The sequence below is a fragment of the Oncorhynchus keta genome, chromosome 20, assembly GCF_023373465.1.
Source record: "Oncorhynchus keta strain PuntledgeMale-10-30-2019 chromosome 20, Oket_V2, whole genome shotgun sequence".
Taxonomy (NCBI): domain Eukaryota; kingdom Metazoa; phylum Chordata; class Actinopteri; order Salmoniformes; family Salmonidae; genus Oncorhynchus; species Oncorhynchus keta.
This window is the reverse complement of record NC_068440.1, coordinates 5,755,779-5,899,957: the sequence shown is the minus strand read 5'-3', so window position 1 is coordinate 5,899,957 and position 144,179 is coordinate 5,755,779. Positions and strand designations below refer to the sequence as shown.

At 43.9% G+C, this 144,179-nt stretch overlaps 3 protein-coding genes, 2 long non-coding RNA genes and 1 other non-coding gene across 12 annotated transcripts in view; 2 read left to right on the top strand and 4 right to left on the bottom strand.

Moving 5' to 3' along the window:
* Positions 1-15,045, top strand: part of anxa14 (annexin A14) — a 15,467-nt gene extending 422 nt beyond the window's left edge. The window contains exons 1-13 of one of the 3 annotated variants that reach the window (XM_035795110.1): positions 1,140-1,235; positions 1,848-1,887; positions 2,421-2,517; positions 2,662-2,750; positions 2,882-2,995; positions 5,449-5,539; positions 5,683-5,762; positions 11,017-11,055; positions 11,236-11,326; positions 11,417-11,512; positions 11,764-11,819; positions 11,914-12,021; positions 14,517-15,045. In XM_035795110.1, the coding sequence (XP_035651003.1) occupies positions 1,861-1,887; positions 2,421-2,517; positions 2,662-2,750; positions 2,882-2,995; positions 5,449-5,539; positions 5,683-5,762; positions 11,017-11,055; positions 11,236-11,326; positions 11,417-11,512; positions 11,764-11,819; positions 11,914-12,021; positions 14,517-14,576 (948 nt within the window). In that variant the 5' untranslated portion in view covers positions 1,140-1,235; positions 1,848-1,860 and the 3' untranslated portion in view covers positions 14,577-15,045. Of the gene's footprint in view, positions 1-1,139; positions 1,236-1,847; positions 1,888-2,420; positions 2,518-2,661; positions 2,751-2,881; positions 2,996-5,448; positions 5,540-5,682; positions 5,763-11,016; positions 11,056-11,235; positions 11,327-11,416; positions 11,513-11,763; positions 11,820-11,913; positions 12,022-14,516 lie in introns of those variants that run through there. The other 2 variants (XM_035795111.2, XM_052471924.1) reach the window with 2 other exon arrangements.
* An 8,642-nt stretch (positions 15,046-23,687) lies between these two features.
* LOC118399211 (uncharacterized) lies at positions 23,688-25,243 on the bottom strand. The gene is made up of 2 exons (XR_004828788.2): positions 25,050-25,243; positions 23,688-24,336 (listed from the first exon to the last, which is right to left on the bottom strand). It is a non-coding gene; the product is annotated as an uncharacterized LOC118399211 (long non-coding RNA).
* Positions 25,244-31,021: 5,778 nt separating this feature from the next.
* Positions 31,022-35,532, bottom strand: LOC118399028 (uncharacterized). The gene is made up of 2 exons (XR_004828744.1): positions 35,403-35,532; positions 31,022-31,901 (listed from the first exon to the last, which is right to left on the bottom strand). It is a non-coding gene; the product is annotated as an uncharacterized LOC118399028 (long non-coding RNA).
* Positions 35,533-49,979: 14,447 nt separating this feature from the next.
* On the top strand, positions 49,980-58,432 carry LOC118399210 (mediator of RNA polymerase II transcription subunit 30-like). Of its 2 annotated transcripts, none has more exons than XM_035795107.2 (5): positions 49,980-50,144; positions 53,353-53,584; positions 56,937-57,095; positions 57,421-57,510; positions 57,645-58,432. In XM_035795107.2, the coding sequence occupies exons 2-5, from the start codon at positions 53,360-53,362 to the stop codon at positions 57,738-57,740; spliced, it is 570 nt and encodes a 189-aa protein (XP_035651000.1). In that variant the 5' UTR covers positions 49,980-50,144; positions 53,353-53,359; the 3' UTR covers positions 57,741-58,432. The 2 variants fall into 2 exon arrangements, with proteins under 2 accessions (XP_035651000.1, XP_035651001.1); XM_035795108.2 differs by lacking the exon at positions 49,980-50,144 and adding an exon at positions 50,183-50,533.
* trnaa-ugc (transfer RNA alanine (anticodon UGC)) lies at positions 53,066-53,135 on the bottom strand. The gene has a single exon. It is a non-coding gene; the product is annotated as a tRNA-Ala (tRNA).
* LOC118399209 (exostosin-1c) lies at positions 57,942-137,648 on the bottom strand. 4 transcript variants are annotated; one of them, XM_035795104.2, is made up of 12 exons: positions 137,474-137,648; positions 124,629-125,975; positions 65,268-65,361; positions 63,240-63,347; positions 61,892-62,011; positions 61,348-61,480; positions 60,975-61,093; positions 60,763-60,858; positions 60,353-60,439; positions 60,108-60,268; positions 59,635-59,860; positions 57,942-59,076 (listed from the first exon to the last, which is right to left on the bottom strand). In XM_035795104.2, exons 2-12 carry the CDS (start codon positions 125,573-125,575, stop codon positions 58,888-58,890), a joined length of 2,280 nt encoding a protein of 759 aa, XP_035650997.1. In that variant the 5' UTR covers positions 125,576-125,975; positions 137,474-137,648; the 3' UTR covers positions 57,942-58,887. The 4 variants fall into 4 exon arrangements, with proteins under 4 accessions (XP_035650997.1, XP_052327883.1, XP_035650998.1 ...); XM_052471923.1 differs by having other exon boundaries at positions 59,689-59,860; XM_035795105.2 differs by having other exon boundaries at positions 137,480-137,648.
* Between the last annotated feature and the right edge of the window lie 6,531 nt (positions 137,649-144,179).

The window sequence follows — 144,179 nt, the reverse complement described above, 5'->3', positions numbered from 1 at the left end:
GAGAGAAGTAGACTGTTGTCTCTCTCGCTCTCTGTGATGTTAAACGGGAGGAACCAGGTCGGAGCTGTTGAATGGATATCTGATCTTAAGGGGGTTTCACATGTCCTGGGTGTTGCATGGCTTCTTTGTTGAACTCTGTCCATTCTAAACATGAAGGTTTCACTCCCTCTTGTTTATGTTAAGAGGCAACGCCAAGATTCAGGCGCTACAAGTTAAGTTAATAAACATATAGGACGGAAGGGTCAAATCAGATGTTTTCTGTTTTAGTATTGTCCTGAATTCACCTGAAATGTATTTGGGCTTCAGTTTACCTGGATTGTCGTCGGAATTTGATACACGTTCTTTCTTCTTTACAATTCTCTCACAAAGGAAAGTATTTTGATTCGATTCAGTCAAAACCGGACAATTCGTTTCCGTGGTAAAGGTTGAGGAAAACCTCCTTGCCCTGCACAAAACCTCACCCTCATAAGCGTTCAAGGGCGGCGTTTACCTTTGCAAGAAGGAACTTACTCACCCGGATAACAGATCTGATTGAATAGGCCAGGGTTTCCCATACTTGGTGCACATTTTGGTTTTAGCTCTGGCACTATACAGCTGATTCACATAGTCAACTCATCATCAAGCTTGGGTCATCTGTGGGTCCCGAGGATGGAGTTTGGGAAACGCTGGAATAGACTCCTAGATTGTGAGCTGGTTTGGTATGTTGAATGGTGAGGTTAGTTATCTTGTGGCTTATCTTGTAGATTCTTCGATTAAACTCAGCTGTTCATAATGCCATTCATGACATCTTCCTTTACCCCAATCAAAGTATTCCCTGCTTAAAGATACCATATGTACATGAAAACAAACTAGCCCTCCTATTACTATTATGGACCGTTATTAGTTATCATTTTTATGGTCAACTATGTCAAGTCAAATGTATTTATAAAGCCCTTTTGACATCAGCAGATGTTCAAGGGTCTCTTGGCCTTAACCAGATAGCCCAGATGTCTCCTCAGCTAGGAATGTTAGACATTTCGTAGTTATCTACGGGAGTTGCCATAGATATCTGACGGACCAATGGCAATGACCTGTGTGTGGGTCCTGAGCTCTCATTGGTTCAAAAATAGGATTTTTGCAAGAGGAATTTGAGTGGAAGAGAAGGAGGCGGTGCAGTAAGGGCAGTTTTGTTGTTGTAAGGGCAGTTTAGCTACTTGCTCACCTTTCGTTCTCACTACTGGCTGTCTTTGTCACAGGTAGGAACTAGTACTATTATTATTTATCTGAGTGTGTATATTCGTGACCATATTGCCAAATTACAAGAATGTGAGTGACTTTAGAGTGGTTTCTGTTTTTTGGGCAGGCATCCTTTATGAATTTCAGACTTTTATGATGTGGGCTAAGTTCAAGTTTTATTGCCACATACACGTGTATAGTGAAATGCAAGCTCTATCAAACAGTGCAGTAAACAATATCAAAATAGTATAACAAATACAAATATATATAAAGCCAAGAAATAAGAAAGAGGACATTGGTTACACTTTCTATGAACCACCTGTATATAAGGCATATTTAGTGCATTTATAGTGCCTTCTACACTATAAAGCATTTTAGACTTAATAAACCTTAATTACAGGTGGTGATTGTGTAAAACACACTTCTATAAAGGCTATCAATGCATTCAAATGTATTTATCAACATTTTAACAAATGCATTTCATTTGACTTCTGATGGCTCATGACTGCTTCGGTGATCAAATCTGAGTCTTCAGCAATGACACGTTCCCTCATTCCTCACATGTCTTCGTTCATGCATGAAACAGTTGGTGTAGTTGTATTACATGGTCTCTCTCGTTTCCTCTTTCGTAGGTGAAATTCAGACATGGACATGGAGTACTTGCCATCCTACGTGAGTGTTAGGAATCTCTGTCCCCTTTGTCTATACATCTTTCATCTCTTCTTTATCTGTCGACATCTCTGCATCTTAGTTTCGTCACTTTTTCATTCGCCTTACCTGTCCTACCGCCTCTTTTTCCTGCACGATGGTTGACGATTGTACGTTTAGAATTCTTACAATCCTCCATTGTGAAATGGAAGCGTGTGAAACCTTCAGGATAATGCCCGCCCAGGCAAAATGCACATTTGCCGGTTTCACTCCCCTCTCTCTCCCTCACAGTCCTCATCTTGTCACTGTTTTGCTGAGCTCTCTCTCACTCCCCTTTCTCACTACCCTTTCTCACCCCCCCACCCTCTCATCTGTCTCCTTGTCCTTCCACTTAACCATTTTCTTCACCCTCTTCCATTTTGTCCCCTTTCCAATGCCTTTTCTCTGCCTTACCCTACCCCTCTGTCTGTCTATTTCCCCTACCGTCGCCCTCTATCCTCTCCTCCATTGGCCTTGCCCTTCCTCTCTCACTCATTCTTTCGCTGATCCTCTCCTAGGAGATGTCCTGGGGTACCTTGGGTACTGTAAGGCCCTTCCTTAACTTCCATGCTAAGAAAGATGCTGTGAACATTCAAACTGCTCTGCAACAGAAAGGTACAGCCTCAGTCATCATAACTCATAATGATTATAAAGTATATGGGCTTCAAGGCTCGTTTTGTTCCCTTGGGTATTAAAAATGATTTGCATTATTTTATTTAAAAAATTCTTAACAAGATCTCCTTTCCGGTCTGATTACAGATGCACCTACTCTGATAAAAATCCTGACCAACCGCAGCAATGCTCAAAGACAAATCATCGCTCAGATCTTCAAAACCATCACCGAGAAGGTAACTAGTAACTACAATACTGGGACAACCTCAGCCAAATCAATCAAATCCTAACCTCAGCCATTACAGCTAAAAATTCCAAACTGACCATAGTTCAGACACACTGACTATGTGTTGTCCCCCTGAACCAGGAGCTGTCCTCTGGGCTGAAGAAGGCCCTGTCTGGGGAGTTGGAGAATTTGCTGTTGGCCTTGCTGATGACCCCACTGCAGTTTGAGGCCTATCGTCTGAGACAATCCATGGAGGTGAGGGATGGTGGGACAGATGGAGACAGGAGAAAGAGGGTGGAAGGGAGGGATAGAGAGAGAGAGAGACTTTTTAAATAAAACCTTTATTGGTCCAATAATTTACATCACTTTTGTACACTCTTTACTACATTGTAACAGTAATAAACAGTTCAAGCCACTCCTCGTCGTCCACTGTACATAGAACCCCACACCTCTACAAGGTCCCCCAGATGGTTCACCACAGTAAGCATTATCTAGTGTCAGCCGAGCTCTGTGATCCTTACATCCCAGCCACTGCATCACATACTTTCTGGTCTTCAACACTGCCATTTTTAACTGCCCCAATAAATCTAGGACATCCTGCTCTGGTCCACTGTTGCCCCCCAGTAAGTCTAGGACATCCTGCTCTGCCCCACTGTAGCCACCCAGTAAGTCTAGGACATCCTGCTCTGGCCCACTGTAGCCCCCCAGTAAGTCTAGGACATCCTGCTCTGCCCCACTGTAGCCCCCCAGTAAGTCTAGGATATCTTGCTCTGCCCCACTGTAGCCCCCCCAGCTCTAAGTCTAGGACATCCTGCTCTGGCCCCAAGTCTAGGATATCCTGCTCTAGCCCCCAGTAAGTCTAGGACATCCTGCTCTGGCCCACAGCCCCCAGTAAGTCTAGGACAGCCCACTAGCCCACCAGTAAGTCTAGGACATCCTGCTCTGGCCCACTGAAGCCCCCAGTGGGAAAAAGGACATCCTGCTCTGCCCCACTGTAGCCACCCAGTAAGTCTAGGGCATCCTGCTCTGGCCCACTAGCCCACCAATAAGTCTAGGACATCCTGCTCTGGCCCACTGTAGCCACCCAGTAAGTCTAGGACATCCTGCACTGGCCCACTGTAGCCCCCAGTAAGTCTAGGACATCCTGGCCTGGCCCACTGTAGCCCCCAGTAAGTCTAGGACATCCTGCTCTGGCCCACTGTAGCCCCCAGTGTCTAGGACATCCTGCTCTGGCCCACTGTGGCCCCCAGTAAGTCTAGGACATCCTGCTCTGCCCACTAGCCCACCTGTAGGACATCCTGCCCCCCAGTAAGTCTAGGACATCCTGCTCTGGCCCACTAGCCCACCAGTAAGTCTAGGACATCCTGTAGCCCCCCCCAGTAAGCTCTGCCCACTAGCCACCCAGGAGGGCATCCTGCTCTGCCCTCTGGCCCACTGCCACCCAGTAAGTCTAGGACATCCTGCTGGCCCACTGTAGCCACCCAGTAAGTCTAGACATCCTGCTTTGCCCCACTGTAGCCAGCCCCCAGTAAGTCTAGGGCATCCTGCTCTGGCCCACTGTAGCCACCCAGTAAGTCTAGGACATCCCACTGTAGCCACCCAGTAAGTCTAGGACATCCTGCTCTCTTGCCACCCAGTAAGTCTAGGACATCCTGCTCACTGTAGCCCCCAGTAAGTCTAGGACATCTTGCTGGCCCACTGTAGCCCCCAGTAAGTCCACTGTAGCCACCCAGTAAGTCTAGGACATCTTGCAGTAAGTCTGGACATCCCACTGCCCCACTGTAGCCACCCAGTAAGTCTAGGACATCCTGCTCTGCCCACTGTAGCCACCCTAGCGCATCCTGCTTTGCCCCATCTAGCCCCCAGTAAGTCTAGGCATCCTGCTTTGCCCCACTGTACCCAGTAAGTCTCATCCTGCTTGCCCCACTCCCAGTTCATCCTGCTCTGGCCCAAACAATAGATCCTGCTTTGCCCCAAAGCCCCCATAAGTCTAACTGCTGCCCTTCTGTAGCCACCCAGTAATCATCTGCCTGGCCCACTGTAGCCCCCAGTAAGTCAGGATATCTTGCTCTGCCCCACTGCCCCCAGTAACATCATCAGCATAAGCCAGCAGTCTAGGATATCTTGAACCCCCAAGTAAGTCTATCTTGCCTACTGTAGCCCCCAGTAAGTCTAGGAATCTTGCTCTGCCCCACTGTGGCCCCCAGTAAGTCTAGGATAGCTCTGGCCCTGTGGCCCCCTCAGGCTCTCCACTGTGGCCCCCACAGCAGGTGGTTACTGTGGCCCCCAGTAAGTCTAGGATATCTTGCTCTGGCCCAGTAGAGTCTAGGACTCCCAGCCCCCCAGAGGATATCTTGCTCTGGCCCTCTTGTGCCCCCAGTAACACACCTGTGGCCCCCTAATCCCTCTTCTAACTGGGACTGGCCGGCTCAGCCCACCCCCCACATTTACCATATCTGAAGCCCCAGAGGACAATGATCTAAACCCACTACCCAGGCCAAACGCTTTCATGTTCCTAAACAGATAGGCATGCCACACTTTCAAAAGTTTTATCTTCATCAATAGAAATGAGTCCAAGATCCTGATCATACATCCTAGTGTCTGTGAGGGAGGGCAGGTGCATGGAACATTGATCAGACATACTGTAAATGTGCAGATGAGCAACATACAGTAATTGAAATGAGAATGTGTATTTTTATTATATCCAGGGCATTGGCACAGATGAGGAGGGTTTGCTAGAGATTCTGTGCACCAGGTCACCCAAGGCGCTTGCCAACATCACCTCCACCTACAAGGAGCGTAAGTTACAACACTTCAAGGATATTACAAAAGACGCAGAATTGCTCTTCCATCAATACCGTTCTACTGTGATATGTTCTAATGAAGTCATCACCAAAGTATTCAGAGGCCAAATAATGTCCCCATAACTTGTGTGTGTTTAGAGTATAATAAGGATCTGGAGACGGACCTGAAGGGTGAGACCAGTGGGGACTTTGCCAAACTCGTCCTGGCCTTACTCAAGGTAAACCTTTGTCCCTCTCCTCTCCCGGACAGAAATCCTCTTCACTGGAGCCTTGTTATAAGACACCGACATGTTACACTTATTAGAAGATTGTCTGCTAAATGACTAAATTGTACATGTACATTTTAACCCTTGTGTAGTCTTATCATTCTGTATACTCCCCTTGTCCTAAGGGTCAAAAAATTAACCCGCCTTCAATAAACCCCTAAAATGAAGCAGCTTAATTGAATTTTAAACCCCAAATCTATTTTGCATGAAGAAACAACCGGTCATTCATCACAAACTTTGTGAATACCTCTCCACAATGCAGAAAGACTGCATTTAATCAGTGGACACCACTTGTTTTTATTACAACACACCTGTCATAATTGTTTTCTTTACTAAAGTAGAGGTTTATTATTATTGCTAAATGTACTGCATAGGTGTGAACATAAGAAAGAAAATAAGAAAATAGCAGAAATGTGCAGAAAGTAGTTTTGAATGCATTTTGTTGAAGGGAAACAATAAGTCTTGAACTTTTTTGGCAACATAGTGATATATTCTTATATACTGAGGAGTTCAACTCCCATTTTTTTAACCATTGCCCCCACCCACAAGGTGTATAAACAACAACAATAAATAAGAATAAAATAATAGATACAAAACAAAAATGTGAAGAACATTAATCAATCAACTCTAATTAGCACATGTAGGACAGTATGCAAGTGTGTGTGCATGGACTTTGCAGATGGACCTTGCAGCACATAGTATTTGTTTTACGGCCCTTCTTTGGGAGACAGAATTGGCATCTCCTCCTCTTGCCTGCCCCAGCCTCAGGTGGATAAGGACAAGATTCAGCCCCCTGAACAGCTTTCACAAGTGCTGCAGAGGATGATCTGCGGGGGAGGTGCTCCCTTCTTTGAATGTGTGGGGTTACAAGTACCTGTCCCAGCTGCTTCAGGAAAACCCTCCTCTTGTTCCACTTATCAGGCATCCAGGTAGGGTTGATATTGTTCCATATCATGAAGGCATTGCATGAGGACACATCAATGATATAATGGGAGATGACCACCAGGGGCCAGCGGGCAGTCCTTCAGCTGTAAGTTCCAATCATCTTGTCCAGGTTGTCCACACCTCCTTTGTTGTGGTTGTAGGCCAGGATGATGTCTGGCTTCCTCTTCTCACAATCACTGATCTCAGCCGTTTAGTGCAGTGTGCCCAGGACGAACACATTCTTTTTTCTTTTTAGGGCGTTAAGATACAAGAGTGGTGGTAGGGGTGAAGGCAAACTTTGATGAGAAAGCCTCTCTCCCCCTTGTTGCAAGGAGTGCAGGGGGAGCTCAGGTTTGTTTTTTAGTACTGTGCCAACCATGGTGATCTTCCTCTTCAGGAGCTGCTGGTTGTGTGCGTTTTGTTTTTTGTGTGTTTTTGTGGTGTGCAAATGATTTTATAACTGCCCTAAGACAATCTTTGTATCCTGGTGGTGTACAGCTTTCATGGAAATATGAACAAAGGCAACGTTTCACATTTTTTAATGTTGGGGTCACTCTCGGAAAAGCAATCAAATTTCAAGTTGAAAAATATAATTTAGGGCAGGGGTGTCAAAGTCAAATGGACGGAGGGCCAAATAAAAAATTTAGCTACAAGCCGAGGGCCGGACTGTTCGAATGTTCATTGAAATTTTTTAAATGACGCATATAGTCTAGTGAACCTAATTGAACCTACTGAAAACCTAACAAATATATTCCAATATGATCAGATAAATAAAGCAATATTTTCTTATGGCTCTGTCAGTAATCTTTAATTTTCAACAGACACAAAAGACAAATTTCCTTTATATAAAAATCCCCATAACATGAACATTAAATGAAAGAAACCGGTATTCAAGGCACCATCAGTAGCCTATATTTTCTATTTTAGCAAAAGTGGGCTAAATTTACTTCAAAGAAAAAAACAATAATAGCAATTTTCTATCATCCACTCAACTGAAATATTTTTAAAATATAATTGGATTGAAATACAATAAAATAAAGTGCAAAAATCTATTAATCAAAAACAACACTTTGTTTAAGGAGAAGTAACATGCAGTGAAAACAAATATTAAACTTTAACTTTTAAACTTGAACTGAGTAAAAACTCTAAATATGTGATTGCACAGTAATGTTCACTTGTTTGAGGTTGAGGGTGATACTTGGTGGTGTCCCATCTTTTCCACAAGTTCATCAATGTTCGGGGTAAGGCTCTGAGCTGAGGAAATCCTCAGAATTGAGTGGAGGTGTTCAGCAGTAAGTCGACTTCTGTGTGATGTTTTGTTCAAGTTCATCAAAGAAAACAGTTGTTCACACAGGTATGTGCTGCCAAACATAGACAACGTTTGAGCAGCCTGGATGCGCAGCTGGGGCATTGTGTCGGGGGAGGAAACGGGCGAACTCCGCAGCACCCACTGCCGCATATTTTGCCCTCAGTGCATCATTGCATTGGAGGTCAATCAACTCCATTTGGAGGTTTGGTGGTGAGCTTTCCACGTCAACAGCAAATGGGTTACCGAGCAGTTCCAACCTGCTTTTGTGCTTCAAAGTCAGCAAATCGGCGTCGAAAGTCAGCGGCAAGCATACCTATTTTATCAGCCAACTGTGCGCTCGGGAACGCACTGGTAGAGAGCTTCTCTTTCATGGTCTGGCAGCTGGGAAAGTGGCTCAAATTTTCTTTCCGCATCTGCGTCTCCCACAGAGTCAGTTTGGTTTTAAATGCCTTCACTGTACTGTACATATCAGAGATGACACGATCCCGACCCTGCAGCTGCAAGTTCATTGCATTCAGATGACTCGTAATGTCACACAGAAAAGCCATTTCACACAGAAACATTTCGTCTCGGAGTTGTGTTGTGTCTTTCCCTTTGCTGTCCAAGAACAGACAAATCTCCTCACGAAGCTCGAAACATATTTGAAGCACCTTTCCCTGGCTTAGCCATCGCACCTCTGTGTGATAAGGCAAATCACCATGCTCCGTTTCTAACTCCGTCAGAAATGCCTTGAACTGGCGGTGATTCAAACCTTTGGCTCTGATAAAGTTAACTGTGCGCGTGATGATGCTCATTACATGCTCCATTTTCAAGGCTTTACCGCACAACGCTTCCTGGTGTATGATACAATGATAAGCTGTCAGCTCACCTGTCGCGTTTTCCTCTTGCATCTTTTCCGTATCTTCGCCACCAGTCCGCTCCTGTGTCCACACATCGCAGGTGCTCCGTCGGTTGTCAAACCCACGAGTTTTCCCAAGGCAGCTCCATCTCATTTACACATCTTGACACCTCTTCATACAAATCATGCCCCGTAGTTGTGCCATGCATAGGACGTAAAGCCAAAAACTCCTCTGTCACGCTTAGGCTGGAGTCCACTCCGCGGATGAAAATTGACAACTGGGCAATGTCAGAAATGTCGGTGCTCTCATCCACAGCCAAGGAATATGCAATGAAATCTTTCCCTTTTTCACAAGCTGCTCTTTTAGATTGATGGACAACTGGTCTACTCCCTCGGCAATGGTGTTTCTGCTCAGACTCACATTTAAAAGAGTTGCCTTTTTCTGGGCAAACTTCGTCACAAACTTTAATCATGCAGTTTTTGATGAAATCCCCCTCCGTAAATGGCCGGGCTGATTTAGCGATCTCTTCTGCCAAAATAAAACTGGCCTTGACAGCAGCCTGGCCTTGTGATTTGGCTTTTTTGAACAGAGCCTGTCGAGATTTGAGGCCTCGTTTTAATTCCTCTGCCTTTTGTAGCCTTTGTTCCATGTCCATATTCTTGTTTTTGTCCGCGTGTTTCGTTTCATAATGTCGTCTCAGATTATACTCTTTCAGTACCGCCACACTTTCTCCACACAGAACACACAGGTTTTCCAGCTACCTCCGTGAACAAATACTCCGACTCCCACCTTGTTTGAAACCCCGGTTCTCAGTGTCCACCTTCCGTTTGCCATTTTTGATGGGTATCTGAAAGTTAATTTTACTGTGATGCTGACAACTGCTGTGCCAATAAATATTGAAATGAAGCAGCCTACTGCTCGGTGCGTCACCGTTGCATTGTGGGAAATGTAGTATTGGTGCGTGTAAAAGATCTGCGGGCTGCCGGCTTGCTGCGGTCTGCGGGCGGTTCTAATAATAAATCAAGATCATCCCAGGGGCCGTAAAAACCTTGCGGGCCGGATGTGGCCGCGGGCCTTGACTCTGACATATGTGATTTAGGGGTTCTCTCTGCTTTTAAACATAGTGGCTGGTCATTTTTGACCCATAAATCTTCTTAGGGCTGCAATCCCGTTAACGGGATCGATATGACAACAGCCAGTGAAAATGCAGGGCGCCAAATTCAAAACAACAGAAATCTCATATGTTGGAGTCAACAGAAATCAGAAATCACATTATAAATATTCCCTTACTTTTGACGATCTTCATCAGAATGCACTCCCAGGAATCGCAGTTCCACAATAATTGCTTGATTTGTTCGATAATGTCCATTATTTATGTCCAAGTAGCTACTTTTGTTAGCGCGCTTAGTACACAAATCCAAGCACTCGTGCAGGTCCATACGAACGTCGGACGAAAAGTTATATTACAGGTCGAAGAAACTTGTCAAACTAAGTATAGAATCAATCTTTAGGATGTTGTTATCTTAAATCTTCAATAAAGTTCCAACCCGGAGAATTCCTATGTCTGTAGAGAAGCCATGGAAGACAGGTCGCTATCATGTGAAATGCGCGTGACCAGGAACTGGCTCTCTGCCAGACCACTGACTCAAAGAGCTCCCATCCGGGCTCTACAACACAGTATAAGCTTCATTCAAGTTTCTAAAGACGGTTGATATCTAGTGGAAGCCCTAGGAAGTGCAACTTTATCCATATCCCACTGTGTATTCAATAGGGGCTGTGTTGAAAATCGACCAACCTCAGATTTCCCACTTCCTGTTTGAATTTCTTCTCAGGTTTTTGCCTGCCATATGAGTTCTGTTAATTCATTCAAACAGTTTTAGAAACGTCAGAGTGTTTTCTATTCAATACTAATAATACTATGCATATACGGTGTATTAGCAACTGGGACTGAGGAGCAGGCCGTTTACTCTGGGCACCTTTCATCCAAGCTACTCAATATTGCCCCTGCATCCATAAGAAGTTAAGACAACACAAGGGTTAAATTAGGCAAATAATAGAATTTAAAATGTTTAGAAATACTGATCTTGATCCCACTCTCTTCCTCTCTATTCCTCTACTGCTTCATACTCAATAGAAGAAAAAGGTAGTAGGAATGGTGCAAAGAGACACAGAGGTACGTACAGTGTGTAAAGCACGAAGCATGTATTTTTGAGTGGTGTGTGTGTGTGTGTGTGTGTGTGTGTGTGTGTGTGTGTGTGTGTGTGTGTGTGTGTGTGTGTGTGTGTGTGTGTGTGTGTGTGTGTGTGTGTGTGTGTGTGTGTGTGTTTAATCGTATGTGCTTGTGACTGAGCAGACTCTCGCTGAAGCTATCAATCAGGCGAAGGCAGATCCTGGACCATGGATCACCATTCTGACTACCAGAGACTCTGAACATCTTAACAAAGGTGTGTGTGTGTGTGGTTTTACTTTGTGTGCATGTGTGTGGGCCTTTTTTAGATTGAACTTTATGTAACACTGTTGTGTCGTGCGTGCAGTGTTCGTCAATTTGGAGAGTGAGAAGCAAGAGACAGTGGATAAAGCAATAGAGAAAGCATTCAGTGGAGATGTGAGACTTGGGCTGAAAACATTGGGTAAAACACTGGAATGTTTGTGCATGTGTGTGGGTGTGCATCCCTGTGTGTGTGTGTGTGTGTGTGTGTGTGTGTCATGTGTTTCATGTGTACATCTATCTTACATCATATGCTTACATCATTACTAATGAAATGGATGTCTGGTGAAAACGTGCCCACAAGCAGCAGAGCACTGTACATACAGTAGAGGTATGTGAATATGTGCAGGGACTCACACACAAAGGATCACTAACCTTTCTCTCTGATAACAGTGCGTTGCATACAGAGCCCAAACCTCTACCTGGCTCAGAGACTGGAGACCATGAAGGTAAACGTGTTCCGAACACATGAGTCCGTCTGTCCGTCCGTCTTGTCTGTCTTTGGGGGTGTTTGGTTGGTTAAACTCTGTTTGTACCCTCCAGGCAGCCATAGTCCAGGGGGTGATGGTGTCCCACAGTGAGGAGGATCTGCTGTGTGTGAGAGTGGCTTATCTCAGACAGACGGGCACCTCACTCTATACAGCCCTACAGGTCAGGCACACACATACGCATGGACACACACACACACACACATATACAATCATATGTACACTGTATGTGTACCCAGTGGTGTAGTGGGGTCTACAGGCAGGTATACCCACTTTTTTTTAAAATGGGCATTGCCTATACTCACGTCTTCATCCCCACTGATGCGTATCAATGTATTGTAGTAGAGGTATATGCCGTATCATATATTATATTACGGGAGACAATTTTAGTGCTCATCAATGCATTCTCTACCAGAACATTGGTTGGCCCTCTTTGATGTCACATAGGTTAATAAATGGCTGTGTTTTCCCACTGTACCTAACAGCAATACTAAACTTTAGACATCTGAGTTACCACCCCCGGTCTCCGGGATGGTTAACTCTGGAAATCTATTTGGTCTCTACTGAGTTAAATCAGCGTTTAGTTTTCTTGCACCTCGTTTGTGGAACAATCTTCAAATGTTCTTAAATTTGAGGTTCTGGTGCCTAGAGGGCATTTCAGAAAGCTGATTGAGGATGTTATTACTGATGAATGTGTTGTGTTTTTAATGGACGTTTTTCTTCTTCCTGCTTGCATTTTGTATTTGTATTTTGATGTGTGTATTTTCTGTAATTCAGGACTCATCTGTGAAAGAGATCTTGGTTTCAATATGACTCCCTGATCAAATAAAGGTTTGATCAAAATGAATATTATGTAGAACAATAGAGAAATCATGCATAAAGTAGCCTACACAAATGCAGCTCTCAAACCCTTCTTCTCCGTCTTACATCACCCACTATTGACTTCATGTGAACTACAGATGTAGGAGCTTACTTTTTGATTTGATTTGCTCACTCATTTGATGTTTTAAAAAGGCTTCTAAAGTTCTGAAATACCATTTTGGAAATGTTGGACCCCTACAAAAATAACCATGAATTATAATCCACATAATAATTCACATTTCCTGTTGCTGCAGGATTATTTTCCTGCTAAAGTAAACTAGCTCCAATTGAGATCCTACATCTGTACAATTCCGATGCTGTGTATTACGTTTAGAAACGTCAATAATCATTGCTTTCAAACCGTTTAAAAAAAACATATGCTGATATGCCTCTTATCTTTCATATCAGAGAGAAATATGATTTCAAATTTAAAAAAAGATTCACTTACTGTAGCAGTTTGGCACAGATCCACATGGCTGCTGTGCCTCCAGCCGAAAAACTACGCTCCAGCTCAATTTCCTCCCCAGTTGCACTCCCTTTTCTGACGCAAACTTCTCCAATGACGTCATCACGTTAGAGCAGGGCTGTCCATCCCTGTTCCTGGAGAGCTACCGTCCTGTAGGTTTTCACTCCATCCCTCATCTAGATTACCTGATTCTAATAATTAGCTGGTTGAGAAGCTGAATCAGGTTAGTCACAACTGGGGTTGGAGTGAAAACCTACAGGAGGGTAGTTCTCCAGGAACAGGGATGGACAGCCCTGCGCTAGAACATCCTAGCATCCCTATTGCATCCCAGAGCAAATCTAAACAGACATTGTCATTTATTATAGGTTATATTAACTAGGTCTTTTATTTAGTTTTCCTCATAACATATTTTATCATTTCTGTTTATTTATAATTGTCTTCATTTCTTGTTATATATGTATTTCTGTGTTCTTTAATGTCTTCCTCAACTAATTGCTGCACCTGGTCGTTCATCAGAGCCTTCTGTGGACCATGTGTTGTACTCCAGGACGAGGCTGATAAATCATTCCACAAAATCACAGTCGATTGTAATGCAATCATCAGGCAGTGAAGTGTAGATGGAAAGTGTGTCAAGTAATATGGAACTGATTTTTATTTCCTTAAGATACATCTGAAATATGTTCAGGTTAATGGCAAAGAGAAATGTTGTTGTCATAAATCATGTCTGATATACGCTACCGTTCAAAAGTTTGGAGTCACTTAGAAATGTCCTTGTTTTAGAAAGAAAAGCATTAGAATTAGAAATGAGAATAATTACAAAGTAAGTCCAATATGGGCATATATAGTTTGAAAATAGAAGGATGGAGTAATTATGACTTTGTGGCTGTGTTAACTAGTGATGACCGTGCAAGGATGGTCTACCAGTCTCTTAACATCCAATTTGTGAGAGTGAAAACCTGAAAGAAATATAGGACAAAGTATATTTTGTTCTCATGCAGGGTGCCTTTCCATCACCGGGCTGGTCATTTGGGAAATTTTGGGCATAATTAGAGTATGCCCACTTCTCCAGGCACCACTACACCACTGTGTGTACCCACCTACCAGATGTAATGCACATTTAGACTCCCACATGTACACACACTTATCTGCATGCCAGCTGCACACCTGTTTGAGGAATGGAAAAACAAAATCTATGTATTTATTTCCTGTAACAAATACAGTAGAAAGGCATGTCAATGAAAGTACCTATTTACAGTATCTCAACCAAGCAGCACAGTCTTTCAATAAAACTAATGACATTTTTTTTTTAATGTTCCAATGTTTTTCAACAGAAACAATTCAAAGGTGATCACCTACAAGCACTGCTGGCTATCTGTCGATCTGAAGACTAAAGGAATGAGTTTTGTGTACAATTTCACATTAGCTCAACCTACACATTACTATTCACATTTGTGTATTTACAGTAGACAGATGTAGGATCTTAATTTGAGCCAGTTTGCTACAGCAGGAAAATAATCCTGCAGCAACTGTATATGTGAATTGTTATGTGGATTATAATTAATACCAAATATTGTAGCGGTTGATCAACTGAAAATTACAAACTTCAGAAGTCTTTTTAAACATTACATTCCCTGCAATTGCAGGAAAGTTCTCCTTTAACACGGGTATAAAATTAAGATCCTACATCTGTATTGCTCTATGTCTCATTCCTGCACGATAATGCAAGAAAATCAAACTTTGTCCTATTGCTAATGCTCATAATGCCTAATGTTACAGTAAAGTCACACCTTCAAGTGTACTTTAATTTGAAGTGTACTTCCATACATACTTTTATGAAAATAAAAATTTGATTACAATGAAGTATATTTTCTACAACGTTCATTCCTTCTAACCAGTGCATTTAAAAAACAAACAGACAAAAATAAGTCTAAAGGGGCAGTGGAGGCAAGTTCCTAAAACCGGCAACAAATATCTGCGCAAAGAATTTGACCCTTTGGTGACTGTTTACAACAAATTCAAGTTTAAGAACAACTTGCTTCTCTCCTATTATGTCCATATGCAAAGTTTAACCTCTAACATGAAACGACAATGACTGGTGTTCCAGTAGAGAAAAATCCATACTTCCAGATACATATTTGCTTTGCTCATTAGCTTTGGTTTCATTCATAGCCAGTCAGTCTATTTAGCCTGAGCAATACAAGCTCCAGGCCAGGGGGGTTGCACCGCTTAGAACCACGAGGTGTAGAGCAGAGGAGGCACCACAGAACACAACAGAGATGCTCTGGTTGCTGGTCTGCCACTTGGTGTGGTGGGTGGGACATGTGCTGCTGTTGTAGGAGCAGTGGTAGGAGCAGGAGCAGCGGCTGTAGTAGGAGCAGGAGCAGTGGTTGTAGTAGGAGCAGGAGCAGTGGTTGTAGTAGCAGCAGAGGCAGGAGCAGTGGTTGTAGTAGGAGCAGAGGATGTAGTAGGAGCAGCGGTAGGAGCAGGAGCAGTGATTGTAGTAGGAGCAGGAGCAGTGGTTGTAGTAGGAGCAGGAGCAGCGGTTGTAGTAGGAGCAGGAGCAGAGGTTGTAGTAGGAGCAGGAGAAGTGGTTGTAGTAGGAGCAGGAGCAGTGGTTGTAGTAGGAGCAGGAGCAGTGGTTGTAGTAGGAGCAGGAGCAGTGGTTGTAGTAGGAGCAGTAGTTGTAGGAGCAGCCATTGTTGGAGTAGTGGTTCATTAGTATCCTGAATACATAGAATGATAGAGAATATATATATAATATGATAGAGAATGTAGAGTCTATGTCCTGAACATACCACATTCCTCTGGTTCCAGGAAGATTGTGTGTGATAGAAGAAACAATTGAGTCAATGTGGACTGCAAAGCATTCTTAAAGGGACATTTCACTCATAAATGAAGATTTGTCAGATTATTTTCAGACCTCAAAAGTAGACTCGTGTCAAGATGAAACATTGATTGTGTGGATCTGGCTATAGGCCTCAATCCCAAATTAATGGATTAGCACTGTCTAATTTCCTAGATTTCCTGGTTTTATTTGGTGCTCATCTTTTCCATTAATTTGAAATGGAGGCGCAGAGCTGGATCTACACAACCAATGTCATTGGACATAGTTTCGTCTTGACTACTTTAGAGGTCAGAAAAAGTCTAACAAACTTTTATTTGAAAGTGCAATGTCCCTTAAAAGCTTGAATCCTTAGCTGCTCGATCCATTTTTGGATTTATTAATGGATGATATGTACCCATTGATTCTTGAAGAAAATAACCCATAAAGGCCTCATGAGCTTAGGGCTCTATTCAATCTGGATCGCTGAAGCGTTACAGATTGCGCGCTAGAAATGTGAAAGGTAATTTATGATGGAGACGGACAATGTGCAGCGTTTCCAGTGAATGCAGTCTCCGCTGACGCGTTGCCTTTCCATTTCAATCACACTGTAAAGTTGAATTTCTGCGACACGGATCGAATAGAGCCCTTAGTTCAACTGTCATACCCCATCAGAATCCAAAATGCAAGCTTGTTTTACTCCAATATTTGGTCTCGACCCCGCCCTGTGCAACTGGGTCCTGGACTTCCCGACGGGCCGCCCCCAGGTAGTGAGAGTAGGAAACAACATCTCCACCCTGCTGATCCTCAACACGGGGGCCCCACAAGGGTGTGTTCTCAGCCCTCTCCTGTACTCCCTATTCACCCATGACTGCATGGCCATGCACGCCTCCAACTCAATCATCAAGTTTGCAGACGACACTACAGTGGTAGGCTTGATTACCAACAACGACAAGACGGAGGAGATAAGGGCCCTTGGAGAGTGGTGTCAGGAAAATAACTTCACACTCAATGTCAACAAAACAAAGGAGATGATCGTGGACTTCAGGAAACAGCAAAGGGAGCAGCCCCCTATCCACATCGACGGGACAGTAGTGGAGAAGGTGGAAAGTTTTATGTTCCTCGGCGTATACTTCACGGACAAACTGAAATGGTTCACCCACACAGACAGCGTGGTGAAGAAGGCACAGCAGTGCCTCAAAATTCGGCTTGACACCAAAAACACTCACAAACTTTTACAAATGCACAATCGAGAGCATCCTGTCGGGCTGTATCACCGCCTGGTACGGCAACTGCTCGCCTACAACCGCAAGGCTCTCCAGAGGGTAGTGAGGTCTGCATAACGCATCACCGGGGGCAAACTACCTGCCCTCCAGGACACCTACACCACCCGATGTCACAGGTGGTGACCTGTGACCTGAGCCACTGCTTGTTAAACAGCCATCACAAACATTGAGTGGCTGCTGCCAACATACTGACTCATCTCTAGCCACTTTAATAATTCAAAATTGGATGTAATGAATTCATCACCAGCCACTATAAACAATGCCACTTTATTTTATGTTTACATACCCTACATTACTCATCTCATATGTATATACTGTACTCTATACCATCTACTGCATCTTGCCTATGCCGTTCGGCCATCGCTCATCCATGTATTCAAATGTACATATTCTTATTCATTCCTTTACACTTGTGTGTATAAGGTAGTTGTGAAATTGTTAGAGTACTTGTTAGATAGTACTGCATGGGCGGAACTAGAAGCACAAGCATGTCGCTACACTCGCATTAACATCTGCTAACCATGTGCATAAGACCAATAGAATTTGAATTGATTTGTCTATGTATCCAGATATGGTCCTCAGTGTATCGAGTGCTGTAGAGTCTATGTCCTGAACACACCACGTTCCTCTGGTTCCAGGAAGATTGTGTGTGTGTATGTGTGTATGTGCACGTGTGATTGGGTTTTTTTTTCCTGGCAGTTTAGCCCGACATATCCGGTCAGTGTACAAAACAGCAGCGTCAAGGTTCAACACTTATCACTTTGAGTGTTTTACACCACCTTTCCATAACTATTTACTCTACTGTTTTTGTTGATGGAAAATCTTCATTTGGGTAAATGTATAAATAAATATCATACTGATAGTTGCTATAACAAACACAGTCCAGGGGCAATGGTGTTGCTTAGCAAATTCCTTATCACCATATCACACAAATGACTTGTAATTTGGGAAATCATTCTTTGATTAAAAGGTCTATTTTTATTACAGAAATTGCCAGATACCAAATCACTTTTTAAAGCAGTCCCATATACCAGTTACATACACTTAGGTTGAAGTCATTAAAACTTGTTTTTCAACCACTCCACAAATTTCTTGTTAACAAACTATAGGTTTGGCAAGTCGGTTAGGACATCTACTTTGTGCATGACACAAGTCATTTTTCCAACAATTGCCTACAGACAGATTATTTCACTTATAATTCACTGTATCACAATTCTAGTGGGTCAGAAGTTGACATACACTAAGTTGACTGTGCCTTTAAACAGCTTGGAAAAGTCCAGAAAATGATGTCATGTCTTCAGAAGCTTCTGATAGGCTAATTGACATCATTTGAGTCAAATGGAGGTGTACCTGTGAATGTATTTCAAGGCCTACCTTCAAACTCAGTGCCTCTTTGCTTGACATCATGGGGAAACCAAAAGTCCGGTTCATCCTTGGGAACAATTTACAAACGCCTGAAGGTACCACGTTCATTTGTACAAACAATAGTACGCAAGTATAAACACCATGGGACCACGCAGCCATCATACCGCTCAGGAAGGAGACGCATTCTGTCTCCTAGAGATGAACCTACTTTGGTGCAAAAAAATGTGACTCAATCCCAGAACAACGTCAAAGGACCTTGTGAAGATGCTGGAGGAAACAAGTACAAAACTATCTATATCCACAGTAAAACGAGTCCAATATTGACATAACCTGAAAGGCCGCTCAGCAAGGAAGAAGCCACTGCACCAAAACCGCCATAAAACAGCCTGACTACGGTTTGCAACTGCACATGGGCGACAAAGATCGTACATTTTGGAGAAATGTCCTCTGGTCTGATGAAACAAAAATAGAACTGTTTGTCCAAAATGACCATCGTTATGTTTGGAGGAAAAAGGGGGAGGCTTGCAATCTAAAGAACACCATCCCAACCTGTGAAGCATGGGGGTGGCAGCATCATGTAGTGGGGGTGCTTTGCTGCAGGAGGGACGGGGGACTTCACAAAATAGATGGCATCATGGGGGAGGGAAATTATGTGAATATTTTGAAGCAACATCTCAAGACATAAGTTAAAGCTTGGTTGTAAACGTGTCTTCCAAATGGGCAATGATCCCAAGCGTACTTCCAAAGTTGTGGCAAAATGTCTTAAGGACAACAAAGTCAAAGTATTGGAGTGGCCATCACAAAGCCCTGACCTCAAACCTATAGAAAATGTGTGGGCAGAACTGAAAAAGCATGTTCGAGCTAGGAGGTCTACAAACCTGACTCAGTTACACCAGCTCTGTCAGGAGGAATGGGTCAACATTTACCCAACATATTGTGGGAAGCTCTGAAGTTTCTAAAACGGTTAGAATAATGTATGTGAGTGTAACAGAACTGATTTGTCAGACGAAACCCCAAGCACAATCCATCCAGGGAAAAGTTTTTTTGAGCTCATTGTGTTTTCCACTAGGTTTCATTGGGAATCCTGATTTATATGGCGTCCACTAGATTTCAACAGTCTTTAGAAATCGGTTGTTCTTTTGGGGAATTAATACGGCTGTAAATTGTTCGTGTCACTGTGAAGGGCTGAAGTCTTTTATTGCGTGTACACAGGAGAGTGCTCCGTGGTATTTTTCTTCTGTGTTGAAAACAGATTATCCTGTCTAAAATTTGAACGATTATTTACATTTTAGGATACCTGAGGAAGGATTAGGAACATTGTTTGAAATGTTTGGACCAATTTTACAGGTAACTTATTAGATACTTTGTAGGCATGTTGGGCGAGTTGAAACCGGTGTATTTCTGAATCAAATGCGCCAAATAAATTGACATTTTTGGGACATAAAAAAAGTACATTATCGAACAAAAGGACCATTTTTGATGTTTCGGAGTGCCAACAGAAGAAGATCTTCAAAGGTAATGCATATAGTATATGGCTATTTCTGACTTTTGTGTCGCAACTCCTTGGTTGAAAATGATTTGTTATGCATTTGTGTGATGGATGCTGTCCTCAGATAATCGCATGGTTAGCTTTCGCCGTAAAGCCTTTTTGAAATCTGACACCTTGGCTGGATTAACAACAAGTTAAGCTTTATTTTGATGTATTGAACTTGTGATTTCATGAAAGTTTAATATGTATAGTAATTTCATTTGAATTTGGCGCTCTGCCATTTCACCGGATGTTGTCCAGGTGGGACATTTACATTACATTTACATTTAAGTCATTTAGCAGACGCTCTTATCCAGAGCGACTTGCAAATTGGTGCATACACCTTAAGACATCCAGTGGAACAGCCACTTTACAATAGTGCATCTAAAACGGGACGCTACCGTTTCACTGATCTGCAAACAATATAACAATATAAAGGCAATGCTACCAAATACTTATTGAGTGTTTGTAAACTTCTGTGATGAAAGGAAATAAAAGCTGAAATAAATAATTCTCTACTATCATTCTGACATTTCACATTCTTAAAATAAAGTTGTGATCCTAACTGACCAAAGACAGGGGATTTGTACTGGGATTAAATGTCAGGAATTGCGAAAAACTGAGTTTAAATGTATTTGGCTAAAGTGTATGTAAACTTCTGACTTTAACTGTATGAGCCATTAACAACCACACCAGACCTAGGCTATCAAAGACCATTAATCCCACTAACAACTTTTGCCCCCTTCTCTATGCCGTCTGTTGAATGGACAATCTACTATATCTTCTCATACATCATGCATAAAACAACAACATTTATTCTTACTCTTCCTTCACCTCAACCCATGAGTTGTGTCCCGCCACCTGCCAACCCCCATTTTGCACTACTGCTACTCTCTGTTCATCATATAACCATATCTACATGTACATACTACCTCAATCAGCATGACTAACTGGTGTCTGTATGTAGCCTCGCTACTTTTATAGCCTCGCTACTGTTTTTCTGTCTTTTAACTGTTGTTTTTATTTCTCTACTTACCTATTTTTTTTATATTTTTATTTTATTTCACCTTTATTTAACCAGGTAGGCTAGTTGAGAACAAGTTCTCATTTGCAACTGCGACCTGGCCAAGATAAAGCATAGCAGTGTGAACAGACAACACAGAGTTACACATGGAGTAAACAATTAGCAAGTCAATAACACAGTAGAAAAAAATGGGCAGTCTATATACAATGTGTGCAAAAGGCATGAGGAGGTAGGCGAATAATACAATTTTGCAGATTAACACTGGAGTGATAAATGATCAGATGGGCATGTACAGGTAGAGATATTGGTGTGCAAAAGAGCAGAAAAGTAAATAAATAAAGACAGTATAAAAACTGTATGGGAATGAGGTAGGTGAAAAAGGGTGAGCTATTTACCTATAGACTATGTACAGCTGCAGCGATCGGTTAGCTGCTGGATAGCTGATGTTTGAAATTGGTGTTCACCTAATAACTTTTTGCACTGTTGGTTAGAGCCTGTAAGTAAGCATTTCACTGTAAGGTCTACCTACACCTGCTGTATTCGGCGCACGTGACAAATAAACTTTGATTTGATTTGAGTTATTTTGTTTTGCCTAGACCGTAGACCTTGTTTTCAACATATATATTTTATAGCTTTTTTTAAAAAACATTTTAGTTCCCGTCAGTATTTGAAACTGCATCCTCTGGATTTGAAACTACATCCTTGTCTGATAGACTTCCTGGTAGTGGCGTTGCAGCTTCACTGCACAGATTACCGTCTCACATCTGCTGGATTGTATGGGGTTAAAGTTGAAGACTTTTTATGATATCGCGCTTCCTCTTACCAGATAGTTGATATAGCAGCTGAGGTCAGACATGTTATACAGAAGAGCAACAAAGACTTAGAATTTCTCCCAAATGACTTCCCCATCTCCATCCTGAATTTCACAGTCAAAATTAAACACATCATTCTATATTTAGATCATATATGCCCATAATCCACTGCATATTTAGATCAGGTAGGCCTACAATGCACTTTTGAGATATTGTTCAGGTTGTCTGTGTCGTGGAATAACTCTTTGAGTCATCATTACAGAAAACCGTGACATGTCACAACCACAAACTACTGTAATAGCGCCTCATAAAACATAAATTGTCCCATTAGTTCCATAACATCCTGATAACAGCATGGAAGTATGCTATTGTTTGATGTGTTATATTGAAGTGAGAAGACATTTACCGGTAATGGGGAAGTAGATACAGTTTAATAATTGTCTTTTGGAAAGTGTACTCCGTGACAATGCACAACAACAAGACAGCATTGTCGTTGTAGTGTATATTTTCTGTGGAAATGGAGAGTACCACCCACTTACCCCCTCTTTTGTTTCTCTCTTTAGAACTCAATGTGGAGCGTACCACCCACTTACCCCCTCTTTTGTTTCTCTCTTTAGAACTCAATGTGGAGCGTACCACCCACTTACCCCCTCTTTTGTTTCTCTCTTTAGAACTCAATGTGGAGCGTACCACCCACTTACCCCCTCTTTTGTTTCTCTCTTTAGAACTCAATGTGGAGCGTACCACCCACTTACCCCCTCTTTTGTTTCTCTCTTTAGAACTCAATGTGGAGCGTACCACCCACTTACCCCCTCTTTTGTTTCTCTCTTTAGAACTCAATGCACCCTATTTCCTCATTTCTTTATTACACCATGCAGAAGTAGATTAACAAATATACTGTGTGTATAAAATTGAGTTGCATCTGCTTTTGCCTTCAGAACAGACTCAATTCGTCAGGGCATATGGACAAGATCCTCTAAGCTTTCCACAGGAACGCTGGCCCACAGTTGTGTCAAGTTGGACAGATGTCATCCAGGAAAGGTTGGCTACTTTGAAGATTCTCAAATATAAAATATATTTTGATTTGTTTATCACTTTTTTTTGGCTACTACACGATTCCATATGTGTTATTTCACCATTTTGATGTCTTCACTATTATTCCACAATGTAGAAAATTGTAAAAATGAAGAAAAACCCTTGAATGAGTAGGTGTTCTCAAACTTTTGACCGGTTAGTGTAGATCATGGAAAGAGCAGGTGTTCCTAATGTTTGTACACTGGGGTATAAAGCCTGGTAAGATGATAAACCTTATCAAAGTTAAAGATGATACACCTTTTTATAGTTAGTTTAGCTCCTTTCTGTACCTGAATTGATAAGTGTAGTCACACTGTATGTGATAGATTTTGATAATACTTACACGGTTAATTCATAACTTTATCTTAAATTAGATTAGAATATATTTATTTTTCCTTTGAAGGAACTTTCGGAGTGGACACTTTTTATACATTAACCTTAAAGTGCCCTACAAAGCTCAACAATGGAACTGATATTAATGATTAATAGCAAGAGCAATTCAGATAAACCTATTTACTGTGATAAAAGATAATACCTTTAATACAATACATGATACATTAATATGTAAATATTTAACTGGGTCACATAGCAATACGATTTTAATTTTTATTTGGTTACTGATCAACATTTGTACTATGAGAAAATAAATGATTCACAATTTGGAAAGCTATTTTGTTCAAAGTAACTCACAGCTTGAATGATTACAAAACATTCCTATATTTTAGGCGATGCAATATACCCTGTCAACCAGAGTATGTTAATTGTGCATCTTGAAATACACACAAACCTCAAGGTCATTTGTAAAAACACATTGTCAGAGAAAAGAGAAAGCTGTACAGCTCATTCTCCTGTGCTCTTCATTCAGTTTCCAACACGCTCTCAGGATGGTGCGGTCAATGTGACCGTTGACGTCTAGGTGGCGATCATTGCCATAGTGAACGAAGGATCAGGGTGGCTGTCGAACCAAACAGTAGAGTCAGGGAGTAACTGAAGACACTGCTGCCCCCTGCTGGTGTGGTGAGAGTGGTTGACCATGTGGCTTTTATTTCTGCAGTTGTTTGTCCAATTGTAGAATTATTTTGGTCAGTTGTTGGTCGCATTGTAGAATTATTTTGGTCAGTTGTTGGTCGTACTGTAGAATTTCTTTGGTCAGTTGTTGGTCGTATTGTAGAATTTTTGGGGTCATCTGTTGATCCCATTGTAGAATTATGTTGCTCAATTGTTGGTGTTGTTGTAGAATTCTGTTGGTTGAAATTGAATAATTTACATTAGGCTACATGTTAATTCATCATTAATTCACCCCTGTTTGAAATTGAAATGAATTAGGGACAGTTTGAAATTTGCTGGGGTGGTATAATTTCTTCCATCCCAGCCAAATGTCATCTTCTGCTTGCATGCGTCTCCTCTATCAAGGTGTTTTGGTACTTCCCTAAAGGCAGAAATTCATCTAGCGTGTTAGGGGGTGATGAAACAAGGGAGCTCCGTTCATTTTCAATGAAGGGAAGAGAAGTTGGCGATGCAAGCATGCGTGACGGCGAGTGAACAGGGTTGGGGAAAGCTGAACTTTTGTCACTTGTTTCCCGTGGCATCGCTTTGCTATTGATCGATCGAAGCCCGCTATAGTTTCCAGACCCTACTGGATTGGCTGTTGACACCTAGCATTACAAGCCTGCCAGCTAGCACCAACATGAAGGTGAAGCTAGCCATATAGTGGATCACTGTTGTTATTCACTACGCTTTTCCAAGCGCTTACTATACCACAGGTCAATATAGTCTGCCAGTCTGACTGTCTATCCTGCCCTCTATCCACCATTAGTTGCACTTAGAGTCATATCTCCCCATCTTTCATCCTTTCTTTCTCTTTCTCCCCCTGCAGAGCATTGCTAAGAGTGGAATGCTAATGAGTTTAAAACATGTTCAGCTATTATTACTGAGTTAGGTTTAAGTACATTACCTGTGCCATGGTGGAGGCCAGCAGGGCCAGTGTGCAGAGTCCCAGAACCAGGTACTTCATATTGCAGAGAGGCGAGGTGTCTTATGGGTCAGATACAAAAGGAAACTGCTGTCCTGGGTTAGTCCTGGGTCTACAATCCTGGGTTTGCTATCCTTGGTCTGATCTGGCTGTGTAGAGTCTGACTACAGCTGAGGGTGAGCCTGGTCTTATATAACGTCCATCCAGGAAACAACCTTGACCAGCCCACATTACAGAACGGGAGCCGCCCATGAATGCAAAGTTGCCAAAGCCTTGCCCATTAATAATTTGCAAAGACCATTTCTCTGTATTTCATCTGTAAACATTTGGGGTTAAAGAAGATGTATGATTGTGCAACATCAAAGGATGTCCATGCAAAAAACAACTATTTTTATTTCTCTAAAACAAAGTTGGAGGCGGCTTATGGTGGAGAAATGAACATACAATTGTCTGGCAACAGCTCTGGTGAACATTCCTGCAGTCAGCATGCCAATTACACGCTCCATCAAAACTATAACTGTGGCATTGTGTGGTGTGACAAACGGCACATTTTAGAGTGGCCTTTTATTGATCCCAGCACAAGGTGCACCTGTGTAATGATCATGCTGTTTAATCAGCATCTTGATTTGCCACATCTGTCAGGTGGATGGATTATCTATGTGTAAAATACATAGACTTACATAGCATTAGCATGAATTAAAACAGATAACATTACTCTCTGTAGCATCAGATACAGTTGAAGTCGGAAGTTTACATACACCTGAGCCAAATACATTTAAACTCAGTTTTTCACAATTCCTGACATTTAATCTTAGTAAAAATTCCCTGTCTTAGGTCAGTTAAGATCCGCACTTTATTTTAAGAAAGGAAATTGTGTCACTTCTCTTGCGTTCAGTGCAAGCAGAGTCAGGGTATGTGCAGCAGTTTGGGCCGCCTGGCTCGTTGCAAACTGTGTGATGACCATTTCTTCCTAACTAAGACCGTAATTAATTTTCCAGAATTTTACACAACTATGACATAGCATTGAAGGTTGTGCAATGTAACCGCAATATTGAGACTTAGGGTTGCCACCCGTTCGATAAAATACGGAACGGTTCCGTATTTCACTGAAAGAATACACTTTCGTTCTCTAAATTAGTTTTCCGGATTTGACTATATTAATGACCAAAGGCTTGTAATTTTTGTGGGTTTATTACAATTTAGTCTATGATTTGGTAGAGCAGTCTGACTGAGTGGAGTGGTGGTAGGCAGCAGCATGCTCGTAAACATTCATTCAAACAGTGCTTTACTGAGTTTACCAGCAGCTCTTAGCAATGCTTGAAGCACAGCACTGTTTATGACTTCAAGCCTATCAACTCCTGAGATTAGGCTGGCAATACTAAAGTGCCTATAAGAACATCCAATAGTCAAAGGTATATGAAATACAAATTGTATAGAGAGAAATAGTCGACGCGTCATAATTCCTATAATAACTACAACCTAAAACTTCTTAACTGGAAATACTGAAGACTCATGTGAAAAGGAAACATCAGCTTTCATATGTTCTCATGTTCTGAGCAAGGAACTTAAACATGAGCTTTTTTACATGGCACATATTACACTTTTACTTTCTTCTTCTTGTGTTTTTGCATTATTTCAACCAAATTGAACATGTTTCATTATTTGAGACTAAATTGATTTTATTTATGTATTATATTAAGTTAAAATAAAAGTGTTCATTGTCCATTCGTTATTGTTGCTTTTTTTGTTCCTCCAATAACCTGTATCGGTATCAACGTTGACAAATCTTAATCGGTCAACCTCTAACGTGTCACAGTTCCCTCCAACATCCAGCAATTTCGCACAGCCATTGAAGGGGAGTGGGACAACATTCCACAAGCCACAATCAACAGCCTGATCAACTTTATGTGAAGGAGATGTGTTGTACAGCATGAGGCAAATGGTGGTCACACCATATACTGACTGGTTTTCTGATCCATGCCCCTACTTATTTTTTTTTTACTAACAGATACATATCTGTATTCCCAGTCATGTGAAATCCATAGATTAGTGCCTAATTTAATATACTGTATTTCCATTGACTGATTTTCTTATAGAAACTGTAACTCTGTAGAATCTTTTAAATTGTTGCATGTTGCCTTTATATTTTTGTTCAGTGTACTAAGATGTCTTACGAGGGTCCTGAACCTCCCTATTTGTAACATTTCTACCGATATTGCCCTAAATTATATTTCCCACTGATTGACCATGTTTTTTTTAGATCCCTTAACAATACAGTGTGGACCTTGGTCAGGGAGGTGACCAAGAACCCGAGGTCACTCTGACAGAGCTACAGAGTTCCTCTGTGGAGATGGGAAAACCTCCAGAAGGACAACGGGTAGGGTTTCAGACGGAAGCCACTCCTCAGTAAAAGACCCATGACATCCCGCTTGGAGTTTGCCAAAAGGCACCTAAAGGACTCTCAGACCACGAGAAACAATATTCTCTGGTTTGATGAAATGAAGATTGAACTCTTTGACCTGAATGCCAAGCGTCATGTGTGGAGGAAACCTGGACAATACCTACGGTGAAGCAAGATGGTGGCATCATCATGCTGTGTTGATGTTTTTCAGTGGCAGGAACTGGGAGACTAGTCAGGATTGTGGCAAAGATGAATTGGGCAAAGTGCAGATGAAAACCTGCTCCAAAGCGCTCAGAACCTCAGACTGGAGCAAAGTTTCCAACATGACACTAAGCACACAGCCAAGACAGCGCTGGAGTGGCTTTGGGACAAGTCTCTGAATGTCCTTGAGTGGCCCAGCCAGACCCCAGACTTGAACCCAATCTAACTCCCTGGAGAGACCTGAAAATAGCTGTGTAGCGATGCTCCCCATCCAACCTGACAGAGCTTGAGAGGATCTCCAGAGAAGGATGGGAGAAACTCTACAAATACAGGTTTGCCAAGCTTGCAGCTTCATACCCAAGAAGACAACCTGTTTTTTGATGAGTCAAAGGAGTTAGTGCAAAAAAGGGTCAATGCAGATAGTTAAATAACTAATCAATAGCTAGCCAGACTAACAATTTAGCAGTCTTATGCCTTGGGGGGGGGGCTGCTGTTCATGGTCCTGTTAGTTCCAGAGTTGGTGCATCGGTTTCCTCTGATGATCTCAATGTTGATGGGACATGGTTCGCCAAGACCTCCAGCAGCCGAAGCTAAGTAGTAACATTAACATGATGCCTTCTAATTGCAGTCGCTGTACTCATAATATACAGGAGAACGATCGCCCTACGGCGAGGATAGTTGACGCAATCGTTAGGAAGGGTAATTTAAGTGTAGGAAAGGATGAAAAGGCGTCTGTGCCACCAGTAAGTACAGATAGTAGTATAAATCCCTTTGCACGGTCCCCGCCGCCTGACAAATTTCTCACGGCTTCTGGAGGGAAATGCCGTAGAAATGCTCAACTGGTGTCGCTCATTCAACCGGTTCTCCCCATTAAGCAGCGAGTCGGAGTCTAAGGCCAAGCCTTCTCTGGTCTCTCCTCTTCCCGTTACGGAGCCTGAGACGCCGAAGCCTCCCACCATTAGCTCTGACAAATTGAAAACCCTAGTCATTGGCGACTCCATTACCTGTAGTATTAGACTTAAAACGAATCATCCAGCGATCATACACTGTTTACCAGGGGGCAGGGCTACCGACATTAAGGCTAATCTGAAGATGGTGCTGGCTAAAGCTAAAACTGGCGCGTGTAGAGAGTACAGGGATATTGTTATCCACGTCGGAAGCAAAGACGTTAGGATGAAACAGTCAGAGGTCACCAAGCGCAACATAGCTTCAGCGTGTAAATCAGCTAGAAAGATGTGTCGGCATCGAGTAATTGTCTCTGGCCCCCTCCCAGTTAGGGGGAGTGATGAGCTCTACAGCAGAGTCTCACAACTCAAGCGCTGTTTGAAAACGGTTTTCTGCCCCTCCCAAAAGATAGAATTTGAAGATAAAAGTATTTTTGGGACTCACCCACAAACAGGACCAAGCCTGGCCTGTTGAGGAGTGACAGACTCCATCCTAGCTGGAGGGGTGCTCTAATCTTATAATCTTATATATAAACATAGATAGGGCTCCCTTAGCTCCACAATGAAATACGGTGCAGGCCAGGCAGCAGGCTGTTAGCAGTCAGTGTCGTCAGCTCAGCTATCCCCATTGAGACTGTGTCTGTGCCTCGACCTAGGTTGGGGAAAACTAAACATGGCGGTGTTCGCCTAAGCAGTCTCACTAGAATAAAGAACTCCTCCATTCCTGCCATTATTGAAAGAGATTGTGATACCTCACATCTCAAAATAGGGCTACTTAATGTTAGATCCCTCACTTCCAAGGCAGTTATAGTCAATGAACTAATCACTGATCATAATCTTGATGTGATTGGCCTGACTGAAACATGGCTTAAGCCTGATGAATTTACTGTGTTAAATGAGGCCTCACCCCCTGGTTACACTAGTGACCATATCCCACGCGCATCCCGCAAATGCGGAGGTGTTGCTAACATTTACGATAGCAAATTTCAATTTACAAAAAACCTCAGACGTTTTCGTCTTTTGAGCTTCTAGTCATGAAATCTTTGCTGCCTACTCAATCACTTTTTATAGCTACTGTTTACAGGCCTCCTGGGCCATATACAGCGTTCCTCACTGAGTTCCCTGAATTCATATTGGACCATGTAGTCATAGCAGATAATATTATAATTTTGGGTGACTTTAATATTTACATGGAAAAGTCCACAGACCCACTCCAAAAGGCTTTCGGAGCCATCATCGACTCAATGGGTTTTGTCCAACATGTCTCCAGACCTACTCACTGCCACAGTCATACTCTGGGCCTAGTTTTGTCCCATGGAATAAATGTTGTGGATCTTAATGTTTTTCCTCAAAATCATGGACTATCGGACCACCGTTTTATTACGTTTGCAATTGCAAATGATCTGCTTAGACCCCAACCAAGGAACATCAAAAGTGCTATAAATTCTCAGACAACACAAAGATTCCTTGATGTCCTTCCAGATTCCCTCTGCCTACCCAAGGACGTCAGAGGACAAAAATCAGTTAACCACCTAACTGAGGAACTCAATGTAACCTTGCGCAATACCCTAGATGCAGTTGCACCCCTAAAAAATAAAAACATTTGTCTTAAGAAACTAGCTCCCTGGTATACAGAAAATACCCGAACTCTGAAGCAAGCTTCCAAACAATTGGAACGGAAATGGCGCCACACCAAACTGGAAGTCTTCTGACTAGCTTGGAAAGACAGTACCGTGCAGTATAAAAGAGCCCTCACTGCTGCTCGATCATCCTATTTTTCCAACCTAAAGGAGGAAAAATAAGAACAATCCGAAATTTATTTTTGATACTGTCGCAAAGCTAACGAAAAAGCAGCATTCCCCAAGAGAGGATGGCTTTCACTTTCACTCAGACCGAGGCTCTGCATCTGTCCTCGTGCTCCTAGACCTTAGTGCTGCTTTTGATACCATCTATCTTTTGGAGGGATTGGAAACCCAAATTGGTCTACATGGACAAGTTCTGGCCTGGTTTAGACCTTATATGTCGTACAGATATCAGTTTGTCTCTGTGAATGGTTTGTCCTCTGACAAATCAACTGTAAATTTTGGTGTTCCTCAAGGTTCCGTTTTAGGTCCACTATTGTTTTCACAGTATATTTTACCTATTGGGGATGTCATTCGAAAACATAATGTTAACTTTCACTGCTATGCGGATGACACACAGCTATACATTTCAATGAAACATGGTGAAGCCCCAAAATTACCCTTGCTGGAAGCCTGTGTTTCAGACAGGCTTCGGATGGCTGCAAACTTTCTACTTTTAAACTCGGACAAAACAGAGATGCTTGTTCTAGGTCCCAAGAAACAAAGAGATCTTCTGTTGAATCTGACAATTGATCTTGATGGTACTACAATTCAGTACAATGGTACTACTTAACAAGTGTGTCTTTTATTTACAACTACAGTACAACCAAACATTTCTATATATATTTTGTTAGCGTGTGCTAGTGATGATGTTTTCAGCCATGGTGCACATGGTGATATGCATGTTCATGATATTTTTATAAGGTTGAAGGGACCAGTCATTGGTAGTGGTGAAAATAGGGGAAGGGCTCAGTGCTTGTCATTTTGATCAGTCTGTTGAGAGTTTCAGTCCCAAAGCATCTTCATAGCTCCTTCATACAATGTCCATGCCTAATGAATAGTATACACAGCTCACCTACTACAATTTACACCTTTATATAGCACTTTCATTATTATCACTTACTATTACTAAGCCTGCACCTGTGAAACTGTACACAGATATGTTTTTTTTCAGTTGTTAGTGAATGACTGTGAAGTAGAGTACTCTTCCAGTGAAGTGTTCCACAGGGCTCTGTTCTTATTCCTATACCATTTGGATTATTACGGCCATCAGGGGCCCCAGGAGGAGACTGTAAGAGCCCGACAGGGCTGCGGTGCCTCCATGAGGTGTGGGCGACATATGGTTGGCAGCAGTTATGTTGTTCTGGTTTGCTGTGGTATGATCAGTGGTCTGCAGGGACACATTGGTTGTGGTAGTCGTGGCGGTTACTAGAGTTGAGTGTGTGGACTGCGTACCAAGGGTTGTGGCGGCCGTTGTTGTATGGTTGGAGACAGATATGGTAGGAGGTCCCATGGTAACGTTACTGCTGATGTTGTTATTGGAGGTTGTCATTGGAAACGTGGTGTTCTCTGAGGGTTGGTTGCTGACTGGGTTTGATGAGATGGTTTCTGGTACTGTCATAGTGTTTGAAGGGGTAACAGTTGCGCTGGTAGTTATGTTGGTAGCCTGTCAAAGATCATAGGAGAAAGATATATCCGATAACATATTATTATAACTCATGAAACAAACAACGAGCAAAAAGCTAATTGAAATGCTCTGCAATAATACCCTTATATTCAGTATGTCCTGATACATGAATGGTCATGTATCTAAATGTAATATCAGTCATGTATCTAAATGTAATGCCAGTCATCATATGGCGTAACATACCTCATGCCAATAGTCAATCATCATTTGTAGATATCACGTCTATGTCATTAATTATAACGTCGATTCATTTCAAGAAAAGACGCACTGATGAAAGTGCACTAAACTAATTCCCACATGAGTCATTCATTATTCCGGGCTGTGTCATAACCGTCAGTAATTGGGAGTCCCATAGTGTGGCACACATTTGGCCCAGTGTCGTCCGAGTTAGGGTTTGGCCGGGGTAGGCCGTCATTGTAAATAAGAATTTGGTCTTAACTGACTTGCCTAGTTAAATAAAGGTTAAATAAATAAAATGAAATCCACTATGGTGATGTGTGAGACAGGGTTGGACTGTGTTAAGACCACTACACACTTTGTGTAAACAGAGCGAAGGAGCGTCGTTTTCCCCTGCATTACCATGTGTGAAAACGATGCTCCGTCGCTGTGTTTGCGTAGTTTGTGTATAGTGGCCTTTAGCCAATGATTGACTCCAATTGTCTGATGCCAGAGACTAAGTCCTCCCACACTGTTTCAGAGAGGTCGACAGTGACTCATGGCTATGCCACAAAAGGTCAACCACCCATGACTCTACTTGACTGCACCAGCCACACTTACTTTGCATATGGCTTCAGTTCTCGTGGCTGATAGTTGCAGTCTGTACTCTGTTACATAAGTGTTCCCTGTCTCCTCATGCTTTTCATCTGGTCTAATCTAGTAGTCGGTTTTGTTTTTGCAGATAAGTCCTATCTCCTTTGTTCCTCTCACTGGAGCGTTCCAATACACGGACAGATGCCCAGGGGGGAGAGGATAGATTGGTGACAGGGAATTGTTGTCTTTATTGGTGATTAATAGCATTTAGAGCTATCAATTATTTAGCAATCATGCAGAGGCCTAGATTTCTATCTGCTTGATTAGAATACCTTAAATGCTATAGTTACCAAATGCTGTTAATTGTACAAATAACAGAACAAGCACTAGTGTCCAGAGAGTTTTTCTGTGCTGTCTAGCTCTGGGTTGAACACATGTTTACTGCAACCCAGATCATTAGGTAACCTAAATATTGCTGATATGCATGATATTAATAGTGTCATGTTTATTTACATTGCATTCGGAAAATATTCAGACCCCTTCACCTTTTCCACATTTTGTTACATTACAACCTTATTCTAAAATGGATTAAATAGGGAAAAAATCCTCATCGTTCGGCACTCAGTACTCTATAATGTTTTTAGAAATGTTTGCAAATCTATAAAGAATAAAAAACAGAAACCTTATTTACATAAGTATTCAGACTCTTTGCTATGATATTCAAAATTGAGGTCAGGTACATCCTGTTTCCATTGATCATCCTGTTTCTACAACTTGATTGGAGTCCATCTGTGGTAAATTCAAAAGATTACACATGATTTGGAAAGGCACACACCTGTCTATATAAGGTCCCACAGTTGACCGTCCATGTCAGAGCAAAAACCAAGCCATGAGGACAAAGGAATTGTCTGTAGAGGCTAAGATCTGGGGAAGGGTACCAAAACATTTTCCCATCATTGAAGGTCCCCAAGAACACAGTTGCCTCCTTCATTCTTAAATGGAAGAAGTTTGGAATCACCAAGACTCTTCCTCGAGCTGGACACATGGCCAAACTCGGCAATCGGGGGAGAAGGGCCTTGGTCATGGATGTGACCAAGAACACGATGGTGACATTTTGACAGAGCTACAGAGTTCCTCTGTGGAGATGGGAGAACCTTCCAGAAGGACAACTATCTCTGCAGTACTCCACCAATCAGGCCTTTATGGTAGAGTGGCCAGACGGAAGCATCTCCTCAGTAAAAGACACAGGACAGCCCGCTCGGAGTTTGCCAAAAGACACCTAAAGGACTCTCAAGACCAAGAGAAAAAATATTCTCTAGTCTGAGGAAACCAAGATTGAACTATTTGGCCTGAATGCCAAGCGTCACGTGTGGAGGAAACCTGGCACCATCACTATGGTGAAGCATGTTGGATGGCAGCATCAATGTATGGGGCTGTTTTTCAGCAGCAGGAACTGGGAGACTAGTCAGGATCGGGGGGAAGATGAACGGAGCAAAGTACAGAGAGATCCTTGATGAAAACCTGCTCCCTGAGTTGCCCAGCCTGAGCAGGACTTGAACCTGATCGAACATCTCTGGAGAGACTTGAAAATAGCTGCGCAGCCACGCTTCCCATCCAACCTGACAGATCTTGAGTGGATCTGCAGAGAAGAATGGGAGAAACTCCCCAAATACAGGTGTGCCAAGCTTGTAGCGTCATGCCCAAGAAGACTCGAGGCTGTAATCGCTGCCAAAGGTGCTTCAACAAAGTACCGAGTAAGGGGTCTGAATACTTATGTAAATGTGATATTTCAGTTTTTGACTTGTAATAAATTTGCTATGGGGTATTGTGTGTAGATTTTGGCAATGATCATGCTAGCACATACCCGTAGACTGCCAGTCATTGCGTTAACTCTAGTTAGCATTGGCTCGCGAAACTACCACATTTTTGCTTTTTTTATTTGTCCTTTATTTAACTAGGCAAGTCAGTTAAAAACAAATTCTTATTTACAATGATGTCCTAGGAACAGTGGGTTAACTGCCTTGTTCAGGGGCAGAACGACAGACTTTTACCTTGTCAGCTCGGGGATTCGATCTAGCAACCATTCGGTTACTGGGCCCAACGACATTAAAAGGGTATCCACGAGTTCATCTGACTCTGGGGAAGTAGGTAAAGGGGCCCCCATTGCCAAACATCCCAAAGTGTCATTGAATAAGTAGGGTCAGTAGGACTTAGTATATATCTATGCTGTCCTGTCATGTCATTCATCAACATTACCTATAATAATACATTTTAGGCTACTAAACACATTGGCCCTCAGTAGAGGGTAGAGCACGGCTCTTACCAGGACAGGATTCTGGGTTTGATTTCCAGGACAAACCTTACGTAAAATGTATGCTAAGTCACTTTGGATAAAAAAAAAATTGTCATATAGTATTATTATTATATACTACATTTGGGTTTGTAATATAATACTGTACCCTTCACTGAGATTAAAAATGAAAACAGAACACTTTTGATTAAGCAAAGAAACATCAGCTCGTGGACAGCTCATTTTTGTTTGCTATGTTTTACATAAGCAAAGTCAATGTGAATTTAAAAGGATTATGGTTAGCTACTGCAAACATACATTCAAATAGAGAAGTTCCATATATTTTGCTACGTAATAGAATAGCCCTTGCTTGAATCTGTGTGCCAACCAGTGCCTTTAAAGGGGAACAAAGATACAGTACAGTACACAGCATCACCTACCTCAATGAGAACCAATGGCAGAAAGGCCAGACAGGTAAACAGTACAAACTTCCCCATCTCTCTCCCAGTTGGTCTTCTGTGGTTTCCCCCTGGCTTTGTGGCAGAGGCTGACCTTCACTCTGGCTTTTTATACTGCTACCAGTTTCCCAAAAGTAATAATGTTTCATAGTCACGGACGCAGAGGCAATTGGGGACGTCTAACGTCACGATAATCAAGTAGTAATTGGACTGACGCGAGTTCGCTTCATTAGGGTTTGGATACAGAGAGAGCAGATACTGAAATGTACCCGATATGTAAAATTCAATAAAAAAGTAAGCAAATGAATGATGTGTCGTGAACATAACATGGAATAGCCCAGGGGGGTAGCTGAGGTTGAGGACACTAAAGAAGATGAATGTGATTTGACTAGATAAGTAGCATCTTCCCTTCTACACGGTGAAAATCTGTGCCACAGTTTTAGTCAGACCTGGCTCTCTCTCTTGCAGTCATGAAACCTTCTGTGGACTGAAGAGGACATAACAGTATATATGGCTTTATTGTTTTGGTGGTAGTGGAGGTTCGGATGAGACAACTGTTAGATCTGGACTTATACCCCTTTCATACACAGACAAAGTTATCAAAAATGTACCATGCCCGCTTCTTTTAACCTGCTTTTTAGCATATCTGAAAGAAAGAATCCACAAAAATCCACATAAAGGACTAGTCATGATTCCTGCATTTTCACAGACCCTGTAACCAAAACAACAGGTATCAGGTCTGTGTGAATGGTTCCTAGCTTTTTCACAGACCCTGTAACCAAAACAACAGGTATCAGGTCTGTGTGAATGGTTCCTAGCTTTTTCACAGACCCTGTAACCAAAACAACAGGTATGAGGTCTGTGTGAATGGTTCCTAGCTTTTTACCAGACCCTGTAACCAAAACAACAGGTATCAGGTCTGTGTGAATGGTTCCTAGCTTTTTCACAAACCCTGTAACCAAAACAACAGGTATCAGGTCTGTGTGAATGGTTCCTAGCTTTTTCACAGACCCTGTAACCAAAACAACAGGTATCAGGTCTGTGTGAATGGTTCCTAGCTTTTTCACAGACCCTGTAACCAAAACAACAGGTATCAGGTCTGTGTGAATGGTTCCTAGCTTTTTTGCAGGTAAATTCATTAACACTTATATTGTTTAACAGTGCCCTAATTTGAACTGCAAACAGCCCCGATTGGTTTAACAACACCCCCCACCCCTCCCAATTTGCCAGTTACCCACCGATATGCATTAAATGGGTATATATACCCTTCCAGAGAAGCCGCAGTTCTTCGGGCACACCGCCAGGTGTTACTTATTGTTGTGCCAGGCAGGGAAGCGGCCCCCTACTGTGCAGGCCAACACTGTCTGATGTGTTCAACCTCTAAAAAGTCTGCAAACTTCATCACCGACCGACCTTTGTTCTCTTTCTATTCCGTGTTTAACCTTAAATCACCTCCATGAAAAACCAACAGTGACTGAGCCTGGATTTGAGAGAGTAGATCAGATAAGCCAGACCACATGAACTGGAATGTGACCACAAAAACAAGTAATTAAAGAGCAGCAGTAAAATAACAATGGCGAGACTATATACAGAGGGTACCGGTACAGAGTCTAAATGCCGGGGCACCGGTTAGTTGAGGTAATATGTACATGTAGATAGAGTTATTTAAGTGACTATGCATAGATGATAACTGAGAGTAGCAGCGGTGTAAAAGAGGGGGAGAGGCAATGCAAATAGTCTGGGTAGCCATTTGATTAGATGTTCAGGAGTCTTATGGCTTGGGGGTAGAAGCTGTTTAGAAGCCTCTTGAACCTAGACTTGGCGCTCCGGTACCGCTTGCCGTGCTGTAGCAGAGAGAACAGTCTATGACTAGGGTGGCTGGAGTCTTTGACTATTTTTAGGGCCTTCTTCTGACACCACCTGGTATAGAGGTCCTGGATGGCAGGAAGCTTTGCCCCAGTGATGTACTGGGCCGTAAGCACTACCCTCTGTAGTGCCTTGCGGTCGGGCAGTTACCATACCAGGCAGTGATGTAACCAGTCAGGATGCTCTCAATGGTGCAGCTGTAGAACCTTTTGAGGATCTGAGGACCCATGTCAAATAATTTCAGTCTCCTGAGGGGGAATAGGTTTTGTCGTGCCCTCTTCACGACTGTCTTGGTGTGCTTGGACCATGTTTGTTTGTATTAGAGGTGTGAGTGGCATGAGTGTTTTTGTGTGTGTTGGAGTGACACTGTGTGTGAGTGTGTAGGGCCCTGTGAGTGGGCATAGAGACAGTCCAAAGATTGAAATAAAAGGTCAGTAAAGATACATGGTTAACTCCAGTCTGTGTAGCTATTCTTTTTAGCTATTTACCAGTCGTATTCAGACTTGAAGCTATCAGTCTCAGACTTGAAGCTCTCATTTCTTTTTTTCTTTTTTTTTTACCCCTTTTTTCTCCCCATTTGGTAGTAGTTACAGTCTTGTATCATCACTGCAAAACCTGTATGGACTTGGGAGAGGCGAAGGTCGAGAGCACAACCCAACCAAGTCGCACTGCTTCTTGACACAACACGCACATCCAACCCAGAAGCACCAATGTGTCGGAGGAAGCACCGTACACCTGGCGACCTGGTCAGCGTGCACTGCGCCCGGCCCGATATCCCTGCCGGCCAAACCCTCCCTAACCCGGACGACGCTGGGCCCTGCCCCATGGGCCTCCCTATCGCGGCCGGCTGCGACAGAGCCTGGGCTCGAACCCAGAATCTCTGGTGGCAGAGTTAGCATCGCAGATGCAGTGCCTTAGATCACTGTGCCACCCGGGAGGCCCCTCTTCCATGTCATTTCATTGAAATTACGTTGAACCAGCGTGGAATAGACGTTGAATTGACGTCTGTGCCCAGTGGGCAAAGCCTTTGTAGGTGAGCCTTATCACCTGTCTTATCATACAACACACATTTCCTGTTATAGGGCACTTTTAAGTCTATCAGAGGGATAAGCCACTGCTCGTACCATAATATTAGTAGCCAATGCTACTGGTAATATGCCACTGATTATACTACAGTAGATCTCCAATCAGTTAGTGTAAATCACAGTTTTATGTAAAAATATACAGTCTTAAAATGTTTGTGTGAATTGATCATTGTATCTAGTACTGTCTGTAGCTATCTCATATATTGGATTCTCTATTTACGGCATGTTTTATCATTTATCACCTGGTTTATCATGTCAATAATCAGAATCTACTGTAATTGAAACAATTTCTGCTCTTTGCTCTGGTAGAGAGGAGGGGAGGGATTGGTACATTAAGTTTTGTTTCTTCCATAAATGAAACTTCACCATGTGAAAAAAAAACCCAGCAATAAGCAAGAAAATGCCAAACGATAATGCAACAAGTACATTGTTGACTTAATGGAGTCATAAAGATTGGTTGGTTTGTCTGCGATCTGACAGATTAGAGTTAAGTTTCGTTTCATCAAGAACAATCCCTAAAAGTGTGGCGCTAGAGTTCCCTCTACATGGACATGCTGCAGGAACTCACATGAAATACAAACAAATATCACTTGAGGCATTCTCAAAATGTACATGTACCTTTAAGTAATTTAGCAGACACTCTTATTATCCAGAGCACCTTACAATTAGAATGTTAGGTATTATTTTAAAAGCATAATATTTTAGAACAACACCACCCACATATTTGACATACACAGACTAGGGTTAGGGTTAGGGTTAGGGATAATTTGGGATCAATTTGGGATCATTTTGACCTCAAGAAGAAACAAAAAGCCACAATCATAGAAAAAAAAGAATAACTTAATTATCATCAAAACACCATTAGACATGTGCATAATGTTATCTGTGTTTGTTTGTTTTTTGTTAAAAGAGGAGGTTGACATGAAATTAACTGTGACTTGGCAAACTGAACGTCGCTCCTGACCAAGAACTCTCATTACTATGCATTAAATATAGTTTCAGGCTTGGATAAGCAGGACGTTCTTCAGGATTTGTCCTCGCTTTTGTAATGTTTCGCACTGATAAGAAACATGTCACCTACAGTAGAGTATAGTCTAAGTACCTGGAAAGTCAACAACTCAAGACTTGTGTCCTTAGCCACAGTTTAGCACTAGAATTGTTTGACTGGAAACCAGTGGTGTTAAGGACTACTTAAGTCGTTTTTTAGGGATATGTACTGTACTTTACTTTACTATTTATATTTATGGCAACTTTTACTTTTATTTCACTACATTCCTAACAAAAATAATTGTACTTTTTACCCCATACATTTCCCCTGACACCCAAAAGTACTTGTTACATTTTGACAGGAAAATGGTCCAATTCACACACTTATCAAGAGAACATCACAGGTCATCCCTACTGCCTCTGATCTGGCCGATTCACTAAACACGAATGCTTCGTTTGTAAATTATGTCTGAGTGTTGGAGTGTGCCCCTGGCTATTCATAAATAATAAAACAAAGGTAAAACATTGTCTGGTTTGCTTAATATAAGGAAGTTGAAATTAGTTTTACTTTTAATACTTTTAGACTTTTACGTTAATATTTTACTAGGTGACTTTTTTACTTGATTCATTTTCTATTAAGGTATCTTCACTTTTACGTGACCATTGAGTACTTTTCCCACCACTGCTGGAAACCAATGAGAGTGGTAAGAACTTGCGTCGGAGTAGATGGCTGCCATTTTACGATCCCCTAAACAATTGTGCTATTGAGTGTATTTTCGCGTTATTTGTAACTTATTTGGTACATAATGTTTCTGCCACCATGTCTTATGACCAAAAAGAGCTTCTAGATATCAGGACAGAGATTACTCACCCCGTACTGTAGGAATATTTGTTCTTTAATGAGTTGGATGGGAAGGATTTACTGACACCTGACAAGGCCCTCATCCCTGTCATTCGCAGGAGAAAGAGACAGAGATATCGGGGGACGAAGGTCTGGGTGCCTTGTAAAGATCCGATGGTGAGTGGGTAATCTCCCTTTACCATCGGTCCTATTAGCCAATGTACAATCAATGGACAATAAAATAGACCAACTACGATCACGTATATCCTACCAACGGGACATTCAAAACTGTAATATCTTATGTTTCACCGAGTAGTGGCTGAACGATGACATGAATAACATACAGCTGGCGGGTTTTTACGCTTTTTCGGCAGGATAGAACAGCGGCCTCTGGTAAGACAAGGGTTGGCAGTCTATGTATACTTGTAAACAACAGCTGATGCATGAAATCTAAGGAAGTCTCAAGGTTTTGCTCGCCTGAGATAGAGTACCTCATGAAAAGCTGTAGACCACACTATTTACCAAGGGAGTTTTCATCTATATTTTTTGTAGCTGTCTTTTTACCAACACAAACCGAAGCTGGCACTAAGACCGCATGCAATTTCTACCAGCATGTTAAATGTGCAACCAGAGGGGGAAAAACACTCTAGACCTCCTTTACTCCATACACACAGAGATGCATACAAAGCTCTCCCTCGCCCTCCATTTGGCAAATCTGACCATAATTCTTTCCTCCTAATTGCTGCTTACATACAAAAACTAAAGCAGGATGCAAAAGTGACTCGGTCAATAAAAAAGTGGTCAGATGAAGCAGATACTAAGCTACAGGACTGATTTACTAGCACAGAGTATGGAGTATGTTCTGGGATTCTTCTGATGGCATTGAGTAGTACACCACATCAGTCATTGGCTTCATCAATAAGTGCGTCGATAATGTCGTCCCAAGTGACCGTACGTACATACCCTAAACAGAAGCCATGAATTACAGGCAACATCCACACTGAGCTAAAGGGTAGAGTTGCCGCTTTCAAGGAGCAGGACGCTAATAAGAAATCCCGCTATGCCCTCCGACGAACAATCAAACAGGCAAAGCTTCAACACAGGACTAAGATTGAATCGTACTACAATGGCTCCTGTCGCTCATTGGATGTGGCAGGTCTTGCAAACTGTTACAGACTACAAAAGGAAGCACAGCCACGTGCTGCCCAGTGACACAAGCCTAACAGACAAGCCAAATTGCTTCTATGCAAGTAACACTGAAACATGCATGAGAGCACCAGCTGTTCCAGACGACTGTATGATCATGCTCTCCTTAGCCGATGTGAGTAAGACCTTTACACAGGTCAACATTCACAAGACCGCAAGGCCAGATGGATTACCAGGACTTGTACTCCGAGCATGTGCTGACCAACTGGGAAGTGTCTTCACTGACATTTTCAACCTGTCCCTGACTAAGTCTGTAATATCAACATGTTTCAAGCAGACCACCATAGTCCCTGTGTCCAAGAACACTAAGGTAACATGCCTAAATGACTACCGACCCGTAGCACTCACGTCTGTAGCCATGAAGTGCTTTGATAGGCTGGTCATGGCTCACATTGACACCATCATCCCAGAAACCCTAAACCCACCCCAATTTGCATACTGCCCCAACAGATCCACAGATGATGCAATCTCTTCAATTACCTTGACACCGGTGCCCCCACACATTGACTCTGTGCCGGTACCCCCTGTATATAGCCCCGTTATTGTTCTTTTACTGCTGCTTTTAATGATTTGTTTTTTTTATCTCTTACTTTTTTTTAGGTATTTTCTTAAAACTGCATTGTTGGTCAAATAAAATTGGATTTTATTTTGATTTGATTTATTGCACTCAACACTATCCTTTCCCACCTGGACAAAAGGATGACCTATGTGAGAATGCTATTCATTGACTACAGCTCAGCGTTCAACCCCATAGTGCCCTCAAAGCTCATCACTAAGCTAAGGACCTTGGGACTTAACACCGTCCTCTACAACTGGATCCTGGACTTCCTGAAGGGCTGTCCTCAGGTGGTGAGGGGAGGTAACAACACATCCGCCACGCTGATCCTCAACATGGGGCCAGTCAGGGGTGCGTGCTCAGTCCCCTCCTGTACTCCCTGTTCACTCATGACTGCATGGCCAGGCACGACTCCAACACCATCATTAAGTTTGCAGATGACACATCAGTGGTAGGCCTGATCACCGACAACAATGAGACAGCCTATAGGGAGGATGGTCAGAGACCTGGCAGTGTGGTGCCAGGATAACAACCTCTCCCTCAACGTGATCAAGAGAAAGGAGATGATTTTCGACTACAGGAAAAGGAGGACGCAGCACGCCCCCATTCAACGGGGCTGTAGTGGAGCAGGTAGAAAGCTTCAAGTTCCTTGGTGTCCACATCACCAACAAACCATCATGGTCCAAACACACTAAGACAGTCGTGAAGAGAAAACGACAAAGCCTATTCCCCCTCAGGAGACTGAAAAAATATGGCATGGGTCCTCAGATCCTCAAAAAGTTCTGCAGCTGCACCATCGAAGCCATCACTGCCCGGTATGGCAACTGCTCCGCCTCCGACTGCAAGGCACTACAGAGGTAGTGCGTACGGCCAAGCTTCCTGCCATCCAGGAACTCTATACCAGGTGATGTCAGAGGAAGGCCCTAAAAAGTGTCAAAGACTCCAGCCACCCTAGTCATAGACTGTTCTCTCTGCTACCGCACGGCAAGCGGTACCAGAGCGCCAAGTCTAGGTCCAAAAGGCTTCTTAACAGCTTCTACCCCCAAGCCATAAGACTCCTGAACAGCTAATCAAAGGGCTACCCAGACCACTCTTATGCTGCTGCTACTCTGTTTATTATCTATGCATAGTCACTTTAACACTACCTACATGTACATATTACCTCAATTACCTTGACTAACCGGTGCCCCCCGCACATTGACTCTGTACCGGTATCCCCTGTATATAGCCTCGTTGTTGTTATTTTACTGCTGCTGTTTAATTATTTGTTACTTTTATTTATTTATTTATTTTTTTTACTTTTAACTTATCTATTTTTTACTTAACACTTATTTTTTCTTAAAACTGCCTTGTTGGTTAAGGGCTTGTAAAGTAAGATCTACACCTGGCGCATGTGACAAATACAATTTTATTTGGTTTGATTTGAAGACCCCTGTTAACATGCCCAATTATCATGCATATTAATTAAGAGAGTGGGAGATTAAACTTGGTTCGGTCCATGGAGAAATTATACAACTCATTTCCCTCCATTTCTCACCTGTCGCGGTGGAACACCCAACTGTCCCAAGGACACCAGAGTCAAAGAGGGAAATGCCTTTTTTTTCCGGTAACACCCTGTACTCACACCAAGTGTGAAGGCACTGTTGGACAATGCAAAGGCTTTGTAGGAGATCTTTATCACCTGCCTTATCATCCCACACATTTCCTGTTGTAGGCCACTTTTATGTCTATGAGAGAGATAAGCCGAGGTAGAAGATACCATAGTAGAAGCAATAATTGTAGCAATTGAAATAGCCAGTGGTGCTACTACTGATACAGTAGATCTCTAATGGGTTAGTGTAGATCATGGTGCTAATTTGAAATGTCTTCTTTTTGAGTAAATGGGTAAAATTGTAGTAGACTATGTTGTATTTTTGATTATCTGCCCTACACACTCCCATCTACAGCGTATGAATGGCAGGTTTACCATGTCAATAAAGCTATCAGAATCTAGCCTAATTAATACATTTACATTTACATTTAAGTCATTTAGCAGACGCTCTTATCCAGAGCGACTTACAAATTGGTGCATTCACCTTATGACATCCAGTGGAACAGCCACTTTACAATAGTGCATCTAAATCTTTTAAGGGGGGTGAGAAGGATTACTTTATCCTATCCTAGGTATTCCTTAAAGAGGTGGGGTTTCAGGTGTCTCCGGAAGGTGGTGATTGACTCCGCTGTCCTGGCGTCGTGAGGGAGTGTGTTCCACCATTGGGGAGCCAGAGCAGCGAACAGTTTTGACTGGGCTGAGCGGGAACTGTACTTCCTCAGTGGTAGGGAGGCGAGCAGGCCAGAGGTGGATGAACGCAGTGCCCTTGTTTGGGTGTAGGGCCTGATCAGAGCCTGGAGGTACTGAGGTGCCGTTCCCCTCACAGCTCCGTAGGCAAGCACCATGGTCTTGTAGCGGATGCGAGCTTCAACTGGAAGCCAGTGGAGAGAGCGGAGGAGCGGGGTGACGTGAGAGAACTTGGGAAGGTTGAACACCAGACGGGCTGCGGCATTCTGGATGAGTTGTAGGGGTTTAATGGCACAGGCAGGGAGCCCAGCCAACAGCGAGTTGCAGTAATCCAGACGGGAGATGACAAGTGCCTGGATTAGGACCTGCGCCGCTTCCTGTGTGAGGCAGGGTCGTACTCTGCGGATGTTGTAGAGCATGAACCTACAGGAACGGGACACCGCCTTGATGTTAGTTGAGAACGACAGGGTGTTGTCCAGGATCACGCCAAGGTTCTTAGCGCTCTGGGAGGAGGACACAATGGAGTTGTCAACCGTGATGGCGAGATCATGGAACGGGCAGTCCTTCCCTGGGAGGAAGAGCAGCTCCGTCTTGCCGAGGTTCAGCTTGAGGTGGTGATCCGTCATCCACACTGATATGTCTGCCAGACATGCAGAGATGCGATTCGCCACCTGGTCATCAGAAGGGGGAAAGGAGAAGATTAATTGTGTGTCGTCTGCATAGCAATGATAGGAGAGACCATGTGAGGTTATGACAGAGCCAAGTGACTTGGTGTATAGCGAGAATAGGAGAGGGCCTAGAACAGAGCCCTGGGGGACACCAGTGGTGAGAGCGCGTGGTGAGGAGACAGATAATACAATGTACTGTTCTTTGCTCTGACGCAGAGAAATACAGAAAGATTAGAGAGGGGAGGGATTGGTAAACTAAGTTTTGTTTCTTCCATAAACACAACTTCACCTAGTGAAAAAAACAGAGAAACATGGAAAAATGCCAAATGCAATAACTACATTGTTAATTGAATAGGACCATATTGGCTTGTTGGTCTTAGATGTGGCAGATTGCTCGGAGTAAGTTTCGCTTTATCATGAACAAGCCCTAAAGCTTCCCTAAAGGTGTGGGTAGAGCTCCTTTTACAAAGATATGTTGCATGAACTCAAGTGAAATACAAACAATGTCACTTGAGGCATTCTCAAAATGTGTTCACTCGATGTGATTTGCGTGCACAAGTTCCTGCAAACTGTGAGAGTGGTGGGGCAGGTCAAATGCAAATTCTGCCATTTAAAGTGCTGATTTGCATAGCTAACTATTGTTACTAACAAGGTTTATTTTTTATTTCACTAGGCAAGTCAGTTTATAAGAACAAATTATTATTTACAATGGCGGCCTACCAAAAGGCAAAAAAGACCTCCTGCGGGGACAGGGGCTGGGATTAAAAATGAAAGAAAAATATAGGACAAAACACACATCATGACAAGAGAGACACCATAACACTACATAAAGAGAGACCTAAGACAACAACATAGCATGGCAGCAGCACAACATGGTAGCAGAACAACATGGTAGCAGCACAACATGGTAGCAGAACAACATGGTAGCAGCACAAGACATGTTGCAAACATTATTGGGCACAGACAACAGCACAAAGGGCAAGAAGGTAGAGACAACAATACATCACGCGAAGCAGCCACAACTGTCAAATCAAATCAAAGTTTACTTGTCACGTGCGCCGAATACAACAGGTGTACAACAGGTAGACCTTACAGTGAAATGCTTACTTACAGGCTCTAACCAACAGTGCAGAAAGGGTATTAGGTGAACAATAGGTAAGTAAAGAAATAAAAACAACAGTCAAAAGACAGTGAAAAACAGTAGCGAGGCTATACAGTAGCGAGGCTACATACAGGCACCGGTTAGTCAGGCTGATTGAGGTAGTGTGTACATGTAGATATGTGACTATGCATATATGATAAACAGAGAGTAGCAGTAGCGTAAAAGAGGGGGTGGCGGGTGGTGTGTGGCGAGACACAATGCAGATGCCTTTTTTGTCAGTAAGAGTGTCCATAATTGAGTCTTTAAATTAAGAGATGGAGCTAAAACGGTCCAGTTTGAGTGTTTTTTCTGCAGCTCTTTCCAGTCGCTAGTTGCAGCGAACTGAAAAAAGGAGCAACCCAGGGATGTGTTTGCTTTAGGGACCTTTAACAGAACGTGACTGGCAGAACAGGCGTTGTATGTGGAGGATGAGGGCTGCAGTAGGTACCTCAGATAGGGGGAGTGAGGCCTAAGAGGGTTTTATAAATAAGCATCAACCAGTGGGTCTTGCGACATGTATACAGAGATGACCAGTTTACAGAGGAGTATAGAGTGCAGTGGTGTGTCCTACAAGGAGCGATGGTTGCAATTCTGATGACCGAAGGTAAACTGTTTATAGTCACTGAACTATTTCTGCGCACTTGCAATGGTTTCTCTATTGTACTTGCAGCCACTCTAGTTAAATCCAATGAAGTAAAACGTAAAACAAGTTCTATTTTATTTTGAGAATGTATTTACAGTTGAAGTTGGAAGTTTACATACACCTTAGCCAAATACATTTAACCTCAGTTTTTCGCAATTCCTGACATTTAATCCAAGTAAAAATTCCCTGGTTTAGGTCAGTTAGGATCACCACCTTATTTTAAGAATGTGAAATGTCAGAATAATAGTTGAGAGAATTATTTATTTCAGCTTTTTACTACTTCCATCACATTCCCAATGGGTCAGAAGTTTACATACACTCAATTAGTATTTGGTAGCACTGCCATTGAATTGTTTAACTTGGGTCAAATGTTTTGGGTAGCCTTCCACAAGCTTCCCACAATAAGTTGGGTGAATTTTGGCCCATTCCTCTGACAGACTTGGTGTAACTGACTCAGGTTTGTAGGCCTCCTTGCTCGCACACACTTTTTCAGTTCTGCCCACAAATTTTCTATAGGATTGAGTAGGGGCTTTGTGATGGCCACTCCAATAACTTGACTTTGTTGTCCTTATTAAGCCATTTTGCCACAACTTTGGAAGTATGCTTGGGGTCATTGTCCATTTGGAAGACCCATTTGCGACCAAGCTTTAACTTCCTGACTGATGTCTTGAGCTGTTGCTTCAATATATCCACATATTTTTTCTTCTCATGATGCCATCTATATTGTGAAGTGCACAAGTGCCTCCTGCAGCAAAGCACCCCCACAACATGATGCTGCCACCCCCCTGCTTCACAGTTGGGATGGTGTTCTTTGGCTTGCAAGCATCCCCCTTTTTCCTCCAAACAGTCATGGTCATTATGTCCAAATAGTTATATTTTTGTTTCAGACCAGAGGACATTTCTCCAAAAAGTATGATCTTTGTCCCAATGTGCAGTTGCAAACTGTAGTCTGGCTTTTTTATGGCAGTTTTGGAGCAGTAGCTTCTTCCTTGCTGAACTGCCTTTCAGGTTATGTCGATATAGGACTCGTTTTACTGTGGATATAGATACTTTTGTACCTGTTTCCTCCAGCATCTTCACAAGGACCTTTGCTGTTGTTCTGGGATTGATTTGCACTTTTTGCACCAAAGTACGTTCATCTCTAGGAGACAGAATGTGTCTCTTTCCTGAGCGGTATGACGGCTGCGTGGTCCCATGGTGTTCATACTTGCGTACTATTGTTTGTACAGATGAATGTGGTACCTTCAGGTGTTTGGAAATTGCTCCCAAGAATGAACCAGGCTTGTGGAGGTCTACTTTTTTTCTGAGGTCTCTGCGGAATTATTTGGATTTTCCCATGATGTCAAGCAAAGAGGCACTAAGTTTAAAAGTGGCCTTGAAATATATCCACAGGTACACCTCCAATTAACTCAAATGATGTCAATTAGCCTATCAGAAGCTTCTAAAGCCATGACCTAATTTTCTGGAATTTTCCGAGCTGTTTATAGGCACAGCCAACTTAGTGTATGTAAACTTCTGACCCACTGGAATTGTGATACAGTGAATTATAAGTGAAATAATCGGTCTGTAAACAATTATTGGAAAAATGACTTGTGTAATGCACAAAGTAGATGTCCTAACTGACTTGCCAAAATTGTAGTTTGTTAACAAGAAATGTCTGGAGTGGTTGAAAAACAGTTGAAGTCGGACATTTACATACACTTAGGTTGGAGACCATTGTAACTAGTTTTTCAACCACTCCACAAATTTCTTGTTAACAAACTATTGTAAGGGGATGGGCTGGTGCAAGTCGGTTAGGATATCTACTTTGGTGCTTTAGGTGCCAAGGATTCGGACATGTTGCAGCAGTGTGTAGAAGGGAGATCCCATGATGTGAGAAATGTGCAGGAGGGCATAGTCAGATGGAGTGTACAGTTGGGATAGAGAAAGCACTGTGTGTCAACTGTGGGGATGCCCGTGCAGCTGGGGATCTGACGTGCCCTGTGAGAGAGGTTGAGATTGCCAGAGTTTGAGTGGGGCAGAAAGTTTCCTATGCTGAGGCAGTGAAGAGAGTAGAGGATAACCCAAGGGTGATTGAGTCGACTTGGAGGCCCCCAGTGAGTATGCCTGAGGGATGAGCCAGAGAGGATGAGTTTGAGTAAGGTTGCTATGGTGATCAACTGCACTGATGGAGTGGAAAATCACAGATGACAGATTATGTAGTTGCAGCAGCAGAGAAATATTTGAATGTGAGAGATTTTCATCTAGAAGATCTACAGGAAGTTTTGAGAAAGAGGTTCCTTCCTCCCAGGCAGATGGGCCGGGTGTAGGATTGTTTAGGGCCAAACGTAAGGGGATGGGGTGGTGGGTTTTAGGGGATACTGTTTAGGTGCAGGGTTTGATGGTGGTGCAGTTGAAGTTTTTCCCATTCCCCATTTTCCTTTTTTTTGTGACCAAAACGTGTAATCCGCAGCAATAGGCAACACAGCATCTAGTCTGCCGGAAAGCCACATGAAGAAGAAGGCAGGTCTTGGGCGATGGTCTTCCACAGCTTCAGATAAGGTGTTGTTCAGCCAGGCAGTTCAGAAAGGCTGGGCAGTATCGGAGGGAGCTTCGATGGCACAGAGAGGGAGCAGCGTCAGTCAGTTTCTTAGACAGGCCCGGAGCTCTTTATCAGGCACCTCGCTCATTGTCTCCTCCTTCTCCTCTGTCGGTAGGCTGGATAGTCTACGACTGTGTCACGCCCTGACCTGAGTATTCTTTGTTTTCTTTATATATTTTGGTTAGGTCAGGGTGTGAAGAGGGTGGTATGTGTGTTTTTGTCTCATCTAGGGTTTTGTATGTCTAGTTGTGCTTTGGTCTCCTCACTACGACGATCGTGACAGACTGAAGTGTAACACCCACCCGTGTTACACTGTGTCTGTCTGAAGTTTAAGGCACTTTAACTCACCTTGTACAAAAGGTTACAACGGTTCTCCATAGTTATTTATCAAAAGTAACCAATATCTGGACTCAATAGACAATATCTGCACACATCTGCATTTACAAATGCTATAACTTGTGGCATTAATAGAACAAACATTTTCTTTTCTTTATAACAAATCAGTTTATTTATGGATAGTACTGCTGAATTTAAGAGTGTATATGTCTTTATTCCACTGTCTTATTGAATAAGATGGCACCTTATTTGTAGGACAATTCTGAGTTTGGGAATTGTGATTTATTATGGTATGCCTTAAATTCAAGATATGGACTGTGCCTCCCATCATTGCTCTCTATGCTTGTACTATCCCCTAGTGGATAAATGTACAACTACAGTCCCATAGAAGCCGGAAGTGACGTATTTGACAATCAAACGCGGTTGTCTTCTTTGAAAGAGGCTGTTGACTCGTCGGAACAACACATTTACAAGTAAAACAGACACGTAGCTACGATAAGTCACAGCTGACAATTGTAAGGACACCATTTTACACCGTAAGTTGATGTATTTTTTTTTTTTTTTTTTACATTTCACTAGCGTGCTTCACAGTATTTAATTCATCATTTAGCAAGCTAACACGTTAACTAGCTAGCTATGGCTAACATAATCACGCCGCTTGTTTAATTTAGCTAAGCGGGAGTCGACGCTATCCAAGTCTAGACCTTTCATGATTCTCTTTGGTATACAATTCATTTAAACACGTTTGTATTTCTTGAATAACTAGCTAACGTTAGCTTAGTAGCCCTCGGTCGAGACTCAATCCCATTACACAGAAGAGTCGTTGAACTCATTCGTCTTCGGTACTCAATAGTGTGCAATTGTAGCCAATCGGCAGGCACGCCCCCCCCTCTCCGAGCCTATCGTTCAAACAAAGGTTAAAACGGTGTGTGTTTTGAATTTGTGAGATTATTTTTGATGTGATTTGAAAGTACAGGGATGTATGTTTCTAGAAACAGTACCGCATTTGAGAAGCGATTCACGTGTAGATGGAAGTATTTGGCTGTTTTGGCTTCCAGAGCCAATTCTCATTTAAACAACGTGCAAGGTCCTTGGACCATAATGAGTAACATTAAGCTCATTTAAGTCCATTATTGGGCTAGCAAATTAGTAGCTAGCATAACAAGGGTGCTGTTAATTACATTGACATAGTCCTATTTTAAAGTGAACTGTGTGGTAAAAACAAACGAAAAGCTAAAGAGCTGTTTCTTTGTAATTCAAGCTGGCCTTGCCTTTTAAATGAGGACTCAACTCTTTTGCCAGTTCACTTCACCTTTTTTGTGATCCGAGTCATCTTTGCAGTCACATTGCTCTGTTTAGAAAGGGATCAAGATCTTTTCCCAACATTCACTCAATACACTGGGTTTTTACAAAGTGCAGGACCAGCTGTTCCATCAGAATGTGTTATTGGACAGCTAGATATACCATATACCTACTTACATTTTGAAAGCTAATCGATTGCATTTGCTTAAAAGATTAGTCATAATAATTGTAATCAGAAGATACTTTTAACTTGTAAATATTATTGTTAACAGATTACTTAATGCTGTAATTGAAAATTGTACACCCAATGTAGGCTACCATCCATCATCCCTTTAAGGGTACAAAATCCATTTTTAGCTCTGTTGTGATTCTCACCAAATAGGTTGACTTTTCACACTATTCAACCCCCACAATTGAATAAACAGTTTATGAAGCTCTCTTAGCCTATAGATCACATATTGCAAACAAATAATCTGAACTGAAAACTCCTGCATTTTAGAATTTCTGTGCATCCTTGACAATTACTAATCATGTTTTTTCTACAATACTGCTCATTAGAGGTCGATGTATTATGATTTTTCAATACCGATACCGATTATTGGAGGACCCAAAAAGCCGATACCGATTTAATTGGCCAATTTTTTTTTTACATGTTTTTTTATTTGTAATAATGACAATTACAGCAATATTGAATGAACACTTATTTTAACTTAATATAGTACATCAATAAAATAAATTTAGCCTCAAGTAAATAATGAAACATGTTTAAATAATGCAAAAACAAACTTTTGATGAAGAAAGTAAAAGTGCAATATGTGCTATGTAAGAAAGCTAACGTTTAAGTTCCTTGCTCAGAACATGAGAACATATGAAAGCTGGTGGTTCCTTTTAACACGAGTCTTCAATATTCCCAGGTAAGAAGTTTTAGGTTGTAGTTATTATAGGAATTATAGGACTTTTTCCCTCTATACCATTTGTATTTCATTAACCTTTGAATATTAGATGTTCTTATAGGCACTTTAGTATTGTTCGAACCAGCAACACAACGACAACAGCCACCATCGAAGCAATGTTACCCATGCAGAGCAAGGGGAACAACTACTAGAAGGCTTAGGGCGAGTGACGTTTGAAACGCTATTAGCGCACGCTAACTAGCTAGCCATTTCACTTCAGTTACACCAGCCTCATCTCGGGAGTTGATAGGCTTAAACAGCGCAATGCTTGAAACACAACGAACAGCTGCTGGCAAAACGCACGAAAGTGCTGTTTGAATGAATGTTTACGCGCCTGCTTCTGCCTACCACCGCTCAGTCAGATACTTAGATACTTGTAATGCTCAGTCAGATTATATGCAACGCAGGACACGCTAGATAATATCTAGTAATATCATCAACCATGTGTAGTTAACTAGTGATTATGATTGATTTTTTTTATTTTTATATGATGATTGCTAGCTAGCAACTTACCTTGGCTTACTCCATTCGCGTAACAGGCAGTCTCCATGTGGAGTGCAACGAGAGAGAGGCAAGTCGTTATTGCGTTGGACTAGTTAACTGTAAGGTTGCAAGATTGGATCCCCCGATCTGTCGTTCTGCCCCTGAACGAGGCAGTTAAACCACCGTTCCTAGGCCATCATTGAAAATAAGAATGTGTTCTTAACTGACTTGCCTAGTTATATAAGGGTATGTAAAAAATATTTAAAAAATTGGTAAATCGGCGCCCAAAAATACAGATTTCCGATTGTTATGAAAACTTGAAATCGGCCATTCCGACTTAATCGGTCGACCTCTACTGCTCATCATAATTTTCTCTTTTTTGTGACACCAATGTGAAGGGCTATGGCAGGGGAAACGGTGTTGCAGTAGCCTAGTGTGTGGTGTGGGAATAAGGACAAGTGAACCTGGGGAGCTTTGTGTTCTAATTGCCCTGAAACAGAACGGAACTCTGACCCCTCAAGAGCTACAAAAGCAAACCAAACTGAGACCATCTCGAGAGGTGGTCTGAGTTCGGTTCGCTTTTATGGCTCTTGAGAGGCCGAGTTCCAACACTGCAGAAAAATTAAGCGAACTGTCTGAAAGAGACCAAGTGTGAAAACACCTGTAGTCATATAGCAGACCACTCTTATCCAGAGCCCACAGTTTTATACTTTTTGTACTGGTCCCCCGTGGGAATCAAACCCACAACCTTGGCATTGCAAGTGCCATGCTCTACCAACTGAGCCACACGGGTTAATGCCTCCCCCAAATATCTTTAGCTTGGTTTAACAAATCTTTTCAGTAAAGCACTATCCTTTTGATTTTTATATTTGATAAAAGCTTCTTGTGCAAATTTGCAAATGAGTGCTTGCTTACCGGTGAACTCCATTGTGCCACACCCCCTCTCACCCTTTGACCTCCCTCCCCATTCCCTTCCTCCACTTTGAGTCCCTCTTCCCCTCCCTAGGTCCCATATGGCTACACCCTTACCTCAAAAGGGGCCTGGTCTGGCTGGTATGCTCTCCCAACAGCAGCAGTCCCACCTGCCCCCAGGCTTAGGCCCCGGCCAGCCTGCCATGCTCCCTCAGGGAGCCCTGAGAGAAATCTCCCCTGTGTTCCTCTGTCGAATCGGCCAGGAGACCGTCCAGGACATCGTCACACGCACCATGGAGATCTTCCAGATCACACGAGCCACACAGGTAATGCCAGTGTTTCCCAAAGGTTTGACACATTAATTTTATACATTATGCTTTCACATCATTTGTATTCAAATCCATGTCTCATTTAAATGTCTGCTGTTATGGGGGTTTGGGGAGAAATATTTCACCTGATGAAATTAAGGTTAGTTAAAGAATGTGCTGTCTGCCCCCCCCATAGAGATTCAAAATAATACTGTTTATAGTGTGTGTGTGTATGTATATATATATGTATGTAGTACCAGTCAAAAGTTTGGACACACCTACTCATTCAAGGGTTTTTCTTTATTTTTACTATTTTCTACATTGTAGAATAATAGTGAAGACATCAAAACTATGAAATAACACATATGGAATCATGTATTAACCCCAAAAATATACTTTATATTTGAGATTATTCAAAGTAGCCATCATTTGCCTTGATGACAGTTTTGCACACACTTGCCATTCTCTCAACCAGCTTCATGAGGTAGTTACCTGGAATGCGTTTAAATTACAAGTGTGCCTTGTTAAAAGTACATTTGTGGAATTTATTTTGTTCTTAATGCGTTTGAGCCAATCAGTTGTGTTGTGACAAGGTAGGGGTGGTATACAGAAGATAGCCCTATTTGGTAAAATACCAAGTCCATATTATAGCAAGAACAGCTCAGAAAACAATGCAAAACGACAGTCGTTTCTTTCAGACATGAAGGTCAGTCAATGTGGAACATTTCAAGAACTTTGAAAGTTTCTTCAAATGCAGTCGATAAAACCAAGCGCTACGATGGAACTGGCTCTCATGAGGACCGCCACAGGAAAGGAAGACCTCAAGTTACCTCTGCTGCAGAGAATAAGTTCCTTAGAATTACCAGCCTCAGAAATTGCAGCTCAAATAAATGCTTCAGAGTTCAAGGAACAGACACATCTTAACATCAACTGTTCAGAGGAGACTCTGTGAATCAGGCCTTCATGGTCGAATTGCTGCAAAGGAGACTCACAGAGGAGACTCTGTGAATCAGGCCTTCATGGTCGAATTGCGGCAAAGAAACCACTACTAAAGGACACCAATAATAAGAGACTTGCTTGGGCCAAGAAACACGAGCAATGGAAATTGGACTGGTGGTAATCTGTCCTTTGGTCTGAGTCCAAATGAGACTTTTTGTTCCAACTGCCATGTCTTTGTGAGACTCAGAAGGTGAACGGATGATCTCCGCATGTGTTGTTCCCACCGTGAAGCATGGAGGAGGAGGTGGCGGGATGGTGTGGGGGTTGCTTTGCTGCTGACACTCATATATTTAGAATTCAAGGCACACTTAACCAGCATGGTTTCGACAGCATTCTGCAGCAATACGCCATCCCATCTGGTTTGCGCTTAGTGGGACTGTCATTTGTTTTTCAACAGGACAAGGACCCAACACACCTCCAGGCTGTGTAAGGGCTATTTGACCAAGAAGGAGAGTGATGGAGTGCTGCATCAGATGACCTGGCATCCACAATCACCCGACCTCAAACCAATTGAGATGGTTTGGGATGAATTGGACCGCAGAGTGAAGGAAAAGCAGCCAACAATGCTCAGCATGTGTAGGCACTCCTTCAAGACTGTCGGAAAAGCATTCCAGGTGAAACTGGTTTACAGAATGCCAAGAGTGTGCAAAGCTGTCCTCAAGGCAAAGGGTGGCTATTTTGAAGAATATAAAATATATATTTGTTTTAACTTTCTTGGTTACTACATGATTCTATGTGTGTTATTTCATAGTTTTGATGTCTTAACTATTTCTTTTTTTTTCTTTTTTTTTACAATGTAGAAAATAATACAAATAAAGAAACCCTTGAATGTATAGGTGTGTTCAAACCTTTGACTGGTAGTGTGTGTTTGAGATATTTTCACACACACTACCATTCAAAGGTTTGGGGTCACTTAGAAATGTCCTGGTTTTCCATGAAAACATACATGAAATCAATTAAAAAATGAATAGGAAATATAGTAAAGACTTTGACAAGGTTATAAATAATGATTTTTAATTGAAATAATAATTGTGTCCTTCAAACTTTGCCTTCGTCAAAGAATCCTCCATTTGCAGCTATTACAGCCTTGCAGACCTTTGGCATTCTAGTTGTCAATTTGTTGAGGTTATCTGAAGAGATTTCATCTCATGCTTCCTGAAGCACCTCCCACAAGTTGGATTGGCTTGATGGGCACTTCTTCTTACGTACCACACGGTCTTCTCTAAATAGTTATTGCATAGGTTGGAGCTGTGCTTTGGGTCATTGTTCTGTTGTAGGAGGAAATTGGCTCCAATTAAGTGCCGTCCACAGGGCATGGCGTTGCAAAATGGAGTGATAGCAATCAAGATCCCCTTTACCCTGTACAAATCTCCCACTTTACCACCACCAAAGCACCCCAGACCATCACATTGCCTCCACCATGATTGACAGATGGCGTCAAGCACTCCTCCAGCATCTTTTTATTTTTCCTGCGTCTCACGAATGTTCTTTGATCTGAACACCTCAAACTTAGATTCGTCTGTCCATAACTTTTTTTTCCAATCTTCCTCTGTCCAGTGCATGTGTTCTTTTGCTCATCTTAATCTTTTATTGGCCAGTCTGAGATATGGCTTTTTCTTTGCAACTCTGCCTAGAAGGCCAGCATTGCGGGTACTATTTAATGAAGCTGTCAGTTGAGGACTTGACACTAATACTTGCCCTCTTGCTCAGTTGTGCACCGGGGCCTCCCACTCCTCTTTCTATTCTGGTTAGTCAGTTTGCGCTGTTCTGTGAAGGGAGTAGTATACAGCTTGGTCAACATCTTCAGTTTCTTGGCAATTTCTCACATTGAATAGACTGACGAGTTTCAAAAGACAGTTATTTGGTTCTGGCCATTGTGAGCCTGTAATCGAACCCACAAATGCCGATGCTCCAGATACTCACCTAGTCTAAAGAAGTTTTGTTGCTTCTTTAATCAGGACAACAGTTTTCAGCTGTGCTAACATAATTGAAAATGGGTTTTCTAATGATCAATTAGCCTTTTAAAATGATCGACTTGGATTGGCTAACACAATGTGCCATTGGAACACAGGAGTGATGGTTGCTGATAATGGGCCTCTGTACGCCTATGTAGATATTCCATTATCAGCCATTTCCAGCAACAAAAGGAATTTACAACATTAACAATGTCTACATTGTATTACTGATTAACTTGATGTTATTTTAATGGACACAATGTGTTTTTCTTTAAAAAAACATGGAAACGTAAGTGACCCCAAACTTTTGAGTGTGTGTGTGTGTATTACCAACATACATAAACACTGCCATTCAAAAAGATACACACTATTTAGCGTCATTCTGTGGTTGTCCTCCCTCTTTCCCCATCTATCAGTTGCCTAACGGGGTGACCCAGAGCCAGGCTGTGTATCAGGACCGCTTCGGGAAACTCCAGGAGCACCTCCGTCAGCTGGCCCTGCTTTTTCGCAAGCTCCGCCTTCTCTACGAGCGCTGTGTTGAGATGACCTCTGACCTGCAGGAAGAACCCTCAGAGGTAGGGCTCAATTAAATCTATGTAAAATAAAAAAATGATTCCATTGACCTTTCGCTCTACTGAGTATCCAAGCTGTACTGGGCTGGCTTGGTTATGCATTCAACATAGTTGCTGGAACTATGCTGGTATGGATCACGTGAAAAATGAAATATCCGAGCCAGCACAGTACGATTCGGGTCGGCCCTCTAGTGTTTGTCTTTCTGGCTATACACAAGCTCTACTTGTTTTTCTGTCTGTCTGTACTTTGTCAGTATATTGTCTTGTAGTTGGTTTATGTGTGCCAATGATGTGATGAACTTAGTGTATCACACATCTGTCTTTCCAGCTGGTGCCATATGTAAGGGAGGAGATGGCCCCTGTGAGAGTGGAGCCCTGCAGTCCGGCTGTAAGCCAGGAGAGACTAGAAGTACTGGAGGTTTGTGACGTGTCCCCTTCGTCTGTATGTCACTGATTCAATATCGTTTGTTGGATGACAACCAATAGTTAGTACAGAGATGTTAAATTTCCTTGAATCTGATTGGGTTCGGTGTGTCATGGTCCCTCTCACAGAAGATGAGGCAGAAAAACCAGGAGATGAAGATTCTGATGGACCAGATGAGGAACCTGTTATGGGACGTCAACGCAATGCTGACACTCAGGAAATGATATCACAGATGAACTCTCCCTCACTGCACTTCACGATGCCCTCCAACTAGGGGCCATGGGTTTTTCCTGACCCAGGAAACTCTTGGCCCTAGTACCTCCAACCATTGTTGTGTGAGACAAGACTGCTAGAAGCTTTTGGTGATCAACCTTTACAGTATGGTGCTTTCAGAGACATGGAATGAACTGAGTTTACTACAAATGTTTTGTACTGTCAGTATCTTTATTTTATTTTTTACTCCGATATTATGAGTTCAGACTTGCCAAGCCTCAGGTGAATTTCCTGCCTTTTGTTTGAGTGGTAAGCACTGACTCAGGACCAGCTAAATAAACTTGAATTCAGTGTTGTGAATTTTACTCGGTGCACAAAAGGCTGATCTAGTATCAGCAAAAAAATCTGCCCTTATTCTAGTCCCAACTAGTGACTGTCACCTGTAAGCTGAGTTGAAGACAATGGGATCTCATCGCCACTGGCAGCTATTTATCTCAGGTGTTTGTGTGTTTTAGCATTATTCTTGAGGTTAGCTTCCTGAGGGTTGGGCAACACCCCCCTGCTTACCTTAAGGGTTAAGAACCTTGCATGCCGACTGCTGAGGAAGTGTGAATCTATTTTTGTACACTGCATGATCTCGGAGAAAGCACAAGCAATAGGTTACTGAGTCTTTCTACAAAATAAATACATTGTGAGAAATGTCTGCTTTGCCTTGGATACTTTTAAGGGTCTGGTGAATGCAGTTGAAGTGATGCTTTGTGATGTCAAGTCTACATGTTTTGAAATCTGCCGTTTGCACTGTTTTAATTGGTCTTATAGTTACGTGGAATGAACCAATCGCTGTGCGACATTCTCAACTCGCCGGTGTACTGTAGAAATACACCAGCTGGAGTGCACTGCACCATTAACTGTCCACTTGGCGCCTTCCTTTGATATGAAGTTCCACTCCATTCAAACCGCAATGGGAGTGAGTGGCATCTTCCACCGAGGACATAAGGCTTCCTCCATATGTTTACTCCTCCAATAGCCTGTTGTCTCAGACCCCTGGAGGCGGAGTCTCTCTTAGCTTTCGGTCCCCTCCCTCCTTTTATCACCAGGTTCTGTCTACATTTAACCACCAGACCAGGCCTCCACACAGTGTTTCTGTCTTGGTCCCTGTCATGCACGTTCCAGGTCCTTGTACTTCTTGCGCAGGACAGACACCTGGTCCTTGAAGAGCAGGGGGTCCAGGCGGAATTGGGAGTGGACCAGGGGCATGTAGCCAAACCATCTGGCAAAGCTGTTCACACACTCCTGTCTCTGGGTAAAGTGCTCTGGGTTGGCCCACGGAGCGCTCATCTTCGTACCCTGGGAGGATGAAAGATGTGGAGAGACGAGGGTTGTCGTACGCACATAACATTAACGTACAGACGGGATGTACAAATGGAATTATGGTTCTGTATACCGTGGGAATGTACGCTAATGTAGACTATTACTGGTGTCACAATTTCTCATTCTTCGTTATAGGCTGATAAGGATGTTGTACAGTGTATTGCCTGTCAGAAAACTAGGGAATTGCTACAAATAGGGTTCTTATCTCCAGTCTGACAGAATCAGACGAGATAACCGCCACTGTGACATATGGTCTGGGATAATCTCATCTTTACAAAAATAAACCGGAGCAAGTTATTGTTATGCAGCAATAACCGACTATCTGTGGCGAGGGATTTAATGATTATTGTTGTATAAAAATACATCTTATAACAGGTTGAACTCTCAACAAGTCTAACCCTAGTTAATAAGCGGTCTATCAAGTCATTCTGTTATTGGTTGATCTTAATTTGACAATGTAATGTAACTTCTTTGGACAAATGTTATGCTTTATATACAGTATCACAACTACAGCAATAAATAACTCAGCCTCACCTGTGGGCTGGGCAGCTCATTGGTCAAATTCACCATCGATGGGTGTCGCCTCACCTGTGGGCTGGGCAGCTCCTTGTACTGCTTCCTCTGGGCCACTTTGATTGGTGGCAGGTGGGTGACGGAGGAAACCAGGAAGTTCATGAGGATGTCCTCACAGTTGGAAGTGCGGTCCACCAGTGCCCGTAGTGAGGGGGGCAGGTAGTGGGAGAACAGGTAGTGATAGTACCTGATGGAGAGGTAATGGAAGGGTCAGAAATAACAAAGTGATCACTAAAATGGCAAGGAAATAGTTGTTGGTTGGGATATTGTACATTAAGCCTGGTAATACAATACATTTACTATGTTTTTCTGTTGTGTGTCAGATCAGCTGTTCACGATGGTAGTCATAGAAACAGAATCCATAGAAAGGGCTGGCAAATTGACTGGTTCATTTGAATGGGAGGCCCGTTCTATGGACTCTATGGTTACAGTACCTGTGGTAGAAGGCTGCTCCCGTCAGAACGATGGAGTATTCGTTAGTCCACTTGGAGGTGTACCCCCACGCATGCTTCACCGGGTCCCAGAAGTGACTCCTAGGGGGGTAGCCCACGATACGCTCAGGAAAACTCCTCCACACCAAGAAGGCAAAGTTTACCTGCGCGAAGAGTGAATACAGTTGCATGGGTAAAGTGTGCGTGTGTTTTCTACCACAGTGTATAGTTGTAATGGAAGGTCATACCTCACTGGTCAGCAGGACTGTATCTTCATCCAGACTCAGTACTGCCTCTGTCTCTATGGCCACGTTGGGCAGGAAACGACTGCTCGTCTGGAGAGAGGGGAATTGAGAGATGGTCATTTCCATTCCTTGTTAAGTTTGACAGTGGTTGGTTTGTGTTTGGGATAATGAAGGAATGACAGGGACACTGTCTGCTCCATTGAGGTCTGTGGCACGGGGAGAGAGAGGATGAGTCAATGTCACGGATGTGTGAATGACAAGCAGTGACAAAGGAAGCATTTTACTCCCATAGATTCAATGTGGTTTGGGGGTGGGGGGGGGGGTAGACTTACAGAGAGAGGCAGACAGGAATGACTTTCATTCTGCCCCTCCTGTAGCCTTACTTGGGATTTGGCGACGTCATTGTCACTCACCTTCCTCCTACCGTCTGTCACGGTGAGGGGGACAGGCATGGGTGGCCATTTACTCCTGTGGGGCGGCGGCTTCTCACTGTTCCACAGGATGATGATCTAGAGGGGGAGGGAATAGAGTGAGACACAATAAGCATAAGGGTTAATAGGCTTAATGAAGCAATATGGAGCAGTCTATTTGCTACCTATGACCTCTTATTCACCAACACACTCACCTGTGAACAGTATTTGGACTTGGAGACCACCTGAAGCAGCTTCATGATTGGCTGAGACTGGGAGACTAACGGAGAGACGGCATGGATGATGGCGGTGAACTCTTGACCTGGACTGACCCCTACAGGAAGGAACGAGGAGGAGAAGTTGGTTAAAGTACAATCTACCATGTACAGCGTTTCATATTTGAAAGTAACATTTACTGTAGGAGACAAATATTAGATTTGCTTTGTATACTTATGATTATAAACTTTATGAAATATACATTTGTGTTTTATTATAGGAGACCCTATAGATGAGGTATAATTATATTGATGAGCCAGTCTAGTCAGGTAGGTCTGAACTAGTCGGGACCAGTCTGGTGTGGTTCCCTACCTAAGCTCAGGTAGTAGAAGGGGAAGTGGGCCAAGTGTGTGGAGTACTCTGGCAGGACGAGCAGGCCTCCTGGTAAGGCGTTCCACATGTACTTATTTCTGGAGATGTGGGAGAACACCCGGTCTTTGATTATCTGAGAGAGAGAGAGAGATGACAAGGTGAGAACGTTTGAGGGGAGAACTCCCTGATGTACCCATTAGTTCAAACATGAATTATCGACGTCCATATGGGCTGGCCAACTTTGTGTGTGTAAAACTGAAGTAATCACCTAAAGAATACAAACACAGCAATCTTAAGTACATGCACTTCCTCACTTTGACCAGCCGGTGCCAGTATAACAACAAAACACCCAATCCAAAACAAGCCCATACAAATGAATCTGAGGTCAATCCATTCTCTCTTAGTTCCTGGGTCGTGTTCGTTAGAGCACATCGCAGCAACAAAAAAAAAAATGCCACGGAAAACAAGCATTGGACAATGGCCAGGTACTGATTCAGTCCGTTTTCTCCCGTTTTGTGCTTAATTAACAGGACTCCTCACCTACCTCCAGTGTGGTGAGGACTATCTTGTCCACGGAGGAGAAGTAAGCCTCCCACAGCATCTGAGTGCGCTGCCTCAGAGCCAGGACCCACTCATTTCCCACCGCGCGCACTGTAGATGGGACCTGGGGCAGAGCGGAAGACGAGGGAGGGTGCAAGTTGAGAGAGCAAAGGTGAGAGGGCAGAGCAGGCAAGGTTTTATCGCGTTGCATACAATCAGAATCTCCCGAATGAAATGTGCTCCATAGAACGACACTGCTCTCTACACTGCCTGGTAAAAGAATACAATGTTCTTACAGTATGTTAAATTTTTACCTGTGGCTGTAAACCTTTTGAACCGCTTAAACAGCCCCTAGCAGTTTATACTTGACTCAACCCACTGACAGTCAATAACCCTTACTATGGAGGAAGACAGGGAAAGTGGTCAGGGACTAGCTACATTATCTCAACCCATCCAGAGTCAAATCCCCTATCAATGGTATTGTTTTGCAAGAGGGAGAGCTTGGGTTCAGGAAAGGTGCCCGGCAGCTATCCTAGCTCACCTCCATCTGTTTATAGCACATGGCTTACCTGAAACCAACATTTCAGGCAAGTTCCATGTTACATGATGACACTACGCTCTAGTAGAGGAAAGTAAAAAGGTTCGCTCCATTGGCACCAAATGAAAATAGCCCAAATTCACCCCGTTCATTCTCCTAAACTACTATGAATGTGTCGGCTAGCTGAAGAAATGGGAAACATACCGAATAGACTCACCTAACCGGTAAGCCTACACCAGGCGATTACTTTGGGTAATTTGATTAGAATTAAATCAAGTTAGTCTAGCAGGGAAGTCTGCATCTTCTACAGTGATGTTAAAAGGCCAGTCAGGTGGCCTGTTGACTCCACCTAGAACCTAGTCTACCATATAACAGTTCTTCTAATGATAGGGACCTGAGGAAGCAAAGGCCCTCCCTCCTCCTCTCACATCTCTTGATCTGAAAGAGAGATTCACCTCTCAGTGGTCTCCTGACTCTCTGATGTGCTTGGACCCATTCAACCTCCTGTCACCAGCTTTATTCCCTCAAAATTCAATTTCCAAATCCCTAACCACCGGGGCACGTGTGTGTGTGTGTACATGCGAGCGCACATGGGCCTAACGTTGTTGTGGTCAATTCCATTTTTAATAGTCAATTCTATGATTTTTAACATGTCCTTTCCAAAATGAAAATGTTTTTTTTATAGGGGGAGGGGGGGTATTGGTTAGCTGAATGTTAGATTATTTCCTGTATCAACTGGGTTCAAACAATTGATTCCAGACCTGTTGTGAACATGCGAGACGCTCGCACGCACGCGTGTGTGTGTGTGTGTTACCTGCAGTAGCAATCGCTCATCTCCTTCTATGACAGCCTGGTTCCACTGGATGACATCAGAGAAGGGCAGCTCCCAACCATTACTGAGCAACACTGGAATACACGCCGCCTAGAGACAGCGAGAGAGAATAGACGGAATACTCTGTTCTCAGCAGATGTACGCGTAAGAGAATCTATCACCTGGGAAATGGGTGAGTCAGTGACAAGAACATAAACGGGCAGGGTCAGTGGTAATGCTACCGTTGGTCATCTGCTCTGCTTGTGGTAGACGGGCCATTTTTCAATATAAATATGATGTCTAGATTTCCAGGCTTCGTCTCTGACACATACCACCATAGTAGCAGCTGGTACTTCAATAAGGCAGTCTGAGCAGATAATGAAATCGATGACACGTGTGTGTGTGTGTGACACTCTCTTGGGGAGGTTGCATGAGTCACAGCTACTATCTTGCCTGTCCCAGGAGCCCCTTGAGGCCCTAGAGAAAAAGATCACATTTCTGCTACGTCTCTCACACACGCACACAGATTTAACAGACCCCTAGTCTGCTAATTAAGTACACTACACAGAGAGGATGGCGAGAGAAGGAGTGAAATGGAGCGAGAGAGAAGAGGGGTATAATAGATCATATTTTTTAAAGCTGAGATTGATGTTGCCGTATCCCCGTTGTTTACTGACAGTCAGGTTTTTGATGTTCTACTTTTCTTTTTTCAGCTCCCTCCTTCAATCTCTCTCCCTCCCTCTCTCTCCAAGCTGCAGTCCTGGGTGTTGATGGTTTTATTTACTTTTCTAATTAAATCACAAGAGAGCAGCCAGAACCAGCTACAGACTGAGATCAGACGACTCCGACTGAGATTCCCCCTCTGGCGGTTTGAAGCTCCGCTAGTTGCCTCACCAGAGACCAGCCCTCAGAGGCAGTCATGCAGACGACGCTAAGATACGCTAGGCTACGCTCCAGGTAACAGGGTCAAGCCAGATGTTGAGGCCTCCAGAGTTGACGTGAAGCCTGGGGCTCGCCTGAGCCACTTCCCCAGAGAAATGGTGCAGTGAAGCGGACCAACTAAGAAGCATTCCCCTGTCTAGATCCCAGTGCAGCTCAGCATGTGGGCATATGTGTGTTGTTGTTTACATTCGGAGATGAAGAGAGGAGCATCAGGGTCAGTGTGAGTGAGTGCGCGTGCGTGCACGCACCAAGAGTTGGAACGCAGACAATACGTTTCCTACCACACTGGTAATTGCACGTTCTTTTTTGGGCTGGCACGAAAAGTAAAAGGAGATCTTACAAATCTCAGACTGGCCCGAATGGTAAAGCAAGGGAGATAGATGGAGGGAGAGCGAGCGGGGGAGGGAGTGCGGAGGAGGAATGAGTTAGCTGTGTGAGAGTGAGCTTCCCTGCCAAGCCCTGTGTTCAGTGGATTTGCCCATTCAGCTTAGATCAGCAGTGTGGCAGGCTGGCAACCCTATGGAAGCTTCCGGACCATTGAGAGACTCAGTGAGGGAGAAGGAGAGAGGGCCAGGGAACACAAGAGTCTGGGAGGTTCATTGGTAGGTAAAACCGTGAACACAGCTCCATCACCATAACATCCACATGGGTGGTAATTCCACACAGTTTGTTATCATTATTTATTTAACTACATGGTTTATTGAAGCTGAGTTTAATGAAAGACAAACCCATTCAATGTTATATTTACCAAATACTACCCCCTTTTTTTTTTTTTTTTTTGCAAATCAGTCAACACCACCATAATGGTTAACGCCTTAACCTTAAATTGTACACATTAGTAGAACACATACATTCATACGACAGTGTGGCTATGATACTAATAGTGTAACTGCTAACACAATTACACGTCAATGCATAATCTTGTTCAGAGGTGTATTCGTACACGTAGCTTGGTCCCAGGAGTTATAGGAGTTGGCAAGACGGCACAAACAAATCCCATATCTGCGACCATGCCCGTGTATTTTGAGCAGTATTTGGCATTCTTCCAGGACCATGCTAGGGTGTTGTGATCCGTATTTAGCATCCTACCTGTAGAGACTCTAGGAAGCGAAAGGAGCCCAGGCGACGCCCCCGAGGAACCAGGCAAAAGGTGGAGTTGTGGAGCAGCTCCTGGTAATCAAACCTGAGGCGAGAAAGAAAGAGTGGGATGTAGAGTTAGTGTTGGAGGACAAAACAAATATTCTGCTTGCACTTTTACAGCGGGAACAGCATTCACTTTTACAAAGGCTCCATTTCTGCCATGAAGACCAGAGGTTCTAGAGACAAGACTATTACGGTAGGGTCAAGAGAGACCTATTGACATTAGTCTTCTGTTCAAAGACCTATTCAACAGTGTTTGGGCACAATTCTGGCTGGGGAACGAGATCCTCAAGCAAACACGCCCACACTCAATATGCTGTCTCGACCTCTGTTATGAAAAGCCAACTGACATTTACTCCTGAGGTGCTGACCTGTTGCACCCTCTACAACCACTGATTATTATTTGAACCTGCTGGTCATCTACCGAACGAAGATTTGAACATCTTGAAGAACAAGCTGTACTCGTATAATTGACAGGTAGCCTAGTGGTTAGAGCCTTGTGCCAGTAACGGAAAGGTTGCTGGATCGAATCCCTGAGCTGACAAGGTAAAAAAAAATAATCAGTCGTTCTGCCCCTGAGCAAGGCAGTCAACCCACTGTTCCCTGGGTGCTGATTATGGCAGCCCCCCCACCGCACCTCTCTGATTCAGTTTAAATGCAGACGTTTCATTTGAATGCATTCAGTTGTACAACTGACTAGGTTTCCCCATTTCCTTACCCTAATATCCACCAGGCACAGCCAGAAGAGGGCTGGCCACCCCTCAGATCCTGATTCGTTCCTGCCTTTTCTAGGTAGTTTTTCCTAGCCACCGTGCTTCTACATCTGCAATGTTTAGGGTTTTAGGCTGGGTTTCTGTATAAGCCCTGCTGATGTAAAAAGGGCTTTCTAAATACATTTGATTGATTGAATAACTGGACCGGTTACATAATACAATTCGGTATTGTGTTTGTGTTAGAGAGTCCAACAGGAAGACATGGCCACATCTTAGCTATACCATTCCATTGCCACTGACTGTTGGATGTACTACATTTGTATGGACTACATGAGCTGTGTTTTGGGAAGAAAGAAAACTTGTCTCTATTGGTTTGACCCACACAGGGTCAGCTTCAGTGTCCACTTCTAAGAGTTTTGTATTTTAAAATGGACAGTCAGTCACACTGAAAGACATCCTATCAAATCCAACTGTAGCTGTAGCTACGTAACAGTACCCATATTCTGTACACATTCCTCTCAGGACTTGACTTGAGGCTGTTGGTAGAAAACCACGCTAGAAACCATGGTATAAAGTGGCAATATTGCCAACTAAGATGACCTGGTCCAGGAAGTCTTTATTTTCATAATTTCAAATTATAAGTAAGGGTAGATGGGTTTAAGTTAAGGTTAATGCTTTGTGATTATAATTGCGTTGGTGGTCAAAGAGTGAAATACTTTGTTCTCTCGGGTATAGGCAGATGGGGATGATAGCGTTAGAATGGAACGTAGTATTGCTTTTAATCAAATCCAATCCAACTTTATTTGACGTGCATTATACAGACCTCAACACATTTGACACAATGAGTTGCTCCATTCCAGCAACATACACTACGTGTTGAACATCTCATTCCAAAATCATGGGCATTAATATGGAGTTGGTACCCCCCTTTGCTGCTATAACAGCTTTCCACTTGATGTTGGAACATTGCTGCAGGGATTTGCTTCCATTCAGCCACAAGTGCATTAGTAATTCACATTCCAAATGTGTTCGATGGGTTTGAGGTCAGGGCTCTGTGGAGGCCAGTCAAGTTCTTCCACACCGATCGACAAACCATTTCTGTATGGACCTCGCTTTGTGCACTGTCAGGAAAGAACTTTCCACAAACTGTTGCCACAAAGTTGGAAGCACAGAATCGGCTAGAATCAATGAAACGAAGGGGCCAAGCCCCGAAACCATTAAAAACAGCCCCCAGACCATTACGTTGCTTCCAGAGGCAGTTTGTAACTCGGTAGGGAGTGTTGTCTATTTGCTCTCTATTTATGTTTATACTTGTGGTCATTCTGGCATCTGAATGGATATCATTCCGACAGTGTTTTGGGTGTCAACGGTCATGATTTGTTCAGGCACCAGCATCCCCTCCGGGTTATTGTGACTGTGGTTTTGTGTTAACACAACTGGCCCCATACCAGTTCTTATGTTCGTAATTAAGATGGGTAGGGCGAATTGATCATAAATCAGTTGTTAAGGGTGGAAAAGAACTGTTCAGGTTATGATGGGAGTTGACAGAGTGATCTGAAATCAGTGCATAGTCAGCATTAGAAATGCCCCCGGAGCTACCAAAAGAACCCAACGTTCCCAACCAACGGTGGCAAGCTTGCCAATGTTTGGAGTGCATTCTGGTACAAAATGGGTACCACGCATCACCCAGGTGGGCCCTTCACAGTTCTGAGCTAGGCAGCTCAGGTGACCTCCCCACAAGCCCAACCCTCTAAATGTAAAACACGTTGAAACCCAGCAAAAAAAAATACCTCGGAAATGTAAGCCATTATCAAGCCAGTGGAACCTTTTTTAACGGCCCGTCATGTTGCTCACTGCTCTAAGTAAATAAACACGTTTTTTTTTTTTAAACAAAAGAGTTCCTATATCCTCGTCTCTCCTGCTCTGAGGGCAACAGTCTTGTTTACACGCTCAAGGGGCGTCAGCATAAAATATGGCCGCCGCTAATCTAGCCTGTCTCGGCTGTACCGACCATTGTTTATTCACCACTCTGTGAGTGATGAGATACAGGCGCCGATGTTAGCATTGATTTGGATCTTGGTGTGAGTTTCTCGGTGAACTGTTGTATGAGTGTCACTGTCAAGGTTGTGGTGTATACATACATGCAAATCTGCGCACACACACACACACGGAAATGTGCACACACAAACTAACACTTGCAGCACAACACACATTCACATAATGTATGCAAACATCCACCAGCAAACACACACACACACACACACACACACACACACACACACACACACACACACACACACACAGTAAGGAAGCACATACATGCACACAAAAGGCACAAACACCCTAGAGAATTAGGGTAGTGAAAGGGTGCATTGTTTTCCGTTTGCCACCGCTATACTGCAATGTTGTGCTGTTTTCCACCTATTGAGGGAGCTTAGCCAGTTCTGCAGAACTGCAGTGTGTGTGTGTGTGTGCGCAAGTGCATATGTGTGTCCGATAGTTAGTGGATATGAGCTAATGTGTGTTATTTCTCATGCAAGTGTGTATAACGTCTGTTTGGATGTACTTGTAAAGCCACTTACCCATTAGAGAGAGGGAGAGGGCGCTCTCCCCAGCATGTGGTGGGAGTGGAGTGAGCCTGTCGCTGGCAACCTACTTCATCCCACTCTGGGTCATGCTGATTTGTTCGCTGATGTTTTTTAATGAGCGAATTTACTTAATGCAAGGGAACAAATAAATAATTTAACAGCAGTTTGTTTCCAAGAACAAATGAACAGGCTCTCTCTCTGTTATTCTCTCTCTGTCGTACTCTCTCACTCTCTTTTCCTTTCCTATTGAATGTGTGTGTGTGTGTGTGTGTGTGTGTGTGTTGGTTCTTCTATCCTTGTGGTGACCTAAAATCCCCCAAAGTCCCCACAAGGATAGTAAAACAAGGAAAATGATCCCTCGTGGGGACATTACCCACGTCCCCATGAGGACAAATGCTATTTTAAGCTCAGGTGTTTATGGTTTATGGTTACAATCAGGGTTAGGGTAAGTGATTAGGTTTTGGTTAGGTTTAGGGGTTAGGGAAAATAGGATTTTGAATAGAAATCCATTTTAGGTCCCCATGAGGTTTGAAGAACAAAACGTGTGTCGAGCAGGGCCAGTATTAACAGACTGTTCTCTGTCTGCTAACGGGACATGGAGCATGTCTCCTTTCTGAACTCCATCGTCATGACCCATTGAGTGTGTGCGTGTGTGTTTGCTTGCAGGGGTACGTTAAGTGTGTGTGTGTGTGAGCGTTTTTCAAATGCCCATCATGGGTTTGGGATATACAGTAAATTACGGTGATCTAATATCTAAATGTTCTTTGTGTGTGAAACGCATGATTGTATTTGTCTACCAGTGTGTGTGCACTTGGTATTGGTGCACTTAAATGTATGAGCTTCCACCCACTTTGTGAAAAAGTCTTGAACCACCCATATGTAGCGTTCTCTCTTGTTCATGGGGCCTATGAGATCAATGGCAATCTTCTCCATAGGTACTCCCACGCGGACAGTCCCATAGGTGCTTGGGGCTTCCTTGGAGGTCTGGCTTTAGCGGCACAGCTGGTACATGTACGACACCGTAGTGTGACATCCTCTCTCATTCGGTACCAGTAGTGTCTTGTCTGCAGCCGGGCAAGTGTGCGTTCCACGCCAAAGTGTCCGTCTACAGGGCTGTCGTGCATCTGCTTCACGATGTCCTTCCGGAACACAATGAGGTAGGAGTATCTGTGGGTAAAACCCTGCACCTTCGGTACAGTAGAAGAGGCGTAAGCGAATGCCATCCTTGACATACAGTCTCTGGCCCGAAAGGCGACATCCCCCGATGATGGGCGTTCCTGTTCTTTCTCGAGCCATCTCTAGACAGGGCCCATGTCAGAGTCCATCCATGGAAGAGAACAGAGTCACTTGTGTCTGTGAGGCAAATATTTTCCACGTCCAACGTGTCCTCTTCACTGTCCTGATGACCCGACTCCTCGTCGAAGGCCACTCCAGAGAGTGCAGGCTGTAGGATGGGGTCTTCTCCTACCCTCACTGGGTGGAGCTCCATAAAGTAGCTTCCAGAACGTAATCAGCTATGCTGAGGCCAAGGTCATACTGCACTTCCGGCTGCCTGAAACAGTCATTTTTCTGGGTAGGGTCCTGTATAATGCAGGGGCAAGTCTGGCGGCAGGGCCTCTTGGACAGGACGTCAGCATTTTCATGGTGGCGTCCTGGACGATGTATGACCTTGAAGTTATGCTTCTCGAGCCACCTCGCTAGTTGACCTTCTGGTTCCTTCATTCTTATGAGCCACCAAAGGCTGCTGTGGTAAATGTGCACAATGAAGAGTCTTCTGAGCAGGTATTGACGGAGGTGTGTAAGTGAGCTCCACTACTGCCAGTAGTTCCCTCCGTGTAGTACAATAGTTTTGCTCGGTGGAGGACAGCCGCCGGCTCCCATACGCTAGTACGCGTTCCTCACCGTCCTGCATCTGGGACAAGACTGCTCCATCAGCAAAGATCATTGACAAATAGTTGCTAGTCTGAGGTCAGAACGGCGAACTGACAGACTTCTGAAACACCGGTAGGCTGGGGTCGTTCTTGGACCTTTTTTGATTTTTCTGTGGTGATGCCGTGTTTGGAAACGATGTGTTCAAGGCAGGTTACCTGTCGGCGGAAGAAACGGCACTTGAAGCGTTACAATTTCAGGTTGGCTTGGCGTAGCCGACAGAACACTGCCAGGCACTGGAGCATCTCCGTGACATCCCTTCCCAGGATGATGATGTCATCTAGATATACTAGGTAGGTTCGCCCATTGCATTCCATACAGGACACGGTCCATTAGCAGTTGAAACGTCGCTGCTGCGTTAGAGCCCAAAAGGCATCACATTCCACTCGAGTCCCTTCCTGCTGCAGAAAGCGGCTGCTTTACGGGCCCTGACGCTAAGTCCGCGCTAAACCATTTGGCATCTAGTGTGTCTTGGATACGGGGAAGTGGATATGAATTCTTAACAGTAACTCATTTAGAGCCCTGTAGTCCACACATTGATGGTATGTCTGGTCCTTTTTGCGTGCCATGACTGTTGGTGAAGCCCAGCTGCCATAGCTTGGAGAGGCTAGTCCAGTTTCAAGACTTTGCTGGAACTGCTGGTCTGCATTGAGCTACTTTTCGAATGCCATCCACCACGGTTGCTGCTTCACAGGTGGCCCAGGCAACGTTCGAATGTCATGCTGTACAAGACCAGTGGGTCCAGTAGAGAAGACGTCCCCATAGGCACTAAGGAGTTGAGCAAGCCTACTTTGTTCGTCTGCACTTAGTGCAGCAGAGCTCTCCGTATACGCCAACTGTAAGTGAGAAGAAACCGCTGGGGAAACGAGACTAGTTCAGTGGGCTGAACAACAGCTGCAGCCCGAACGGATTCCAGCAATAGCGCCCTTTTACTTTCACTGACTCTGTTCCTGGATTGTAGAGCCTGATGGGGATTTGATTATTGGCCTATGCTTCTCAATGAATCCTTTAGTTGGGCTCAGCACTACGTCACCTCTGACAGGTTCACGGAAGTGTGCGTTCCTCTGCACGATGTACTCGCACCCTGATTCGAAAACGGCTGTGCGTGCTATTCTTACGACATCCCCCTTCGTTCTGAAGTAGGGCAACTGTTCACCAAACAGCACAATCCTACGGCTGCTGAAATCATGGCTTCCCCGAGACTGCTCCAGGAATGGATGACCGACGATGGCATCTGTGTTCTCTACGCCACGTCTGCGGGTACCAACCTGAATGTGCGGGTACCAACCTGAATGGGCAGATGAACTTCTCCAAAGACTTTGACATTTACAGGACCAATGCTCTGCTGAGAATGCAGTCGATAGCTGGAGTTGGAGGTTTAACGTCTGGGTGAATGGTGTCGTAACAGCGCCAAGGCAGCACATTTCTCTGTGCTCCGCTGTCTTACAGAATATATAACTCTTTCCATGAGCCCTAACCATCAAACTGACCTGGTCGTAGTGTGGGGATTCTCTCCTTCTGAGTAGCGTATTCGTCCTCACGGTCAGATGGGATATCATAATGTACACGCCGGGGCTGCCTGAGTGTGAACTGGATCTTGCTCGCCTGGGGTGAGACTGTTCGTTTTCATAACAGTACATTTCATGACCTTCAGTGGGCAGAGCATCACGCCAGATACATTGATGGGTGTCTTGTGACTGAGTGGTTATACACAGGATACATGGCTGGAGTGGAGGGCAGAGCTGCTGGCCTCCTGCATGGGTAATGGGAGTAAGCAGCATTTTCAGGTGAGCATCTAGCATGCCAGCTGGTATAGTTTTGGTTGTGACTTTGCTGTGATTCGATTCCACTGTCACCCATATTTCTGTTTTTCAATGAGACTTGAATGGATTTGCTTCTCTCCTTGGCCGTCGAGGAGACGTCTTTGACTCAAGGCACGAGTCAGCCATGTTAATTGCGGCTGGCCGCATATTAGCTACATCTGAACTTGGCAAAAATGGATTGCAGTTAATGTTAGCATTTGCAACATCAAACTCGTTCATCCAGTTGGCAAGAGATTTCTGAGTGCATGTCTTCATTCACTGTAGTTAGCGATATGATTGGGGTTTGAGTAGCACGTCAAATCCTCAGGCGAATTCTCTCTCGTAATAACAGAATTCCTGCTTGTAGCCGCCATTTTACAACTTTAGTTAGAACGTCAGCCACTACTAGAACAATGATTAACTTCGTTAGCCGTTACCTCGTGAAAGTGTGAATCTTTTTTTTTTTCTCTGTTATTCCGGTATAATGTGAAAAACTCAACGATACTGGCAGGATAAATCCTGGACGAGTCCCCAGTGTTACCTTTCCTGCCTCGCTTCCAGACCGTAGTCCGGACGGCTCAGGGGAGCCCTCACTTGCTAGCTCCACGGCCGGGTAATTCCCACATTTTGTGGATCTTATCCGCTGCTAATGAGTTAGTCTGGAACTCCACTGACGTAGGTGACGTTTATTAAACTTGTACACCATGAAGTAGTCTGAATGACAAAATAAACTACTGGTTTAACGGAGCTAGAAGAGCGTGGCTCGCTGTTCGACTACATCTCCGCCACCACAACAAATTGCATCAAAACACGAAAGTTAACTCACTACGTTACCCATAATGCACTTGTGTTTTAAAGCTTGTCTACAACAACTCCATCCATATGAAAAGGCCTACCTGTTCGTTGATTGTTGTAGCCTACCCCTTCTCATTTAGCCAACTTTATTCTGTTATTTAAATTCCATTTGGCATTGACGAGAAATCTCCCAATTGCTACACATGGAGCCTCGGACTGTAGCGCTGCTCTGATTGACAGATGAAAACAACAAGCTACACTTGTGAAACGTGTGTAGGCTACCGGTGCTCCTTTTTTTTATGGGGTGTGCTCATAAAAACCATCAGATTTATGTATTACAATAGACAACAACAACAAAAATGTTAACTTTCCCAAGTAACGGAATACTAACAGCCGTTCGGATATTAGAATATTTGGATAACTGCCCATCCCTATCACATGTTGGGCACCTTACAACTCTTTAGAAAGCAGGTCCATGTGGATTGCTGATCAAACCAGATCTTATTTGTTACATGCACCGAATTCAACAGGTTGTAGACTTTACCATGAAATGTTTGCTTACAAGACCTTCCCAACAAGTAGCAGGAGTACCAGTACCAGATCAATGTGCTGGGGTATGAGGTATTTTAGGTAGATATGTACATGAAGGCAGGGTAAAGTGACTAGGCATCAGGATAGATAATAATAAGAGTAAAATAAAAAAAACAGAGTAGCAGCAGCATGAGTGTGTGTCACACCCTGATCTGTTTCACCTGTCTTTGTGATTGTCTCCACCCCCCTGTGTATTTATACCGGTGTTCTCTTTTTGTGTTCAGCTCTTGCTTTTCCCCAGTCTCTCTCTTCTCGTCCTCCTGGTTTTGACCCTTGCCTGTCCTGACTCTGAGCTCGCCCGCCTGACCACTCTGCCTGACCCTGACCCTGCCTGCCTGCCGTCCTATACCTTTGCCCAACCTCTGGATTACCGACCTCTGCCTGACCTGAGCCTGTGCAGAGTCAGTGCAGATAGTCTAGGGAAACCATGACGTCAGCGGAGGCTTCTGAGGGGAAGACGGCACATAATAATGGCTGGAACGGCCATTGGAATGGAATCAACACCTGGAAACCATGTGTTTGGTGTATTTGATACCATTCCATTCTGAAGATTGTTTCAATCTATACATATTTTCTCTACTAAACAGTTAGACCACACACACACAAATGCACAACACTCACGCACACACAAATGCACAACACTCACGCGCACACAAACATGGTCACAGATCACCCTGCACACCCCAGCTTCTGTCTCATCTGAGGCCCCTCACTGTTGTACGGCTATCTCATGTTTCTTGCATCACTCACTATTCTCTCGAATGAAGGTCTGTTTGTTTCCCTCGTGCTTGTTCTCTCTCATCTTCCCTCTCTCTTCTCCCTCATTTCGCCTCTTCTCCCTTCCCTCTTTCTTCTCCCTCGTTTTCACTCAATTTCCCTCATCCTCCCTCTCTCGCTCTCTTCGCCCTGATCTTCCCCCCTCTTCTCTCTCATCCTCCCTCTTCTCTCTCATCTTCCCCCTCTATTCCTCTCATCTTCCCCTCTTCTCTCTCTCATCTTCCCCTCTATTCTCTCTCATCTTCCCCCTCTATTCTCCCTCATCCTCCCCTCTTCTCCCTCATCCTCCCCTCTATTCTCCCTCATCCTCCCCTCTTCTCCCTCATCCTCCCCCCTCTTCTCCCTCATCCTCCCCCTCTTCTCCCTCATCCTCCCCTCTTCTCTCTCATCCTCCCCTCTTCTCTCTCATCTTCCCCCTCTTCTCTCTCATCTTCCCCCTCTATTCTCTCTCATCTTCCCCCTCTATTCTCCCTCATCCTCCCCCTCTATTCTCCCTCATCCTCCCCCTCTATTCTCCCTCATCCTCCCCCTCTATTCTCCCTCATCCTCCCCCTCTATTCTCCCTCATCCTCCCCCTCTATTCTCCCTCATCCTCCCCCTCTATTCTCCCTCATCCTCCCCCTCTATTCTCCCTCATCCTCCCCCTCTATTCTCCCTCATCCTCCCCCTCTATTCTCCCTCATCCTCCCCCTCTATTCTCCCTCATCCTCCCCCTCTTCTTCCCCCTCTTCTCTCTTATCTTCCCCCTCTATTCTCTCTCATCTTCTCCCTCCCTCTATTCCCTTCTGTGGTCACGGGCCCCATATGAAACATTGATAAGGTAATGAAGCAGAATAAAGGGGGGAGTATTGAGCCAATACAGATGGACACACATGGAGGGGGCACGACCAGTTGATTGACAGCGGCTGCTGTTCAGTTAATACCACACCACATTTCTTTCTAGCAAAGGTCAGATGTCAGTGACGTGTGTGTTTGACGGGCAGTATGGATTCGCTAAATAGTCAATACCGTGCATGCTCTGTTCACCTGGGCGGACACAAAAGGGCAAACCCTGAGACGCATACCATACACACACACCACTGTCATACAGTACTTCTACACCCATCATACAGTTCATATGGACTTTAACGTTAATCCCAACACATACAACAGCCATAACACTGTCCCTGCCACACTGCAACAATGGCAGAATGTATTAGTGATGATACAGTCTGAGAAGTACTACTCATACTCCAACCATGCACTGTCTGTCCAGCCTACATATGTCACTACAGCCCACAGTGCTGCCTCCATCCATATTCCATACTGCAGTAGACTGGACATTTCTCCTTCCAGAGAGAGAGGGGGGAGACAGAAAGAGAGAGCACAGGATGTGGACAGCTGTTAATGCCTCTGGGACAGCCCCAGCACCACACACAGAGGAAAGAAATGGGGAATGAGTGATAAGGAGAGGGAGAGAAATAGGGGATAGAAAGACAAACAGAATTTGCAGCAGAGACCGAGCAATGAATAGACATCTAGAAAGAGAGGAATATGATGTGTGTGTGTGTGTGAGAAGGAGGCATTATGTAGCAATTTTATATCTGATGGCTATGGGTCAAGATCAGGGCAACACCCTACACAGAACATGCCTAAGATAATACAGTTGGAGAGAACGAGACGGAGGTGGAGCGAGAGACCGAGACTGAGGCAGAGGGAGAGAACGAGGCAGTGAGCGACAGAGGTAGAGAGGGAAAGGTTTTATAGGCAGTTAAGGTTTCAATGTGCAGAGAAATAAGCTCTCCGAGTATCCTCTTACATGAGCGAGAGAGAGAATCTCCGCTTCCACTGCAAACGGAAAATGCCAATAGGTTGCTGTGCATTATTACTCAAGACTTTCAGAGTGACCGGTGCATGTTTATGCTCAGTGTGTTTGTTTATGTGTGCATGTGTTCGCGCATCATCTCCTGCTGTGTGTAAGTCTTTGTGTGTGGGCACGTCACGGTGTGTGCAGATGTTTAATCCCATCTTGTATACAGTATGTCTGTATCTTCTATGGATGCCCCCCTCCCCCATACGACAGTTGCAGAAGCCAGACAGATAAGCTTGTCTCTCCTGTTTTTCCTCCCTCCCTCTGTTCCTCCCTCCCATCTATCTATCTCTCTGTCTGTCTGTCTGGCTTCTGTCCAAGTCCTCCCTTGACACACACGTTGTCGCTATGATTGATATATTACTCAATGTGTCTTCACGACTAAGACGAGGCTAACAACAGCAGCAAGCCAAAATATCAGAGCTTAGACAGCATCTTCTTTATCTATTTTTATTCATTTGATTCCCTTATCTAAAAGGGAAATTATCATACTGATTTATGTACACTGAACAGAGATATAAACGCAACAATTTAAAGAGTTACAGTTCATATAAGTAAATCAGTCAATTGAAATGAATTCATTAGGCCCTGAAACATGGATTTCACATGACTGGGAATACAGATAAGCATCTGTTGGTCACAGATACCTTAAAAAAGGTAGAAGTGTGGATCAGAAAACCAGTCAGTATCTGGTGTGACCACCATTTGCCTCCTGCAGTGTGACATCTCCTTCGCATAGAGTTGATCAGGCTGTTGATTGTGGCATGGTTGTCCCACTCCTCTTCAATGGCTGTGCGAAGTTGTGGGATATTGGTGGGAACTGGAACACGCTCTCGTACATGTCGATCCAGAGCATCCCAAACATGCTCAATTGGGTGACATGTCTGGTGAGTATGCAGGCCATGGAAGAACTGGGACATTTTCAGCTTCCATGAATTGTGTACTGATCCTTGCGACATGGGGCTGTGCATTATCATGCTGAAACATGAGGTGATGGCGGCAGATGAATGGCACGACAATGGGCTTTAGGATCTTGTCATGGTAACTCTGTGTATTCAAATTGCCATCAATAAATGAAATAGTTGTCCGTAGCGTATGCTTGCCCATACCATAACCACACCGCCACCATTGGGCAGTGTGTTCACAATGTTGACATCAGCAAACCGCTCGCCTACACGACGCCATACACACGGTCTGCCCATCTGCCCGGTACAGTTGAAACCGGGATTCATCTGTGAAGAGCACACTTCTCCAGCGTGCCAGTGGCCATCGAAGGTGAGCATTTGCCCACTGAAGTTGCTTTCGATGCCGGGCTGCAGTCAACGAGCGTGCAGATGAGCTTCCCTGATATGGCTTCTGACAGTTTTTCGGTTGTGCAAACCAACAGTTTCATCAGCTGTCCGGGTGGTGGGTCTCAGACGATCCCGTAGTTGAAGAAGCCGCATATGGAGGTCTTGGGGCTGGTGTAGTTACACGTGTTCTGCGGTTGTGAGGCCGGTTGGACGTACTGCCAAATTGTCTAAAATGAGGTTGGAGGCGGCTTGTGGCAGAGAAATTAACATTCAATTCTTTGGCAAAGGCTCTGGTGGACATACCTGTAGTCAGCATGCCAATTGCAAACTCCCTCAAATCTTGAGACATCTGTGGCACTGTGTTGTGTGACGACAACTATACATTTTAGTGGCCTTTTATTGTCAACAGCACAAGGAGCACCTGTGTAATGATCAATGGTGTTTTAATCAGCTGCTTGATATGCCGCACCTGTCAGGTGGGTGGATTATCTTGGCAAAGGAGAAATGCTCACTGACAGGGATGTCAACACATTTGTAATAAACACTATTTTTGTGCTGATGGAAAATGTACGGGATCTTTTACTACAGCTCATGAAACATGGGAGCGACACGTTGCGTTTATGGTTTTGTCCAGTGTTTTTATTGAACACGGCTAATGATCCACATGTAAGAAGGAATGGAGATGTGTCAAAGTTGGCTCAATTCCGTGGGTGGTCTCTAGGATATCTGCTATTGATGTTTGTTGAAGCTGTGTGAGTGCCTGCCGGTCCCCTGTGATTCGTTTATCTAAGAGCTATGCTAATTGCTCTGTTTCTCTGTGTTGTTTTTGAACATAAAAACATTTCCACGAGGGATAATAAAGTTCTATTGGATTGGATAGCATCCACACATATATTATACAAGTATAACATTGTCTATCATCCATATTAGTGGCGGATGTGCAAATTTAATGTAAAATGTGACCCGTGGATGTTTATGAACTTATTTACTCCTACGCTGCATTAATGTACCCATTTTATCCTTTTGAATACAGTGCATTTAGCAAAACGTAAGTGCAGGAACTCCTGCATAAAAGATAAGCCATATTGTACAGGCAATGTATGACAACATGAATTGCACAGATGTTTAATGTCAACCTCTGATCTAAATACGGCACATGGTAGAGATTGATTGACCACTGTTTGGCAGACCGATGTCCAGCCCAGTTTCCCAGTGGATCCCATCCCAGCCTGTATAGTATACCCATAATTTAGGATATTACAGAGGTCTTGAACTACAGCTGATCTCTAGTAGAAACCACACAGAGCTTAGTTCATATCCTCACTGCTATTTGTTCTGGACATTAGTACTTAGTTCTACATATACACAAATACAGTCCATCCTGTCATGACACACAATCCACTCTCTTCTCTCTGTGGGGGGGGGGGGGGTGTGTGTGTGTGTGTGTGTGTACGTACATCAGTGCCTGCTTCTTTTAACGCCTATCTCCATTTCTCTCGGGTCTCTCTTTCATTCTCCTCCATCTCACTTTCTCTCTCTCTCCCAATCTCTCAATTAAATTCTGTAGACTTTATTGACATGGTAAGTTAAATAGCCTACATATGTCAAAGTATAACAGCAATGGTGGGACCAACAGCAATAAGGCATCAATAATACTAGTAGTAGTGGAAATGGCATTACCATTAACAGCAACTACAACAACAATAGTAATGACAATAATAATGGATGAAAGCAATAGTAGTAGGCCAGTCTCAACATGACTGAGAAGACACATGGCATGGTATGAAAGCCAGAACAAAACGGCAAATATTATTGATATATTATATACATTGCTCTTCTTACTGTCCGTCCCTCAGGTTATGGCGGGAGGGCACATTTTCACCTAATAATTACGAAATGTTTTCATCATCATTTATAGTTGCAAATCCTTTGTACTGAATTATAATTTGGGGAAAGAAAGATTCTCTTAAGTCTAAGTATTTGCCACAGTGTAATAAGGAAATGCAGTTCGGTCTCTCTGGGCAGCTGGGTTTGCCTGTGACGACCGTTCTCTGTGGCCAGACTGTGCTCACTGAGTCTGTACCTAGTCAGTGTTTTACTCCGTTTTCGATCTGCCACCGTGGTCAAGTCGTCTGCCTGTTTAGACCCAAATAGCATTGAAGTTCTGTGGTGTCTTTCCAATAGGTGTTTTATTTTTGCTCTGTGATAATTTGGTTGGGCCAGATTTCCTGAGTGTTGTCCTGAGGCTACATGGGGTTGGTTCGGGTTAGTGAACTGAGCCTCGGAACCAGCTGGCTGAAGGGACTCTTCTTTTCGATCTCTTGACATTGCACACTGAGTATACCAAACATTAGGAACGCCTTCCTGATATTGAGTTACATCGCCCCCGTTTGCACAGACACAATTTGTCGGGGAAAGCGTTCCACAGGGATGCTGGCCCATGTTGACTCCAGTGCTTCCCACAGTTGTGTCATGTTGGCTGGATGTCCTTTGGGTGGTGGACCATTCTTGATACACACAAGAAACTGTTGAGTGTGAAAAACCCAGCAGCGTTGCAGTTCTTGACACAAACCACTGCGCCTGGCACCTACTACCATACGCCATTCAAAGACACTTAAATCTTTTGTCTTGTCCATTCACCCTCTGAATGGCACACACACACACTCCATGTCTCAATTGTTTCAAGGCTTAAAAATCCTTCTTTAACCTGTCTCCTCCCCTTCATCTACACGGACTGAAGTGGATTTAACAAGTGACCATAGATTTCACCTGGATTCACCTGGTCAGTCTGTCATGGAAAGAGCAGGTGTTCTTAATGTTTTGTACACTCAGTGTAGGGCTGTGTGATGACATTTTCCAGGGTTGCTTGTTTTTAGATGGTTGTAAAATTTCATGTCTTTTTTCAATTCGAATAAGGAAGGGGTATTTGCCCAATTGTGCTCTCTTCTCTGCATTTGAAATACAGTCTAGAAAAACTCTAGCATGCAGTATTTCGATTGGATGTTTGTCCCATTTGGTAAATTCATTATTAAAGAGTGGACCACATACTTCGCTGCCATATAGAGCGGAGGGGTCAGTCCAGGTGGAGGGTGGGATGGTGGGCCAGGTGTACACTGGGTCGCAGGGCACAATCCCGGGAGAGGCTGGCGTTTATTCTTTGGATTGTGGCTGGGTGGAAGTCCTTCCTCTGTAGAAGGGTGGAAGCCACAATTCTTGTGGCCACCCTCTCCTGATGAAGCACGCAGGTCGTTGCTTCCGGTGTGTATGATTATGTAGCCCCCCCTCCAGTTTGGTGAACTCATCCCTCATGGTGGTGAGGAGGGCCTGAGCCTGCTCTGCACTGAGGGGGAGGGGGGGGTCCTCCACTATGGTGGGAAGAGAGGTGCTGGATGTGCCTTTTTGGGTGGCGAGACTGGGGGTGAGGGTAGTGCTGGTTGAGTCTCTCTTGTGGGAGGGTGTGCCACTGGTGGTGGTGTTCTCTCCTTAACCTATTACAGCCAAAGTCCTGTCTAAGCTGGGGAAAGGGGGGTGGGGTTCTACTAAGGTACATGGAATTTTTTTAAAGGTTATACCAAGGATAATTTTGCTAAAAACAATAAGGGGTTAAATACAGTACATGTACAAAATATGTGGACACCCATTCAAATTAACGGGTTAGGCTATTTCAGCCACACCCATTGCTGCCAGGTGTATAAAATCGAACACACAGCCATGCAATCTCCATAGACAAATATTGACAGTAGAATGGCCTTTCTGAAGAGCTTTGTGACTTTCAACGTGGCACCGTCATAGGATGCCATCTTTCCAACAATTCAGTTAATCAAATTTTTGCCCTGCTGAGCTGCCTCTGTCAACTATAAGTGCTGCTATTGTGAAGTGGAAATGTCTAGGAGCAACAACGGCTCAGCCGCGAAGTGGTAGGCCACACAAGCTCACAGAACGGGATCGGCGAGTGCGTAGCGCGTACAAATCATCTGTTCTCAGTTGCAACACTCACTACCGAGTTCCAAACTGCCTCTGGAAGCAACGTCAGCACAAGAACTGCTTGTCGGGAGGTTCATGAAATGGGTTTCCACAGCCGAGCAGCAGGTACACAAGCCTAAGATTACCATGCGCAATGCTAAGCGTTGCCTGGAGTGGTGTAAAGCTCGCCGCCACTGGACTCTGGAGCAGTGGAATTGAGTTCTCTGGAGTGATGTTTCACCATCTGGCAGTCCGAAGGACAAATCTGAGTTTGGAGGATGCCAGGAGAACGCTACCTAGCCGAGGAGGAATAATGGTCTGGGGCTGTTTTCCTTGGTTCAGGTTAGGCCCCTTAGTTCCAGTGAAGGGAAATCTTAACGCTACAGCATACAATGACATTCTAGTTGATTCTGTGCTTCCAACTTTGTGGCAACAGTTTGGGGAAGGTCTTTTCCTATTTCAGCATGATAAAGCCCCCCTATACAAAACTAGGTCCATACAGAAATGGTTTGTCCAGGTCGGTGTGGAAGAACTAGCCTGAACAGAGCCCTGACCTCAACCCCATTGAACACCTTTAGGATGAATTGGAACGCCGACTGCGAGCCAGGCCTAATCGCCCAACATCAGTGCCCCACCTCACTAATGCTCGTGGCTGAATGGAAGCAAGTTCCTGCAGCAATGCTCCAACATCTAGTGGTAAGCCTTCCCAGAAGATTGCTGGCTGTATAGCAGCAAAAGGGGGGACCAACTCCGTATTAATGCCCATCATTTTGAAATGAGATGTTCGACAAACATATACTTTTGGCCATGTAGTGTATGTGTAATTTGGTGGTTTGATGTAGATGCATTAACTCCCCTTGCTTTTTCTGGCTCGCTGGTTAGCTTGCTGGCAAGGTTTTTGTTGTGTAACGTTAGCTAGCTACTGAGAGTCAATCATTCTTCATTTGAGGCGCAAAGTTACCCCCCTCCCTATTCTGATTGAATAGAGTTGTTGCTCATTATTTATTGTCTTGAGTGTTTATCTCCTTTTAAAAACAAAGAGCGAGAAACAAATCAGGAGCTCACGCTGAGCGTCTCTCGCTCTCCCTCAGTCTCTCTTTGTTAATTACAGTGAGATGTGGATAAAGGGACTAAGCTCTATAATCTGGACTGATATGACCTGACCACCAGTTGATCCCTTAGCACTATTACTCACTCCTCAACCAAGCACTAACACACACACACACACACACACACACACACACACACACACACACACACACACACACACACTCTCTGAGCTGAGAGTTTGAGAAACTTCATCATAGGATGTTATGTATAGAAATGAGACAACTGTCCATTAGGCTAAAGTGTAGTGCAGTGCAGAAGCACAGTCCTGTCTCTCTGTGACGAGAGAGTAGCAGAGAAAGACAAATATTAGGGGGTGTGTACTAAGGTGGGGAGCAGGGAGAGTGGGATACAGAGCCGGCATGAACATGGAGAAAGACCGCGTGGGTGAGGGAGCAAGAGATTGGGAGGGGGGGGGCTTTGTGTATGTATCACAGGTGGCTGGTGTCACCTTAATTGGGGAGGATGGCTTCATAGTAATGCAGGAACGGAATAATCGGAATGGCATCAAACACTGTATTATAAGCTGGCACTAAGACCGCTCTCAACCAACTCTATAAGGCCATAAGCAAAGAAGAAAATGCTCACCCTGAAACGGCGCTCCTAGTAGCTGGGGACTTTATTGCAGGCAAACTTATATCAGATTTACCAAATTTTTACCAGCATGTCACATGTGCAACCAGGGGAAAAAAAACTAGACCACCTTTACTCCACACACAGAGATGCATACAAAGCTCTCCCCCGCCCTCCATTTGGCAAATCTGACCATAACCCTATCCTCCTGATTCCTGCTTACAAGAAAAAACTAAAGCAGAAAGTACCAGTGACTCGCTCAATACGGAAGTGGTCAGATGACACGGATGCTACACTACAGGACTGTTTTGCGAGCACAGACTGGAATATGTTCCGGGATTCATCCAATGGCATTGAGAAATACACCACCTCAGTCATTGGCTTCATCAATAATTGCATTGACAACGTCGTCCCCACAGTGACTGTATGTACATATCCCAACCAGAAGCCATGGATTACAGGCAACATCCGCATCGAGCTAAAGGCTAGAGCTGCCACTTTCAAGGAGCGGGAGGCTAATCCAGATGGTTATAAGAAATCCTGCTATGCCCTCGGACAAACCATCAAACAAGCAAAGCGTCAATACAGGATTAAGTTTGAATCCTACTACACCGGCTCTGATGCTTGTCGGATGTGGCAGGGCTTGAAAACTATTATGGACTACAAAGGAAAACCCAGACGCGAGCCTACCAGACGAGCTAAATGCCTTTTATGCTCACTTCGAGGCAAGAAATGAAGCATGCATGAGAGCACCAGCTGTTCTGGATCACTGTGTGATGACGCTCTCGGTAGCCGATGTGAACAAAACCTTTAAACAGGTCAACATTCACAAATCCGCTGCGGATTACCAGACTGATTACCAGGACGTGTACTCAAAGCATGCGCTGACCAACTGGCAAGTGTCTTCACTGACATTTTCAACCTCTCCCTGACCGAGTCTAATACCTACATGTTTCATTCAGACCACCATAGTCCCTGTGCCCAAGGAAGTGAAAATAACCTACCTAAATGATTACTGCCCCGTGGCACTCATGTCGGTAGCCATGAAGTGCTTTGACAGGCTGGTCATGGCTCACATCAACAGCATCCTCCCGGACACCCTAGACCCACTCCAATGGCTGCCCACAGGTGGTAAGAGTAGGCAACAACATCTGCTACGCTGATTCTTAACACTGGGGCCCCTCAGGGGTGTGTACTTAGTCCCCTTCTGTACTCCCTGTTCACCCATGACTGCGTGGCCAATCACGGCTCCAATACCATCATTAAGTTTGCTGACGACACAACAGTTGTAGGCCTGATCTCCGACAACGATGAGGAAGCCAATAGGGAGGAGATCAGAGAACTGGCAGTGTGGTGCCAGGACAACAACCTCTCCCTCAATGTGAGCAAGACTAAGGAGCTGATTGTGGACTACAGGAAAAATGCGGTCCGAACAGGCCACCATTAACATTGACTGGGCTGTAGTGGAGAGGATCGAGAGTTTCAAGTTCCTTGGTGTCCACATCACCAACGAACTATCATTGTCCAAACATACCAAGACAGTCGTGAAGAGGGCACGACAAAACCTTTTCCCCCTCAGGAGACTGAAAATATTTGGCAATGGTCCACAGACACTCAAAAGGTTCTGCAGCTGCACCGTCGAGAGCATCCTGTACAGTTGCATCACCAGTACATCACTGGGACGAAGCTTCCTGCCATCCAGGACCGGTGTCAGAGGAAAGACCATCAAATTGAGACTCCAGTCACCCAAGTTACAGACTGTCTTCTCTGCTACTGCACGGCAAGCGGTACCGGAGCATCAAGTCTAGGACCAAAAGGCCCATCAACAGCTTCTACCCCCAACCGTAAGACTGAACAATTCATAAAATCACCACTGGACAATTTACATTGAACCCCCCCTTTTGTACACTGCTACTCGCTGTTTGTTTGTTGCCTATGCAAAGTCACTTCGCCCCCACCTACATGTACAGATTACCTCAACTAGCCTGTACCCCCGCACACTGACTCGGTACCGGTGCCCCCTATATATAGCCTCGTTAGTCTTATTGTGTTACTTTTTATTATTACTTTTTATATTAGATTACTTGGTTAATTATGTTCTTCAACTGCACTGTTGGTTAAGGGCTTGTAAGTAAGCATTTCAAGGTAAAGTCTACACTTGTTGTATTCGGCGCATGTGACAAAGTTTGATTTGATTTGAAAGGGCTGGAGGGATGGCAAAAACAAGAAGAAGAAGAAGAAGAGAGAGAAAGCTATGGTAGAGATTAGGAGGTCTGCTTGGAGGGCAAAAATAAGGGAGGAAGGGAAGTGGGACTGAAAGATTGTTTCATTATCAACTGTTTTGGCAATGGGCAGTGTTTACCACTCATTCCAATAGTGTGCTGGAATGTAATCAAATTGAAGGGGGGAGAGGGTGAGAAAGAGAGGAGAGAGAAATAGGCCACAAGGTGGATGCAGCCAGTCAAGATGCTCTCAATGGTGCAGCTGTAGAATGTTTTGAGGATCAGAGGGCCCATGCTGAATCTTGTCAGCCTCCTGAGGGTGGAAGAGGCGTTGCCACAACTGTGTTGGTGTGTGTGGGCCATGACAGATCCTTAGTGATTTGGACACAAGGAGCTCTCGACCCGCTCCACTTCAGACCCGTCGATGTGAAAGGGGTCATGCTAGGCCCTCTGTTTCCTGTAGTCCACGATCAGCTCCTTTTTGTCTTGCTGTTGTTCTGGCACCACACTGACAGGTCTCTGACCCTACTCCCGAAAGTCTGTCTCATCATCGTCGGTGATCAGGCCTACCACCGTCAGGTCGTCAGCAAAATGAATGAGGGAGTTGTGTGTGTGTGTGTGTGTGTGTGTGTGTGTGTGTGTGTGTGTGTGTGTGTGTGTGTGTGTAGTACTGCCTTTTTGCTTCCCTCCTCTAGTACTGCCTTTTTGCTTCCCTCCATTTCCTATTTTCCTTTTCCATGAGATTTAAACCCGCTTCCTCTCATGTCCATCACAGACTTGGAGACCACAAATTAAAAATCAGACTCTCTCTGTTGTTAAAAAAAACTGTTATAGGGAAAGGGGGAAGAGATGGAGAGGTTGAGAGAGATTTAGAAAATAGGCTGTCTTTTGGGTGAAGGAAATGGTGTTGAATAATTTATGACTTTACACATCAATGACAGTGTTTCCATGCAGCTCGCAAATAAATAGGTGTTGCATGCTCACACATTAAAACACTGTGGAGTGGCTGTGTGCGCGCGTATTTTTCTGTCTAGCCTGTGTGTGTGTGTGTGTGTGTGTGTGTGTGTCCAACAGAAATAATAAAGCCAGATGCTTTTTAGTCTTTAGCCAGAGTCCCTCATCTTGAGAGAAACCAACTGCTGTCTGCCACCCTGCCTACACACTCACCCTTAAAACCACTCACCCTTAATGCCACACCACAAAACCAGAGAAACGTCAACAGGCTTGTCATCATTAGCAGACCACCTATAGGCCTAACCCAACAGTGGATAGTGGATAATAGTAGATAAATAAACATTGGCAATAATAGATCAGTCAATGACTCCACCGGCTTCAAAGACTATTCATTAGACCTACTTTGGCCTTAAACAAATACATTTAGAACAATACGTGAGCAGCTGTACCAATAGTCATTGACGGAAGATGGAACGCCCATCCACAGGGGCAGGTACAGTATAACAGAGTTGACTGACCGCCGCTATGAAGTTGTACACTAAGGAAACAAACCATGACCATCAGGACATACAGTACCAGTCAAACGTCATCAAGGCAAAGCGTGGTTGCTATGAAGAATCTCAAATGTAAAATCTATTTTGATTTGTGAAACACTTTTTTTTTTTGTATACTACACGATTCCATGTAATATTTCGTAGTTTTGATGTCTTCACTATTATTCTACAATGTAGAAAAAATAGTCAATAAGGAAAAAGTCTTGAATGAGTAGGTGTGTCCAAACTTTTGACTGGTACTGTAGGTAGTACTATTTTGACCATGTATTCATTTAAGATTTTTTGTATTTTTTTTTTTCAACATCCCTGTTCGGTACTTAGTGATAACATGGTAAATGTTTCTACATTATTTACAATGTGAAAATACCCATCAATTCTGTCTACTTGTACTCCAATTCATGTCAAATGGGTCAAGTCCATTTATACGGTAAGCCAAGCATTGTATACTCTTGAAACAAAACAAAAAAATGCACATTTCACTTCCCGACTCGAGTTGACCCCAACTTTAATTGACTACACATAGAAAAAAGACTGGCTGCGTTTTAATGAAACAAGATAAAGCTACTATTCATTCCAATTATTTTTTTGATCAGTAGCATCTGTGATTTGGCATGGGCCCCCAGATCCTCAAAAGGTCCTGCAGCTGCACCGCCGAGAGCATCCTGACCATTTGCATCACCGCCTGGTATGGCAACTGACCGTAAGGCGCTACAGAGGGTGGTGCGTACAGCCCAGTGCATCACTGGAGTCAATCTTCCTGCCATCCAGTACCTATATAATAGGCGGTGTCAGAGGAAAGCCGGCAAGCGGTACTGGAGCACCAAGTCTAGGACCAAAAGGCTCCTCAACAGCTTCTACCCCCAAGCCAAAGACTGCTGAAAAAATTAATACAATCGCCACCAAACTATTTACGTTAAACCTCCCACCCCCTCCCTTTTGTACACTGCTGCTACTCGTTGTTGATTATCTATGCATAGTCACTTCACCCCTACCTACATGTACAAATGACCTTAACTAACCTGTACCCCCACACACTGACTCTGTACCCGTACCCCTGTATATAGCCTCGTTATTGTGTTACTTTTTATTATAATTTTTTACTTTCGTCTATTTGGTAAATATTTTCTTAACTCTTAACCAACAGCACTTCACGGTAAGGTCTACACTTATTGTATTCGGCACACGTGACAAATAAAGTTTGATTTGATTTGGTTTTTGATTTGAATTGGTCGTTTGAACCTAGTGGACTCTATCCATCACCCAGTCTCCCTCTCTTGGGCTCCTATCTTCCCATTTAAATTGCGTGCCGTTTGATTCAGAATCGTGTCCAGTTGTCCACCATTGATGAGCTGTTGCTTTTCTGAGAGGATTATGGTCCTAATGTGAGAGAATTCAGTCTGGTTTCTCGATCTCTTTATACATCTCAGTCAGCTACTCCACAAACCAGGGCCAGTGCTCATCAAGCATCTCAGAGTAGGACTGCTGATCTAGGATCAGTCTGGACTTTAATGTCACAATGAGTAAGATGACATGATCTCCCGCTGCTTCAGAGACATTGCTCAATGAACAACAACTCGGAGTCAATATAGACGTTAAAGTGTCTGGGTGTACGCTAGCGAGCTAGGCAGCTGTATATTTCCGGTAGTACAAAACCGATACAAACCATACTAAATCAATAGTCCTGAATTGTGGACCATTGTCCCAATTTCATCTGTAGTAAATACCAAAATGGACAAAAGAATGATTATTACCAGAGCAATACATACATTTACTTGTTTCCCTGTTCTCATTTCACCCATTATTGCATGGACAAAATAACACCCTATTGGATAATGGATGCAGACATGGGAGAAGCAGAGAAAGGAATAGGAGAGGAAGAGGGAAAAGGAGGGAGGTCAAAAAGAAAGTGTGTGATGGGCACGAAGCAGATGGGTTGTCGTCTAGGGGTCATCAACATGAGTCATTCCTCTTGGTTGATAGGTAGAGAGAGAGAGAGAGAGAGAATACTCTGTTCTCAGCCTATGCACACGTAAGAGAATATATCACCTAGGAAATGGGTGGCAGATCATCTACACGACTGCCTGTGTTTTATGATGCTGACAGAGCCCCCGATGCCAAGCTTTAATCAGTTGGGGCCCTGACACACTCCCCTGGGAGGTAGGGAGTGTATGTGTGAGTGTGTGTGTCTCAGTGCGGAAGTATGCGTGGATCAGTACAAATATGTGTATGCGGGATTCCACAGATCTGTGATTGTGCCTCCATCTGAGCTGGTGTGTGAAGATAGATCAGCGTGTGTGGATTATTCTGTTAGATGCCAACGTAGAAGACAAACTAGACACTGCTGCATTGTGGGTCTTGATTAAATCCTTAAAATATGCAAGTAATCTACATAAGAACTTCCTGAAATAGGGTGGAGTCTTTAATGTCAGACAGATGAGGTTTTTCTTTGCCATGGAACCCCTACGATCTCATATTTCCCCAACTGCAACACTACAAACTCTTGGGAGTAAATAATCTCTCCGTTTGCCATCATTAAAGTACACTGTGATTATGGACAGTGTACACAGTATGTGGCTAAGATGAAAAACGACAAATAGTTGAGACCTTGGAATTATACGGCCCAACGTGCTATTTTACATTTGAAATGGAAAAACAAATTGTAACTTGAGTAACACATGAACAGTTAAAAAAATACACCAGTGGATTTAGAATTCTATTTCCATGGGTCCCCTATTGGCGTATTCTAAGCTTCCTGTTTTGAATGTTAATGCAGCCTAGTTGACATTCTCGTGGAGTTGCCAGATTATTGGCTCAGGTCAGGTGATGGTGATTACCTTTGCAACGAAGGGAACTTGGGGTATCATGGAGTTCTGCTTTAGGTAACGCTCAGGTCTATCTGAGGTGACCCTCCAGGCTTGTATGTGTCTTCTTGAATGTGTTTTAATGGCCTCCTGCTGCGTCTGTGTGTGTTGGGATCATGTGGAATCAGTGGTGTGTCTGTGTTGAGAGTGATTGGACAGATAAGTTGCAGAGACTAGAGATCACGGCAAGGGAAGCAATATCACGGAGCCTGTGTGTCTCCAATGTTTTTGTTTAATGCCCTTTCTGCTTTCCCAAACACTTGTACACCCTCCTCCGAATCACAATTATACCCTTTATATTCGCTAACAGAGTAGACTGATGTACAGTGGGGCAAAAAAGTATTTAGTCAGCCACCAATTGTGCAAGTTCTCCCACTTAAAAAGACGAGGCCTGTCATTTTCATCATAGGTACACTTCAACTAGTACAGACAAAATGAGGAAAAAAATTCCAGAAAATCACATTGTAGGATTTTTAACTGATTTATTTGCAAATTATGGTGGAAAATAAGTATTTGGTCACCTACAAACAAGCAAGATTTATGGCTCTCACAGACCTGTAACTTCTTCTTTAAGAGGCTCCTCTGTCCTCCACTCGTTACCTTTATTAAATGGCACCTGTTTGAACTTGTTATCAGTATAAAAGACACCTGTCCACAACCTCAAACAGTCACACTCCAAACTCCATACCTACTGTGAAGCATGGGGGTGGACACATCCTGCTTTGGGGCTGTTTTTCTGCAAAGGGACCAGGACGACTGATCCGTGTAAAGGAAAGAATGAATGTGGCCATGTATCGTGAGATTGAGTGAAAACCTCCTTCCATCAGCAAGGGCATTGAAGATGAAACGTGGCTGGGTCTTTCAGCATGACAATGATCCCAAACACACCGCCCGGACAACAAAGGAGTGGCTTCGTAAGAAGCATTTCAAGGTCCTGGAGTGGCCTAGCCAGTCTCCAGATCTCAACCCCATAGAAAATCTTTGGAGGGAGTTTAAAGTCTGTTGCCCAGCAACAGCCCCAAAACATCACTGCTATAGAGGAGATCTGCATTGAGGAATGGGCCAAAATACAAGCAACAGTGTGTGAAAACCTTGTGATGACTTACAGAAGACATTTGACCTATGTCATTGCCAACAAAGGGTATATAACAAAGTATTGAGATAAACTTTTGTTATTGACCAAATACTTATTTTCCACCATAATTTGCAAATAAATTCATAAAAAATCCTACAATGTGATTTTCTGGATTTCTCATTTTTTCTGTCATAGTTGAAGTGTACCTATGATGAAAATTACAGGCCTCATCTTTAAGTGGGAGAACTTGCACAATTGGTGGCTGACTAAATACTTTTTTGCCCCACTGTACATCAAACTCACACACATGGATCAAAATAGACCAATTTCACATAGCATCTGACACCCATCATATGGCCTTCTACTCCGTGTGACCGCTCTGATTTCAACATGCATCACACATCACACCCTCCCATAGGAATGTGTGGAATGTTTAGCTCTCCCTTGGATCACGCCGTTCAGTAGAATTCCTATCCTGTGCTATAGTGTGTGACCTGACCCTGTGACCACCCCCTATAGAGGAGAGACTGGTACTGTTCATTTAATGGACCATCCCTTTAAGGGCCAGCTACTGCCCCATTACCTGCCCTGTATCACTGACCATTCCTTTAACAAAAATATAATTATGCCCACATTTTGGTTGCTTGAGGTTAAGGTCCAGCTACTAACTTGACCATTAACCTCCTTATAACCAGACTGAACCTTAAAGGGCTACTTACTGCTCCTATCACTGTACCATCCCTTTAAGGGCCGTTAACCGTCCCATTACCAAATACTGTGGGAATGGGGTTAGAATGGTCTGTGAAGGTCGAGCTGAGTTGACAAGGTGCTGTCTCTGTACACACACACACCTAGTCAGAGCCACATCATGCAGCCTGCAGCCTTATTGAGTAACTGTCCTGGTTTTGGCTTTTCCACAGAGTGGCCTTTCCAACACACACACACACACAGAGCCCAGTGTGGTCAGACTGGCCCTGCTCCAGAGGCTGTCTAGAACATTCATTCAGCCCAGAGACTGGTTGTAAACACAAAGCACAACAACAACTGTCTTTACCCACTTCACTTTATCCACCCCATAACGTTTAGCTTTACATCGCACCAATACACAAACGACACAACAATTGTACACCAACCCCTGACCCACTCTAACACAATAATTTGACACAGACTATTGCCTTTTACCTACCCCTAACACAGAACTACTGGTGATATAGCACACACAACTCACCCTCTCCTAACATAGGACTTAAATACTAATACAGAAAACTACCGCCTGCCTGTACCCATTTCCTCAACCCCTAACTCACAGCACCAATACTCCAACAGCTTAGAGACTTCATTATCCCCAAAGGGCCATTTGCATTGCCAAACTTCCTTCTACAAAACAATGAAACACAAACAAGCCAACAGCTACTGTAACTGCCTTTGCAAAATCAGGCCTCAGCAGTCAAGAAAATAACTTGCCAAATATCATATCCTTCACAGTACTTCCACAGGATGACAAAAAAACAACTTGTTTTGGGAAGGGGGTTACTGCTTTCAAAACAGGAAGGGTGTGTTACTGGTTTCAGTACATGAAGAGAGTTACTGGTTTCAAAACAGGAAGGGTGTGTTACTGGTTTCAGTACATGAAGAGAGTTACTGGTTTCAGTACATGGAGAGTTACTGGTTTCAGTACATGAAGAGAGTTACTGGTTTCAGTACATGGAGAGTTACTGGTTTCAAAACAGGAAGGGGGTTACTGCTTTCAAAACAGGAAGGGTGTGTTACTGGTTTCAGTACATGAAGAGAGTTACTGGTTTCAGTACATGGAGAGTTACTGGTTTCAAAACAGGAAGGGAGTTACTGGTTTCAGTACATGAAGAGAGTTACTGGTTTCAGTACATGGAGAGTTACTGGTTTCAAAACAGGAAGGGGGTTACTGCTTTCAAAACAGGAAGGGTGTGTTACTGGTTTCAGTACATGAAGAGAGTTACTGGTTTCAGTACATGGAGAGTTACTGGTTTCAGTACATGGAGAGTTACTGGTTTCAAAACAGGAAGGGAGTTACTGGTTTCAGTACATGAAGAGAGTTACTGGTTTCAGTACATGGAGAGTTACTGGTTTCAAAACAGGAAGGGAGTTACTGGTTTCAGTACATGAAGAGAGTTACTGGTTTCAAAACAGGAAGGGGGTTACTGCTTTCAAAACAGGAAGGGTGTGTTACTGGTTTCAGTACATGAAAAGAGTTACTGGTTTCAGTACATGGAGAGTTACTGGTTTCAGAACAGGAAGGGAGTTACTGGTTTCAAAACAGGAAGGGAGTTACTGGTTTCAGTACAGGAAGGTTTCAGTACATGGAGAGTTACTGGTTTCAGTAGTTACTGAGAGTTTCAAAACAGGAAGGGAGTTATTACATAGTTACTGTTTTCATGGAGAGTTAAACAGGAAGGGAGTTTACTAGGTTTCAAAACAGGAAGGGAGTTACTGGTTTCAAAACAGGAAGGGAGTTACTGGTTTCAAAACAGGAAGGGAGTTACTGGTTTCAGTACAGGAAGGGAGTTACTGGTTTCAGTACATGAAGAGAGTTACTGGTTTCAGTACATGAATAGTTACTGGTTTCAGTACAGGAAAGGAGTTACTGGTTTCAGTACAGGAAAGGAGTTACTGGTTTCAGTACATGAATAGTTACTGGTTTCAGTACAGGAAAGGAGTTACTGGTTTCAGTACAGGAAGGGAGTTACTGGTTTCAGTACATGAATAGTTACTGGTTTCAGTACATGGAGAGTTACTGGTTTCAAAACAGGAAGGGAGTTACTGGTTTCAAAACAGGAAGGGAGTTACTGGTTTCAGTACATGAAGAGAGTTACTGGTTTCAGTACATGAATAGTTACTGCTTTCAAAACAGGAAGGGAGTTACTGGTTTCAGTACATGAAGAGAGTTACTGGTTTCAGTACATGAATAGTTACTGCTTTCAAAACAGGAAGGGAGTTACTGGTTTCAGTACAGGAAGGGAGTTACTGGTTTCAGTACATGAAGATAGTTACTGGTTTCAGTACATGGAGAGTTACTGGTTTCAAAACAGGAAGGGAGTTACTGGTTTCAAAACAGGAAGGGAGTTACAGGAAGAGGTTACTGGTTTTACATGAATAGTTTGCTTTCAAAACAGGAAGGGAGTTACTGGTTTCAGTACATGAAGAGAGTTACTGGTTTCAGTACATGAATAGTTACTGCTTTCAAAACAGGAAGGGAGTTACTGGTTTCAGTACAGGAAGGGAGTTACTGGTTTCAGTACGGGAAGGGAGTTACTGGTTTCAGTACGGGAAGGGAGTTACTGGTTTCAGTACGGGAAGGGAGTTACTGGTTTCAGTATGGGAAGGGAGTTACTGGTTTCAGTACGGGAAGGGAGTTACTGGTTTCAGTACGGGAAGGGAGTTACTGGTTTCAGTACAGGAAGTGAGTTACTGCTTTCAGTACATGGAGAGTTACTGCTTTCAGTACATGGAGAGAGTTACTGCTTTCAGTACATGGAGAGAGTTACTGCTTTCAGTACATGGAGAGAGTTACTGCTTTCAGTACATGAAGAGAGTTACTGCTTTCAGTACATGGAGAGTTACTGCTTTCAGTACATGAAGAGAGTTACTGCTTTCAGTACATGAAGAGAGTTACTGCTTTCAATACATGAAGGGAGATACTGCTTTCAGTACATGTCAAACATTTTATAAAAAGGTTTTCATCTGACAGTATGCTAAGAATGTGATATAGGATACATGTGACGGTATGTGTTAATCTTGTGCGCAAGACTGCTTGCAGGTATGTGTGTATGCATCTGTGCAAAAGGTGAGGGTATATAACCCTGCACAGCTAAACTGTGTTTGATTGACATATCTTCATTTAGCTAACCCCATCCTGTCTCCACGCACGCACGCACGCACGCACGCACGCACGCACGCACGCACGCACGCACGCACGCACGCACACACACACACACACACACACACACACACACACACGCACACACACACACGCACACACACACACACACACACACACACACACACACACACACACACACACACACACACACACACTGCATTGAATAGAGCACCTCTTCAGGGGGTAAAAGGTGACATTGAGAGCAGACAGACAGACAGACAGACAGAGACAGGAGAGAGAGCTCACACATGCCAATTAACCAAGCCCCCCCTCATTATCACCATGGTTACCGTGCCAACCCGCAGCCACTCAAACATCTGTCCCAGTCTGATGGCTAAGTGCTTGTCTCTGACAATAAGCTCACACCTAGAGACACACACACACACACACACACACACACACACACACACACACACACACAAATGCAAGATGGGCTGGTCCATTTTTCCTAGTGGGCATGTCTAACTTGGGGTTTTTGTGTCACGCCCTGACCATAGAAAGCTGTGTATTCTCTATGTTGGTTGGAGCATGACCATGACTAGGGTGTTTTATCTAGGTGATTAATGATCTGTTCGCCTGGTATGGTTCCCTAATCAGAGGCAGCTGTTTATCGTTGTCTCTGATTGGGGATCATATTTAGGCAGCTATTTCCCCACTGTGCTTTGTGGGATCTTGTCTAGGAGTAGTTGCCTGCGAACACTACTTTGAGCTTCACGTTTCGTTTTTTCGCTTTATTGTTTTTGTTCTTTGAGTTTCTCTTCCAAATAAAAGGATGGAAACATACCATGCTGCATCTTGGTCCACACGATCGTGACATTTTTCACAAAATTATTATTATCTGGCTAATAATGGGGGCCTGGAGAAAAATAACATAGTCTGGTGTGGAATATGACAGCATCTGGGATCTCTATCAAGCTTTTTAAAAATAAAAATCAAGCGGCCAGTAATTTATTGGGTAAACAACCGGCGTTCCGACATCACTGTGCCTCCTTCAGGGCACACTTCCACACCTCCCTGAAGAAGGCACCGTGGTGCCGGAACGCCGGTTGTTTACCCAATAAATGACTGGGCGCTTGTCTATAGAGTACGAGTCTCCGTACTCTTTGTTTATAGCCTATAGGTTACTCGCCGTTAGTCAGCACCTCTACCAACTCTATGGGCTGTGCGCCAGCTCATGCTTTTTATTACACTTTTACATAGGAGAGACACAAACACACATTATCTGGATCTTTCACACAGACAGATCTTCCGGCTAAACACAAACACGAGCGCACGCAGTCCTCCTTGTTGCATGGTGCTGTAATTAGTAGCACAGTTAATTAGACCAAGGAGCCAGGGTGAGGAACGCTCCTGCTGGGCTGCACTCCTCCACCACGTCTCCAGGGAGGATGATCACACGCAAACGCACATAAGCGCGCACATGCACACAGACGTCACACAAAACCATACACCGTTCGTATCCGCACAAATGGAAACACACACACACACAAACGCTCACACATGCACACGCACATTAATTAAAGAGCACCCGTGTTCCACCCACTCATCTTTTTCTCTCTCACACACACACACACACACACACACACACACACACACACACACACACACACACACACACACACACACACACACACACACACACACACACACACACACACACACACACACACACACACACACACACAAAAAGCCCTCAGTAGCATGTCAACTCCAGTGTGCAGTATAACAAACGTCTGGCAGAGAGCATCTCTCTTTCAGCTTTCAGTGGCCTTCTCTAGCTAATAGCACCTCTTCAGATGTGGCACTTCAATCAGACAGACACAAACACATCCCTGAGAAGATATCCCAACAACACCCCACCCTCCCTGCCTCTTTTTTCCTCCTCTCGAGTGTTTCTCAACCCGTCCAGCTGTCTTTCTTTCAAACAACCGTGACGACCGGCTCTTCAAACTACTTCAAACTAACCCCTCATAAACATACGGCACCGTTCTTCAGATTTGTTTGCTAGCCTCCGGTTTACCTTGCTGAACCCGGCTCTGGTCTGGTGCATGCCTAGAATTCAAAAGCGCTGCTTTGGGACTTGGGGGTAGTCAGAAGTGACTCATTAGTTCTTTCCTCTTTCTTACTTTCTCTTTACTTTTACAAGCCCCCTGACAGACGTTGAAATAGGAAGGGGCAATGAGTCAGGAGAGCGTGCCCAAACAGATCTGGTTAAGATTGGTGAACACGCACACACAGAGACAAATACACATGTATACACACACACACACACACACGCAAATACACACATGCATGCACGTACATGTGCACATGCAAGCACACATGGCTGTTAATAGCTAGCACAGTAAAAACAGTCAAAAAAGCTAGCACAGTAAAAACAGCTAGCACAGTAAAAACAGCTAGCACAGTAAAAACAGCTAGCGCAGTAAAAACAGCTAGCACAGTAAAAACAGCTAGCACAGTAAAAACAGTAAAAACAGCTAGCGCAGTAAAAACAGTAAAAACAGCTAGCACAGTAAAAACAGTAAAACAGCTAGCACAGTAAAAACAGTAAAAACAGCTAGCACAGTAAAAACAGTAAAAACAGCTAGCACAGTAAAAACAGCTAGCGCAATAAAAACAGCTAGCGCAGTAAAAACAGCTAGCGCAGTAAAAACAGTAAAAACAGCTAGCGCAGTAAAAACAGTAAAAACAGCTAGCACAGTAAAAACAGTAAAAACAGCTAGCACAGTAAAAACAGTAAAACAGCTAGCACAGTAAAAACAGTCAAAACAGCTAGCACAGTAAAAACAGCTAACGCAGTAAAAACAGCTAGCGCAGTAAAAACAACTAGCACAGTAAAAACAGTAAAAACAGCTAGCGCAGTAAAAACAGCGAGCGCAGTAAAAACAGTCAGCGCAGTAAAAACAGCTAGCGCAGTAAAAACAGTCAAAACAGCTAGCACAGTAAAAACAGTAAAAACAACTAGCACAGTAAAAAAAACTAGCCTTGTTAAAACTGCAGGTAGAGTGAGAATAACACCTTATAAAGCATGTAGGCCGGCTGATACAGAGAGTGTTGTTTTTCTGATACATCTCTCTCTCTCACACACACACACACACACACACACACACACACACACACACACTTTATCATTCTCTAATCAGAGGGTCAGGGTGATAGGAGAGATCAATCAAATGGATTCAGGTGAAGCACAGCGCGGGTTGGCGAGGCGCGATAGAGGCTCGGGGGGGGGGGTTTGACTGTTTTTTTCCAAGTAATTGGGCCACAGACGTACGAACGGCCATCTCAGATTACACACGGGGTGAACGAGGGAGGGGGGAGGTGGGCAAGGAGGGATGGAGAGGGAGGGAGGGATGGAAGATGAGGGATGAAGGGAGAGAGAAAGAGGTAGATGGAGGGTAGAAGGAAGGAGTGAGGGACAAGGAAGGAGAGAGAGAGAGAGACGGTGGAGGAAGGGAAAGAGGGAGGATGGGAGATGTTTGGCTGAGGAGGAGAGAGAATGAAGGATGGGCTTGGGAGGAAGGGGAGTGGATGAAAGGGAGGATGGATAGAAGAGGAAGACCCTGGGGGAAATGGTATCTGATAATTAAAGAACTGTTGTCTTGCAGAATGTGCTAGTCTTTATACTACGTGCTACGGAGTACATTCCCAATTAAATATTCAACCCGTTAATATGAAAACAAAAGAGGTAACGATATACGTGCCCTTGCTTGCTAAGCTTATTACTGTCAAAGTAATGAATAACATAACTCATATCCACCAAATATGCACATCCATTATGACGCCGTAGTCTGACAAAGACGACTTATATGGATAATAGTAGACCAAAGCTTTTACTCTCTGACCAGTGTGTCCAAATGTGTCTCTAACACAGACACCAGACCAGTGTGTGAGGGTTACAAACATGACCCAGCATAGCCTCCTTAACCCTTCCAGCATAAAGAACACAGAGTTCAAATACATACAGGGGGGGGGGGTGCATCTCAATAGTCGAATGTGGCTTCCTCCCCTCGTCTCCTCTCCTTGATCTGGTCTCATCTGAGAACAAAGGCTCGGTCAAAGCAATGTGAAGGAAACCTAGGATGACTCTAGTGTGTCACTTGTGCATTTTGTTAAAAAAGCAAAGACAAAGTAAGGAAGCTACTTTCTACGGTTGAGATGTGCCCGCCCAACTATTGAGATGTAGGACATCATCAGCTCTGGATCCAACGGAGGGAAATTCATTACATTCCTCTATCCCTGCTCATCACTCTTTCCCACCAGAACTTTTTTCTTATGTTTGTGAAAATTACTGCACCATGTCATTCTCCTCGACCCCACTCAATTTTCTGTCTCGGGCTGATGTTCGCATAAGGTGCTCGAGAAGGAGGGCGTCATTTTTATCTGGTTGAGTCTCTAAAGCTCTTGGGAACAAGTACGAAGAGGAGAGAAGCTTGAAGTTCATCCAACTCCCACCTTCTAGCTGACAGAAGAGAGATTAGTGGTTTGTTAAGTTTGACAAGTTGACGGGAATGCACAGAACCAGCCCTGAGCCAATGAGAGTTGAGTCTTGCAGGGGGCAGAACACCCAAAACCAATATAAATACAATTGTATTATCTAGCCTGTTGCCTAGTCACTTTATTCCTAGTTTTTGTACTAGAGGTTGACCGATTATGATTTTTCAACGCCGGTACCGATTATTGGAGGACCATAAAAAGCCGATACCGATTAATCGGACGATTTTATGAATGTATTTGTAATAATGACAATTACAACAATACTGAATGAACACTTTTATTTTAACTTAATATATCAATCAAATCAATTTAGCCTTAAATAAATAATGAAACATGTTCAATTTGGTTTAAATAATGCAAAAACAAAGTGTTGGAGAAGAAAGTAAAAGTGCAATATGTGCCATGTAAAAAAGCGTTTAAGTTCCTTGCTCAGAACATGAGAACATATTAAAGCTGGTGGTTCCTTTTTGACATGAGTCTTCAATATTCCCAGGTAAGAAGTATAAGGTTGAGGTTATTATAGGAATTATAGGACTATTTCCCGCTATACCATTTGTATTTCATTAACCTTTGACTATTGGATGTTCTTATAGGCACTTTAGTATTGCCAGTGTAACAGTATAGCTTCCGTCCCTCTCCTCGCCCCTACCTGGGCTCGAATCAGGAACACATCGACAACAGCCACCCTCGAAGCATCGTTACCCGTCGCTTCACAAAAGCCGCGGGGGAACAACTACTCCAAGTCTCAGAGCGAGTGACGTTTGAAACGCTATTAGCGCGCAACCCACCAACTACTTAGCCATTTCACTGCTTAAAGCATTGCGAAGAGCAGCTGGCAAATACACAAAAGTGCTGTTTGAATGAATGCTTACAAGCCTGCTGCTGCCTACCACCGCTCAGTCAGACTGCTCTATCAAATATCAAAACAGACTTAATTATAACACACAGAAATACGAGCATTAGGTCATTAATATGGTCAAATCCGGAAACTATCATATAAAATGTTTATTCTTTCAGTGAAATACGGAACTGTTCCGTATTTTATCTAACGGGTGGCATCCATAAGTCTAAATATTTCTGTTACATTGCACAACCTTCAATGTTATGTCATAATTATGTCAAATTCTGGCAAATTAGTTCGCAACGAGCCAACGGGCCCAAACTGTTGCATATACCCTGACTCTGCGTGCAATGAGCGCAAGAGAAGTGACAATTTCCCTAGTTTAATATTGCCTGCTAACATGAATTTCTTTTAACTAAATATGCAGGTTTAAAAATATATACTTTGTGTATTGATTTTAAGAAAGGCATTGATGTTTATGGTTAGGTAAATTCGTGCAACGATTATGCTTTTTCACAAATGTGCTTTTGTTAAATCATCCCAAGTTTGGCGAAGTTGGCTGTCTTTGGTAGGAAGAAATAGTCTTCACAGTTCGCAACAAGCCAGGCGGCCCAAACTGCTGCATATACCCTGACTCTGTTGCACAGAACGCAAGAGAAGTGACACAATTTCCCTAGTTAAAATAAATTCATGTTAGCAGGCAATGTTAACTAAATATGCAGGTTTAAAAATATATACTTGTGTATTGATTTTAAGAAAGGCGTTGATGTTTATGGTTAGGTACACATTGGTGCAACGACAGTGCTTTTTTCGCAAATGTGCTTGTTAAATCACCCGTTTGGCAAAGTAGGCTATGATTCAATGATAAATTAACAGGCACCGTATGCAACGCAGGACAAGCTAGATAAACTAGTAATATCATCAACCGTGTGTTGTTAACTAGTGATTATGTTAAGATAGTTTTTTTATAAGATACGTTTAATGCTAGCTAGCACCTTACCTTGGCCATGATCGGTGTCCAAAAATGCTGATGACCGATTGTTATGAAAACTTGAAACCGGCCCTAATTAAAAATCGGTCGACCTCTAATATGTACATACTGTATCTACCTCAATTACCTCATACCCATGCACAGCGACACGGGTACTGGTACCCCGGGTATATAATCAAAGTTATCGTTAATCATTGTGCATTTATTATTGGGTGTAATTACTTTTCTATTATTTATCTATTTTCCTTCTCCCTGCATTGTTGGAACATTTCACTGTTAGTCTATCTGTGGTTTGCAAAGCATATGACAAATAAAATTTGCCATCATCTGAATAGGAATAATATAAATGGAACGGCCCGGTCGGTGGGAAAACAACCCCAAGCCCCGTCTTCCCCTTCCATGTTGGCAGATATGAAAGTGTTGGCTCGATGTAAGCACTGTTGCTTATACCTTCGCATTTTTTTCAGATCTGCAAAGGGACAAGGGCTAGGGAAAGGGGCTAGGTGTTGATTTTGGACTGGGACAATCTGACAAGGTAGGACAGGACACAACCTAGCAGTCTAAGGCTACGCCCTCAACAACAAAAAACAGTGAAAGTTAGACAGGCCTTATAAACGTCATTCATTTCCCGCCTAGCCCTATCAGATGAGAAAACAGAACATCAAGAAGAAAGCCATTTTCTTTCAGCCGACAGTCAGAGCTGCTGCTGCTAAGCAAAGGGAAGGTTACCACAGAGATGATGTGCATGTAGCATTTTTCAAATGTCACGCCTCAGTCAGAGCCAGACCATAATAAACAAAGTCTCCACTATACCACAGTCCGTTTCATTCAAGTGGCCATGGTGTCTTTCTTGATAAATTCATCAAAACCCACTTTCTGCCATTGACAGGTATGGCTTCCCATAACATCAAACGGCGCGTGAAATTGACATCAAAGGAAATGGAGACTTGAAGTTTCACCTGGATCTGTTTTTCTAACAGGTTTGTTTGTGCCGATTCTTAGCAAATCAAAATGTTTCACTAGAACTAACATTTCAAAAAACCCTCTGTAGTATGATCTAAAAAAAGGACGCACGACAACGAGGTTCTAGCTAACCCTCGCATGTCCTACATAGGTACGGATACCCCCAAGGGACATCCTACTACCCCCCAAGGGACATCCTACTACATCTGCCCCTCTCCCATGAACAAGAACTCAACATGCATAACCACTGAAGCATAACTGAAATGCAATTTGGAAACCAGTATTATTCTCTAACATGCTACTTCACATCCTGAAACAGTATGAAAGCATTAAATCACACAGTATGAACATTAACTTAGGTACAGTCTCTTTTTGCTGGGTATGTTCCCCACAGTATGTTTTCTCTTCACGTAACATAGTCTTTCAGCCACTCTGGTGGCTTCACATCCCTTTTTGGGCGCGCTTGTGGCTCTGTGAGCATTCTCTCTCCTTCACACTCTTTTTGTGCATTTTCTGTGGCCTCGGTCTGTGTGGCTGGTAGATCTGGAAGAGCTCTGAGGTGTGTTTTGTTCCTTCCTACCTCTTCTGAGCCTGTGTCCACCACATAGGAGCGTGGGGCATCCGCTTTCCTCAGCACTATTGCTGGTGTCTTTGAGTTTGTAATCCACACGCGTTGACCTTCTGCCAGCTCTGGCCTCTCCTTAGCACTTAGTTTCTCTGATTTAAAGTCTCCAGTCTGCGTTTGTTTCAGCCGCTTGTCCCTCTCAGCGAAGGCCTTCCTGTTAGGCCATCGGGGTTTAAGCTGAGCCGGCGAGACAGGCAATGGGGAACGCAGCCTCCTGTCCATCAGGAGCTCGGCAGGCGACAGCACATGATGTAACTCTAAGCTAACAGAGCCCTGTATGGATCCTTGTTCTTTTTCAGCAGTCCCTTGACTGTTTTCACAGCTCTCTCTGCCTCACCATTACTCTGTGCATGGTAGGGGCTACTGGTCACATGTGTGAAGTCATATTCTGCGGCAAAAGCAGAAAAGGACCTCGCAGAGAACTGGGGAGCGTTATCTGTAACCACGACCTCAGCGACCCCTGGCCTGTAATAATATTTGACTTTAATCCATTGATAACACCAGCTGATGTGGTTATGGGTGTCTTTGCTATTTCAATGTATCTTGAGTAGTAATCTACCACTAGCAGATGTGTCATTTTCCAATAGAACATATCCGCCCCTACCTTTTGCCATGGACGTTTTGGCAGCACCGTTGCCATCATTGGCTCCAGATGACAAGGTTGACATTTTGTACAGACCTCACACTGGGCCACTAGCTTGGCAATCTGAGTACTCAGACCAAGCCACCACACTGACTGTTGAGCCCTCAGTCTGCATTTGGTTATCCCCATGTGTCCATCATGCACTCGGTCGAGCATTTCTGGTTGTAGAGTCTCTGGGATAACTATCCGTTGTCCTTTCATGAGAAGGTCTCCTTTACAGTGGAAGTCACTTTGGTGCACCCAATAGGGCTTCAGCAGTTGAGGCAGTTCCTCCTGCCTGGGCCATCCCTTCTTGCACTGCTGCACTCTGTTGGCAGATGTGGTCTCGTTGTTGCTCCTCTGCAATCTGCTGCAGTTTGGTCTGAGATGCAGGTAGACTGTCCCTTATTGCATTAATGGACACCTGTACCTCGCCCTCTAGACATTGCTCCTCCTCTGATAATGGACGTTTAATTGGGACCCTGAAGAGTGCATCTGCTGTGATCATGCCTTCCCTGGCACATACACCATCTTGTAGGTGAACCTCAGCAATCTGAGGCGGAAGCGCAGAACTCTAGGAGGCAAGTCGTCCAGTGCTTTTGTCCCTAACAGAGCAAACAGTGGTTTGTGGTCAGTCTCTGCTGTGAACTGCAGGCCAATAAGGTATTGGCTGAGCCTTTCACATGCCCATGTGATAGCCAACGCCTCCTTCTCCACTTGAGCATATCTTTGCTCTGTGTCGGATAAGCTTTGGGAGATGTATGCTATTTGGCGCCACTCCATGTTGTCCTGCATCTGTGTGAGGACCGCCCCTAGCCCAAAGGATGATGCATCTGCTGATACTTTTGTCTTAGCTTGGGGACGGTACTGGGCCAGCACTCTCTGTGAGGCCAGATCTCCTTTGATTTTGTCAAACACTACTTGTTGCATGTCCTCTCCATGACCAGCCATTCTCTTTGGCTAGTAAGTCTCTCAGAGGTTTGGTTGTATCTGAGAACTGTGGGAGGAACTTACCCACATATGTGTCCATGCCTAAGAAGGTCCTGACTTTAGCCACATTCTGGGGTCTGGTCATATCTGTGATGGCGCTGATCTTCTCCGGGTCCGGCTCTATTCCAGCTGCACTGATTTTGTGTCCCAAGAACTCTGATTGTGCAAAAGTGCATTTTTCATTGAGTGTCAGGCCAGTCTCCTCAAGTCGGGTCAGAACTGCTGTGAGCCTTACATCATGTTCTGCTCTGTCCCTTCCGCACACGAGCACATCATCCGCATGGACTATGACGCCACTCAGCCCATCCAACAGCTGGGACATGCGTCTTTGGAAATGCTCAGGACCGGAAGCGATTCCAAATGGCAAAACATTAAAACAGTAACGGCCAAATGGTGTTATAAACGTTGTGAGTGCCCTACTCTCTGATGACAGCAGTATCTGCCAGAAACCTGAGCGGGCATCCAGCTTTGTGAAGACTTGCGAGCCATCCAACTGAGCCAGTGACTGCTCAACTGATGGTAAGATGTGTCTTTCTCTCTGCAGAGTGCCTCATTCAATTTAGTCATGTCCACACAGATCCGGATTTCCCCATTGGCTTTTGGGACCACTACCATCCCTGCACACCAGTCTGTGGGACTCTCTATTTTAGACACCGCCCCAATTTCTTCCATCCTCCCCAACTCTTCCTTTACTCTGGCCAATAACGGGATAGGCACGCGGCGGGGGGTGGTAAGGGCATAGGGGACAGCATCCTCTTTCAGGCGGATTTTGTAGTCACCTTCTATCCTTCCTAGACCAGAAAACACTTTTGGGATTTTTTTTTTGAAAACCTCACCTGGGTCCTCCAGTTCGCTCACTCTCTCAATGAGTTGCAATGCTTCAAGTCAATGACGAAGACAGGCTGATGGCACTTTTGTCTTTACTCTCCAGTTTAATCACCAAGTGCCCTTCCACTGGTAAAATCGTATTACTGGGCCCGTACAGTTTTTTGTTTGTAGAGAGCAAAGGGCCATCTCTGCTATAGCTATACAGCCTATTTGGGATAGCTGTCACTGCTGCCCCAGTGTCTAGTTTAAATGACACAACCTCCCCATTGAGTTTAATGTCTGAATGCCAGCCAGCATTGTTTTCCTTCACTTCTCCCAGATAGATGCTGTCCTGCTGTACCTCCTCTGAAACCTCATGCATTTGCTTTAATCGTCAGACAGCTCAAAAGTGTCCTCTCCTGTGACATTTCCTGCATTCCGCATCCTTTGCAGGGCAATCTTTTCATCTGTGGAAAGGGGATTTCCCACATTTGCGACAAACTCTTGAACTAGCTACTGGTGCTGTCAGTGATTGTTTTCTCCACGTCTGTCTCTGTTCTGTGTTCCCCTCTGTTTTTTTTAGCTCTGTATGAAAATGCATGCATTTCCCCACTCTCTCCCACACTCTCTTCTGCTGTCTTTTTACTGTCTGTCTCACTCTGCCTAACCTGGTTTACAGCTTTGGACAAGGTAAGCTGGAAACTGTAGTGATATATTTCTTATTCCGACTACAATCCGATCTCAGATCAGCTCTTCCCTGAGCGCGCCAAACTGACAATGTTCTGCTAGTTTGTGAACAGCAGTGATAAAAACGGTTGGTGGTTTCACCCTGCTCCTGTTTGCGCATATTAAACCTAGCTCTCTCAAAAATAATGTTGTATCCCTACAAAATGCGTTTCAAAACAGTCTTTAACGGCACTGTAGTTAAGGTTCTCTTCCTCGGTCAACGTTGAACCATTTAATATATCCTCGGCTTCATCACCCATAGAGTAGATCAGTGTATTAACTTAAAATGCCTCGTTTTTCACATTTTACGCCTGATGCTACCCTGTACCTTTCAAAGCGCCTGATCCATTTAGGCCAGTTTTGAATGTCCATACAAACACATTTCTCTGAGGGACTAATGTGAAATCCGTCAGCACTAGCCACTGGCCTGTCCGTGTTTGCGCCAGAACCCGTTGAATATGGAGTCGCAAACCCTGAAATCCCGCCAGCTTCTTCCTCTTGCAACATGTTGCTTAGCAGTAACTTAGTCCTTGCTCGTTCGCTAGCAAAATAATGATACGCGCTGTTTTATCTACAACACTGTGCCCCCCCTGCTTTGAAACAGCCTGAATGTATGATTTATTTGGTACGTCCTTCACGTTTATGTGAATTTTAAAACCACTTCTGACGCCATGTAGTATGAGCTAAAATAAGGAAGCACGACAACGAGGTTCTATAGCTCCAGCCTGTTTATTAACCTAACCCTCGCATGTCCTACATTAGGTACGGATACCCCCAAGGGACATCCTTCTACACCCTCTGTTTCTACCACTCCTAAACTGGATTGTCAGCTTTACTGGTTACCTTTGCACCCACCCCTACATTAGAGGAGTGGGGTTTGGGTTAAACATTTCTCTCACCGGGGTCTCCTCTCCAGTCAAGAGAACAGGGAGAGCATCAGAGCAAGAGCATTAAGGACAACTTCAATTAGCGCTAGGCAGAGACCGGGTTTAAAGAGCAGGGAAGTACTGTAGCTGCATCTTTACCAGCAAGGATCAATGCTGCATTACCGTAAGGACTTCTCCTTAAGGAGAAAGAAAAAGAAAGAGCAGACCGTATTTATATCTCTCTTTCTGGCACACTCACGTAGGCCTACTTTCATTCCTTCTCTCGCTCACACTTTCATTTTCTCTTTCATACACACGCTTGCACATCCTATTCCTCTATTTTAACTCATTCTTTCTGTCTCTCACACACACACACACACACACACACACACACACACACACACACACACACACACACACACACACTCACTCCTTATAGGGGTCTACGGACAATGTGCAAACATGGCCGACGGAGCGTAGCGCAGTGTTGCAATGTCGTTTTCTTCATAAAGGGGTGGCTCCTTGTAATACGCTCTGCATTCAACAAAAATTTTTTCCTACCTGGAAATTGAGACCCAACATATCATTCCTTGCGAAGACTAAGGGGCAGTACTGAGTGAGTTTTGCAATGGAAGTCCCGCCCCGGTGTCTACTATAGGTCGACCGGATATGATTTTTCAACGCCGATACCGATTATTGGATGACCAAAAAAGCCGATACCGATTAAATCGGCAGATTAAAAAAAGTTTTGTATTTGTTTGTAATAATGACAATTACAACAACACTGAATTTACACTTATTTTAACTTAATATAATACATCAATAAAATCAATTTAGCCTCAAGTAGATAATGAAACATGTTCAATTTGGTTGAAATAATGCAAAAACAAAGTGTTGGAGAAGAACGTAAAAGTGCAATATGTGCTATGTAAGAAAGCGAACGTTTCAGTTCCTTGCTCAGAACATGAGAACATATGAAAGCTGGTGGTTCCTTTTAACACGAGTCTTCAATATTCCCAGGTAAGAAGGTTTAGGTTGTAGTTATTATAGGACTATTTCCCTCTATACCATTTGTATTTCATTAACCTTTGACTATTGGATGTTCTTATAGGCACTTTTGTATTGCCAGTGTTACAGTATAGCTTCCGTCCCTCTCCTCGCTCCTCCCTGGGCTTGAACCAGCAAAACAACAGCCACCCTCGAAGCAGCATTACCCATGCAGAGCAAGGGAAACAACCACCCCAAGGCTCACAGCAAGTGAAGTTTTAAACGCTAATAGCGGCACTAACTAGCCAGCCATTTCACTTTGGTCACACCAGCCTCATCTCGGGAGTTGATAGGTTTGAAGTCATAAACCGTGCAATGCTTGACGCACCACGAAGAGCTGCTGGCAAAACGCACAAAAGTGCTGTTTGAATGAATGTTTACGAGCCTCCTTCTGCCTACCACCGCTCAGTCAGATACTTAGATACTTGTATGCTCAGTCAGATTATATGCAACACAGGACACGCTAGATAATATCTAGTAATATCAACCATGTGTAGTTAACTAGTGATTATGATTGTTTTTTTATAAGATAAGTTTAATGCTACCTAGCAACTTACCTTGGCTTACTGCATTTGCGTCTCCTTGTGGAGTGCAACGAGAGAGGCAGGTCGTTATTGCGTTGGACTAGTTAACTGTATGGTTGCAAGATTGGATCCCCCGAGCTGACAAGGTGAAAATCTGTCTTTCTGCCCCTGAACGAGGCAGTTAACCCACCGTTCCCAGGCCGTCATTGAAAATAAGAATGTGTTCTTAACTGACTTGCCTAGTTAAATAAAGGTGTAAAAAAAATAATAATAATAAAATAAAAAATAAATGTATTTTCTGTATCACGGAGGCGCTCCGCACTGCTAAAGCTAACTCTCTCTCCTCTGCTCTCATCCTTCTAGACCTATCGGCTGCCTTCGATACTGTGAACCATCAGATCCTCCTCTCCACCCTCTCCGAGTTGGGCATCTCCGGCGCGGCCCACGCTTGATTGCGTCCTACCTGACAGGTCGCTCCTACCAGGTGGCGTGGCGAGAATCTGTCTCCTCACCACGCGCTCTCACCACTGGTGTCCCCCAGGGCTCTGTTCTAGGCCCTCTCCTATTCTCGCTATACACCAAGTCACTTGGCTCTGTCATAACCTCACATGGTCTCTCCTATCATTGCTATGCAGACGACACACAATTAATCTTCTCCTTTCCCCTTCTGATGACCAGGTGGCGAATCGCATCTCTGCATGTCTGGCAGACATATCAGTGTGGATGACGGATCACCACCTCAAGCTGAACCTCGGCAAGACGTAGCTGCTCTTCCTCCCGGGAAGGACTGCCCGTTCCATGATCTCGCCATCACGGTTGACAACTCCATTGTGTCCTCCTCCCAGAGCGCTAAGAACCTTGGCGTGATCCTGGACAACACCCTGTCGTTCTCAACTAACATCAAGGCGGTGGCCCGTTCCTGTAGGTTCATGCTCTACAACATCCGCAGAGTACGACCCTGCCTCACACAGGAAGCGGCGCAGGTCCTAATCCAGGCACTTGTCATCTCCCGTCTGGATTACTGCAACTCGCTGTTGGCTGGGCTCCCTGCCTGTGCCATTAAACCCCTACAACTCATCCAGAACGCCGCAGCCCGTCTGGTGTTCAACCTTCCCAAGTTCTCTCACGTCACCCCGCTCCTCCGCTCTCTCCACTGGCTTCCAGTTGAAGCTCGCATCCGCTACAAGACCATGGTGCTTGCCTACGGAGCTGTCAGGGGAACGGCACCTCAGTACCTCCAGGCTCTGATCAGGCCCTACACCCAAACAAGGGCACTGCGTTCATCCACCTCTGGCCTGCTCGCCTCCCTACCACTGAGGAAGTACAGTTCCCGCTCAGCCCAGTCAAAACTGTTCGCTGCTCTGGCTCCCCAATGGTGGAACACACTCCCTCACGACGCCAGGACAGCGGAGTCAATCACCACCTTCCGGAGACACCTGAAACCCCACCTCTTTAAGGAATACCTAGGATAGGATAAAGTAATCCTTCTCACCCCCCTTAAAAGATTTAGATGCACTATTGTAAAGTGGCTGTTCCACTGGATGTCATAAGGTGAATGCACCAATTTGTAAGTCGCTCTGGATAAGAGCGTCTGCTAAATGACTTAAATGTACATGTAAATGTATTTTAAAATCCAAAAACACTGATTTCCGATTGTTATGAAAACTTGAAATCGGCCCTAATTAAATCGGCCATTCCGATTAATCGGTCGACCTCTAGTGTCTACATCACATCTTTTCCGGTATCTCCTCTGGTATAAATACAGAAGCGATGGACGTTAGCCTCTACTACTTGCAAGCTTCCTATTATGTCCATGTCCAGTTTGGAGGAGCATCTTTGTGAGCTGGCGAGACAATACAAGAACCTTTATAGCTGTTCAATGGGGTTGTATTCAGACCAGCAAGCACAAGACAACAGCTGAAAGGAGATACCACGAAATTTGAACACCAATACGGATATCAAAGAGACATAGAGAAAGACCGGTATGTTCGGAATCTGAAAAGGGTGACGGAGACGAGGAATGGGGCTGCCGCAGGTGCCTGTCCCACCGATTGTCAGACTATTGGATTGGCTTCTCGTTCACGTGAAACATCGTCAGACAGACACCAATAAGCCAGATACGGTATGTACTCGTCATGCAACCGATTCCTTTTGTACAGTTCATGTGTGTGTTTGTGATCTTATGTTTAGCAGACTTAGTTAGAACATGTGAAATCAGCTCTTTTCTGGATGGGAGAAATTGTGTGTGGGAAATATTCATTGCCTGTGTTATAAGATTAGCAGAGGTAATGTGTGTGTTAATTAGATTGAGATTTTTATGAAATCAGTTATTTTGGGGAAACATGTTTTTAGATTGCTTGCATTGTATTCTAACGTATTCGCCATCTGCTTGTAGGTGTTGGAGGAGTATGTGGCTTTGGACAGTGCAGAGATGGAGCTGAGCCCTGTGGGCCCATCTACCGGTGGTTCAACTCCCCTGGATTCATCATCTCCCCGGCCTGGTTCATCACCTCTGCGGGGGGTCATCACACTTTTTCACCTGTCTAAAAGTACTGCTAAAGTATGTCTGCTTACTTGTACTTGTGGCAGACCTTGCTGGACACACCCATTTACTATAGCAGGAAGGTGAAAGGCCACTACACGTAACACAAGGTTAGGTAAATGTCTTGAGAGTCTAGCCTCACCATTTTTTATATATATAAAAAAAAACTAAAACAAGGATGACGTGAGTCATCATAGTACTCTTTATTGGGATTTGGCAGCCACATCCAAACAGCAAAAACCAAGTGTGAGGCTCACAACATGAGTCAAACCGTCATCAACCAGAAGAGAAGGTATGCGTGCACCTGTTTTCTAAACCACTCTCCAACATTTAGAGTAGGGTGTGATAGCAGCACCCTGGAAAGACACCTGACCTGCTGGTGTGAGGAAGTAGTCCTTTAGGTTGTTGTGCACGTCTATAGCAACTCTGGTTGACCTGTCTGCCGACATGTTTCTTGGTTTCCAGGAAGCTGGTGTTCCCTCGTACCACCTGTCTCCACTCTCCTGGAAGCAGGTTGCTAGTGGGTGTGGAGTGGTCAAACGTGTGGCGGATGTACCGTGTTGATGTGTCTGTGGTGCAAAGGTAGTGGTGGAGGGCCACGCAGGCCTTCACAATGGTCTCAGCTTTCTCCGGGGCAATATCAAGGGCTCGTCCCAGGATCCCCCATCTTGCAGCAAGGAACCCAAAGCAGCTTTCTGAAATTATTCTGGCTCTTGAGTGGCAGTAGTTGTAAATCTTTTTGGCGTCATCAAGGCCAGAAGAACCTTTGACTAAAATAATTGCTTCGATTGAACAGTACCATGAAGGCTATCAAACGTGTACTGTAACAATTGTGTAGCCTGTTTGTACATAGTCCCCCATCCTCTTATTGGGATGCCAGGTCCCTTTTATGTGAGGCATATCATTAAAATGTCTATATTGGTATAATTTTCACATCATATGTACTTAGCGTATCTTACCTGGATATGGAGTGCCATCAGGACCAGGATTTTGTTGCATTACAACATGTAATTTAAATAGATTTCATGTAATGGACATACACAAAATAGTCCAAATTGGTGAAGTGAAACAAAACAAAAATAACTAGTTTCAAAAAATGATTAAAAAAATAAATACATGGAAAAGTGGTGCATGCGTATGCATTCACCCCCTATGAAGCCTCCAAATTAGATGTGGTGCAATCAATTACCTTCAGAAGTCACATAATTAGTTAAATAAAGTCCACCTGTGTGCAATCTAAGTGTCACATGATCTCAGTATATACACACACACACCTGTTCCGAACAGTCCCAGAGTCTGCAACACCACCAAGCGGCACCATGAAGACCAAGGAGCTCTCCAAACAGGTCAGGGACAAATTTGTGGAGAAGTACAGATCAAGGTTGGGTTATAAAAACATATCCAATACTTTGAACATGCCACGGAGCACCATTAAATCCATTATTAAAAACATTGAAAGAATATGGCACCACAACAAACCTGCCAAGAGAGGGCCACCCATCAAAACTCACACACCAGGCAAGGAGGGCATTAATCAGAGGCTACAAAGATACCAGAGATAACCCTGAAGAAGCTGCAAAGCAGAGATTGGAGTATCTGTCCATAAGACCACTTTAAGCCATACACTCCACAGAGTTGGGCTTTACGGAAGAGCTGCCATAAAAAAAAAGTAATTGCTTAAAGAAAAAAATAAGCACCTTTTGGTGTTTGCCAAAAGGAATGTGGGAGACTACCCAAACATATGGAAGGTACTCTGGTCAGATGAAACTAAAAGTGAGCCTTTATGCCATCAAGGAAAACGCTATGTCTGGTGCAAATCCAACACCTCGCATCACCCCGAGAACACCATCCCCACATGGTTGTGGCAGCATCATGCTGTGGGGATGTTATTCATCGGCAGGGACTGGGACACTGGTTAGAGTTGAAGGATGGTGCTAAATACAAGGAAATTCTTGCGAGAAACCTGCTTCACTCTTCCAGAGATTTGAGACTGGGACAGAGCTTCACCTTCCAGCAGGACAATGACCCAAAGCATACTGCTAAAGCAACACTTAAGTGGTTTAAAAGGGAAACATTTAAAGGTCTTGCAATGGCCTCGTCAAAGCCCAGGCCTCAATCCAATTGAGAATCTGTGGTATAACTTAAAGACTGCTGTACACCAGCGGAACCCATCCAACTTGAAGGAGCTGGAGCAGTTTTGCCTTGAAAAATGGGCTAAAATCCCAGTGTCTAGATGTGCCAAGCTTATAGAGACATACCCCAAGAGACTTGCAACTGTAATTGCTGTAAAAGGTGGCTCTACAAAGAATTGACTTTGGGTTAGTTTTGCACGCTCAAGTTTGATTTCTTATTTGTTTCACAAATAATATTTAGCATCTTCAAAGTGGTAGGCATGTTGTGTAAATAAAATGATACAACCCCCCCCCCCAAAAAAAAATCTATTATAATTCCAGGTTGTAAGGCAACCAAACAGGCACATAACACGGAAGTTCAAATGTCGTCGCTAGCTAGTCAAATAGAGTGGCTCGGCCCCTCTTGCTTGGTAAGCTACTCTTGTTCCCAAGCCCCCTGGTGGATATACACTATACAAGGCCGACTTCCTCTCTGAGTGGAACGCAAGGAATAGAGCCTGCTGGCCCATCCACACACGTAGCTCAAATGAGTGGAGCTCGTAGCCACCTTTTGATGGATTGGTATCCCCACGACGTCTCTCCTGACAGACAGACGTTCCAGATAACAGGCAGGACACCAGCCAATCAGCAGCGGGCACAGCTATTCCATTTCCACCCTAGAGGGAAGGGGTACTGCAAGGGTTAATGAAGTTCATTTGGAGGCTACCACACAGCTAATAGCCCTACTATATTTGTACTGTAAGTATGAGTTATTAACTAAGACTGTATCTCTCTCCTCTGGTATTTCACAAAGACATTCTTATTCAATCTTCTTGATTCATTGCATACAACTGTAGTGCTTCCACTGAAGCTAAATGCTACAAGCTAAAACAGCAGGTTTGAATAAGTGATTTACTGAGAAGAGAACCAGGAAACGAGCTATGCTCTATGCTGCACTAACAACATTACCTAAATGCTTACCACTGCAGTAGTGGCAAACTGATAACCTGCTCTCTATGTTGTCCTAACGCTATAGCTATCTAATCCATTCTGTAGGGAACGGATCCATGCAATATAGATTCCTAGATTCCATTCCAGAGAGGGTTTCTCAATAGATCAGTGGGCTTAGTGGATCTATGGATTCGCTCTAGTTCATTCGTCTCTAGCGCACAGTGAAGCTTGTGAATGAATATAGATTCACTGTGCTGACGGAGGGAGTCTGGCTCGGTCTGTCAGCTTACACCCTATTAGGAGCAGTGATGGAGTGTGTGTGTGTGTGTGTGTGTTTTTGGTTTTACTATCCTTGTGAGGAACCAGAAGTTCACAAGGATAGGAGAATAAGGAAAAGTGGGGACATTAGGGGTTAGGTTTAGGGGTTAGAGAAAATAGTATTTTGAATGGGAATCAATTGTTTGGACCCCAAAAGGACAGAAAAACAAATGTGTGTGTGTGTGTGTGTGTGTGTGTGTGTGTGTGTGTGTGTGTGTGTGTGTGTGTGTGTGTGTGTGTGTGTGTGTGTGTGTGTGTGTGTGTGTGTGTGTGTGTGTGTGTGTATGTGTATATTTTCCTGCTTAGAGCATATGTGTGTCTATGCACACATTTATATCTACCCATCTGTGTATGTGTGCGTTTGCAGAAGCAATAAAGTCCATTCCTGGAATGGCTCTGGCCTTGTGACCCATCCGTCCAGCCACACTGGGGTTTGACTGGGGCCAGCAGAGTAGTCTAGCTAGGGGATAGGGAGAGGAGACGGGGCTAATGCATTTACTGGAGTGGAGACAGCTCACTCCCTGCACCTGATCACATTACAGCCATAGAGAGAGAGAGAGTGTGAAGACAAGAGGGAGAGAGAGGAATTAAGAGAAAGAAAGACAGGGCAGAGACATATCTAGGGAGAGACAGCAGGGGGAAATAGATGGGGTAGATAAAGAGAAAGGGAGGAACAAAGAGTGCAAGAGAGAACGAGAAAGAGAGGGAGATGGGGCAGAGAAATAGCTGGAGAGAGCGTGAACAGCGAGATAATGGAAGAGGGTGTCCGAAAGAGAGAGACTCATTGCGACAGAAAGAGAGGAGCAGGCTCTGGTTACTGCAGCCCTGCCAGCCTGACTACACCGGACAGGCTAGTGGGTCCACGGGGACAGGGGTGACAACCTGGGGACAGCTGGAAACACAGGGACAAGGATGGGCAATCTGGCCAGGGTGTGGGTAACCTGAACTGTGGTGTGAGAGTGGGATATGAGGGGTGGGTGTGGGTCCGGAGACATGGGTATTGGGTGAAGGAGCAGCAGTAGTAATAGTAGTGGATACCAAGCTAAGGATAGTCCTCGGAATGGAGCTATGAATGGAGTTGGCTAGGAAGTTGATCATGGAGACTGCTTGTAATGTAGGGCGTAGGGTCAGAGGGAAGAGTGAAGGAAATGACTGAAATAGGCTAGGTGGTGTGTAGAGGCAGTGGGAAGGGCAGTGTGTGTTGGCTGGGTGTAGTATGTAAAAAAGGCAAGAGGCAGAGAGTAAAGCAATTCAAATGTTCTCTGAAAACAACATGCAAACTGAGGTACAGGGATCACAGTGTAACAAAGCATATAGGTCTACCTCCGGCTTCAAATACATATCATAGCAATGTGTGGTCCTCTATAGGACTACATGAACAAAAATATACAAGTGCTAGTTTGAGCACAGAAGAGTAGCCTAGCTTTGGGCCAGTAACCGAAAGGTCACTGGTTCAAATCCCAAAGTTGACTAGGTGAAAAACAATCTGTCAGTGTGTCCTTGAGCAAGGCACTTAACCCTAATTGCTCCAGGGTCACAGTCAATAATGGCTGATCCCTGGCCGTGACCCCACTCTCCGAGAGAGTCTCAGGGGGAGTGGGATTTGCAACAAAACTCATTTCCAATTCACTCATGTATATAATACACTCATGTATATAATACATGTACATGAAATAGGGCAAATGTAAGCACCCACCTAACTATTATTAATAATAACATCCCAAGAGCCCATATAGCCAAGTGTCAGAATAGGATTTAAACAGTCTGTACCGAGTAGACAGTCCCAGAGCGAGCAGCTGGGAGCAGCATCCAGTCGGTCTCATTTATCATAGGTGTTGCAGAGGGGACTCAACACCAAACTGGCCTCAGCTAGCTCCCAGGCTATCATTAAATAAGAGATGAACAGTAGAACTCAGACTAGCCACACACAAACATACCTACACTGACATCCCTACACACACATTGCATACTGATGCCACAACCACACTGCTGCTACTGTCTATTATCTATGCTGTTTACCTCTACCTATGTGTACATAGCTACCTCAATTACCTCATACCCTGCACATCGACTCGGCACTTCCTGTATAAAGCCATGCTACTTTAACACTATTGTTATTCATTATTAACTGAATTTCTCCTTGTCACCTATTTTATTTTATCTCTGCATTGTTGGAAAAAGGACCTGTAAGAAAGCATTTCACGGTTAGTCTACACCTGTTGTTTACGAAGCACGTGACAAATACATTTGGATTTTATTTGACTTATTCATAGTGTTCAGTATATTCCTAAGTTGCCTATAGGAGGTATCTGGGCCAGGGTAGATTGTCTGGGTTTGGCCCACAGTTGTAGATGCCACACAATACCACCACACCCTTTCATATAAGAGTGTTTTTATTGGGTGCAAATATATCAAGTGCTGAGGAGTGTAAGGATACGTGGTTACTGTTGATTCTAGGGGTCCTCCGTAGCTCATGTTGAGAAGATGCTAGCTGAATAAATCAACTAGGGTAATGCTAACTTGGTCGTCAGTCTGGTATGAGGTGGAATGAAGTCGTCGCCTTATAAAAAGCTGCCCACTTGTCTGTCGACTAACAGGGGTTGACTGAAGTCGGGACGCAGTTGAAGTGGGCTCAACCAACCTCAAAAAGGAGGCAGGTAAGAAGGAGTATTCTGAATCAGAAAGTGGAAAATCACAGTATAAAGTCAGGTTAATCTTGGAACTACCCATCCCGGATCTGGGAGAATTGTCATCAACTACACTAATTAGCATAGCGCAAACGGTCAAAATATATTACTAGAAAATATTAATATTCATGAAATCACAAGTGAAATATAGTGAAACACAGCTTAGCCTTTTGTTAATCACCCTGTCATCTCAGATTGAAATTGTGCTTTACAGACAAAGCAAGACAAGCATTTGTGTAAGTTTATCGATAGCCTAGCATAGCATTATGTCCAGCAGGAAGCTTGGTCACAAATCAGAAAACCAATCAAATGAACAGTTTACCTTTGATGATCTTCGGATGTTTTCACTGACGAGACTCCCAGTTAGACAGCAAATGTTCCTTTTGTTCCATAAAGTTGATTTTTATACCCAAAATACTTCCGTTTGTTGGTCACATTATGTTGAGAAATCCACCGGAAATAGCAGTCACGACAACGCTGAAAAAATGTCCAAATTCTATCCATAATATGGACAGAAACATGGCAAACGTTTTTTTATAATCAATCCTCAAGGTGTTTTTTAAATATCTATTCGATAATATATCAACAGGGACAATTGGCTTTTCAGTAGGAGCAAGAGGACAAATGACTACCTTTGTCTTTTACGCAAGAATCACTCAGAGCCCTCAGCTGGCCACTTACACAATGTAGTCGTTTATGCTCATTCTTCAACATAAAGGCGTGAAACTACGTCAAAATGCTGTAGACACCTTAGGGAAGACGTAGAAAAAGGAATCTGGTTGATATCCCTTTCAATGGCCAATAGGGGTGCATAGGAACACAACGGTTTCAAAATAAGAGGCACTTCCTGATTGGATTTTCCTCAGGATTTTGCCTGCAATATCAGTTCTGTTATAGTCACGGATAATATTTTGACAGTTTTGGAAACGTTAGAGTGTTTTCTATCCTAAGCTGTCAATTATATGCATATTCTAGCATCTGGTCCTGAGAAATAGGCGGTTTACTTTGGGAACGTTATTTTTCCAAAAATAAAAATAGTGCCCCCTAGTTTCAAGAGGTTAAATCCACTCCTTTCAAATCCCAATTTAACCCTAACACCAGACACACATACATATATGAGTGAATAGCCTCTGAACCATGCCCCTAGCCATCTGTCAAAGACTCAAGCCACCCAATGTGTTAGAGCCGATTTGGACATATTTGTATAAAAGACCGAACATATGGAGCTCCATGTATATTTGTGTAAATATATTAAATATTAATGTAAATTATGAAATATTAGGTACGTACCTTTATGATTTATATTTACCCGATTGAGATATATTAATTTGTTGTTAGTGTAACTCGGCCATTTGGCCCCCCCTCTTGCCTGTTCATTGTATTGTGGTAAGTGTGTTAGGATAAAGGCATGAAGTTGGGCCTTCGGGAGGGAGAGTCCTTGCTAGATGCGGGAGCGGTATAGGTTTTTGACCATACAGACATACAGACAGGTCATAATATGTATTTTCCATATAAAGTAATCTATGCTTTAAGTTGATTGGAGAATCATTTATTTGTTAGATATAAGAAGAATAAACATTTTTGTTGCACCATATCCCTGGATGTCATGGAATGTTTGGCCGTTTGGAAACCTTGAGTGTGGACTGTATGCGTACCAAACAACCCCGCTTCAGGCTTGGGCAGTGGCTATGGTAAAGACGAAAGGAAGCCACTACACAATGGGACATTAAGACCAATGGTTTAAAGCAGTCCTCTTTTCCCTCATAGACGAAAAAAAGAAAAATGACTAATGAACACACATTTACATGTATATTTAATAAATGTATTCTATTTTTGTCTTGACATTTCTGAAAGACAAGACTTGCTGAAGGTCAACTTCACCTAATTGTATGGAACATTAAACATAGTGTAAGGAGCACTTAGTTTCACATGTCCCCTTTTTCCTAATCCCTACCATCCATAATCTCTGGATACAGAGTTGTGGGTTCAGAAAGTCAAGTGGAGGCTATCAAAACGGGTAAACAAGCGAAAAACAGAGTGAGAGGGGAAGGAGAGTCTTATCAGCAGAAGGCAGGAGTCTCCCTCTCTCCATCTCCTATAGTCTCCAGTTGGCTCGGACAAAAGGGAGTGAGGACGCCGGGGGCTTTTCCCGCAATGATCGCCGTGGCGCTGGCCCGGCTGGATAAACGGCCCGATTAGGCCGGTGAATGGCCCCCATTAAGGACACCCACACCAGTAGAGCCAGGGCCCCCGCGTGGGCTGGTGGTAAGACAGCGTGGGCCTCAGGGGCCAAACGGCTCCACATCAGGAACCTGAGAGGCACCTGACAACCTGACAGGCTGGACTCTCCCACTCAATATACACAGGTCCAAAGGAGAGGGATAGCTAAATGCAAAGAGTTGGTGGAGGGGGGTCTGCTTAAGACATAAACAATTAGCCAAGGACTGTGAGGCAGTAGAGCTAGGAAGTCTTTCTTACCAGAACATTTAAAAAGGTAACAAAATATTCAAATGTGGGACTGCAAACAAGCCACATTTGTTGCCAAGCATAACTGATTCTGTTTAGCATTTCAAAAGAATGTGTTTACCACTACAGTGTAGCCAGGCAAAATAGACAACCATCTGAGAAGCAACCAGACATAGTAACACGGAACCACCTGGCATCACCACTGGGTGCTATGAGGTCAGCTTACTGATAGGGGGCAGTAGAGCAATAGAGAGATCACTGGTCCACCTCTCTTTTTAGTTGAATTAAATGCGACCCTCTTTTGACTCAGAGAGGTCTTATCCGGTGTCCTGTGTGAATTTAATTCTCTCTCTCTCTTTCCAATGAAGGACCTGAGCCCTAGGACCATGGCTCAGGACTACCTGGCCTGATGACTCCTTGCTGTCCCCAGTCCACCTGGTCATGCTGCCGCTCCAGTTTCAACTGTTCTGCCTGAGGCTATGGAACCCTGACCTGTTCACTGGATGTGCTACCTTGCCCCAAACATGCTGTTTTGGACTCTGAATTATCGGCTATGAAAAGCCAACTGACATTTACTCCTGAGGTGCTGACCTGTTGCACCCTCTACAACCACTGTGATTATTATTATTATTTGACCCTGCTGGTCATCTATGAACGTTTGAACATCTTGGCCATGTACTGTTATAATCTCCACTCGGGCACAGCCAGAAGAGGACTAGCCACCCCTCAGAGCCTGGTTCCTCTCTAGGTTTCTCCTTTCTAGGGAGTTTTTCCTAGCCACCATGCATCTACATCTGCATTGCTTGCTGTTTGGGGTTTTAGGCTGGGTTTCTGTATAGCACCCTGTGATGTCGGCTGATGTAAAAAAGGGATTTATAAATCAATTTGATTGAATGTTAAAAAGAGGGAGGGGCGGTGATTTAAAAAAACATAAATCAAAAAGTGGGTGTAGACCGATGGGGAGAAGTACTTGCAGTAAGAGTGGAGTTCAACAGGAAGACTAAATAAAGAGAGGGAGAGAGAAGGGAGTGCAGGAGTGTGGGCGAGACACTGGAAGAGGGGAAAAAGGAGAGAGAGAGCTAGAGATGGAGGTCAAGAACAAAATTACAGAGGCAGAGGGAGAGAGATGGGAGTGAGGGAGATCAGGACTGGAAGAGGAAAAATGAGAGCGAGAGAAAGAACAGGAGAGAGAGAGAGAGAGAGAGAAAGAAATATAAGGCTCTGTCTCCATTCACTTTTTTTTAAACAGAGACACAAACAGAGGAGTTTGTTCTGGACTGGAACACGAGCCGCACACACCACATGCTCTCCAGGGGTACAATTTCACAGCCCCTAATTACAGTGGGGTGTAGGATTTCTTATTGGGGCCTGCCAACATCCCAACACACACACTATTATACATGCACACAAACACATAAAGGCATACACATACGCACTCACAGAAACACACATGCATGCACACACACACAAATCCACCCATTCAAACAAAACACACTTACAAAAGCATTCATTCAAATACACACCCATGGTCGAACTGCAGGAACACTAACTACAGTACAATTCAAGCCTCTTATTATGTCAGGGCCATGCCTAGTTTGTTCATTTATAGAAAAATCACAATTATTTCAGATACATAATTCCTATAATGCAATATGCATGTAATAATGATGATGTTGTCCTTTACTGTACTATATGGACTACATATACAAAAGTATGTGGACACCCCTTCAAAATAGTGGATTCTGCTATTTCAGACACATCCGGTGTTGACAGGTGTATAAAATCGAGCACACCGCCATGCAATCTCCATAGACAAATATTGGCTGTAGAATGGCCTTTCTGAAGAGCTCCGTCACTTTCAATGTGGCACCGTCATAGGATGCCACCTTTCCAACAAGTCAGTTCGTCAAATTTCTGCCCTGCTAGAGCTGCCCCGGTCAATTGGAAGTGCGTCTAGGAGCAACAGCGGCTCAGCAACGAAGGGGTAGGCCACACAAGCTCACAGAATGGGACCGCCAAGTGCTGAAGTGCGTAGCAACACTCACTACCGAGTTCCAAACTGCCTCTGGACGCAACGTCAGCACAAGAACTGTTCGTCGGGAGCTTCATGAAAATGGGTTTCCATGGCAAAGCAGCCGCAAACAAGCCTAAGATCACCATGCTCAATGCCAAGCATTGGTTGGAGTGGTGTAAAGCTCGACGCCATTGGACTCTGAAGCAGTGGAAACACGTTCTCTGGAGTGAAGAATCACGTTTCACTGTGTCTGGCAGTCCGACAGACGAATCTGGCTTTGGCGGATGCCAGGAGAAAGCTACCTTCCCCAATGCACAGTGCCAAATGTAGTTTGGTAGAGGAGGAATAATGGTCTGGGGCTGTTTTTCATGGTTCGGGTTAGGCCCCTTAGTTCCAGTGAAGGGAAATCTTAACGCTACAGCATACAATGCCATTCTAGTTGAGTCAGTTCTTCCAACTTTGTGGCAACCGTTTTGGGAAGGTATTTTCCTATTTCAGCATGACAATGCCCCTGTGCACAAAACAAGGTCCATACAGAAATGGTTTGTCGAAATCGTTGTGGAAGAACTTGACTGGCCTGAACAGAGCCCTGACCTCAACCCCATCAAACTCCGACTGCGTGCCAGGCCTAATCGCCCAACATCAGTAATGCTCTTGTGGCTAAATGGAAGCAAGCAATGTTCCAACATCAAGTTGAAAGCCTTCCCAGAAGAGTGGAGGCTGTTTTAGCAGCAAAGGGGTGGACCAACTCCATATCATATTAATGCACATGATTTTGGAATGAGATGCTCAACGAGCATGTCTACACATACTTTAGGCCATGTAGTGTATTTATGTATATTACTGTACTGTATCTACAGTGTACAACGGTTACTGTATATTCTAGCGAACAGTGGTCTTTTTATTAATCTCTTTTTATTCCCCTCTTCTCCCTCTCCTTTAGTACTTTTTGGGTCATGAATAATGGCCTATGCTCTGACACCGTCTTCCACTTGGCAAGGCCGTCGTCATGGGAATATCCGTTTAAGCTGAATGGAGAGGTACATCCTTTTGCCATTACACCGCCCTCCCCCACGTCCCTGATACTTTTATACCTCAGTGCTTCAACTAGAACTAAAGCAACTCTGTAAAGTATTCTACTAGTACGTGTTTATATATGCTTCATTTCCACTCCTCTCTTTTCACACACACCCTCATTTAGATTCACTTTACAATGCAGGTTTTTCTTTCCTTTCTCAGGGAATCCTTCAAAGTAAGAAAAAAGAGAAACTAGGCCATTAGGCTGCGGTAAAGCCTCTCCCTTGCCTAAAGTATCCCCCTCTCTCCCTCCCTCTTTCTCTCGCTTCGTCACCCTCCCTCTTGGCCCCTCTTTCTTTCTGGGTCCTTTCCCTGCCTGAAGTCCCACCTTCTTCCCCTCTTCCTCCCCATCTGTTACCCCTTCCCACCGTTTCTTCTTCTCTTTCCTGCTGTCTGCCTCTCTCCCCCTCTTCGTCCCTCCCTCCCTTTATCTAACCCCCATGTCTTGCCTGTCCTGTACTCCCCTTCAGGTCCCCCCCTACCCTGTCTAGTCCCAGGTCCTCCTGGGTTAATCTCTTGGTGGACCAGATGCATGGGCTCATTAACCTGGTGCAACCTGCTAAGAGGCTGCAGCCTACCTGAGCCCACAGCCAAGGAGGACAGGAGAAACAGGGAGAGGAAGAATGGCATTTGGAGAGAGAGAGAGAGAGAGAGAGACATGGATGGTGGGAGTCGTTACCTAACCTTATTCTCAGAATCCTTCAGCTTCATGGGACATTTATATATCGTAATGCCTTCATTTAATTCATTCTGACTCCACTTCCATGCATGGTTCTCATGTTAAAAGCCCACCCACTCCTCGGGATATGAGAATCAGAGAGAGGTCTTTGTCACCCCTATCTAACCCCTCGCCATATCCAAATCACTATCATATAACATAAGCCCCCACACCCGCTGATGTCTGAGCAGACCGTTTGTTACGTGTGGAATAAATGAGCTCATTCATACAGTATTGAGTGGGAGATCTGTCCCCTTCCCTTCACCACTGGCCCAATGTCAACAACCCAGAAAGGTAGCTATGTCCTGGCCAGATGACAACTGCTATTACTGGGTAAGACAAGTCCCTCCACTCGCTCTCTCTCTCTCTTATTCTAGAGGTAACCGACCAGGACCAGATTACTTGTGTACTGTGTTGGAAGCTACATAAAAAGATAGCCAATCAACTGCTAGCCTCCCCCTATTCTTACCCAATCAACTGCTAGCCTCCCCCTATTCTTACCCAATCAACTGCTAGCCTCCCCCTATTCTTACCCAATCAACTGCTAGCCTCCCCCTATTCTTACCCAATCAACTGCTAGCCTCCCCCTATTCTTACCCAATCAACTGCTAGCCTCCCCCTATTCTTACCCAATCAACTGCTAGCCTCCCCCTATTCTTACCCAATCAACTGCTAGCCTCCCCCTATTCTTACCCAATCAACTGCTAGCCTCCTCCTATTCTTACCCAATCAACTGCTAGCCTCCTCCTATTCTTACCCAATCAACTGCTATTCTTATTCCAGTCAACTTTCCCTGTCTTCAATCCCACTCTTTGCATCGTGACACTGCTCCTCTACGCATGGATGAATAAACACACTTCTCAGGAGGTTTCAGAACCTTTTCTATTGGCCTTTGGACAATCTATTGGTCTTTGGATGTTGACTTGCTTTAAAAAAGGGGTGTAAACTCGTCACCAAGACCTTACACAGCCAGGACCACACTCTATACTTTAAATCTAACACAACACGCAACCAACACTCAATAATCCTAACATGATAACTGGAACAGTAACTGTAAAAGCCAGATGATATCCAGAAGGAGACCTCAGTTTAGATGAGTGAAAATCAAACTCATAAAACCCTTAAATCTAAGAGCCGCAATAAACGGCCAGAACAAGTCAAAACTAAGCAATACAAGTACAAGCCCAACGTGTATTCCTGATGAAACTGAACACAAGTTATGACACCACCTCACAATAATAACCTATCCCTAAGGGGAGAATCCTAACTTCCACTTAAGTCGAATTTTCACTTAGTCATGCATTGTTGTCAATGAGTGACTAACTGAATTGGAAGTTTGGCAGAATGCCAAATCCTGACTTACTTCTCATACTCCAGGTTGTCATGGTCACAGCGGGCATCTTTGTGTTTCTCCCAGTCCTTCCCATGACGGCATGTGGTGAGGGACACGATGTCCTTCCCGTTATGGATGTGATGCAGGGCGTTACGGGTGTCCGACCCGATGCCCGTTAGATACCGCTTCCCTTTGAACATCAACAGGTACTTCCTGCGTGGGGGCACTGTGTTTCGCACCAACCAGCCCCTCTCGCCCCCCTTCTGGGGGTGCTCCTTGGAGAACAGGGGGATGGAGACGTCGAACCCGGGCCTGAAGTGTTCCGTGTTGAGGCTGGCTTTAGCCAGGATGGCCTGGCCAATATTGAAGCCCAGGTCCTCGTTATAGTTGGGCCAGGTCCCCGAGTACAGATTAAAGACAATGTGGTTCCGTCCCTCGTTCCAGAGCGGGTAACCTTTGATACGATCGTCCAGGTTGGGCACGAACTGCCCCGAGAGCTGGTCTCGGTCCAGAGTGTCAATCCCCAAAACGAACAGACACGCCTCGCGAGGGTCCGTGGTGTAGTACCGCGACTCGCCTATAGACATCAGTATCTTACGATAGCTCTCCGATATGCGCTCGCCCTTCTCCGACGGGTAGACGTATACTCTAAACCCGTCCCGCCCTCTACGTCGACATCTCGTAAAGTCGAAGCAGGTGTCCATGCGGCAGCGACTGTCTTTATAGATGCCCGTCCAGGCTTGGTGACGCTGGTGGGGGGACTCGGCGGAACCTGGCCCCGTCTGGAGTTCCTCCAGCTGGGCATAGCCCGGCAGGAAGGCCCGGTCGGTCCAGTTGGGCCAAGGACGCACCACCTCACCCCTTGGCCGCCCCAGCAGCTTGAAGAGACGGACCTGGACCCCGCCTCCCCAGTAGAAGAGCAGCAGCCAACAGCAAGCACACAGCCCCAGCAGGACATACTTCTTACGCGCCTGCATGGGGCCCAGAGTGCCTCTCGTTCTCTTCCTCTATCACTCTCCTCTCTTTTTCTCTCTGCCCCTCAGTTCTAAGCCTCAGAGCGGTGGGCGAGTTATTTCGAAAGGTCTAACAAGGAGGGTCTAATATAGAACGGTGTGGTAACTTGGACATCGTCACTTCCAAGTCTGGTCCCATCCAGTTTGAGCCCATTGAGGATAAATAAATGGAAGTTGAAGCCACTCTCTCCGGTTTCTCCCGCTCAGATTCGGGTGCCGTTAGCCTGTCTCTTGCTAGACCGTCTCTGTGGTGCGTGTGTGCACTTCCTGCACTGCCCGATGCTGTGGATGATGAAGGACGATGTCTCCTCTCTCTCAAGCCCTCCTCGCCGCCTCATGGCGCCCGCTGTCTCCCGGGTCTCTCCTGAGGACGCAAATAAATGAGATCACAGCTCAGTACACAACCCGAGGAGCACTTAACAGCACAGCCAGAGCCCAGCAGCACGATGCACATTAACAAGTCAAGGAACACGGTCTCACACCATTATGTAATGCACAACACACGCTCATACCAACATGCCGATATACTGGATCAACCAAAACATACACTATCAGTATGAAGCGTGTACACACTCAGCAATAAATTAGCACAGCGGTGGTCATTTCATTCACATAAAAAGTCACTAACCCCCCCCGAACTGAAGATGAAATCATAGGCTCTTCAAAACACAGACCTCGCTCAGTTCAGTTCAGATAGCAGACAGTTCTGGTGAGACAGACATTAAAAAAAAAAAACATTGACTCTCAAAGTTTAAACATACCACCACTCTATATTTGAAAATGGTCAAAGTAGTTTGAATGTTTGGTCTGGTTATGCTTTTGACATCCAGTCCTGGAACCGTGGCGTTTTGGTTTCAGTATGCCGAACATCAAGCAGCCAGCTCTGATATTATCACGTACTTCAAGCTCTGGTTGAACAGCGTCAGAAACAGTTGAAATGCAGTGGAGGAGGAAACGGGGAGCCGTTTAGCAACTTCAAAATGGAGATGGGTAAAGTAAGGGAAAATAGAGCCACTTTATGGCAGTGTAATGTCTGTTAATCTTGGGGTGGGGAGAGAGTGACTTTTTGTTACATTTGAAAACAGCAACCCCGTATGTTTGCCAAAGCATCCCCGCCATAACTCCCCAGTGTGTGTGTCTGTGGTGTGTATTGGAACACCTCACAGAGCAGACCAGTGTTCCTCCTGCCAGCCGCCACACAAAGGCAGCTTTCAGGTCTCACCTGCTCTCCCTCACTTTCTCTTCTCCTCCCCATCTCTACATCCCTCCCTCCCGCTCATTCTTCTACCTTCTACATCCATGTAGAATTGATGCCCCCCCCCTTCATTTTGCTCCTGTTATCGTGCTCCATACAGACGGGTGATATTGATCAACAATGCATTGTCTCATTAGACCAGTGTATTGTGACACTACAGAATTACCTTTGAATGTAAATTGAATGACTACTGAAACATACATTTCCAACTCATTCTGTCTGTGTTTATGTGCAACCATGTGTAAGTCAGGCGGTGTCTGTATGCAGGCCTCGTGACTATTTGTGTATGTATGTATGTATAGTATATCACAAAAGTGAGTACACCCCTCACATTTTTGTAAATATTCGAGTATATCATTTCATGTGACAACACTGAAGAAATGACACTTTGCTACAATGTAAAGTAGTGAGTGTACAGCTTGTTTAACAGTGTAAATCTGCTGTTCCCTCAAAATAACTCAACACACATCCATTGTCTAAACCGCTGGCAACCAAAGTGAGTACACCCCTAAGTGAAAATGTCCAAATTGGGCCCAAAGTGTCAATGCTTCAGTATGTCACAGTACATGTTGGCATTCATGGTTCCCTCAATGAACTGTAGCTCCCCAGTGCCGGCAGCACTCATGCAGCCCCAGACCATGACACTCCCACCACGATGCTTGACTGTAGGCAAGACACACTTGTCTTTGTACTCCTCACCTGGTTGCCGCCACACACGCTTGACACCATCTGAACCAAATAAGTTTATCTTGGTCTCATCAGACCACAGGACATGGTTCCAGTAATCCATGTCCTTAGTCTGCTTGTCTTCAGCAAACTGTTTGCGGGCTTTCTTGTGCATCATCTTTAGAAGAGGCTTCCTTCTGGGACGACAGCCATCAAGCAGACCAATTTGATGCAGTGTACGGCATATGGTCTGAGCACTGACAGGCTGACCCCCCACCCCTTCAGCCTCTGCAGCAATGCTGGCAGCACTCATACGTCTATTTCCCAAAGACAACTTCTGGATATGACGCTGAGCACGTGCACTCAACTTCTTTGGTCGACCATGGCGAGGCCTGTTCTGAGTGGAACCTGTCCAGTTAAACCGCTGTATGGTCTTGGCCACCGTGCTGCAGCTCAGTTTCAGGGTCTTGGCAATCTTCTTATAGCCCAGGCCATCTTTATGTAGAGCAACAATTCTTTTTTTCAGATCCTCAGAGAGTTCTTTTGCCATGAGGTGATTAAAATAATTTATTTACAATCAATACCATTCACACTTTACAAAATCATATCTCTCATTCATTCTTAATTACTTATATTTACAAAACCAAATCACCAAAAACAAAACAAAAACAAACCTCAGGGGAGCATCGTCCCTCCCCGTCATACCTAACCCTTTCCCTATCTCCCCTTCCCTAATCTATCCCCTTACCAAACTCACTCTAACACTCCCAGCCCTAAACCCCCTTTCCACCTCTCCCGTGCCGCATGCTTCCCCCACTTCCTCTCCTCCCTCTTCATCCTCCCCCTCAAATCACCTTCCACCCTTCTCACTATCCCTTCCACCCCCCAATCTCTCCCTGTCTTGACTAAATTCTTCCTGGCTTCCCACAGTCCCTTTTAAAGAGACTCATGAGAAGCCAGAGCAGAAACCTGTCCCTATCCGTTCCCTTTGCTCTCCCTACGCCTCTCTCTAGCCTAGCCCATGTCAAAACAAAATCACTCCTAACCACACCTAGCATCACCCGTGCCCTAGCCCAGACTAGTCCGGCAAAGGCACAGTCCCAGAAGGCATGGCGCACAGTCTCCTCCCTGCCACAAGAGGATCTTGGACAGGTGGGGGATTGCACCAAACTATACCGGTACAAGATGGAAAGTACAGGCAAACGCTTATGAAGGCTCAACCAATTCAGGTCCTTGAGCCCGTTGTCCAGGCCCCGCGCCTGCACTCCCTCCCAGACCACTGACGAGATGCCCGCTACGGGCGCAGGACTCTCTGCCTGCCTGACCTCCTCGTACAGGTGCCTGTGGTCTAAACCTACTCGGGCAACTTCAACCTCGGGGTGCGCACGCAGCCACTTGGCCGCATGACCAAAGTGCCACGGCAGCTGTTCCAGACATTAATGGCTGTGTGTTGCATTATTTTGAGGGGACAGCAAATGTACACTGTTATACAAGCTGTACACTCACTACTTTACATTGTAGCAAACTGTCATTTCTTCAGTGTTGTCACATGAAAAGATATACTCAAATATTTACAAATATGTGAGGGGTGTACTCACTTTTGTAATATACTGTATGTATGTATGTATGTATGTATGTATGTATGTATGTATGTATGTATGTATGTATGTATGTATGTATGTATGTATGTATGTATGTATGTATGTATGTATGTATGTATGTATGTATGTATGTATGTATTCAGGTAGTCTCAGATGGTGAGCTCACTGAGAGCCATAGAGAATCAGGGTGTTGGTTTTTGGCTCAGCCAAGCTCCTCTCCCACAGCACAGTGGCAAGCAGACAAAGTTGTAAGGAAACAGACACTAGGGATCCCATTACATTGTCCTCATCAATAATTTACCAGCTCCTTTAGTTAAGACATTGATTTTCCTTTCTGCTTTATATCCCCTGCCTCTCCTGCTGAAGTAAAACTCAATCTACCTCAGCATACTCTCACACGGCTAAGACATATATCCAGTCTGACAGAAAAAAAGACAACCTGAGCTACGGGTTGGAACCGGTTCAGGGAACAGAACCAAACAGCGATTTTGAAGAATGGAAACAGAACCCGGAACGAAAGTGATCTCTAGTGTTCCGGAACAAAAATGTTATTCTGAAATCATGAGAATCGGTAAATAATGTCAATTTTCTGTTCCCAAGATATAGGGGTTTTGCTCAGAATGATTGGAAAAACATTTTGGTTCCAACCCTGACCTGTCAACTAATTCCCTCCACATCGATCAGTAATCTCGATTACCAACTGTCAACATTATGCAAGGCAACAATAGAACCCCAATCGCCATCCTGTTTGTTGTACTGTGTAAATGAAAACAGCAGTGTAGCAGTAGATGGTATAGCAATGGGAGATGGTATAGCGATGGGAGATGGTATAGCGCTGGGAGATGGCATAGCGCTGGGAGATGGCATAGCGCTGGGAGATGGCATAGCGATGGGAGATGGCATAGCGCTGGGAGATGGCATAGCGCTGGGAGATGGCATAGCGCTGGGAGATGGCATAGCGATGGGAGATGGTATAGCGCTGGGAGATGGCATAGCGCTGGGAGATGGCATAGCGATGGGAGATGGTATAGCACTGGGAGATGGCACAGCGCTGGGAGATGGCATAGCGATGGGAGATGGTATAGCGCTGGGAGATGGCACAGCGCTGGGAGATGGCATAGCGATGGGAGATGGTATAGCGCTGGGAGATGGCATAGCGCTGGGAGATGGCATAGCGATGGGAGATGGTATAGCGCTGGGAGATGGCACAGCGCTGGGAGCGCTAATGAATGTTGGCCAATACAAAACCCGGACATGTCTGGCCAGTAACAGCCTTACACAAATGCACATAAACACACACCTTGGAGAAGGAGTTACGCAGCCAGACTCCTACTAAGAGAGTATGTGGCTCCACTGTCACAGATCAATGATGAATGGATCAGTATGGTAGGGCCTAGCACTGAGAAAGGCCACATGGCCTGTTGAGGAGCCTGAGGGAAAGTACAGGATTCAGACAGAGGGGAACCTTAAGGGTTCTGGTTGGAAGCTTTTAGACTGCGTCCTTCCTTCCTTCCATCTTTTGTATGGTTGATCACTGGTCTGACAGGAAGCTTTGACACATATGGTAAAGAAGGGTTATGGATTCGTTTTTAGTTCCACCGCCAATATGTTGATGTCAGACTCAAGAAGGTATCTGTGAAATATTTCCGCTTAGCCTTGAGATATGGGGTGAAAGAAGGTCATTTGTCACACAAAAGAAGGCATTGAGACTTGAAAGAGTAAGGTATCTCTGGGGGCTACTTGAGATGACTGTGACTTGCCTTTTCAGGTAAGTAGTGGATTCAAATAAGAAGGACACTTGAGAGGTGTGAGGATACTGCAATGCATTGTGGGAAGGCTAACACACAAGGAAGTAGATGGGTCGTCAAAGCAGTAGGGAGTGAAATATACAGCAAACTCCTTCCTCTGACTAATCAATGTGTGTTGATACACAGCACTTCTACGTGTCACCTGTGTGTTCGCATTGAGCATTAAAGGCCCCACCATAAACTTTCCAGGTGCCTCGTGAAATCTCTTCATTAGCAAGACAATCAAACTCCAAGTTGTCCTTCCTCGCCCTAACGTCTCTACCTCCCCTGCCTACACTGCATCCTCATCTCTGGGTTTTGTTGTTGGTTCACAAGCTTCAGTCAGTGTCGGTGACAGCTGGACCGGCGGCCTGCTCAAACCTCATCCATCCATCCCTCCTCTGCCTCCCTCAGGACCTCGAAGACTGCCTACCCTCAACTTTGCCTGCTGTTCCCACAAGACTAAACTAGTCTCTCTGCAGCTATTGAAGGAAATGCAATTGAATCAGCAGTAGATGGAATTGTGTTTACAGCAACTGTCGACTGCTACTCAGATGCAATAATACAGAAGTGTAACAGGGTGGGGAATATGTATGAAGGCATTGAGAAAACTGAAATGAGCTTGAGTTGGACTCTGAAGGAAGTAGTCATTTCCTCTGTACATGAGGAAATGGCACTACTACGTCGGAAAGGATTTGCATAGGTATATAAAGTAGACTATAAATAGACACTCGACCAGCAGCATCTGATTTTAAAATAGTAACTCAATTCTTTCCGAACAGAGTCGGCATGCCTGAGTCAGTGTCTATCTGCGTGATAGAGTTACACAGAGACTCAAATGCTGAACTGCTACTTGTTTGGCCGTTTTCTGCCAACGTGTTCAGTTAGTAGGGTGTGTGTGTGTGTGTGTGTGTGTGTGTGTGTGTGTGTGTGTGTGTGTGTGTGTGTGTGTGTGTGTGTGTGTGTGTGTGTGTGTGTGTGTGTGTGTGTGTGTGTGTGTGTGTGTGTGTGTTTTTGTGCACACACAAAACGTGTGTTGCTTGACTAAAGCTGGACATACGTTAGTCCAGGGAAATTGTTCCTAAAGAAAAACAAATCTTGTGTTGAGGTGAGAGGCGAAGCCAGTCTGAAATTAAGCGCTGGACTCTGTCATTAGAGGCCGGAGAACAGTAGCGGCAATTCCAAGGGCCACTCCTAGTCCTAGCCGTATTGTGCCATGCAATGTGTGCTTGTGGAGATGTGTGTTTATGTGGGGAAGACCTGACCAGAAATGACTGAGGTTGTGGTCGAGGTGTGACTGCGGTCATCTCAGATAGTGCTTTTGGGAAAAAGGGAAAACAGGAACAGTCCAACCAACGCCCAAGCACCCAGGCATTAAGTGCTTCTAGGTGATTCTATTTGCTCTGTTTAAAAAAAATAAAAAAATTACAATGGAGGCGGCATGTTTTATTCGTGACCAAGGCTGTTACGAAATTGGGTTCCTTTCTGTCTACAGTGAGCTAGTAGTGTGGAATTGTTCCATTTAGTAGAGATTACCTGAGGACCGTAATGACCATAAACCTAATTAAGCTCTGGTATTTTTATGAGGACATTTTTATTTTATTTATTTTTTTGTTAGCTGTGCGTTGCTACCCAATACAACCTTGTTGCCCTATGTGGTGAGAGTCTGTGAGAGACTCCTACATGGTTAATAAGATGTTTACCTCTAGCCTGAATGACCCATGCCTAGCCTCCCACCGCCTTCAATTCCAAACTCAATGATAATTACAACCTGGCTTGATTAAATGTGTCTCAATAATATGCTGCTCTCACTCCGACGCCACAAGGGCTGATTAAGCAAACACACTAGATGGTTTGGAACAACTATAGCTGCTAGCTCTGCATCGACTTGTGCTGCTCACACAGCAGATCATGTGGGATATAAAACACAACGTATCATGCTATCTACAGGGCAATTGGTAAGGATTCAGACCCCTTGACTTTTTCCACATTTTTCTACATTACCGCCTTATTCTCAAATTGATTAAATTGTTTCCCTCCCCTCTCAATCTACACACAATACCCATAATGACAAAGCAATTTTTTTTTGCTTAAATTTGAGCAAATATAAGTATAAGTATAAGTATATAAGATCCTTTACTCGGTACTTTGTTAAAGCCCCTTTGGCAGCCATTATAGCCTTGAGTCTTCTTGGGTATGACGCTACAAGCTTGGCACACCTATATTTGGGACGTTTCTCCCATTCTTCTCTGCAGATCCTCTCAAGCTCTGTCAGGTTGGATGGGGAGCGTCGCTGCACAGCTATTTTCTGGTCTCTCCAGAGATGTTCAATTGGATTCAAGTCTGGGCTCTGGCTGGGCCACTCAAGGACATTCAGAGACTTGTCCCCAGTCTGAGGTCCTGAGCACTCTGGAGCAGGTTTTCATCAAGGATCTCTCTGTACTTGGCTCCGATCATCTTTCCCTCGATCCTGACTAGTCTCCCAGTCCCTGATGCTGAAAAAATATCCCCCACAGCATGATGCTGCCACCACCATGCTTCACCGTAGGGATGGTGACAGGTTTTATCCAGACGTGACTCTTGACATTCAGGCCAAAGAGTTCAATCGTGGTTTCATCAGACCAGAGAATCTTGTTTCTCATGGTATGAGAGTCCTTTAGGTGCCTTTTGGCAAACTCCAAGAAGCTGTCATGTGCCTTTTACTGAGGAGTGGATTTCCATCTGGCCATAAAGGTCTGATTGGTGGAGTGCTGTAGAGATGGGAGAACCTTCCAGAAGGACAACCATCTCCACAGAGGAACTCTAAAGCTCTGTCCGAGTGACCATCGGGTTCTTGGTCACCTCCCTGACCAAGACCCTTCTCCTCCGATTGCGCAGTTTGGCTGAGCGGCCAGCTCTAGGAAGAGTCTTGGTGGTTCCAAACTTCTTCCATTTAAGAATGACGGAGGCCACTGTGTTCTTGGGGACCTCCAATGCCGCAGAAATGTTTTGGTACCCTTCCCCAGATCTGTGCCTCGACACAATTTATTTAATCCATTTTAGAATAAGGCTGTAACATAACAAAATGTTGAAAAGTCAAGGGGTCTGAATACTTTCGAATGCACTGTACATGGGGCTCAAGCAGAAGATGCCCCCTTATATGCAGATCTGGGATCAGATTATTGTGAAAATAAACTTGACTACGGGGATGAAAGTAAAACGTAATGTTGGATCAGGTCTAAAGGACAATTTCACGACTACACAATGAGCCCAGTGAAAAACACAATGCTTATCCGTGTGGTTGGACTCTAAGGAGTGATGTGTGAGAATGGCCTGGACAAAAGATAAGATTTGTATGCTTAGGAGATGCCAGTGTTTTATGGGGGTGCCGTGACCTGTTATGGCAGTGCCCAGCAATTCTATAATTCAAACATTGATTCCTCCACTATGATGCCTATCAAGAACCAGGCAGCCTGCAGCCATGATGTACCTCGCCCTTCACGACACATGCAGGTTGGAACTAGCACTGCCTTCTATAATCATAGAAATATAAAGTAAAGAGCAGACACCATGCAGGTTGGAACTAGCACTGCCTTCTATAATCATAGAAATATAACGTAAAGAGCAGACACCATGCAGGTTGGAACTAGCACTGCCTTCTATAATCATAGAAATATTCAGACACCATGCAGGTTGGAACTAGCACTGCCTTCTATAATCATAGAAATATAACGTAAAGAGCAGACACCATAGGTTGGAACTAGCACTGCCTTCTATAATCATAGAAATATAACGTAAAGAGCAGACACCATGCAGGTTGGAACTAGCACTGCCTTCTATAATCATAGAAATATAACGTAAAGAGCAGACACCATGCAGGTTGGAACTAGCACTGCCTTCTATAATCATAGAAATATAAAGTAAAGAGCAGACACCATGCAGGTTGGAACTAGCACTGCCTTCTATAATCATAGAAATATAACGTAAAGAGCAGACACCATGCAGGTTGGAACTAGCACTGCCTTCTATAATCATAGAAATATAACGTAAAGAGCAGACACCATGCAGGTTGGAACTAGCACTGCCTTCTATAATCATAGAAATATAATAAAGAGCAGACACCATGCAGGTTGGAAAGCACTGCCTTCTATAATCATAGAAATATAACACCATGCAGGTTGGAACTAGCACTGCCTTCTATAATCATATATTAACCATGTGAATGATGCTATAAATGAGTAAAGAGCAGACACCTTGTCAGAGGGTTGGAACTAGTCACTGCCTTCTATAATCATAGAAATATCTCTAGACACCATGGTTGGAACATTCAAGCTGAGTCTATAATCATAGATTAAGTGTGAATGATGCAGATTGAAAGAATCATCATGACGATTCTTTCAACGCATACAGTTAGACTACTAGACCACGTTCTCTAATATGACCACGTTCTCCTAATATGGATAGATAATAAGTAGCATCTAGAATTCTGAAAGAGAATCGAGTCTGCTGCATCAGTTTCTGGACGTACAAATGAATAAATACACGTATTGATTCTTGACGAATAGAACTTGAGCTTAGTTCAACTGTGATTCCCCATCAGAACCCAAAATATAAGCTTGTTTTACTCCCATGTTTGTAAGCAATGTAAATGCAAACGAACACTGTATAGCTCCATGGTTTCAAACTAATTTAGATATCAATCCTTGCAGTCTATTAATTTGAGTGTGGTTGCATTTCCCCATTGCCCATCCCTCAGCTCGCTTTAAAGACATTACTGTTTGGTAACAGTGAATGTGAAATCATTCCACAGGTTTAGTGTTTTGATTTCTAATTATTTATGGGGCGTCAGTTCCGACCAGGTCCCCGTCCTTGGCTGCGCTTCATCAGTCAATACCATAAATTAATTATTGTCAGGGGATGTCACCCTTTAAATTTGTCAACCAAATGCTTCACCACAGAATTGGTTGTGACACCTCACTTGAAATTGGGTATACTGAGCTTTATAGCGCTGTCAAGTGTATCCAATCTGAGTGTGCAGGAAAGGCATCTCGGAGGGTCTACCCCTTGAAAAAACAGGGTCATCCATCGTCACAACTCAAAATGTGCCAATGGCATTTCTTTGACACACAAGGTCATGCATGATGTTATGTTAATAGATGTAACATGTCATTTACGAATGCCATCGTTCTATTGCAACAAATGCAAAATTACACCCATATTAGAAGATTTCTGATGCAGAGCATTCAACCTTCCTCATGTTCTACATATTTATATCCCTCAGAAAACTAGTAAACAGCGTAAGAGTAAAACAACACAAAAAATGTCACATACACGCAATATGTGCAGTAAAATGTGTTGTTTTACAGGGACAGCCATAGGTTTAAGTGCCTTGCTCAAGAGCACCGATTGATGTTTCACCTTGTCAGTTCAGGTATTCGAACCAGCGACCTCTCGGTTTCTGGCCCAACGCTCTAACCGCTAGGTTATTGTGTTGTTACCTGTACTTATTGCGGTCCTACGGGAATGACATGCAGACAGTCTCATCCACTTTCAAAAGCAAGTATTTAGTCCTTGTCGGTAATCTTCGTGAGTTGTCAGCAATAGTTGTCAACCAAATATGTAATTGCTTGCTTGCTTCTGTTCTCTTGACGCTCCTCGAGATACAGCGGCACGTTGTGTTTGCCTACAAATTGAGCGTCCTTTCTAGCGGCATGAGGGTAGATCAATACATCGATGTAGTTGATGCACTGGCGCTCCTCTCGATTTACGAGCTCTGTAACATGATTGTGTTACACGACTGACACGCGCAAACATACACACCGGGCGCGTCCATAAAAATAATAATCACCACGGCGATTCCCTCCGCCTATGTCTGCGATTACAATCACAGTTTTCTCACTCTCCACAGTGGCATCATTTGGGTGTTCGCACTACCTGGAGCCACATTCAACGGCACGCTTTCTCCGCAGAGAGGAAATTAGCACATTATTTCACATGATTCCCTCTCAGTGAATATTCAACGTGACAGCAGTCCTTTACCCTATATGAGACATAGACTGCAGCCTATCCCTGGGTCACGACAAGTGTCATTCCCTTTATCGGAGCGCGAGTGTGTCGAGGGCGTTGATGCAATTCGGTAGAAGCTATTGAAACAATACATAGGGGAAATAAACACTCGAGGTGGCTATAAATAGACCAATCATTCAAAGCGCTGCCATCGGTTGGGTTCATAGGCTACTCGTAGAATATGTCAACAGTGACAGTATGAGGCTGAGCCGAGCATGCACTCCATAGGCTATGCTCGTACCCTTATGAAATTAATATTGAACAGTAGGCACAATGCCCTTGGACACTGAGCACGATATCACATGCAGAATCACCACATTTCCTATAAACAGGTGTCCATATACAGCACTATGTGATTGAGAATAATCCCATTACTTCCGGAGTGCAACATACAGTCATTGATATAGGCTGTTGAACAGACTAAATACAGACATAGTACTCTATCCCGGGTATGGGCTGCCTACATCACCAGTGCGCTCCGCCTGCTTTCTCCCGACAGAGAACTCACCCTCACCGGGGGGTCAAAATAAAGTGCAGTTCCCCTCTCAGCCGATTTCCTTTTCACTCCTCGGCCAAGCATTTGCAAATCACCTCCGCATGCACGCACACGTTATCCTGCAATACCGGATATGGATATCTGCGATATATTGTCATTTTTTAACATACACAACGTTCCAAAGACAACCAGCCCCCTTCGTTTGTGATTGGTTGTCGCGGCGCGGAGGTACCTCAGTCGCACAAAGCTGTAGGCTATTTATAGAAAATACACACATCTGGCCAGCGGTTCCGCGCAACTAGAGGACTTTAGAACCTCTGAATTACGCACACAGAACGGCTTCGACTTTGAAGTGAACCCCTAAATATCGTGACCATGTGTCTATAAGGTTATATTTGTGCAGCCATGTAATGATTCAATAAAGATAATAAATACCCTTCCTTCTTTCTAATCACATCATCAAATATATGAATTAATGTTCATCACACATTTGTTAAAAGTGATAGTTCATAAAAGTGACAATTGCACTATATCCTATAGAGAACTAGCAATTTTGCTAAAGCTTAGCTCTGGATCAGTAAAAGTACACCTTTTCTGGTCTCTGACACCCAAAGTCAGTAAATGACTTGCTAGTTATCAATAAAAATGTGGTATGTTTGTAATTTTGGTGAAATACTCCTATGTGAGGTTTTCGTATTTAAATGGAAAAAGACAAACGCAGCAATGTCTCTCCAGTTGGCCTTAACCATGCTCAAATGCACATGTGGCCTATTTATCTGTTTTTACCATAAAGAGCTTAAAGGAAAATTCCACCCAAGAACGATATTTTGGTATTTGTTTCATTGGTCCATTGTTGATATAGTCCCAAAATATGTTGTATGTCAGAAATCAAGGTAAAATAACTTTCAAAATACCAAAATACAGCCGGTATGACGCACGTTGCCTCATATAACGCAAAACACGTAACATGCATCATACTGGCTGTATTTATGTATTTTAAAAGTTATATGTCTTGAAAACTTGATTGCTGACATGCAAAACATTTTGGGACTATATCAACAATGGATCAATGAAACAAATACCAAAATATCGTTTTGGGGTGGAGTTTTCCTTTAATAAGTGAGGGCCATTCTTCTGAAAAAGTGGTGGAAAAACCCCCAAGTAATTACAAAAGACAACCAGAACCTATGAATAAACAAAGACTTGGAATAAGGCTCTATTGACAAAATATATGATTTTTAGATGAGTAGTTTTCAAGTCCCAGATCTCAGAACTATTTCGTGACGTGTTTCTCTTTCATGACTCAATAAGTACATCACTTATATACAATCATTTTGTATTGACAACCCAGCTTTGTGTAGTTGGATTGTACATAGAACCTTATAGCACCAAGTCCAATGGTTTTTGCACAGATACTTTTCATTGGGATGATTTACATTTTCACATATCTGATAAAAAAAAAAACATGAGCTGGCACACACCCTGAATAATAGTTTGTGTGGAGGTGCTGACTAACGGCGAATAAACTATCAAAATAAAGAAAGTTGCACACTCCATGTGTAATCTCCCAGCAATTGAATGGGTATTTACCAATGTTTCGGCATCACTGTGCCTTCTTCAGGGTGCAGGGTTCAGGGTTCAGGGTTCTTCACCCTGAAGAAGCCACAGTGATGCCGAAACATTGGTAAATACCCATTTAACTGCAGGGAGATAACACCTTCAGTGTGCAACTTTATTTTGAGTATAGTTTACATTTTCACAAATCTGACATATCTCACATATGGGACATACTCACATGTGAAGAACCTCCTAAAGAGCAACTCTTTGTGAATAAGTCATTTTTGACCAAAATAGATAGAACCTTAAAGTCCCAAGGTGTCGATATGTCGGCAATTGATTTGGGTTCAAGATTAACTTTGCTTAACTCTAAACCATTATATCGCAGACAAATTCTGAGTTTGTCTGGTGATATAATATTCTAGTTTGAGCAGGAAGCTAAGAGGTTGGAAAATGACAAATCTGAAAAACACCTAGCCTTTCTCACGCCATTGAAATAATACTCAAAACCAATTCAGTAATTTAATATTTTATCACACTTGGTGTTCATTGCAAACACACGCAATTCATAATTTAGGCTATTACCTAATTAGGCCCTCCATGTTACAATGTCAATCACGTTTTCTGTACCCCTACGGTATAAAGTGCTAACGATCAAAATGAAGAGAAAGGAAGTGGTTGTATGCTCATGTGAGTAAGATGATCAAGATGGTCTCTTTGTGAACATGGCCTACACAAACGCTGGTCATTGTCTATGCACCTAGTGCCTCCTTGTGTTCAAAAGATGTAACTACTCACAGTCTCTTTCTCCTTTGTGAGGCTGCTCCGTGTTTTCTGTCCTGCGACAAGCTCTCACAAGCTAACGTCAGAATTAGATGTTCATCCATGATTCTCAAACATCAAATTTTAAAATTGTTCCAAATGTCAAATTTCGAAGTGCTTGGTTACTCCTCTGTGTCGTTCCAAGATTAAGTTTAGGCGTTAACTCAGAATTCGTAAGGTTAGGCATTAACTCCAAATGGTTAAGGTAAGGATTAAGGTTTGTGATAGGCTTAAAAGAAAAATATAAAAAACAACTGTCTATTGCGGGATTTGAACCAGAGGTGCTTTTGCCTATCTGCCATATCTGCCCACAACACTCAACAAAAGTGTTGTCTACTTGAAGGTAACAGGGCTCACTGTTGCCCCTAGTGGCTGGTTTCCATGTCATCTCCCGATGTCCTCAGACATGGATGGACATCGAATACTGACTTGTATCACAGGTGACCTGCTTGCTCTGTTAACAGGCTGCTCCTATGATGGCATCATAGCTAGCCTATCTCCTATCTTCCATCTCTCAGGACTGAGATCATTGTGCAACACCGTGCAGGCCGTCTGCGGATTAGCAACAGCCTCTGTCACAGTTTCAATGTGATTCCAGGATTCTTTCACTCCAAATGGAAACATTTTAGGATTCCCAAATGGACTGGCTGCATCTTACTCCACACAATACACCATTATGTGTTCAAGGTGTAGGCTGAACAAAAAATGTTTTTTTAAGATTTAAAAAAAACATCTAAGCAACCTGAAATGAATTTGCACTGTTAGCAAAATAATTGCCTGGCTTTATAATATTATTTAGTCAGTAATTGTTATGATGTTAATCATATTTCAAAGCACAACACAAATTATATTTCAAAGCACAAAAGGCTTCCTTTATATTCACGAGATTGGATTTCATTCCTTTGATCCAGAATTGATGATCTGCGAACATATCAGATGCACTCCTCATCAGTGTCAGTTTAAGAATGGGAAAAAAAACATACATTTTCTCAGTTGCATTCTCTAAAATAGCAGAACCTTAGTAGCCAAGGGATATGTAGGAAGGCAGTCTTGCAAGAAGGCCTTCAAGTGCAGAATGAAGGTGAATTCTCTTTCTTCTGAGCACGCCCCTGTCAGTCTCTACCAAGTAGGATCTCGGTGTTGTGGCTGTTCTCAGAGTTTGTTCTGTAGTGATCCACACTTTCTGTCCAGATGTGAGGTCATGTAGTGGTCTGAGCAGTGGTGTTGGTTGTAATTCTTTGCTTGCTTCCTCCTTCCTTCCTCATCCATTTTGCAAAAAGCCTGTACATCCAGCCACTTGGCAAGCAGTTTGGTCATTGTTTTTGGTAAGCTTGTGCGCAGATGTCTCCCCATGAGCAGTTGTGCTGGAGAGAATCCATGTGCCAATGGTGTGGCTAGCTACACCAACAGCGCTATGCTTTGCTTCAGGTCTCTTTTCCAGAGAATTTTGATGGTCTGTACAGCATGCTCCGCGGTGCCGTGGATTGCTCGTGACGTGCATGAAGTTGTTCTCTTGAGCGTAAGCTTGGAAGAACTCTGCGGAGAACTGCGGTCCATTGTCTGAAACTATGGTCTTCACAACTCCATGGCAATCAAAGGCCCCTTTTACACGGATTGCCCGGGCCTCTCCCTGATTGCCTCAACCTTGTTGTGATCTGGCTCCAGTCCTGAATTATATATTTTTTATTGAACCTTTATTTAAACTAGGCAGGTCAGTTTTAAGAAAAAAAATATTATTTACAACAACAGCCTACCCCGGCTAAACCCTAACCCAATCACGGCCGGTTGTGATACAGCCTGGAATCGAACCAGGGTCTGTAGTGATGCCTCTATTATGAGATGCGGTGCCTATGAGATGCAGTGCCTGCGCCACTTAGGAGCCCTAAAAGCAGAATTCCTGTGACCCAAGAGAATGATTTCATCCTTGACAAACTCACACTTTTTATTGAGTGTGAGACACATCAAACTTTGTCACTTGCGCCGAATACAACAAGTGTAGACCTTACCGTGAAATGCTTACTTACAAGCCCTTAACCAACAGTGCAGTTCAATAAAGAGTTAAGAAAATATTTACTGAATAAACTAAAAAATAATAAAGAGTAACACAATAAAATAACAATAGCGAGGCTATATACAGGCGGTACCATGTGAATGTGTGGGTGTACAGGTTAGTTGAGGTAATTTGTACATGTTGGTAAGGGTGAAGTTACTATGCATAGATAATAAACAGCGAGTAGCAGCAGTGTACAAAATAAATGGAGGGGGGGACTGGGGGTAGAAGCTGTTAAGGAGCCTTTTTGTCCTAGACTTGGCGTGCTTGCTACCGCTTGCCGTGCGGTAGCATAGAAAACAGTCTATGACTTGGGTGACTGGAGTCTCTGACAGTTTTTGGGTCAGTCCTCTGACACCGCCTAGTATATACTGTACGTCCTGGATGGCAGGAAGCTTGGCCCTAGTGATGTACTTGGCCGTACGCACTATCCTCTGTAGCGCCTTACTGTCAGATGCCGAGCAGTTGCCATTCCATGTCATTTGGCTGGACAGTCCTTCCGTCTATGTTCTCGTCCTCCTCTACATCTTTTGCACTTCTTTTCACTTAGCTTTTCACGTCTTGTTTTGCCCTTTGTATGTTGTCTGTGCACTTTGTTGGAATTTTATTCAATTTTGCTTTGACGGGATCCACATTTGTAGTGGTTACTCCTCCTACTGAATTGCTGTGGGGTAATGTTTGCTGTTTCTTTACAGTTTCACTTTGTCTGACACTTTGAATAGCTTTTGCCAGTGTCACGTCTGAGTCGAACTGTAGCTTTTCTGACAGCCCCTGACAGTCTATTATTCCAACAACAATTCTGTCTCTTATCAATTTTTCTTTGAGCACTCCAACGTTACCATGCTCAGCCAGCTTGTGTACACCTGGGATGAATGCCTCTGCACTCTCTCCCTCATCTTGACATCTCATGTTGAATTAAGCTCTCTCAAAAATGAAACAATACTTTTAGACACAGTGCTGCCCAAATGCTCCTTCTTCTGCTTCATTACTTACAGTGCGTTCAGAAAGTAGTCAGACCCCTTTACTTTTTCCACATTTTGTTAAGTTACAGCCGTATTCTAAAATGGTTTAAATTGCCCCCCACCCCTCATCTATCTACACACAATACCCCATAATGACAAAGAAAAAACTCATTTTTAGAAAACTTTGCAAATGTATTTGCCAAAGCTGCTTCAACAAAGTGCAGAGTAAAGGGTCTGAACACTTATGTAAATAAGTATGGGGAATTGTGTAGATTGACGAGGAAAAACGTTTTTTTTTTTAAATACGTTTTTGAATAAGGCTGTAACGTAACAAAATGTGGAAAAGGTCAAGGGGTCTGAATCATTTCTGAACACACTGTATTTTTATCTGCATCAGTCCATTGTTACTCCCAAAATATAATCAGTGCCATCCTCCATAGCATATTTAAGAGAGTTCACCTGATATTCCTCTGGTTTTGTATTCAGCCCTGATGCCAGACGAAACCTCTCAAATCTCCTCATCCATCTTGGCCATTCTCCCGTGTTTGAGAAGTCAAAGGGCTCTGGATGAATTATAGCTAACGTGTTTCTACATCTGCATTGCTTTCTGTTTGGGGTTTTAGGCTGGGTTTCTGTAAAAGCACTTTGTGACATCTGCTGATGTAAAAAGGGCTTTCTAAATACTTTTTATTGATTCATTGATTATATGTACAACTGCCACTGCCATTTCGATTTTTGTTTTGTTTTATTCTGCTTGCTGAGACACTTTTCATCCTCCTAGTGTTTTTTCCCTCCTCTCCTGTCCCTTCTGTACTGCTCAGTTTCCACTAGATTCCAATGCCCAAAGTTAAAATTGGAAATATCATAAAATTTCATGCAAACAAAAATTAGCTTTTTGGTCTTAATTTAAGGTTAGGGTTAGGCATAAGTTTATCAGTGTGGTTAAGGTTAAAGACATGCTCTGGAGCTTTGACGATTACTAAGTATTTTTTAAACCTCACGCTTTGGGCTGGATGTGTCAATGTGTAGCTCATAAGCATAATCTATATGCAGAATTACTGTTTCACCTTAATTAGACACAAAATCCCTAGTTTGAAAGGGACTTTTTTTCTGGATCTGTGCTAGGCCATTTTCCCTACATTTCCCACCACGTGGGCCAGCCCCCTAGCAATCCTAGTTTCAGACAATGAGCTTCAGCGCCTCTCCATCTGAGTGACAGCTCGCATCATGCACATAATTCACCCACAGCAGAACAGAGAGAGAGAGAGAGAGAGAGCAATGACTTCAACCAATAAGCTTCAGCACCTTGCCATATGAGTGACAGCTA

Coding starts and splice junctions, on each gene's coding strand:
- LOC118399210 (XM_035795107.2), top strand. CDS start 53,360: ATGGCTACACCCTTACCTCAAAAGGGGCCTGGTCTGGCTGGTATGCTC. Junction 53,585..56,936: donor AGATCACACGAGCCACACAG/GTAATGCCAGTG, acceptor CCCATCTATCAG/TTGCCTAACGGGGTGACCCA. Junction 57,511..57,644: donor AGAGACTAGAAGTACTGGAG/GTTTGTGACGTG, acceptor TCCCTCTCACAG/AAGATGAGGCAGAAAAACCA.
- LOC118399209 (XM_035795104.2), bottom strand. CDS start 125,575: ATGCAGGCGCGTAAGAAGTATGTCCTGCTGGGGCTGTGTGCTTGCTGT. Junction 60,859..60,974: donor AGTCCAAATACTGTTCACAG/GTGAGTGTGTTG, acceptor CTCCCCCTCTAG/ATCATCATCCTGTGGAACAG. Junction 59,861..60,107: donor GGAGCAGCCTTCTACCACAG/GTACTGTAACCA, acceptor CCTCTCCATCAG/GTACTATCACTACCTGTTCT.